This window comes from Vicia villosa, unplaced genomic scaffold, assembly GCF_029867415.1.
Source record: "Vicia villosa cultivar HV-30 ecotype Madison, WI unplaced genomic scaffold, Vvil1.0 ctg.002327F_1_1, whole genome shotgun sequence".
NCBI lineage: Eukaryota > Viridiplantae > Streptophyta > Magnoliopsida > Fabales > Fabaceae > Vicia > Vicia villosa.
The window spans coordinates 121,357-244,702 of NW_026705897.1; the positions used below are offsets into that span (position 1 = coordinate 121,357).

The following is a 123,346-nucleotide window of genomic DNA, read 5'->3' on the forward strand; positions in this document are numbered from 1 at the left end:
TGCAGTATAAATTTTGGCCCGAGTTTGTTGTACTAGTTCAGTTATTTTCCATGAATGAATGTGTTATGTAGAAGTTGATTTTTGCATTAATTAGTTGTACCAATTCAATTATTATACATGAATGAATGTGTTATATAGAACTTGAATCACAATAGAATTATACTTGAAAAAACTTGAATCAGAATAAACTTGAAGCATTAGTGGAAAGGTTGTAGGCTCCATCATAGTTACATTTTATCCAACCATAATTTCGCGGATTCCACAAAACCTTTTTAATGTTGGGGGCTCTATGAGGCCAGATGGTGACATCAAAAGCTTTAATAAGAATGAAGTCATACATGGAAGAAGAGGCAGTCAAATGTGTGTGATCTTTCCTACCATCTTTGTTTGAGCCATATGTTGTTGGTAGCAGAAGTAATACATGGTTTCAGATTGTTATGCTTAAAATAATTTTTGTATTTCAAGATTTGGTTAAAGGGGAACACCAGTGCTGCTGTGAGAACCACGGCACACTGCTCTGATTTACCACGGGTGCCGAAAGAAAGCCATTGATCAACAAAACCGTAAATAATATTACTGTTTGTTATCTTTCTAAGCCAGAGTCAAAGAGCTTTCGCAAAACTGCACGGAAAAAAAGATAATTCGTGCTTTCAACAACATAGTTACATAAACAACATTGCAAAGCCAACTGGATGATTTTATGCGTTAACAGCGAATCAATAGGAATTTTATCATGTTGGAGCCTCCAAGCCAATATAAATTTTGAGGGAGGGATGTCAACTTGCCATATGATTTTATCCCAGTCAGCTTGAGGATAGTTCTTAAACTTGAAAGAATACGCATCCTTGAGGGTGAGTAAACCTGTAACTGTGTTATTCCAAATCCTAATGTCATTGAGATTGACATTGTAGTCAGGAGGATGAGACAACTTTTGAGCTAAGAAGGGGGACCAATCGTACCAACATTGAGGGAAGGACCATTGGCTTTTATGGATGACATCAACGACTATAGTATTTTCATTAACACCTTTTTAATGGAGAAAATCGAGAGATGTTTCCATCAAAAGAGGTTGACCATACCAATAGTCTCTCCAAAATTTTATTAACCTACCTGATCCCATAGACCAATTCATGTTTGAATTTAGTATAGGGATTTCAGTCTTCATGCCTGTTCTTGAGAAGAATTGCCCAAGATTCATTGCTCTTCAATAAATACCAACCAATTTTGAGGTTATAAGCTTCATTTAGATGGATTAAAGACCTCAATCCAAAGCCACCTGATTCAAAAGGTTGATAGGTTTTCTTCCAAGTCAACATGAGCAATTTCCTATTGTGTATATTGTTGTACCCTAATTTTTGACCCTGAGATCCCACCTCATTTTGAAAATAGTGTGATCATCATCATCATCATCATTATCATTATCATTATCATTATCATAATCATGCATGCATCATTTGCTAACCAAAAAATATACAACAAATACTGTGGTTTGCTTATTGCTTGTTTCATAAGATAGGTGACAGATCAAGAAGCTCAAGCAATTGGAGTTTTGAGGCTCTCCAAGGAGATCAAGTATTCTCATATTCTTAAGTGATTCCCCTCATCAATATCCAAGTCCAAGTGTGGCTCAATTCAAAATCAACAACTTTTAACTTCATTTGGTCCATAATTAGGGTTTTGACCTAATTCATCTGGGAAGTTGACTTTTGATCAAAGCATGGTTCCATGGCTCAAATAATGATTCAAGGTTCTCCAATGCCTCATTATAATCCACTCACATCATTCATTTGGTTGGGAGATCCTGATTCAATTTGTACTTAGAAGAATGCAATTCATTTGAAAAAAAGTCAACTGTTCAAGATCACCTTTGACTTTTGAGGAATTTGGTCAACCATCGACTTTTAAAGATCAAAATCATGAATATATGTTTATTGAAGTCATTTGATCAAGAAAAATCAAGAAAATCAAAGAAATCAAGAAAGTCAACAAAAGTCAAAGTTGAAGAATTTCAAAACACTTAGAAAATTTCAAGTGTTTTATGCTTAAAAAGCTTCAAACTTCATGCACAAGTTACATTAAGATCCAAGCTGAATTAGAAAAAACTTCTAGCATGAAAGTTGTAGATCTTGATCCAAACTACAAATTTGCTAATGACAACTCTTTCCCTAAAAATGACTCATTTGGGAGATATGGGTTCATGAAGTTTCTTTCAACACTTAGGAAAATTTTCAAAGTGTTTTTAACCTAGTTTTGTTCCAACTTTATGGGCATTTTACACCAAGATGCAAGAAGAATTTGAGGAAACACAAAACATGGAAGTTGTATAGGACCTTCACGGCTTCCCAAAAAGTATTAGAACACCTCCATAGCATATGTGAGTTGAGAGTTTCGAATTAAAGAAGAAGGCACCATGGCAGATGTTTCAAGGTCATTCCCATGTTCAAAAATCATGTCCAAGCTATGCCAATCCTCAAGATCTCTGGCTGCAAACCTACATTGCTTCCAAATATCACCTTAATCAGAGTTACAAAAGTCTAATATGCATTACACAAGTGTTAGAGCCTTTGTTCAAGATTCATACCATTTGTGTGCAAAAGTCATAACTTCCATTTTGATAAATTATTATTTTTGCACTTTGTCAGTGCATTGAGCTCCCAACTTGCTTTCATCTGAGTACAAGCAAATCTAAAGGTATCAAGCAACCTCTCTGCATCCAACAAGTTCAGAAGCATGCTTGTACTTGCACATTGAAACCACCATTTTCACATAACTTAGTTTTTGGCTCCAAACTAAACCACAAACTTGAAATTCAAAATTCTGGTTACTTCAAGTTCTCAAACCTTTTTCCTATAAATAGATAGTCCATCTGCACTTCAAACACACCAATTCACAACACAAAAACATCTTCAAACTCTCTCAAATTCAGAATTGGTCAAAAACTCCATTTTTAAGCTTTGAAAACCTTATCATCGAAACTCTTCACACTTGCAAATTCTTTGTAAGCTAACCATCTAAAAACCTTCCAAACATCATATAGAGCCTATTGTGTGCATTAGAAATCATCTGTAACACCTAAATCAAAACCTCGTAATCTCACTTGCTTATCTCTGCAAATCGAGGTCTTCAGATAGATTGGGGCACTCTCCATCCAAGTTAGGCATTGTAAAAGCTTCCTGGGAGTTCAGTAGAGCTATCCAGATCATCACAATACCTCCAGCAATCCATTAATCCAGATTTCGATTTCCAGTTTCAGAGGTAAGCCATTCAAACTTGAACCCTCTTATTTCTGCATCCCTTTTAATAAAGCTTGATTCTATCTTGTTTAGAATGGTGTGAGGATCAAAAGCCCTCAAACCATTGTCATTTATACATCATATATATCATTTAATTTAGTTTTAAGAAATTAGGGTTCTTGAGGTTTTCTAAAGATATTCTCATGAGCTACAGTTTAAATAAATTTATGAATGATACATGTTTGAGTTCGTTTTGAAATTCTGAACATCTTTGGTCTTTACTTCATTCAGAATGGTTGCCTAAATCATAAACACAATTTTTTGAAAATCAGTTGGACCAAGGTTTAAGATGAAGTTTACTTTGAACTTAGAACAATGTTTTATATTATATATTTATGCACGCGTTTGGTTAACAGTCATAGCGTGTTAGTTCAGTGGTTAAGTTTTGAGCTAGTAACCATAAGGGCGTGGGCTTAACACTCACCAAGGCCAAAGTTATTTTTTTACCACTTTTTTCTTTACCCTTTTTTAATAACTTTAATATTTGTTTTAAAATAACAAATCTAATCATTTTGGCTTGAAATTTTATACACTCTTTATCTATCTTATCTATATTGAGAATATAATTTAGAAATTCAAAAATATTTATTATTTAATCATTTTAAATTAAATAAAATAAACAAGTGTTTATTTCTTTTAAAAGGCTTTTAAAATCAACCTTTTTTTAATATTTTCACTAAGTAAACTTGCATATACTTTTGTGTGAATCAATTAGGATATACAAATGCAAAGCCAAGGATCTGTTTGAGATTCTCGGTTGTATCGGGGAGATATCAGAGGTGTCGATTACTCCAAGGAAGGATAAGTTAGGGACTCGTTTCGGCTTCGCAAAGTTCACTGAAGTTGAAGATTCACGATTGCTTGCGGTGAAATTGGATAACATTTTGTTCAATGGGAAGAACATTCACGCCAATATTCCACGTTTCAATACCAAATGCAATGAAGCTGCGATTGGGAGGTCTTTGGGTGCGAATAAATCGTTTGGTCAGAACAGTAAGCCAAGATTTGTGGAGTCGAAAACGTATAATGGTGATGTAGGTGGGAGGAAGGATTCAAGATCGTTTGCAGATGTCGTTGCGGATAAAACTCCTTCGGGTAATCAACCTATGAAGTTTAAATCGTTTTATTACAACTCTAAGGAGGAAGATAGAACTAGGTATTCAAAAGCTTGTGTCGGTGTATTGCGGTGTCCTGGTTCGGCTTGTGGGATTCAAGAGAGCATCGAGAGGGCGGGATTTTTCGTGATTAAGGTGACTCCTATGGGGGCAAACAAATGTCTGTTGGAGGAAATCGAAGATGGTGTAATGGCCGAGTTCTTGAAAGAATGTGATTCGAGGTGGAAAGACTCGTTCGTAGAGATTGCTAAATGGAAAGATGAAGATGTTGATTCGAGTAGAGCGGTGTGGTTGAATTTATTTGGAATTTCGATTTTGGCGTGGAACTCTAATTTTTTTAAGTTGTTAGCCAATACTCTGGGTTTGTTTATTAGCATTGATTCTGATACTACAAATGGGCGTTCTATGGAGGTGGCCAGAATTCAAGTTAAATTGGATCTTTTTAGTAGTGTGCAAGAACTGTTTGTTGTTATTATCGATGGAAAGCCTTTTATGTTGGTGATTGAGAAGATTCGCTAGTAAAATGTAGGCATTTATTAGATATGGCTCGATCTCAAATTACTGTGTCGGAATCTTCGGATGCTGTAGATTCAGGTGAATATTGGTCTGACGATAATAGCTTTCGGATATTATCGAGGAAGAAGAGGAGATCATCGGGGGACAACATCGAAGATTTTTCATATCATGATGAAGAAGTGTTATGTGCAGTCAGTAAACTTCATCACGACGTAACATGGGAGGCATCAGGGGGCTTTTTGGTGAAGGAGGATGGGGCTGAACCAAAGGTGGATGTTGGAAAATCTAGTTTTTCTGTTTCTGGACAGTCAGTAGGGAAATCTGGCAGTGCTATTGGTCTTTCATTAGGGACGATGGGCAGTGATAAAGGTCATTCAGTAGTGAAGGTTAACAGAGTTTTGAGTGATGAAGCTGAGGGCAATTCAGTTAAGGAAAATACTGTTTCTGTGAGTGAAAATGCAACAGGTTATTTTGACAGAGCTATTCGATCTGTAGTTGATTTTTCTGGACATGATGTTAATGTCAACCCAGGATCTACTGTTTTGTCTTTGATAGGGAGGAATAACTCGGTTGTGGTGTGTACGTTGGCCTCCAGGAAAAAAATATTCTTCTAAAACTGTCAAGTTTAAAAACTTGATGGATCTAGGTGGTGGGAGATTTTTGAAACATAAATCGAAGTTTGTGAAGAGGAAGGGGAGTAAGAGGAAGGGAAAAGGTGATGTTATTACGAAGGCGAGGGGTAGTATTATTTCAGAGACGGTCGAGGTTTCATATTCGGTTTCAGGTCTAAAAAAGGGAAGTGTGGAGGATGTTTTTTATGAAACTTTTTCGGAAATAATCTAATTGGGCCGAACAACAGTAAACAGTGGGATAACGTTAACAAAGATATGGAGGGTAGGATGTGGATGGCTTTTGAAGCAATGGGAATGGGAAATTTGAAGGATAGGAGTATTTTCATTAATAAAATGCGTGAATTGGAAAAAGTGGAGTTATAAAGAAAATTGTCAAGGAAGGAGACTATATCTACTTTGAAATGATAATTGTTTCATTCAACATTAGAGGGGGGTAACGCTCTCAAAAGAAGAAGAATTAGTTCTATTGTTAAGAAGGGAGACACAGACATTATTTTAATTCAAGAAACTAAATTGACAAATATGGAGGATTTTGTAGCTAATAGTATGTGGAGTAACACAAATATTGGTTTTTCATTTTCTAATTCGGTTGGGATGTCGGGAGGGATATTTACTCTATGGAGGATTGATAGGGTGGAAGTTTTACATAGTTTCAAAGGAGAGGGATTCTTAGGGATCAAAGTGTTATCTAAAGGGAGGATGGGGAGGGAATTGGATAATGGTTCGAATCTTTTTTGTAAATTCATCGAAGATAGTGGTTTGGTGGATGTGCCTTGTAAAGGGAAAAAGTATACTTGGTATAGTGGAGATGGAAGGGTGATGAGTAGAATTGATCGGTTCCTCGTGTCGTATGTTATTGTTAATAGATGGGGGTAGTTGTTAAACTTGTAGTGGTGAGAGATATCTCGGATCATTACTCGGTTTGGTTAGTGGTGGATAACATTAATTGGGGTCATAAACCTTTCAAGTTTAATAATGAATAGTTTTCTTTTAATTCGTTCATCCTTTTTGTAGAAAAGGAATGGAAGGAAATGGTTGTTGAAGGTAGAGGAGATTTTTTCCTAAAATAAAAACTTAGACGACTTAAAGAGAGACTAAAGTGGTGGAATAAATCGGGTTTTGGCAAAATTGATTTGGAGGTGGAGGATAGTTCGAGGGATATCAATTTTTGGGGTTCTAAATTGGAAGAAATGTGTGAGGATATGCTTGGTGACTCTCTTAATGGTAGGAATGATGCTAATAAGAGGCTTTGGCTAAATTTGAGGATAAAGGAAAACATGCTTGTTCAAAAATCAAGACTTAAATGGTTAAATGATGGAGATTCGATTTGTAGTTTTTTTCATAATGTGGTGAGGGAAAGAAGAAGGCACAATCATATAGAGCCGATTAACACTCATGAGGGTTTGGTGGAGAAGGTGGAGGAGGTTAGGGAAGAAGTGAGAAAACATTTTTCTAACAAATTTATCGAGTTAGATGCGGATAGAATGCTTTTAGATGGTATTTCTTTTAAGAGTATTACTTCTGAGGATAATTTAGTTCTTGATTGTCCTTTTCAAGAAGATGAAATTAAGGAAGCTATTTGGTGTTATGGAAGTTCCAAGAGCATGGGTCCGGATGGTTACTCCTTTTTGTTTATAAAAAAGTTGTTCGTTCTTCATTAAGGATGATTTTGTGAATTATCTTAATCATTTTCATTCAGGTGGAAGAATCTCAAAGGCAATATTTTCATCTTTTTTTACTTTGGTTCCTAAGCCTCCGAATCCGACTTCTTTGGATGAATATAAGCCTATTTGCCTAGTGGGTTGTATGTATAAGGTTACTTCCAAGATCTTGGCGGGAAGGTTGAAAAAAGTGCTTCACTCGATTATTTTGCCGTGTCAAAATGCTTTTGATTCAGGTAGACATCTTCTTAATGGGGGTCTTGGTGGCTAATGAGGTTGTGGATTTTGCTAAGAAAGAGGTGAGGGGTTGCCTTTTATTTAAATTAGATTTTGAGAAGGCGTATGATAAGGTTTCTTAGAATTTTCTTATAAACATGTTGTGTAGGATGGATTTCGGTGTGAGGTGGAGGAGATGGATGAAAATGTTGGTTTTTCAAATTAGTATGTCCGTTTTAGTTAATGGTAGTCCGACGAAGGAGTTTGTTGTGGAGAAAGGTTTAAGTCAAGGGGATCCTTTATCGCCTTTCCTTTTTGTGTTGGTTATCGAGGGGCTTGCGGGTCTTGTTCGGAAGTTGTCTGAGAACGGTGAATTTAAAGGTGTGGGGATTAATGGGAGTAGTGTCGTCGATATTCTTTAATTCGCGGATGATACTTTATTGGTGGGTGAAGGTACTTGGAGACAAGTGTGGGATATTAAAGTGGTGTTGAAAGCTTTTGAGCTTGTGTCGGGTCTTGGAATCAATTATCATAAGAGCAAATTGATTGGGATTAATGCGAATAATAATTTCTTAGATGCCGCTTCTTTTGTTCTTTCTTGTAAAGTGGAGGCTAGCAAATTTTTGTTTCTTGGGATCATTATTGGATGTAATCCAAGAAGATACTCTTCTTGGATAACTCTCTTGTCGAAGATGAAGAAGCGCCTAGCGGGTTGGAAAAACCGATTTCTTAGCTTGGGTGGTAGGATCACTCTCTTGAAATCCATTCTTAGCTCGCTCACTATTTTTAATATGTCTTTTTATAAGATGCCGGTTATGGTGGCCAAAGAATTTACTAGGATGCAAAGTAGTTTTCTTTGGGGATGAGGGGTGGAGGATAATAAGAGAAGGATTCCTTGGGTGAGTTGGAAGGAGGGCTTGACATCAAAAAAAAAAATCGGATTTCAATTTGCCTTTTCTTAACAAATGGAGATGGAGAATTCTAAAAGGTCATGATTCGGTTTGGTATAATTTTTTGAAAGCCCGTTATGGTGACTTATCTATGAAGAGTTTTTGTGGAGGTATGTTTCCTTTAGACTCTATTTCTTCCTCTTCGTCTTCTTCTTATTGGTTGAATGATTTAATTTCGGTTGGGAAAAGCGTGGGTGGCGATCCTATGGTGTCTCATTGTCGATTTAAGGTTGGTAATGGATACACAACCCCTTTTGGGGAAGCGAGGTGGAGGGAGGAATTTTGTTTGAAAGAGAAATTTACGGAATCATATTTTGTCTCTTTATTGAAAAAAGTGTCGGTTGCGGGTATGGGAGGATGGGAGAATGGAGTTTGGAAATGGGGGAGTTGCGGTATTATTTCGTCTCATCTTACCGATTCGTTCACGAGATCAGCCTATGGCCTTTTTCAAAATTTTATTGATGGTTGTGGGGTGGTTTTAGATGTGAAGGATGACATTAATTGGAATATTATGGTGGATGGAGATTTTTCGGTTGCTTCTTGTTATGGGCATTATGTCGGAATGCATATTCCGTTTGATCCTTCTAATAGGAATGATGTTACTTTAAATTTAATTTGGAAATTGGAAGTGCCTTTCAAAATTAAAGCTTTTAGGTGGAGAGTTTTTGTAAATAGACTCCTAACAAAGGATTTACTTGTGTATAGAAGAATTGCTTTGTCTATGGATAATACTAAGTGTGTTTTTGCGGTATTGATCCAGAAAATCGAGATCATTCTTTCTTCAAGTGCAAGATGGTGGAGGTGGTGTGTAGGGAGGTTGCAATTTGGATAAAAAAGCCAGATGGAGATTTGGAAGAAGATTGTTTATCGTGTTTCATGGATTGGTTTTATTTTTGTAAAAAAAAGAAGGTGAAAGAAGAAAAATTAGGAGTGTTTGTGGTTAGGTATTTTGTGGTTTCTTTGGTTAAATGGGAATGAAATTTGCTTTAGAAATGAGGTTTGAAATGTGAATAATACGGTTTGGAGTATCAAATCTTTAATTTGGAAGTGGTCTTTTATAGGAGAAATTACTCACCCCATTTGTAGTTTTTACGATTTAACATAGATCATTTGTTATATCTTTCGTAATACTAATTGGTTTATAATTTTTTTGTTGTTGGCAGATCTACTCCGTTTTATGTGTAAACAAGTTTTGAGAAACATAAATTCTCTATCATAATATAACTTTGCTTACACCAAAAAAATTATAGCGATATACTATTTACATTATCATTGATCACTAAATGCAGCAAAATTTTATTTTTGTTGTTTATGGCATAACTCACTTTTGTCATACTTCTTCTTATTTTATTGCAAAAAAGTTGTATTACTAAAGCACCTAAAAATAAAAATGATGAATAGATATGTGTTTTTTATTTATGTATTATTAAAGTTGTATTAATGATATTGGAAAGTATTGTTGTTTTTGAGCTATTTTCTTTTTTCGCTATTATAAATGAATTAAACTAATTAAAATTAAATATTTTTCTCACTATTTTTTTCCATTTCTTTGTAAGTTTTTGTTTATATTATAATTTTCATTTGCATTCATTTGCTTTAATTATCAACTAGGTAGTAAGTTGTAGGGATTTTATTAGAATATATTTAAATTATTTTTTGCATAAATTATTTTAAATTTTGAGCTTAAAGGTAGTGTATTGTCAGTGTAAAATATTTTACACAGTGAGTACATCACAACTCTTAAAATAAAAATAAAAATTATATGTAGTTTAATAAAAAAGTCAAACGTCTATCAAAATTAACGGTTCTGATTTCACCGACAGCGTAAAATCACTTTACATTATCGGCGTATATTAATTAAATCCTTAATTTTTTCAGTTTTACATAATTTATATTTTTAAATTAATTGTATATCGGCTGGAACCAAATGGTCCACAATAGTACAATACTCACCTCCATTATCAAAACAAACACATTTTAGCTTCTCGCCTATTTGCCTCTCTACCAAAGCATGGAATTCTTTGAACTTCTCCAACACTTGGTCTTTTGTCTTCAAGGCATAAACTCGTAGTTTCCTGGAACAATCATCAACAAAGGTAACAAAATAAAGTGCACCACTAAAGAATTTTAGCTTTGATGGACCACAAACATCATAATATACCAATTGAAGTAACTGTGACTTTTTTGATGGAGGATGTCTCTTGAAAGATACTTTAGTCTGTTTACCAATCATATAACGAGAACACTTCTCCAAATCTGCATTCTTTAATCCTATAAGAACATCTTTTTTTTGCCAAAACATTCAGCTCATTTCCATTAATATGACTAAGTATTTGGTGCCACAAAGATGCTTCCATGTCGATAGCATTCACATTGTCCCTAGCAGCCAAAACTTTTGTCCAATACAGTTTAGAAAGTTTCTCCTCTCTAGCCATAACCAAGTTACCTTTGTTGAGTTTCCACTTTCTAGAACCAAAGTGATTGTCATAACCACAATTATCAAGCATATGCATACAAATCAAGTTAAAGCGGACATCTAGAGCATGTTTGAAATCTCTAAGCAAAAATTTTATTCCCATGTTGGTTTGCAAGCAAACACCACCAACACCAATTGCCTTAAATACACCATCATTATCCATCTTCAACATTCCAAAGTCATCCGAAATATAAGATGTGAAGAAATTCTTCCTGGGTGTAGGATACAATGTAGCTCCCCTATCAACTACCCACATGCTCTCATCTGATATGAGATTAAGAGACTCATGATCACGTAGAATAACAAGATCATTACTGGTAGCAGTAGTAACATGACCATCATCGTGATCTTCATGATCTCTTTCTTTAGCCTTACCCTTCTTGCCTTTGTTATCCCTTTTCCATTGATAGCAATACTTATGTATGTGTCCTATTTTGTGACAATAATGGCACTTCAGATTCTTGTATCGCGGCTTGGACTTGCTTCTGATGATCTCTCTACCACCCTTTAGTTCCTTTTTATGACTTATTCCCCTATTTTCAGTGGCAAGCACCTCAGATTGAGATGAAGAACCTTATGCCTTCCTTCTCATTTCCTCATTAAGAATACCATGCTTAGTTGTTTCCAAAAGAAACAACACCTCTAGGAGCAGAACTTGTGATAGAAACCTGAAACGTCTCTCAAGACTCTAGTAAAGATAGCAAAAGAAATACTCCTAAAAGTTCATCATCAAATTTAATATACATTCTTGACATATGATCAAGGATCCCTTGAAATTCACTCAAGTGATCTGAAATAAAAGTCTTCTCCTTATATTTTAAACTTTTGAAGCTATTCAACAAAAATAATTTACTATTCTCTAATTTAGAGACATACAAGGGCTCTATCTTCTCCCACAAAGTTTTTGTATGTGTCTCATTAGTAATACGATTATAAACATTATTTTCTATATATTTCTGTTGAGGGTGTCAATGAAGATTAGACTTTGATTACTATAATGTAGTTGCTGAGATTCGTAAGAGGTAGATCAACTTTTTTTTCTTTTCTCTCGGTTGTCAACTCCATCAAAGAATAGATCATAAATAAAATGTGCTAAAATATAATTGTTGTGATTCGAATAGTGTGATCAAAACTTTTTCAATTGCTTATTAGATCAACCAAAGGAAAATGTAATATTTCTTTTATAAAAAAAATATGTCGCGCCTATAATTTACATAGGAGACTTTGTTATAGATTATTTGTTGAAGTGAAATTATCTCTTACTTTATATTTTTATTTATTTTTTATAAAATAAATATTATTATTTAGATATTTTTATAATGTCTTTTGCTAATACAAACTACACTTCAATTACCATTACTAACCTAAATTCATGTGGTCATGCGTGAGATTGTAGTTTGTATGTCTTTTCTTAAAAAACTAAACTCAACAAATGATAGGACTTATAAATGTGCATTCAATTAGAATTTAAAAAGATTTGTTAAAATGAAAAAGACTCGTGGTTTACAACAATTATTTTCTTTTATTCTTTTATAAGTTTAAGTAAGGAAAAATTAATAAGTAAAATATTTAAAAACAAATAAAAATCTGGATAATTGATGAAATAGTATAATAATAAATTTGGCTAAAAAATAAAATATTATTTATACTGAATTCAAAAATGATAATTTCATAAAGTTATTTGTAATTCTGTTATTTATTTATTTATTTGTAAAATATCTTTTATTTTGTTAAAAGCATGAATAAGAAAACCTAATAAATACAATATCAAAAAGCATATATAAATCAAGATACTAAATTTATTTTGATTGTTTATAAACTTTATCCCTGTATATCCCAATAAATGTTTTTGGTTTTTTATTACGATCTATATCTTATTATTGTCAAAAATCTAAATTCTTGTGCCATATGTGATTTAGAGAGGTGTATTTAGTTGAGATTTAAAAGATATTTTTTTAAAGATTTTATTTCTTCTATTATATTTTTTATTTGTTGTGAAAATATCTTTGATTTCCTTAAAAGCTTGAGCGACCCTAAAAATTACAAAAAAACATAGATAAATCAGAATGCTCAATCTATTTTAGTGGTTCAATAATAAATTTGAATATAAAAATATTAATTTGCATACTGATTTCAAAATTTATAATTTTACTAAGGTTGGATTTTTTTTGTTCTGTATATTTTTTGTTGTTATTATGAGTATATTCTATATTATCTTATTTCCCTAAAAAATAAAATAAAAAATTTAAAGTGCTATGAATTTATCAAATTTAAATATGAGTATATTCTATATTATCTTATTTCCCTAAAAAGTAAAATAAAAAAGTTAAAGTACTATGAATTTATGGAATCTAAATATGAGTATATTCTATATTATCTTATTTCCCTAAAAAATAAAATAAAAAAAGTTAAAATACTATGAATTTATCAAATCTAAATATGAGTATATTCTATATTATCTTATTTCCCTAAAAAATAAAATAAAAAAGTTAAAGTACTATGAATTTATCAAATCTAAATATGAGTATATTCTATATTATCTTATTTCCCTAAAAAATAAAATAAAAAAGTTAAAGTACTATAAATTTATCAAATCTAAATATGAGTACCTTCTATATTATCTTATTTATCTTTATAAAAAATAAAATAAAAAGTTAAAGTACTATGAATTTATGGAATCTAAATATGAGTATATTCTATATTATCTTATTTCCCTAAAAAATAAAATAAAAAAAGTTAAAATACTATGAATTTATCAAATCTAAATATGAGTATATTCTATATTATCTTATTTCCCTAAAAAGTAAAATAAAAAAAATTAAAGTACTATGAATTTATCAAATCTAAATATGAGTATATTTTGTATTATCTTATTTCCCTAAAAAATAAAATAAAAAAGTTAAAGTACCATGAATCTATCAAATCTAAATATATCATATCATCATTAAGTATAATAATAAATAGACGAAGATTTTATTAAAAAATCAAATATATATCACAATGATTTTAGATACTGAGAATTCTAATAAAAAATTGGGATATAAATGAGACTCGATTAATAGATAACACACGAGACTTAGTTTTTTTCTTCTATTTATAGGTTTCAGAATCTTTCACAAATGCATTGCACTGTAACTTGAACTTGAATGAGCATGGCTTTTCTCTCATCGGCTCCATTTGTAATCCTTCCTTTTTTCAATAAAGAAACAGTTTATGAAGACGACGACAACAACGTTCATCGTAACATTCTCGTTCTCTTCGACGACAAATACTACAAGTGGAACACTATCTTCAACTCTCATGAAGGTGCTTGGTGTGTAGGCTCTTCAAACAATTTCTTGATGTTTATTGACAACAAAGGTTATCCTTTTCTTCTAAATCCATCTTCCAATACTTTTATTCATGTTCCACCTTTTACCTCCTTATTAATTCAACATGCAAATGTTCCCTCTTATTCTTATTATGTTCAATTCCTTCGCAAAAGCTTTATATCCAAAGCAGTATTGATGTCTTCTCCTTCTCCTTCACAATACACCCTTGCCATCATGTATGATTGTCCATGTAGGATTGCTTTTTGCAATAACCATAACGCTTCGTGGGTTGAACTCTATGATGCAAAACAATTTTACTCTGATATTGTGTTTCATAATAATATTCTTTATGCTTTGGATGAAGATGGATCTATTGAAGGGTGGGATTTTTTTCATCAGAAGGTCCCGAGAAAGATTTTGGAAGTTAATTATCCAACCTTAATTTTAGATAAGGAACAAGAGATAAAATTTCCAATTGATAAGTTTTCAACTAAACTTTATTTGGTAATATCCAAAAGAGATTTTTTGTTGATAGAAAGGTTCATTGGTAATTTCGTTCATCCTAACGGTGAGGTAGTTTATGAAGGAAGCAATCTATCAGATCAAGTTGAAATTTGTCCTTATAGAACAAAGCATTTTAATGTGTACAAACTTGACTTGGTGATGAGAAACTGGGAAAAAGTGAAGTTTTTAGAAGGTGAAGTTATATTTGTAGGTGCTAATGAGTCAAAGTTAATAGATGCCTCCGAATGTGATAACAAAGGAAATTTAATTTACTTTAGTGATGATAGATGGGAAGAGATAAATTTACACTATTTATATGGTGGACATGATTGGGGCGTTTTCAATCTTCAAGACTCAAGTGTCAAGCTCTTAACTCCTTATGCAAATAAAATGGATCCACCACCTATTTGGATGGTTCCTTATTCCAATTAATTTGTAGTAGTAGTAGTGATTCAATTCCAACTATAATTTTCCAAGTGGAAGTAATTTTAGTATCTACTAGTTATACTCACTATTATTTCTATATGTTTTATTTGCATTGCATTATGTTATATAAAATTAGATTATTTCGTTGTGTTCATTTATTATAAACAATTGAATATCAATTTCTTTATTATCCAAATAATTTAGTAGTTAGAATTTCACACATTAAATTTGAAGAAATGAAAAATACTAAATTGGAATTTGCGCATAGACTTAACATTTGAGTTGTACTATAGAAAAGAATTAACTATCATTTCAATGTATATTTATGATTGAACAGTTTAGGCAAATTTCTGCTCAGCAAATGAACTTATTCTTTCATCAAACCTACGAGATTGAAGACGATATTTTCTCTGAATTGTGAGTTAAAGGTAGCATTGATAAAAATTCAAACATAGTCAGACTTGATTAATGATTGGTCTTATTTATGAGGTTAAACTCCGATTAGTCAAAAGCAACAAAAAGAAAAGGGGAAAATCTTTGATATAATCACTAGGTGAACATCTCAAAACTAGAGAAACTAATAAAATAAAGATAAAATAAAAAGCTATTTAAAAAAATAAAGACATTTTTCATTTAATTCTTGATACCCTAAAATGTGTCAAAGACACTACATATATGATAATGAATTAAAACCTCAAATACAACATGAGCCTAATAACAATACTAATAACTACTAATATAAATTCTATTATACCGGTCTATCATTGCCGCCGGGTTCACTTGAACATTGTCCTCAACATTGTCCAAGTTCTTCTGCTCCAATCCGTTGACGATGAGCACAAGTCTTCTGTGCATATTGATCTTGTAACATATCATGATTTTCAATGTGAAGATTTTTGGTTAACAACACAAATAAGTGAATCTTATAATTATCAAATTTAATTGCAATAAGTACACTGCCAAGATAATTCTCACATTTATCATTTCACTCCAACACACTAAGTCTTTTTCAATCATTTTGTCAAATATGAAACAAGGGAAGTGCGGAGGATGTTTGTTATGAAACTTTTTTGGAAAATAATCTAATTGGGCTATACAACAGTAAATAGTGGGATAACGTTAACAAAGATGTGGAAGGTAGGATATGGATGGCTTTTGAAGCGATGGGAATCGGAAATTTGAAGGATAGGAGTATTTTCATTAATAAAATGCGTGAATTGGAAAAAGTGGAGTTAGAAAAAAAATTGTCAAGGAAGGAGACTATATCTACTTTGAAATGATAATTGTTTCATTCAACGTTAGAGGGGGGGGGGGGGGGGGGGGGGGGGGGGGGGGGGGGTAACGCTCTCAAAAGAAGAAGAATTAGTTCTATTGTTAAGAAGGGAGGCGTGAACATTGTTTTTATTCAAGAAACTAAATTGACAAAAATGGAGGATTTTGTAGCTAATAGTATGTGGAGTAACACAGATATTGGTTTTTCGTTTTCTAATTCGGTAGGGATGTCGGGAGGGATATTAACTCTATGGAGGATTGAAAGGGTGGAAGCTTTACATAGTTTCAAAGGAGAGGAATTCTTAGGGATCAAAGTGTTATGGGAGGATAAGTGTTATTATGTGGTGAATGTGTACCCTTCTTGTTTTCTAAACAAGAAGAATGAGTTGTGGGTTAATTTATTGAATATGAAGGATTCTTGTGCGGATGGAGAATCAATTTTTGGTGGTGATTTTAATGCGACTAAAAATCTTGGTGAGAGGAAAGGGTGGATGGGGAGGGAATTGAATAATGGTTCGGATCTTTTTTCTAAATTCATCGAAGATAGTGGTTTGGTGGATGTGTCGTGTAAAGGGAAAAAATATACTTGGTATAGTGGAGATGGAAAGGTCATGAGTAGAATTGATTGGTTCCTTGGGTCGGATGTTATTGTTAATAGATGAGGGTGGTTGGTAAACTTGTAGGGGAGAGAGATATCTCAGATTATTGCCCGGTTTGGTTAGTGGTGGATAACATAAATTGAGGTCCTAAACCTTTCAAGTTGGCAAAATACCCTTTTTCGTCCCTTAACTTTACCTCGGAGTCCATTTTGGTCCTTTAATTTTTAAAACGTTCAAATAGACCCCTTATCTATTAAAAAGGTGACACGTTAGTCCTTTCCATCTATTTATGCAAACGGACATTAAAGAGTGTATACGTGGCGTTTGACACACATATATATATATATATATATATATATATATATATATATATATATATATGTATATATATATATATATATATATATATATATATATATATATATATATATATATATATATATATATTACACGCGTGGTAGGTTACGTGGCATATGTTATTAATTTTCCAAAATGGGTAAACTTATTCACAAAACTCAATCTAATTTTATACACTAACTCACTTATTTATTTTTTTGGTAATTGTACCGAGAAGACATCTTAATTTTTGACTAATAAATGACAACCAGAGCTTAATGGAACATATAGTGTGTACTGTTATCATCTTAATGCACATGTTTCTTTTTGATTATTTCTGAAAAATGGACTTTATTGTGAGACACTTTGTTATGATTTTTATGTGTAGTAACAATGGAAAATTCAGCTATGGGTATGCTAGCTCACCCGGCAAGAGAACATAGTTGAATTTGAAAGTTGAATTTGAATTATGATATATGATTCTGTAATATTTATATCTTATAATTTTTTTTCCATTATTCTTCACTAAAATTATCTATGCTTTGTAACATCTGTGTACAATCTTATCCATATAAAGAGTATATGTATTTTAATTGGGATGTGTTTACATTCCTACTCTGTTAACTTGTGTTTATGTCTTATAAATTTGTTTCCATTATTCTATCATCATTTAATTATATTACAAAACTTCACCTTTTAATTTTATTTATTTATTACAGGACCACATTTCAATCCAATGAGAAGGAACATGGTGCCCCTTGAATGAGACTAGACTATGAATCTTAAGTTTTTGCTAAAATTATGTTGCTAGTGCCATGGACTCTTCCTAGCAATCTTGCGCTGTGCATTATATTAATGTTAATTTTACCTATTTGAAGGTCAGTTAAATTAGGTGCAAAAATGGTAAGTGTGCATGTACAAGCACACTTTTTATTGGCCCCCTTCTTTTCCTTGAAATCTAATTATTGAAGCAAATGAAATCAGGTAAGCAAAAATTATTGAATGACAACGAAAAAGGGTCCTCTTGTCTTGCTATCTCCCTTTCTCACCTCAGGCAGCTTTCTTGTGGTCCTTTGCAATTATTTGGCGGCCGTCCTCAGCATGGAGATAGTGATTCCGTTAAAAGAATCATTTGTGTTATTTTATAATCTCATACGAGTTACTTTAGGTCTTTGAGACTAAAAAATCTTTGCTTTTTGTTGGATTTGATTGGGTTTAAATGTCTTTAATGTTGTGTATTCGTCTGTTTTTTACATTTTATTTCATGTTATAAATTAGTTTCAAATTTATCAATAAAATTTAATTAATTTTTTTAAAATTTCAAAAAAATTTACCTGCTGAATAACCTGCAAAATTTAATTCTTGCGGGTTTACCTGCAGATTTTGGTTCCTGCGGATTTACGATTACCCACGACGAAGGTTTTAGCTGGAAATAAAAAGCCGCAGAAAAATAGAGTATTTTTAGAAAAATAGAGTATTTCTAGTAGTAAACTTAATTAAAATAAAATAAAATTCAAAATAATTTATACGCTCATCTAATAAGGATTTATGATATTAAACATTAATGATACAAAATGTTTATATTCATTTCTCTCGTATAAAAATATGTAGGCTAAATATTATTAATTTTTTAATTTAAGTGTAATTATAGTTTGTGGAGGACAACAAAATATTATTCAAGAGAAATATTTTAGGTAAATTCATATAAAAGTTTTAAAAATTTATTATAAATTAGCTTTAAAAATAGAATTGAATTAAAATAAATTAAAATATAAAACTTTTAGAAGAAAACTTTTTTTTATAAGGCAAATATATTAATAAAGAAAAACTATTACAAAAAGGGAAACACAGTTAACTCTATCTATAAGAAGTGAACCTAAAGAAAGGTATTTCTAATCTATTTTTTTAAAAATCATTCTTTATCCCATTAGGGAAGAAATTAAAAAAAAGTTGTGGATCTTGTGTTCAAACCAATATTTGCAAAATAGTCGATATAGAATTTTTTTTCTCTATAAATATGAGTAATAATGATATATGAGTTATTAGTCTTATTCCAGCAAGCTTGCCATATGTTTCTAGGTCTCCAGGGAACCAAAGAGGGGTTGACAAAAGCTTTTACAATCATAAGAGAATCAGTTTTAATCCAAAGCAAGCCAACCACGTGAAATAGCTATATCAATGGCTTTCAAAATTGCAACAAATTCAGCAATAGTTGAGGAGCTCCATAACAAGTTTTCAACAAAAAAAACATAAAAATCCCCAGTAAAAATACCTCTGCAACCCGAAGAATTCGTGGAATGGTTGTAGGCTCCGTCATAATTACATTTTATCAAACCATAATTTGGCGGATTCCACAAAACCTCTTTAATGTTGGGGGCTCTAGGAGGCTGGATGGTTACTTCAAAATCTTTAATAAGAATGAAGTCATACATGGAAGAAGAGGCAGTCAATGTGTGTCATTTTCTACCATCTTTGTTTGAGCCATGATTTTGTTGGTTGTAGAATTAATACATGGTTTCAGATTGTTATGCTTTAAACAGTTTCTAGATTTCCTGATTTGGTAAAGGGTGAACACCACTGCTACCGTCAGAACCACGACACACTGCTTTGATTTACCATGAGTGCAGAAAGAAAGCCATTGATCAACAGAACTGTAAATAGTATTACTGTTTGTTATCTTTCCAAGCCAGCGCCAAAGAGCTTTCACAAAACTGCACTGAAAAAAACAGCATTGTGAAGCCAACTGAATGCCTCTCCGCGTTAACAGCAAGTCAATAGGGATTTTATCATGTTGGAGCCTCCAAGCCAACATAGATTTTGAGGGAGGGATGTCGACTTGCAAGATGATTTTAGCCCAGTCAACTTGAGGATAATGCTTAGACTTGAAAGAATAGGCATCCTTGAGGGTGAGCAAATAAGTAATTGTGCTATTTCAAATCCTGATGTTATCGAGAATGAAATGCAGTCAAGAGGATGAGGCAACTTTTGAGTTAAGAAGGGGGACTAGCCATACCAATATTGAGGGAAGGACTATTGGCCTGACATCAGCGACTATAGTATTTTCATTGACACCTTTTTCATGGAGAAAATTGAGAGATGTTCCATCAAAATAGGTTGGCCACACCAAGAGTCTCTCCAACACTTTATTAACCTACCCGATCCGATGGACCAGCTCATGTTTGAATTTATTGTAAGGATTTCAGTCTTCATGCATGTCCAGAGAGACGAGAATATGTGATATTTTATCATACCATAACTTCTCACCATCCTATTCTTGAGAAGAATTGCCCAAGGTTCATTGTTGTTCAACAAATCCCAACCAAGTTTGAGGTTGAAAGCTTCATTTAAATGGATTAAACACCTCAATCCAAGGCCACCAGATTCATAAGGTTGGCAGATTTTCTTCCAAGCCACCATGAGAAATTTCCCATTGTGGATGTCTCCGCTCAAAATAAAGTTCTTACAAGAATTTTCAGTAGTCCTAAAGAAAATATTTAATACATATACAATGTTACTCTATTTTAATTTTAGGGTTAAATATGTTTTTGGTCCCTATAAATAAGTCAAAATCCAGTTTTAGTCCCTATAAAATTTTCATTCAAAGAATGGTCCTCTTAAATTTTTCCGTCTCCATTTTTAGTCCTTGCCGTCTATTTGCTCTAACGGAAGCAGACGTGGCACGCCACGTGTTACGCCACGTCACTAAAAGTCAACACTGTAAAAAAAATATGTTAGATTGCGGGGGTTTTAAACCTCCCTAAATTTGATATTTTTTTTGAAAATTGTTACATTCCAATTTTTTCTTACCTACCAATATCAGTATTAATTAAAGTCTTGATTCATATATTCCCCTTCTTCTTCACACTATAATAAAACAATAGATTAACTAACAAATTTTACTACAAATTATTTTTATTGTTGATTTCAAGTTAAAAAACATCTATTTAACTCTAATTATTTTTATAGGCATGCTGGTTATCAAAAGATTTTCTTAGCAATAGGAGAATCAGAGATTCATCTATAGCATCTGCTTCGTGATAATATATAGGAAATGTATTATCAGTTCACTCACCACTTTTAGGGTCGACATGTACAAAAAAATTGGCAGCAATTATAAGATAGCATAGAATAAGCATTAAGCCTTTAAAATAGTTTGAGGTCCCTTCCTGTAAGGATAAAAGCAATGTAAAAATGGTTGTCAGTTATCACAGACATATATAATGGTGGCAAATAGGAAGGAAATAGACAAAGAAAATGCAACAAAAAGCTCATGCATAGACTAAACAGTTACTTGATCCTAACCAGGCAGAATGAGACATAAATCACAAATGGCCCGTTTTAACAGCAAATTAAAAACCAACAATCATGCTTTTCAGACATAACTACGAGAATGAATATACCAGAGCAAGAGAAATAAGATAGTGTTCTATATAATGGAATGAGAAGTTGAAACAATGAACATGCATTCTCATGAGAGATTTTTCTCCAACAGCCTGGTATCCCAAAAGTAATGTGCGTGTATGCGATGTGTTCCAACTGCCTGGTATCCAAAAAGTAATGTGCGTGTATGCGACGTGTGTGTATTTATATTCCTATTGTAGTACCTGGTCTATTCATATCACACTTTGTTTCAATTATCTATAGTAAACTGAAGAGATGTCCAATGCCAAAGCAAATGATGATGATATAAAACGAGCGTTGAGAAACATGTGAAGGAATCCGTGTGGTAATAATATGCAAAGATTTGAAAAACGGGTGTCTAATGCATGTGCACTTAAGGGGCATAGGGTATTAGCCGGTCAGCTTAATCCATAGGGTTAAATAAGAAAACACATACCTGCATCATAAATGCAACTACCAGCATAGTGATAAAAAGTGTGGCAGTCTCAAAGAGTTGAAAATTCAAGTCCATTTCTTTTCCCATGCACCATCCAACAACCACACAGAAAGGGATCTACAAATTTCAAGAGAATAAGAATCAATTATTTTCAACAACCATCATCTCATTCACAGAAGTTCATAAACTAGAAACATCTTCCAATTACATAGGAAACCCAGGCTATTTGATAAGAGTTCAAGGCCATACCACAAACATCGATATCTGGGTTGATGATCCAACAGCAACTCCAATTGTGATATCCTGTGAAAAAATTGAATACATTAACAGATTAAACAGTATTCATAGAATAAATGAAGGTTTTGAAAGCCACTTACTAGCTTGTCCTTTACGGCAAACATGATAGCACTTGCATGCTCTGCGGCATTTCCTACAATTGGAAGCAAGATGACGCTAATAAAAGCCACTGACATATTCAAGGATTCAGATGCTCCCTGCAAGAGAACAGAAACCGAATATGGTTATGAATCAATTTAGGAGTTAATTTGATGTTTATGGAAAAGACTAGGGATAGTAGATTTCTTCATTGTCAACAAGGAAAAGAATGACAGTGATGTTTCAGAGGTGTATAATCACAAAGCAATCATTAAGTTTCTGTTCCTGTGTAGTTTTTGGATTTTGGGCAAGGATTAATGCGTGTTTAAAATCTTTCTCCTCTGTCGCTATATTTCCTTTTCATGACTTTATAATCTTGCCTCATGATTTCCTATAATATTTTGTTTTACAGCATGGACCAATTAGGAGGTAACAGGAATATATGTTTTTTAACTTGAAATCAACAATAAAAATAATTTGTAGTAAAATTTGGTAGTTAATCTATATTTTATTGTAGTGTGAAGAAGAAGGGGAATATATGAATCAAGACTTTAATTAATACTGATATTTGTAGGTAAGAAAAAATTGGAATGTAACAGTTTTCAAAAAAAATATCAAATTTAGGGAGGTTTAAAACCCCGCAATCTAACATATTTTTTTACAGTGTTATTTTTAGTGACGTGGCGTAACACGTGGCGTGCCACGTCTACTTCCGTTAGAGCAAATAGACGGCAAGGACTAAAAATGGGGACGGAAAAATTTAAGAGGACCATTCTTTGAATGAAAATTTTATAGGGACTAAAACTGAATTTTGACTTATTTATAGGGACCAAAAATATATTTAACCCTTAATTTTATACTATCATCATTCAATAAAAATTTATAACATTGAACATCATTGACACTAAATATATGTTCTCGTTTTATAATAGGAACGAACAACTAACGATTTTTTTAAGTTATTTCACTTAAAAAAAGACATTTTTTGTGCTTTAATAAATTACAAAAAAAAAATGTACCTCTTATGGTTGGAGTTAATTGAAAATTAAAAAACTAATTTATTTAAAAACTGTTTTCTTTATTTGTAGAAAAAGAGGTGATGCACCGACAGTGTAAAAATCATATTTTACACTGTCAACCAATCACCACCATGTATCTAATTAAATCATTTTTTTATTTAAAAAATAATTTAATAACATGGCAAATTAATGACTTTTTATTGGATGAAAGTGTAAAACTACTTTACACTGTTACTGCACTACCTTTTAAGTCTTATTTAAAAACTTTAAAAACTGTTCCCAAAACACTCATTAGCAATATGTCAATTTAATATTTTTCCTTACTTAAGTATCCATCCAGCTATCAACAAAATAATCTAAAAAACAGTGTCAAAAAGGTTTTAAAAAACGGTTTGTAACAAAATATTGACAAATGCCAATACCAATACCAATACTATTAAAATTTATACCAATACTATTAAAGAAGAAATTATAAATAATTTACATTATCACGACCATAATCAGTCTCGCAACACATATATCAATCGAAATCGTAAAAGTCTTTATGACTGCAATCATTTAGGAAAAAAAAACAGCGAGTTAACAGACAGATCGGAAACTCATCCATTGCACAAATCACTGTCAACCTATAGTCATGTTTAAGTTTAGATAATTAACAGTAACTCAATGTTATTTAGTAAAAGGATACACTTTAAAATATCAACAAAAGAAAAGAAAGGAAAAAAGAAGTAACTAAACATATTGGAAGGATCACTTTCCATTATTTCTATAAATTGTCTTCTTCTTCTTCTTTGAGTTTTTCTACAAGTGTAGATATTTTTGTTGAGTTGTCACCAAGCTCATTACTACCATCATCAATGATCCAATTTGATTCCCTATCGTGTATCTCATCGAAAACTTCAAGATTTATTTCTAATTTCTTGCTACTTCGCTCTAGAAAGGAATCAACTTGTGCCTGCATGCTCTCTATATGAAGCAACCTGCTAATATCCACATATGTTTCTCTTAAATCAACACCTTTTCGTCTTGATGATGATTCTGACAGTTCTTTCGGAATTGAAACTTTAGACCTGAAATTGTTTTTGGATGGAGGAATTGAAGATAAGAACACTTCTTTGAAATTCTCAATCACCCCTTTGTTATAACACTTGACTTGTGGATCATACTTGTATCTAATATTTTCATAAGTAGTCTACACATAAAACAAAAGAAACACATATTAATAGATGTAACAAAAACAAAACTAGTGTTTTACATGGAACTATGAGTTCAATAGTGTTCGAATCGAACCCGATTTGTGATGATTAGATATGTATGAAGAACAACGAGTCTTCCAACTAACAATACAGAAATGAAGGAGTATACTATTAGTGCAATGGAAGCAGGAGTTTTGATCATTGCTTTCCAAATTGATATCTCTTCCAAGCCTTGGATCCTCTTGATGTAGAGCCAGCAAAATCCATGAATATATAGGAAAAGAAGCATTGTAGACAAAACAAACACGTAGTAAAACCGATAATTTCGCTGTCGCCGTGAACATATAAGAAAAAAAGGGGGGAAAAATTATAACCTAACAGTTTCATGAACACATTATATTGATATTAGATGAACAAGATAATGGACATTAGTACATTACCAGTCCAATACACTGACCAACCCATGAGCAGTGATGATCGAATCGCTCCACGCAATTATCGCATATTGAGCAATGAGAACAACGAGGAGGTCTATATAGCATGCAGGTATCACAATGTTTTGCTTTAACAATTGTACCATTGATAATTACTTCCTTGATTTGTGGTAAATGACATGCTAGAATATTGTGTTCGATATCGACACTGACACTTTCGCCGTTAACTTGTGGCACCGGAGGATACCAATTGCGAGGCACTATGCCAGGATCTCTTCCTGAGGTCACTAGAAGGGCAATCAGAACCTGACAATAAGCGTTACAAGTTTAAATTTTCCACATATATTTGATCAATATAAAAATATATATCATCGTATATAAAAATCATCACTTACAAAAATTGTGTGAATAATAACTAGAATCAGTATTGAATATCCAAAGTGATGAGGAAAATCATCCATCAAATTTCTAGCTATAAAAGCACAAAAAACTGCAACTGGAGCAACAATAAGAAATATTGTTCTAATTATATATTTGACGTCAGGTCCAAATATTAACCTCCCTTTAAGATAAAATACCTGAAAAAATTGCAGAGTATTAAAACAATACTAATTAAATACATAAGCTTAATTTGTAAATAAGTTGACTTACGTTATTGCCTTTCCAAACATGATAAACTCTGACCACCGAGGGATCAATAGTGTTTCCGGGAGTTTCTATGGCGGAGTTCAAGGACGAGGAAGGATGCATTTCTTCAGCTTTGAATGTATGAAGATGAACAACTCTGAATAAAATGAATGAAAATTTTCACTTTTTTTTTTAAATGGAAAATAACTGATTTATAAAGGAATAAAAACTTTACATAACCATGTCCTTTTTCAAATTAAATCTATTTATAGTATACTCTACTTTAAAAAAATTAAGAGAATTAAATAGCATTATTTTAGTATGTCTGATTTATATATAATCAATTGATAATTAAAACAAATAAATACAAAATGTTGTTAGCTTCGCAAGTATAATTAAATTGAAATGTTTAAATTGATAAATAAAACAAGAATTTTTCTTTACCCACCTCCCTATGGGGGTCACCCCAGCGAAATCCCCCAATTACCCCTGCTTCGGAGATGCATCTCCGAAGTTAATTTTTTTTTGAATTTTCATACTTTTCGGAAATGAATCTCCGAAAACACCAAAAAAGTGGTGTTTTCGGAGATGCATTTCCGAAGTCAAAAAAATTCAAAACCGTGAATATTTCGGAAGTTCATTTCCGAAAATATTCCTGCATATACAATTTTCCCTCCTTCACTATTTCATCATTTTTTCTCCAAAACTTCTCCAAACCCTCTCCAAAACTCAATCAATCTCCATCCATTTTTCGTCTCAAAATCAAGTTTCAAATCGTTGATCACGTTAAAGGGAGCATAGAAAGCTACAATTTGAGGTAAACATCTCTCATTTCATCCCCTATTTCACTATATTGATTGATGAATTTTCTACTGAAACCTGCGATGGTTCGGAAGTTCATTTCCGAAATATATTACCTAACAAATTTCAGAAATGAACTTCCGAAATATGCCCTGGCAGTTAAAAAAACAGTTTTGGCCAATTTTGCTAATTTTTGCATATGTTAGGTATGGTGCATCCGGACAACATGGTGCAAGACGATGACGCAGTAGTTCCGGAAGTCATCAACGTTAAAAACGATTCGGTTATCGACGATCGAGCTATGATCAATGCGGTTGATGTTCGGCAACAATTTACCAATGATCGGAGCTTCGGTAGTCGCGAGCATTTGATTGATTGGGTTCAGAACGAAGCTAGTAAAGTTGGATTTGGAATTGTAATTTTAAGGTCCGACAATGGAAATAGTAGACGGAAAGCTTTCATTGTTTTGAATTGCGAACGGGGTGGGAGTTATGCACAATCAAACCGGGTGCTAAAACACGAAGACACGGGATCGAGAAAGTGCGGGTGTCCGTTTAAGTTGCGGGCGACTCGGAGGGTTGATGATTTGTGGCGTCTAACCGTGATTTGTGGAATTCATAATCATGCCTTGGATTCCAAGTTACACGGACATCCAATGGCGTGTCGTTTGTCCCGCGAAGAGAAGAATGTGATTTCGGATTTAACGATAGTCAAAGTGGCGCCTCGCAACATACTTGCCGATTTGAAGCGTAAAAAACCGGATATCGTTTCAAATATCAAGCAAGTTTACAATGAACGACACAATCTCAAAGTTTTGAAAATGGGCCCTCGGTCGGAAATGCAACAACTTTTGAAACTATTAGGCGATAACAAATATGTGTCAAGCTTCCGAACGTCCGAGGACAAAGTTACGGTGCGTGATATTTTTTGGACTCATCCCGAAAGTATCAAATTGTTCAACACATTTCCAACCGTTCTTGTCATGGATTCGACGTGTAACACCCCATTTCTACCCGGAAAATATATATAAATCAGAGTTTTTAAAATTTCTCAATAAACAAATGAGGCGTCACATGATCAAAACAAAACAAATGAACTCGTTGCATAAAGCGGATACATAACACCTTTGAAACAGAATAACTTATTTTATTAAAACACAGCGGAATCACTTAAACAAGTATTCAATAGAATATCTTCAGTTAACTTATCATTTTGTTCAACCAAGATAACACGATTAAACAACAACATCATGAATGACATAAATCGTTCCCCCCAGAGTGCTACGTATCAGAGCGACAACCGACTCGAGTAACGGCAACTAAATCTTCATACTTGAATACCTGCACGTTACCAATATAAAGGCAACGGCGAAACAAGAGAAAAGGGTGAGATATCAAATCATATAAGTGGGCGCATGATAAATTGTATATTAGGATTCAGGCATATAAAATCATTACATCGCAAGTATCAACAGTTACCATACACATCATACTTCCACAGTTCATTAATCTCTCATACTTTTCATCGCACAACAAGTCATAATTATGTAAATAGTATCATCCAATAAATTTTATATATTCAAGTAAGCACAAAATTCAATAGTATAATACTCAAAAGATTCAATACTATTATCCCAAATATATACACAATCCATCATTATCACATATTCACACGTTTAACCAATTATATATCAAAACATCACCAATTTCAATTATCACATCTCATGTACACATGACAATCACATAAATGCATATATTCAAACATCACTTAACCTCAATGTGACTCAATGCAAGACATGTGACTCTATGCATGTGGTACCCAATATGGACCCAAAGTTCCACCGCTTCCGATTCATATAGAATCTAGCCACGCTTCAGATCCGGACAAGATCAAAGCCACCAAATGTAAACATATAGTTTACCGCTTCCGATTCACTTTAGAATCTAAGCCTCGCTTATGTTTCAAAGCAAACCACCTTTGTTTCAAGGCATCCATGATATGAATGTATGTACAATGTTAATCAAACATATGCAATTAAGATCATCTCTACCATCTTAATATTTAGCATATCACAATAATTCAACTCGATGAATTATCCACCAATTGTACACAACATTCACAACACATACATATCATTCACATATAAAAGGTCAATTAATCAATTACGATTCACAAAATCCAATTAACACTAGTAACCATACTATCTCATGTTAATTCTCATTTTGCCAATTATATATGGACATACACATTTAAAATCAAGCAATTAATCATTAAAATTAATGCTATCCAACTACCCACAGAGAATCAATATCAAAACAACATCATTGACATAATAATGTATATTTCTCAACATACATATTCAAGCCAAAACACAATTACGGACGAATCCTCAAAATGCCGTAATTTACCGACAAACCGAATAATTGATCCAACTTCAAGTATATTCCAATCAATTAAACTTATTGCAATTAATTTAACTATTAACTTAACCAATTAATATCAAACTATATTAATTTAATTCACTTCAATTTCTACTCCATTTCCAATTTCTAGCATTCTATTGCTCAAAACCATTTTTATTGAAAAGAATATCACACTAGCTTTCTAACGCCTCGAACGGAGACTCAAACAGAGTTACGGTTCAAAAGATATGAATTGTTAAAGTTCCAATAAAAAAACAAACACCGACGTTATACACTGACAACTCTAAACATATCAGAATTACTCAAAACAAATAAAAATATGACTCTTAATAATTCAAAACAACTCTGACAACTTATTGTCGACTCTAACAACTCTATTGACAACTCTAACAACTCTATTGACAATTCTATTAAACTATTATAATTTATTTATAAAGAATATTTAAACCAAACACAATTTCAGTCGATTCGTAAAATATCACAATTTTCAACAAATAACGTTACCACGTTAATCTACTAATTTAACTTAGCTACCAAGTCAATTTTCATCAAATTCTAAACAACTAAATATACCGCTTAATTCGGCTATTTCGGTCAAACGGGACTGCTTTTACTATTACTACTGTTTCATCTCCAAAATCTTATTATTCTTTCATTTTCTACTCATACTTCATTTTTATTATATAAGTCATAAAGTAACAGGTATAATTATCATCATCATTCATTATATATATTAGCATGCCTTACCAATTTCCTTAATATACATAGTTTATATATATATAGAGAAATCTTATGCATTAAATTTTCATGTCACCTACAGACCAAAATGCAAACAAAAGATAGACAGGAAGAAGATAAGGGGCGCCCAATCCTAAGCATTGGAGACTAGACTACACAGGTAATTGATTAACATCATATTTTCAGTACATGTTACTTTAATAAATTCTAGTGCTAACACATCGTCATAAGTGACACAACAAATCTATGGTTTCTTAACTTATGTTCAATACATTTTCTCTCATCACAATCTAACCATTAATAACATATGACATTATGAACTAGTACACTTTTTCTTCATTTTGTTTATAGTTGTCAAATGTGAACCAAGCCAAAATACCAGACTCACGTTTCATTGAATCCACAAGTTTGTGTATTATACGCAGAGAAAAACAACGCTCATACCCAATTTGTTTTAGAATAATCACTTAAATAATAATTCCTTATTAACTACAAGCAAGAATGGGACAACAATTAACATAAGCAAATGCAATAACCTAAATCCCTAATCCCCAACATGCAATTGCTCATAAGCCCCATTATAGGAAGAGAACCCCACCCTTACCCTTATCAATGGAAGCAACTCAATGGGTCTCTAATTGCATCTTTACTTGACACCATGGATGAAAAATCTTCAAGCTTCTTCTTCTTCTCCATAGTCTTGCCTCTTTCTCCTCTATTCTTGTTTCTTCATTATGACAACTCTCTCTTTCCAAAATCTCTAAAACCCTAATATAAAACCAATTGGGCTTAGTGTTTAAATCCTCTCTTTATTTAATATCCTCCAAAATCAATTTAAGCCCAATAAGAGATATAACTCAAATAATCAATTATATCACTTATAATAATAATTCCTTCAATATAATAATTTCGACTTATAAATAATATTATTCTTAATATTATTTTCTGACTATCCGACTTCGATTTATATAATTCCAAATACGCCCTTAAATAACACCGACAATCCAAATTCGACTAAATCAAATATTTAAATCCTTCAATAATTTAATTAACCAATTTAATTAAATTCAGGGTGTTACAACTCTCCCCCACTTAGAATATTTTCGTCCTCAAAAATTGGCTCAACACCATCCAAACACAAACCTCGTATCCAAATATCAATCTCTAAATCGCGCTTGGTAACACTTCGATCACTACCTCTTCGTCACAACAATGATTCTCATGAACATAAACACATTACAGATCTTACCAGTTTTGCAATAATCAACGACTCAATGCAGTATTTTGGCGCATCACACTTATTCCAACAGTCCATCAATCCAAATATCAAGATAACTCATCTTTACCGACTTCTGTCATATAGTTTCTTACTCCCTCAAGCCTTACAACAACAGTGTCACCTAAGGCTTCCGCTGCTCAACTCTGATAATTCTCTTTAAGTCACCATTCTCGATAAAATTCCGTCCACTTATATGGTTCACAAATTCTCGATCCAATACAAACTTTCTTCAACACTCATCCCCATGTCGTTGTTTACTTGATAATTCCAATCTTTCACTTTGTGACACTCGCTTGCATAAAATGTACCACACCGATTGTTAATCTCATCTAATTCTAACTCAACCATCCCTCTTACCAAGCTACACAAACTAATGGGCGACTATCTTCACAATAAAATATAGATATTCTTTCTACACTATTAAGACAACAAGACAAATCTATAACGTCCAACACGAGTTTTGTCTACCATTAACAATAGATTGAGGGTGATCAGTTCCCCAATTTGTCAAATAGTATTCGACAACCATGGTGGAGTATAAATCGTCGTTACTTCGTAATAGCGTCATCTCCGAATTTTCACTCAAATCCATTAACACGTCATAATCCAATGATTCACCTTGGATTTTTACAATACCCACAACTTCCTACTCGTTATATCTTGTCGATGAGACACCAACGTCCAATCATAATACAAAAGTCTGATTCATAATCACTTAGCATCACACAATTTGTTTTCTCTCAACCGAAGTCCTCCTCACGATAAACTGGCAATAGAAATTTCGTACAGTCCTTCTTTTATACACACCGCCACTTTTGGCATCCCGAATACGACTTCTATCACCCCTAAGTCTGACTTTTTCTTCGCTACTACTTCACCCTTCTTAAAATTCATCAGTACTCAAATCATTTTTAATACCGAACATCTCGTTCTCTCATCTTAATCATCAATAACAAGTTCTGCTTAACTTCGCTTCAGACATTTGCGGTAATAACCATTCTTATTCAACATGCTTACACATTTCCATAAGGTAGAATACAACTTCACCTCTTCATAGGTTCAAACAGTACGTCCAAGTGATACTCGAAACCCAAGATACAAATCTCTGATGTTATCCGAATTGTAAACATCGACGTCAAGCATCGACAATTTTTATGTTATCTCCTAAACTCCTCAAATAACTTCGACGACAAACTGCACCCCATCCCAACATCATCATGTCAAAATCAAATCTATTACGACTGCAACAATCATTCTTATAATACACTTTATCTCTTTATCTTTTTGGCGCTTCAAACGGAGTTCATATCAGATATTCAAAAATCAAGCTACACGCATTCTCGAGTACCAACTCGGGTTCGCGATTCCCAACACTTCGTACATCGACTATGTCCGTTAATCACTTATACGAGTCTAACATAAAGTCTACCGTAACTTTATCACTTTAACACTTGTTAAACACCGACATCAGACGCAAAGGTTAAACACACTGACAAGTTCTCAGTCCTCAACCGTGTTGAACATCGCCACTCTCTAACTTCTGTCTCCCAAAATTATCCTTAACTTCACACCGTCTTCGACTCTGGGTAACATCCAAAACTCTCAACAACACTTGCATCTTCTCTTGTCAACAGCATACATGACCATCCCTTACAACAGAAACATCTTTGAAAAGTAAAACTTCTCCCCCCCTTGGAATCAAACCAATCCCTGCAACAAAGCAACCAAGTACCGACAGTGTTTCACACACATGTCACGTACTAAGGAATAAAACAGTGACAGCATTCAACTATCACACAACTCAATTGACTCGATAACTTAGCCGGACGGACCGACCTGCTCTGATACCACTATTGTAACACCCCATTTCTACCCGGAAAATATATATAAATCAGAGTTTTTAAAATTTCTCAATAAACAAATGAGGCGTCACATGATCAAAACAAAACAAATGAACTCGTTGCATAAAGCGGATACATAACACCTTTGAAACAGAATAACTTATTTTATTAAAACACAGCGGAATCACTTAAACAAGTATTCAATAGAATATCTTCAGTTAACTTATCATTTTGTTCAACCAAGATAACACGATTAAACAACAACATCATGAATGACATAAATCGTTCCCCCCAGAGTGCTACGTATCAGAGCGACAACCGACTCGAGTAACGGCAACTAAATCTTCATACTTGAATACCTGCACGTTACCAATATAAAGGCAACGGCGAAACAAGAGAAAAGGGTGAGATATCAAATCATATAAGTGGGCGCATGATAAATTGTATATTAGGATTCAGGCATATAAAATCATTACATCGCAAGTATCAACAGTTACCATACACATCATACTTCCACAGTTCATTAATCTCTCATACTTTTCATCGCACAACAAGTCATAATTATGTAAATAGTATCATCCAATAAATTTTATATATTCAAGTAAGCACAAAATTCAATAGTATAATACTCAAAAGATTCAATACTATTATCCCAAATATATACACAATCCATCATTATCACATATTCACACGTTTAACCAATTATATATCAAAACATCACCAATTTCAATTATCACATCTCATGTACACATGACAATCACATAAATGCATATATTCAAACATCACTTAACCTCAATGTGACTCAATGCAAGACATGTGACTCTATGCATGTGGTACCCAATATGGACCCAAAGTTCCACCGCTTCCGATTCATATAGAATCTAGCCACGCTTCAGATCCGGACAAGATCAAAGCCACCAAATGTAAACATATAGTTTACCGCTTCCGATTCACTTTAGAATCTAAGCCTCGCTTATGTTTCAAAGCAAACCACCTTTGTTTCAAGGCATCCATGATATGAATGTATGTACAATGTTAATCAAACATATGCAATTAAGATCATCTCTACCATCTTAATATTTAGCATATCACAATAATTCAACTCGATGAATTATCCACCAATTGTACACAACATTCACAACACATACATATCATTCACATATAAAAGGTCAATTAATCAATTACGATTCACAAAATCCAATTAACACTAGTAACCATACTATCTCATGTTAATTCTCATTTTGCCAATTATATATGGACATACACATTTAAAATCAAGCAATTAATCATTAAAATTAATGCTATCCAACTACCCACAGAGAATCAATATCAAAACAACATCATTGACATAATAATGTATATTTCTCAACATACATATTCAAGCCAAAACACAATTACGGACGAATCCTCAAAATGCCGTAATTTACCGACAAACCGAATAATTGATCCAACTTCAAGTATATTCCAATCAATTAAACTTATTGCAATTAATTTAACTATTAACTTAACCAATTAATATCAAACTATATTAATTTAATTCACTTCAATTTCTACTCCATTTCCAATTTCTAGCATTCTATTGCTCAAAACCATTTTTATTGAAAAGAATATCACACTAGCTTTCTAACGCCTCGAACGGAGACTCAAACGGAGTTACGGTTCAAAAGATATGAATTGTTAAAGTTCCAATAAAAAAACAAACACCGACGTTATACACTGACAACTCTAAACATATCAGAATTACTCAAAACAAATAAAAATATGACTCTTAATAATTCAAAACAACTCTGACAACTTATTGTCGACTCTAACAACTCTATTGACAACTCTAACAACTCTATTGACAATTCTATTAAACTATTATAATTTATTTATAAAGAATATTTAAACCAAACACAATTTCAGTCGATTCGTAAAATATCACAATTTTCAACAAATAACGTTACCACGTTAATCTACTAATTTAACTTAGCTACCAAGTCAATTTTCATCAAATTCTAAACAACTAAATATACCGCTTAATTCGGCTATTTCGGTCAAACGGGACTGCTTTTACTATTACTACTGTTTCATCTCCAAAATCTTATTATTCTTTCATTTTCTACTCATACTTCATTTTTATTATATAAGTCATAAAGTAACAGGTATAATTATCATCATCATTCATTATATATATTAGCATGCCTTACCAATTTCCTTAATATACATAGTTTATATATATATAGAGAAATCTTATGCATTAAATTTTCATGTCACCTACAGACCAAAATGCAAACAAAAGATAGACAGGAAGAAGATAAGGGGCGCCCAATCCTAAGCATTGGAGACTAGACTACACAGGTAATTGATTAACATCATATTTTCAGTACATGTTACTTTAATAAATTCTAGTGCTAACACATCGTCATAAGTGACACAACAAATCTATGGTTTCTTAACTTATGTTCAATACATTTTCTCTCATCACAATCTAACCATTAATAACATATGACATTATGAACTAGTACACTTTTTCTTCATTTTGTTTATAGTTGTCAAATGTGAACCAAGCCAAAATACCAGACTCACGTTTCATTGAATCCACAAGTTTGTGTATTATACGCAGAGAAAAACAACGGTCATACCCAATTTGTTTTAGAATAATCACTTAAATAATAATTCCTTATTAACTACAAGCAAGAATGGGACAACAATTAACATAAGCAAATGCAATAACCTAAATCCCTAATCCCCAACATGCAATTGCTCATAAGCCCCATTATAGGAAGAGAACCCCACCCTTACCCTTATCAATGGAAGCAACTCAATGGGTCTCTAATTGCATCTTTACTTGACACCATGGATGAAAAATCTTCAAGCTTCTTCTTCTTCTCCATAGTCTTGCCTCTTTCTCCTCTATTCTTGTTTCTTCATTATGACAACTCTCTCTTTCCAAAATCTCTAAAACCCTAATATAAAACCAATTGGGCTTAGTGTTTAAATCCTCTCTTTATTTAATATCCTCCAAAATCAATTTAAGCCCAATAAGAGATATAACTCAAATAATCAATTATATCACTTATAATAATAATTCCTTCAATATAATAATTTCGACTTATAAATAATATTATTCTTAATATTATTTTCTGACTATCCGACTTCGATTTATATAATTCCAAATACGCCCTTAAATAACACCGACAATCCAAATTCGACTAAATCAAATATTTAAATCCTTCAATAATTTAATTAACCAATTTAATTAAATTCAGGGTGTTACACGACGTACAAGACAAACAAGTATAGGCTTCCTCTTCTAGAGATCGTCGGTGTCACCTCGACGGACAAGACTTATTCGGTCGGGTTTGCTTTTTTGGAGTGTGAAAAAGAAGAAAACTTTACATGGGCTTTGGGAATATGCAAGTCTTTGTTGGTTGATCAAAATGTTATGCCTAAAGTCATTGTGACCGACCGGGACAATGCTTTGATGAATGCGGTTGATACCGTCTTTCCGACATCGACCGCATTACTTTGTCGGTATCACATAACTTGCAACGTGAGAAGTAAGTTGAAACCCGCGGTTGGGACAAAAGATAGGCCGGATGAAAACGGTAAAGTTATCAAAGTCGGTGTTGTGGTTGAGAGGATAATGGCGACATGGAGGGAAATTTTAGATGCATACTCCGAAGAGGTGTATACCGAGAAATTGGTACACTTTAGGTCTTTGTGTGGTTCCATTAAGACTTTTTGTCATTATGTCGAATCCACCATTCTTGACAAAGTAAGAGAAAAAGTCGTGTGCGCTTGGACAAATCGAGTTAGACATCTTGGTTGCACCACCGAAAAAGTCCAAAGTTACACAAGAAGACACATCAACAAAACGATCTCCTTCCTACTTTGAACATGTTGATGCATCATTTCCGGATTCACCGACACCGAAGTCCAAGTGTAGTGGTAACAAATGAGCCCGTATTTCGAAGCCACCTCGCACACCGCCGATAAAAAAATCACTGATTATCTACATTGATGAGATACCACTTTTTATGCACAAATATATCAATAACATCATTGATGTTGGAGGCGACGGCAATTGTGGATATCGGGCCGTTGCGGATTTGCTCGGTAAAGGGGAAAATAATCACACTTTAGTCCGACGGGAACTCATTGCGGAGTTGACTTCGTATCGGGACATATACGGCCGACTATATGAAAATCAAGAAAAGTTTGCGAAAATTCATGATGCACTTGTTCCATCACTTACCGGTATCGCCCCGGTTTCGAAGTGGATGTCATTCCCCTAGATGGGTCATCTAATAGCAAGTGCATATGATATGGTGTGTGTCGATTTGACGAGGTTTGGACTAAGTGAGACTTTCTTTCCACTTCATAGTCGACCGCCGTTGGACGCGTCGAGCCGCATCACATGCATCGGGTATCTACGATCGCGGCACTTCGTCCAAGTGTTTTTGAAACCGGGGTGTCCTATACCGGCTACTTCTTGTCAATGGACGGCACATCGTTCAAATGAGGCAGAGACTTGGCCGGATCCGTTCGTTTCGAGAATGGCGGAGTTTGAAGAAATGATGAGCCAAGAGCGCGAGCAAAATAGAGAGCGGTCGAAGAACGTACCTATTTTGGACTTAGGATCCACCGATTGGTTCGGTGAATTTTAGTTTGTTCCGGATCGTTTTTTGTTTGTAATGACCATTTTTTGTATGTATTGTTGTTTATCATGTAAAATCGGACCGATTCAATACATATATAATATAAGTATGTTTTATGTCATCATTGTCTAATTTATGTCTATTTTGATTCCTTTTGCAATTTATACACAAAACACTAAGCAATCAATAAAATGCAAAATTTATGTCTGTTTCTGCATAATTCGGAAATGAACTTCCGAAATATACTAGTCTGCCTCCAATTTTCGGAAGTCCATTTCCGAAACATCCACTGAATGCAAGATAAGGTTTGTTGGGCCATTATTACTCCAATAAGTCTATAAATGCAACACACTCTTCTTCATCCTCTTCACACCTAGAAACACAAATGACACAAACCTACCCCCACCTAGCATTCGTCTACTTCACCACCGGCTACCCGATGCTGTTTCAATTTCGCTTCTCGCGCGACACGCCGTTTGCGGAGTTGATAACGCCGCTCCACACGCTATTGCAATATCCCGAAAATCGAAAGGTTGTCAAGCTCGAGTACCACTCGCCATCGCTTAACGACGAGGGAGGCATTGAATTCACACCTTTTGAGATCAAGAACAACGAAGATTTAGCGGTTTTGTGGACAACGTTCGACCGATTTTCTTCGAAGGGTCCGATCGAGTTGGACGCGAAACTTCAAAGATCGGGGGTCGACGTTATCAAAATGTTGACTCATCCTCACCTACCCGTGTTTAACAATATGTAACTTTAATCTTATGTAATGTGATCGATGTAATCTTCATCCAATTAAATAAAGCGAATCGTTCTTGTTTGTTATTTTTCTTCTGTCCAGACCTTATTTCGGAAGTTCATTTCCGAATTCCTCCAAGGGGGGTGAATTCGGAGATGAACTTCCGAATTCACCAATTTTTTGAAAATTAACCTTATTTCGGAGATGCATCTCCGAAGTCAATATTTTTCATTAAAATATTCAACTTTTCGGAGATTCATTTCCGAAAACACTTTTTTTCCAATAAAAGTACGTTTTCGGAAATGAACTTCCGAAACAATGGGTATTTTCGTAAATTCGCCAGAGGTGACCAAGAAGGATAGGAGGTGGCTAAAGAAATTTTCATAAAACAAATCAACTTTCACTTTTTAATGGAATATCATTAATCGTAGAGATACAGTGTAAATTATAGTGTAAAGATAACACGACTCTTTTAGAATTGTTTTTTAAGACCATTTTCAATTGTTTTACTTGCTTTAAATAATTTTTTACATTCAATAAAAAATGTTTTTTATAATTTATTTTACAATGTTATTTTATTAAAAAATTATTACATTTTATTGACATTAAAAATATGATTTTTTTTAGTGAAATAAAAAAAAAGACTAATTTGTTAAAGTTCCATGTATAATTCCACATTTTTTTTCAAATTTACATTTTCATGTTTAAAAAAAGTTAAATGTAATTGTTTGTTTTAAGAGCTTAAAGGTAGTGCATTGTAGTGTAAAATATTTTACACGGGTCAGTGCATCATAACTCTTAAAAAAAATACTTTATATATGATTTAAAGAAAAAGTCAAACATCTACAAAAGAATTATAATTTCACTGATACTATAAAACTGTTTTACATAGTAAATTTATTTCCATTAATCCTTGTTTTAATTACTATAACTAAGAAAGACAATTAAAAATGAAAGACAATTTAATGATATTCCATATATATTCAATGAATTAAAACCCTCTATTTTGTAAATTTGTCTTTAAATTTCAATTTAACCCTACTTTGCGAAGCTAAAACATTTCTATTTATTTGTTTTAATTATCAATTGATTATATATAAATCAGGCATACTAAAATAATGCTATTTAATTCTCTTACTTTTTTGAAAGTAGAGTATAAATATAAAAGTGGTAGAAAAAACAGACAAAAATTATATTCCTTTATATATACTTGTTCATCCTTCTTCTTAGGGATGGCAATGGGCCGGGTTTGGGCAGGGTACTATAGTATCCGTCCCCATACCCGCAGTTTAAAAAAATCCCCGTACCCGAGCCCAAACCCGCGTGGGTATCAATATTCATGCCCTTACCCGTACCCTGTGGGTACCTCAATGCCCATACCCGTACCCGTTTACCCGCATTTATAGTAAAATTAAATCGTTTAATTACAAAATATCATATAATTTAAGTCTTTTTAACAATATTAAAAAAATTATGTATGTTATTGTTGTGTTAAGAAACAAATAAACACTTTTATTAAAATGTGTAATGATTTAATAACGATATATTTTTAAAAAAATTTAGAATTATGCATTTTTATATAATAATATAAATGACATTAGAGAAATATGTAGTGTGGGTATGGGGCGGGTTGGGTAGTAAAGTACCCGTGCCCGCACTCATACCCGCATATTTTAATGGGTAATTACCCGTGCCCATACCTATTTTTATGGGTATTTACCTACCCGATATGGGGTTTTTTGTTGGTACCCACTGGGGATGAGCCAAATTGACATCCCTACTTCTTCTGCTATATACAATGTTCTATTACTTTTCGTATGGAAGTTAAATTACTTTACTTATAAAATATTTATATACAATCCAAATGACCAAATTGTTAAAAAAAATAAAAATATATATGCTAAATAGTTTAATTTTTGTTATCATACCATAATAATTATGAATTATTTATATTAGTATATGATCTTTTTTATAATTTAAAATATTTAACTTTTATCTTTAATTAACCGACATACTACTTACATTATCATTGATCACTAAATGTAAAAAAAATTATTTTTTTGTTGTTTATGGCATAACTCACTTTCGTCATACTTCTTCTCTACACATTTATAAGACATAAAAAAAAAAGTTTTAAATATGAATTAAAAGGTAGTGCACTGACAGTGTAAAATAGTTTTACACTGTCATCCAATAGAGAATTATCAATTTGTCATGTCATTAAATTTTTTTTAAATAAAAAATATTTTAATTAGATACATGATGGTGATTGGTTAAGAGTGTAAAAATATTTTACACTGTCATGATCCTTTTCTCTTCAAATATTCTCTTAATTGAATTTAATTTTTTAAATTCGTGTTTATTGTATAATGAAAAATTATTTTATTTTAATGGAAAAAAGTTGTATTACTAAAGCGCGTAAAAATAATGAATATATATGTATTTTTTATTTATGTGCTTAAAACATTTTTTTTTCTATTTAATTTTTTCCTTTTCTTTTTTTAATTAAGGATATTGAAAAGTATTGTTGTTTTTGTGCTATTTATTTTTTTGCTATTTAAAAATGAATTAAACTAATTAAAATTAAATATTTTTCTCACTATTTTTTTTTCCATTTCTTTGTAAGTTTTTATTTAATTACATTCCAATTTAATAGCTTTAATCATCAATTAGGTAAAAAAACAGTGTGTTATATGGATTTTATTAGAATATATTTAAATTATTTTAAAGGTTAAATATGTTTTTTGTCCTAATAAATACTTCAAATTTTATTTTTAGTCTCTATTAAAAAAATAACATTTTTTCCTACAAATTTTTTATCCATACAATTCCAGTTCTGATTATTTTCTAAAATTTTAAAAATTACTTAATTAACCTTTAACTTTTAAATCTTTGGATAATCTGCTTATTTATCAAATTTTACAATTTTTTTAAAATGACAAAAATTCAATATAAATCCCTAAATTTTACATAACTTGAGATTTTTGTAGTCCCCTCCATATGGTTGTTCATTTAATGACCTGGCAATGAATTTTATCTTCTACTCAGGTTTTCTAATTTATGTTATTTCTAAAACATTTTTAAAGAATAAAAATAATTTGTAATTTTATAAAATCAATTTTAAAATCAAGAGAAAAGCTAACATGTGCCTAAGGGCACAAATTAATGAAATATTTATAGAAATATTTTTTTGGAATGCGTACATTTAATGTATCAAAACTATAAATATGACTTTATTGCATTTAATTATATTTAACTTTTTTTAATTATAGTATATTTAACATGTGCCCTTAGGGCACATGTTAGCATGACCCTAAAATCAATTATGGAGGGGGATTGGACATCAGTTCTACCCCTGAGACATTAGGTGAAACTTCTAGTGGAATCAACTTGCCTTATGAAGCTATAAATGAAAAAGATGAGAGATAAAATTGTGTTTATAAAAATTAATTTTATAAAATTACAAATTATTTTAATTGTTTAAAAATATTTTAGAAATAACATAAATTAGAAAATCTGAAGTGAGAGATAAAATTCATTGCCATATTATTAAATGAACAGTCATATGGAGGAAGACTATAAAAATCCCAAATTATGTAAAGTTTAGGGACTTGAAAGTTGACTTTTAAATCAGGGGTTGAAACTTTAAAAAATTGAAAATAGGAGGATCAAAAGTGCATTTAAATCTTTTTTTAATAAATTTTTTATAACGTTCTAATTTCTAAACATGTCTGCAAAATAATCACATAAAATATATATTAATTTAACAGTATGGACTAAACTTATATGCATAATAATTTTATAAGACCAAAATATATCAATTTTTTATAAAAAAAAAAAAAATTTAATAATTTATAAAGACGAAAAATATATTTAACCCTTATTTTAATTTATTTAGTTTTACACAATTTGTATTTTTAAGTAAATTGTATCTCGGCTGAATTTTTTTCAAGAATGATATTTGGAGCCAAATGTTCCACGATGTATGCGACACCGTCACAGCGTAACCACTAATACATATTGGAAGGATCACTTTTTACACTTTTTATTCATCATCAAGAGTAAATGTATATACGGTGAGTGCGTTTTGTGATGTGCTTCGGTTTCAAAAGGGAATCGATTCTATGGTGGGGATCTTTGGTGGGTGATGACCAAGTGTTCATTAAAGAGTTTGGAACCACATGTATTGAGTCGGTGTTGTTCTATTAGCATAATATGTTTTGAAAATAAAAGATATCTATGTGTTATTATGATGTATTGGTGAGTATGATATATTGACGAATGATGTGTGTTATTATATAATGATGTTGGTCGCAATTGCTATTCTTTTCCTTATATCTTTTATAATGAATTGTGATTACTCACCATTTTTGTTTGAATGTTGTCTCCACGTGGGTAACATACAGGTGATCATGAGTAGTTTCGTAGAGATTTTGAAGATAGCTTCGGAGTATTCTATTTAGTTTCGTTATTAGAAGATGTCTTGCTCTTATACGTAACATCGGGTTTGGAACACTATTTTGAGAATAAATGCTCCATTTTGAATAATTTGTTTCATGAATTTTTCAGATGATGAAAATGGTTTGAATCCGAGTTGTGATAAAACCGAATTATTATGAGTTTTGTTTATGATAAATTTATTTTGTGAAGATTAATTCGCTGCGATGTTTTAATTGAAAGGTTGAATCATATCCAGATGTGTATGTTAAATTGATGTAACACGTGTTACGGAGCATGATCGTTATTGTGATGGTTTTTATAAAGTGCGACACCCTTGTGTGATGATTTTACTTGATTTATTTTCATAAATTATAAGCGAAATGTTTGTGGGTTTAGAAGAGTGTTACACATAAACTCATAATTCCTGAAACAATCATCAACAAAGGTAACAAAATAAAGTGCACCACTAAAGGATTTTACCTTTAATGAGCCACAAACATCATAATATACCAATTGAAGTAAATGGGACTTTCTTGAGGGAGGATGTCTCTTGAAAGATACTCTAGTCTATTTACCAACCATATAACCAGAACACTTCTCCAAATTTGCATTCTTTAATCCTATAAGAATATCCTTTTTGTCCAAAACATACAACCCTTTTTCACTAATATGACTAAGTATTTGGTGCCACAAAGATGCTTCCATGTTGATAGCATTCACATTGTCCCTAGCAGCCAAAGCTTTTGTCTGATAAAATTTAGAAAGTTGCTCCCCTCTAGTCATAATCAAGTTACCTTTCTTGAGTTTCTACTTTCTAGAATCAAAGTGATTTTCATAACTACAATCATAAAATATATGCACACATATCAAGTTAAAGCTCACATCTAGAGCATGTTTGACACTTCTAAGAAACAATTGTATTCCTATGTTGGTTTGAAAGCAAACACCACAAACACCAATTACCTTAAATACACTATCATTACTCATCTTCAACATTCCAAAGTCACCAGAAGTATAAGATGTTGAGAAATTCTTCCTTGGTGTAACATGCAATGTAGCTCCACTATCAACAACTCACATACTCTCATCTGATACGAGATTAAGAAACTCATGATCACGTAGAATAACAAGATCATTACTAGTAGCAGTAGTAAAACGATCATCATCATGATCTGCATGATCTCTTTGATTAGACTTACCCTTCTAACCTTTGTTATCCCTTCTCCACTGATAGCAATACTTACGTACGTGTCCTATTTTATGACAATAATGACACTCCAGATTCTTGCATTGCGGATTGGACTTGCTTCTGATGATCTCTCTACCACCCTTCGGTTCCTTTTTATGACTTATTCCCTTATTTTTTGTGGCAAGCACCTCAGATTGAAATGAAGAACCTTGTGTCTTCCTTCTCGTTTCCTCATTAAGAATACCACCCTTAGCCATTTCCAAAAAAAAATAACACCTTTAGGAGCAGAACTTGTGATAGAAACCCGAACCATCTCTCAAGACTCTAATAAAGATAACAATAGAAATAATCCCAAAAGTTCATCATCAAATTTATATCTTTCCTGAGATATAATCAATGAGCCCTTGAAATTCACTCAAGTGATCTGAAATAGAAGTTCCCTCCTTATATTTCAAACTTATGAAGCTATTCAACAAGAATAATTTATTATTCCCTAATTTAGAGGCATACAAGGACTCTATCTTCTCCCACAAAGTTTTGCATGTGTCTCATCGGAAATATTTTCTATATATTTTTGAAATAAACCACATAATTCTATGTTCAAACTCTCATTCTTCATCAGACACAGAATCCAACCTTTGCATAACTAAATATCAGTAAATGTAATTTCTTCACAAATAGTAAGTCTTTCATCTTTCTCTTCCATAAATGGTAATTATGACCATTTAACAACACTATCTTCATATCTGTATTTGACTCTATTATTCAAACAAGTAAAATAACCTTTAACCAAGAGCTCTGATACCACTCTGATAGAAAATTAACACACAATAATAGATCAATGTGCGGTGGATATAAAATTCCTCAAACTTGTAAGAACCTATCAGGATCAACAATAAATATATGGCAGCATATCAAACAAATAAAGGCATAAGAGAACACCGATATGTTAACCTGGAAAACCCCTCAATATAAGAGTAAAAATCACGAGTCGTCTAGAACAAAGAAATAGCTCCACTATAATAAAATAAGGGTACAAGAGAGTCTTGAAATGATTCACAAACTAATACTAACAACTGTAAACCACAAAGTAAAAAAATTACCCAAATCTGCAATTTAGGTGGGAAGCAGATGTCTTTTAGCTCAGACCTCGTTTTAAAGACCCGTTTAAAAGGTAAATACAAATGTTACAAACCTGCCCTCCAAATTTGAGCTCGATCCGATGGTTACAAATCTGGATTGCCAATTTAGTGAGATTGATTGCAGAAAATGAAAATGTATTTCTCTTCTCTTTTCTCTATTTTTAATCTTTATTTTCTCTCTATATCTCTCAATCCTAAATTGATTTTCTCCACTTAAATAAATGAGACAATTGACTAATCGTATTTGAGTCTTTCTCCACATAGGAAGAGAGTCTAAACTAAACAGAATAAAAAGAAAATTAGAAAGTGGATCTCCTTGTTAAAGACCTTTAGGTGTGTGTACGCACAAATATGATCGTTATTATGGTAAAGAGAGAATAATTTTAAAATTGTATTCTACATAATTCACATATTTTTCATATTGATGATATATTTTGTCAAATTAATAGTAGTTGAATTATATATATATATATATATATATATATATATATATATATATATATATATATATATAATATTTTTAAAATTAAAAAACCAAATTAAAAATATGTATTATTCAATCTAGGTCTAATGAGATTGCTATAGTTGATGACATATATGTCAAAAATCAAAGGTGTCAAAATAGAACCGCTTATTAATTTTTTCATCTCATTAAGGGCTGGTTTGTTTTGTTTTCTTAAATAAATTTTAAAGTGTTATATAATTTTGTGTAAAAAAAATTTAAATAATTTTTTTATAAAATCATTAAAAAAATTAATTTGAATAGTTATTCTTAAAAATATTATTTTAAATATTTTATTTTTTTTTAAATGTCAAATTTTCAAAAAATTACTTTAGAAATACGATTTATTTTAAAATTACAATTGCAATTATGTTTTGATCTTCAATAATGTATAATATTTTGAAAAATAATTTTATAAAATCTATTTTTAAAAATATAAAAAAAATCATTTTTTAAAACTAAAACAAACTCTGCTAAAAAATGAATCGAACCAAAACATGAGTGACAAAACTCTATAACTCACACATTCCGAATTCCTAATTTCCAAATATCTTCATAGTACTCAAATAATTTTTAAAACATTTATATTTTTTTTAGAAATTTCTATGCTAAGAGAAGAATAAAGTATATTTATTTTCCTTGATCTATTATCTCTTCACGCATCTATATTTAAATGTACTAGTACTATCTTAATCCCAAAGATAAAGAATTGCCACCTTAACTTCTTCAATAAGCAATAAAATGCTCTCTCCTCAACCCAACCAAGTTAGTTTACATTAACTTATAGACTAGTATTTGATTAAACATTCTAACCAAATTCCAAAACCATGCCGTGTTAGTATTAACAAAACAAAACAAAAAAAGAACAAGAATTAGGTAGTTAATGTATATATATTCATAAGCCAATAAAATCATAAAGAAACTTGTAACACTATACTCCTTCTTAGGTAATCTGCCTCATCAACTTCTCATCCTCCAAAGTCCAAACCCTTTCTTAAAACTCTCACACTCCTCTCTACTTTAATTCCTTTTCCCATAATCACTTAACAATATCAACTTTTCCTCTCAAAAACATTTCTGTTCACCAAACCAAACCACATATGCAAACTCATGCATATAACTAACATACTTCAACCATGACCAAACCATTACTATCATGCATTTTCACATTCCTTATCTCTCAAACACCATGACCAATCTCAACCTCTCCTCCTCCTCTTCTTCCTCTTCCTCCTCGCCTTTCGCCGCGGACTTCAACATGGTCTATTCCCTTATTCTCTTCATCTTCCAAAACATCCAAACTCTTGAAATTCTCATAGCAATCACCATCTTCATAATCATTCATTCCCTCAAACAAAAGAACCATCATGGTTTACCTATTTGGCCTTTTCTTGGTATGTTACCTTCTCTACTCAATGGCCTAAGAACCAACTTGTATGAATGGTTCTCTGACATACTCAACAAACAAAACGGGACTTTTCATTTCAAAGGTCCTACTTTCAGCAGCCTCAACTGCATAATCACTTCCGATCCTCGAAACCTCGAACACCTTCTCAAAACCAAGTTCATCAACTTTCCTAAAGGAACTTACTTCAGAAGCACGGCAAGAGACTTACTTGGAGACGGTATATTCAACGCCGACGACGAAAAATGGCAGAAGCAAAGAAAAACAGCTAGCATTGAGTTTCATTCAACGAAGTTCAGGAGTTTAACAACTGATTCTTTATTTCACCTTGTTCATTCTAGGCTTTTACCTGTTCTAGAGGATTCAGTTGATAAAAGAGTTGTTGTAGATCTTCAAGACATTCTTTTAAGGTTAACTTTTGATAATGTCTGTATGATAGCTTTTGGTGTTGATCCAGGTTGTTTGAGTCAAAACCTTCCTGTTATACCGTTTGCAAAAGCCTTTGAAGATGCAACAGAAGCAACGATGTTTCGCTTCGTTACGCCGACGTGCGTTTGGAAGTTCATGAGGCTTTTCAACTTGGGCACAGAGAGAAAACTCAAGAGATCAATCAAAGGGGTTGATGAGTTTGCTATGAATGTCATTAGGACTAGAAAAAAGGAACTGTCTTTGGAATCCGAGGACAAGAAATCGCAGAAATCTGATCTGTTAACTGTTTTTATGAAGATGAAAGATGAGAATGGAATGGCTTATTCAGATAAGTTCTTGAGGGATATATGTGTGAATTTTATATTAGCTGGGAGAGACACTTCTTCTGTTGCTTTGAGTTGGTTTTTCTGGTTGCTTGATAAGAATCATGAAGTGGAGGAGAAGATTTTAGAAGAGATATGCAAAGTGGTGAGTCAAAGAAATGATATGAAGAAGGATGTGTTTGGAAATTCTTTGATATTTAGGCCAGAAGAGATTAAAAAAATGGATTATTTGCATGCTTGTTTATCAGAAACTCTCAGATTATACCCTTCTGTTCCAGTGGATCACAAAGAGGTAACTAATGTTTATTTTTTCTTGTCTATTTTTCTTGTTTCTATTTATCATGTTCTCTGGCACCAATACCTCTGAAAAAAGACATTGTCCGCGTCTGTGTCATGTGTCAGTGTCGCGTCTGTGTCATGTGTCATGTGTCAGTGTCGGACATTGTAATTACGCTCAACTTATTTATTTTCCAAACTATTATTGTTGAGGACGTGCCAGTTTCAATCTCAGTGTCGTATCCGATGTTTGTCAGTGTCCCACTACAATGAAAGTTTTTACTGTTATGTTGAAACCATGCAAGAAGTATGAGTCAAAAGTTTCAAATTTTATTGGAAAACACCAACCTAGAAAATCTGCAAATTAACTAGTGCTACCTAGAAGAATAATCTCACACAATTCAAAGTCATGTATTAAATTCACCTAGTGGCTCGAGATTAAAAGCATGCAGCTATTAATAGCATAATTATGATATTGTTTTTTTTGTAGGTAGTTGAGGATGATAGGTTCCCAGATGGAACAGAACTAAAAAAAGGAACAAAAGTGATATATGCAATATATGCAATGGGGAGAATGGAAAGCATATGGGGAAAAGATTGCAGGGAGTTTAAGCCAGAAAGATGGTTAAAAGATGGAAAGTTTATGAGTGAATCTGCATACAAATTCACTGCATTTAATGGTGGACCTCGTTTGTGTTTAGGCAAAGATTTTGCTTATTATCAGATGAAATATGTTGCTGCTAGTATCATATATAGGTATCATGTGAAGGTTGTTGAGAATCACATTGTGGAGCCAAAGATTGCATTGACTATGTATATGAAACATGGGATCAAGGTTAATCTTTGTAAGAGGGGTGATGAGGAAATTGGAAAATACTTGGATTTGGTCATTGGTGAAAATTGATTATGATAAATTGCTAAAAGGACTAATGATGGTGTATTGGTTTTTTTTCATTTTTTGTTTGGAACATCTATAAAGGTTTATATCATTAGAGATTTATGTAGTATTAGTTTGTTAACACAGAGTGATACTTAGAAATAGGATTGAGTGAGTATAGTACTTGGAATGAAAGACTAAATAAGGATGTTTTAAGTTGATTGTTGATTGAATATTTGGTAATGGAATTTATGAGGAGAGATCATGTACATTTCTTAAACTAGACATTTCAATAACTATGATTTTAGGTATAGAAATGTCTAATGAATTTTATTTTTTTTAAAATCTGTGTTGTTATATTATCTATAGTGCTTGCTTACAAATGGTTGTAACTATAAACTTTAAGAGTTCTATATAAAAAAAAAATAACTTTTTGGTAAAAAAAAATTGAATAAAAACTTTACTTTCTAATTATCCAAAATTAAATTGTACAAGCGATTCAAAGGATCCAAGTATTCATCCAACCCATCTAGAGAAGTATTACAGTGAACCTTCCAATTCTAATCTAATCTACTCTATGTTTTTTTTAAGATTAAGCCTTTTATATGAATTTATCTTGAATTTGATTGCAAGAGTGAAGTCATTATCCCCGTTGATCGATGGCCGAGGGGATGAGGAATAAGGGCCACTAATGCACAATGAGATAACCACCACCAGAAGAAGCGGTCGCCAAAAAAAGAGAAACACATAATAAAACATTAAAATCATCCTAGAAACTCAAGGAAAACATTAAAATCATCATAGCAACTCAAGGAAACTTACCGATAAGAAAAACTTAAAGATGTTCAAAAATGGGAAAAACACTTCGAGAGAGATAACAACTATGAAGAAAAATAAGAATGGGGCAAGAAAGTGAAGAATGAAAAGAGATAACTTAGTCCTATTTATACTCTTTGTGTGGAACCAACAAACAGAAAGAAAATAGATATGCCAGTTGTAACACCCAGAAATTTATTTAATTATTTAAATAAATTATTCAAGGATTTAATATGGAAATTCGATCGAAGTTGGATTTATTAGTGATATTATAAGACGAGTAATTGGATTATTTAGTCGGTTAATCGGAGAATTAATAAAGTTGATTTTTGTTGAAGAAATAATATTAGTAATAATATTATTATTTAATTTGGTTCAGTTGTGGTGTGACATATATAGCAATATGGTGGTGTACGATTAGTGGGCCCATTAAGAAATAATAGTAACTATATTATTATTATTATTGATTTATTGGATTAAAAGGAGAATATATGGAATTAGGTTTATGTGGAAATAAGGTTTGGCTTTTGGGAGAATAGATCGTGAAACGAAGTTGCCGACAAAGAGGAATGAGGCTTTGGCAGCAGAGGAATTAATCGTGATCGTTAGGCAAAGGCTTGCACTCGATCGGATATTAGAGGCGATCTCCATATACAAGGTAAGGGTGGGGTTCGAATTATATAACCGGGAATATGATAGTCAGTATGTGGGATTGGGGTTGTATGATTATGTACATGAATTTATTGTTATTTTCGGGTGATCCGATTCTTTGTTAAATTGTTGATTTCATGATTTATTGTTGTCTGCTGAATTGTTATTCTCGGTTGAGAATTGTTGTTGCTGTGATGAGTTGGAAATAGATTGGTATTGTTGATCGATTGATCGTATGGTTATAGCTGAATATTAAATCATTATGGTTAGGGAATTTAATCGTATACTAGATGAAGTTATTGGTTGATCAGAGGAATGGGTACGGTGCAGTTGAAGATGAAGAAGAGATTACGAGGAGACGACCGTCCCATGGCTTAAGGGGATAGGGAGATGACCGCCCCCATGGTCTAAGGAGGGGAGACGGGCGCCTCTGGGTAGAAGAAGGGTGACAGGCGTCATGCCCTTGTGGAAGAATGAGACGTGCGTCTCTGTTTTTGGTGTGGACCACGCAATTCTTGTTTTGCAGTTTTCTTAGTACATAATTTCAGTAGTATATAATTAGTAGAATGTTTATTAGTAGTGGATTTAGTAAATTATTTGATAACGTGATGTATATTTAACAGTAGTAGTAAAAGAAAAGGAGTAGCAGAGGCATTGGTAACTGACGTATTTGCACAATTGTAGAGCAGTAGAAATTAGTAATTAAATGCAGTTAGCAGAAACAAAGATTAATTAGCAGGATCATGTTGAAAACAATACCGATTATCCGAATTAGTAAATTTAAGCGGTATAATTAATTAATTGGAATTAGTTGGAAATTGACGGGGTAGTTCATATAGATTAGTAGGTACCTTGGTTGATTTTGTTTTGTCATAATTACGTCGAATAGGTTGAATTGCTGGTACAGCTGGGTAAGTTGAATTCATCCGGTCTATGAACATTGCTGATTATAGGTCCTATGACCAATGTTGTATTGTTTGTGTTGTTGTTGATTAAGTTGTAGGTTGGACGACCAATGTTGGATTACGTTGATGCAATTTGTTGCATGTTCAAGTTGTTGTTTCGTTGTTGTTCTGGTTGTCGTTGTGGTTGATGTTGCATGGCATACATTGCATTGTTTAAGTTGGCCTTGATGGCACCTGTCTAAGTTGGCCTTGATGGCAGCACGTTGAAGGCTTATGCCTTGTTGAAATGCTTTGATAACCTGGCATCTGTTTAAGTTGGGAGTTCTGCTCCAAATGGTACCACACGCATTTGCATAGTTGTGTCGCATTTTGAGTCGTTGTGAAGTTAATGTTGTTATGAGTTGCTGTTGATATAAGCTGTGTTGGTTTGAGTTGTGAAATAATTATTGTAATTATTGTGATAATTGTTGCTGCTGATGGTTGTTATAATTGTTGTTTCAAATTATTGCTAAAGTTGTTATTATAACTTTTGTTGCTAGTTGTTATTATAACTGTTGTTTGAAAGTGGTGATAATTGTGTGATCTGATCTAAAATATTAATTATCATATTTTTGTTTATATTTTTCGATATCTCACCCCTTCTGCTGATGTTTCCCTTATCATGGGAAATAGACAGGTACTCAAGATAGCGGTGGAAGTTTGAAGTGATTTTATGAAGTCTTAGTTGTTGACTTGTTGTTAGTCGAGTTGGTGTCTTGCTCTGATACGTAGCACTCGGGATGGGATTATGCTTGTATTTGTTGTTTTGTTGTTGTATTATTATTATAGCTGTTGAAGTCCAAGTTGAATAATAAGAAGTAATTACTGTTGTTTAAGTTGTTTTTAGTTGAATAAAATTGTGTATGAATTATAGTTTTAAAGTTTTAGATGCCGAATGCTATGTATCAAATATAAATGAAATACAGGTTGTTTGTGGTTTTAAGTTGAAAATGTAATGCCTCATGTTCGATGTTTAAAATTTTCTGCACTCTGATTTTATTATAATTACCGAGTAGAAAATGGGGTGTTACACCAGGAAAAATTCAATGGATCATCGAGACCACACACCAGGGCCGTCCCCAACAATTTGGAGGCCCTGTTCTAATTTATAAAATTATATTCTAAAAAAATAAAAATAAAAATAATCTTCATTGTTGTTTTTTTTTTTTTTACGTATAAAAAGATGGTGATAAACAAGTAATGAATTATACCTTCAAATCAAAGGTACAAACCATAAAGCGAGAACTATTATTAAAAAAAAAAAGAACATAGTCATATTATTCACAATTCGATTTGATATGTGGTAGATATTCTATTTTACAATACACAATTATCAAAGATTAATATATGTCATCTAATTATAGTCAATTAACTATTTAGGTTCAAGGGAGATTCAAATATAATAATCATTATATTTTGAATGAAAAAATTACTTAGTTAAAAATAAATGAAATAATTCAATATTAAAATAAATAATTTTAGTTACTTTTTATTTTTAATAAAATTAATTTGTTATTTTAATCTAACAACATTACAGCCTAGTATCATATATTATTAACGTGAAGTTTATAGTAAATACTATTATTAAAATATGTTATTAAAAAAATCATAAAAACTTATGGTTTTTTTAGAAAAGAAATGAAATTTAATTGTTTGATCACACATTTGCTTTAAAAATAAGGAAGAGAGAAGGTGGAGAAAGAGTTTTGGAACTATAGAAAGAGAGGGAGGAGTTTAGAATACCACATTTAAATTTAATTAACATAGGAGATATTATTTGTCAAATTTACATAAGTATAAACTCCCACATCGAAGATTTGATAATCCTTGAAGTAAGAGTAGCCTATAAATAAAATAACCTCTCAGCATTATAAAGACTGACTTGTTGTGTTAAAGTAACAGGATAAGTAACGGTTAGCAAATTAAGTTTAAGTTTTTTTCAACTTCCAAAAAGATAAAGTATGCAATGTTGGTAAAATTGAGGCTCTTTAATGTTAAGAGGCCTTGTGCAACAGCAATTGTTGCACGTGCTTTTTGCCGGCCCTGCCACACACCCACTAGTAAACTAGTCCCAAGTCATTAGGGATTACATTATCGAATTCATAACGACATTTACAATCTTCATAAAGTAATTGTGGCATGTTTATGACAAAAAATCACCTTATGAATCGTAAGCTCCACGTGACAACGAGATGGAAGGGTGGCAAAGTCAACAAAACCCCCCAACCTATTTTGATCCTAAAAAAGCAAGAATACAAAAAGTTAAGAATTAAGTCAAATTTGGAAGTTAATTCTCATAGAAAATCCAATAACATGAAGTTCGATGTGCAGTGAAAAAACAACTTGGACTACACGTCATACTTTAGCTACTCTTGACCATGCTCGAGAGCTACTTAATCAAAATTGGGTTGGCGTGCACTTTATAAAGACTCGCTGAAAAAGACTATTCACCTAGTGAAAGTCCAAGATGTTCCACGAAACAAACAAATTGAGCATTTAAACTCTAACTATCCTATTATAAAGAATCAAAATATTTGCATATGCTTTTCGCCGTCGCCACCCAATTTAACATTTATGAAATTCGACTTCGACTCAGGTTCACCACCTCATTTGTAAACTACACCTCATTCCAAGCAAGAGAAAGTGGCAATCTCTCATCTCTTTCTCTCTTCTCTTTTTCTCTCTTTCCTACTTCTCCTCAACCAAACAAAGGGGTAATCAAAGTTAAATAGTAGTTTATAATTATTAATTTTATATTATAAACAATATGAATTTGGATAAAATATTATTTATATTAATGTTACTTATATGCTTTAACCAATAATTTAATTTTATAAAATAAAACCCAAATCTAAACATGATATATCAACTTTTCTCAAAAAAAATTCTCAAAATAATTAAAAAACGAAACCAAAAAACGAAACGAGGGACCACCGAACACCATCCTGTTGTGTCGTGTCACCTGTGTTTCAGTTTCACTGTTTTGGTAAAAACAAGCCCTAATCACAAAACGGAACCAAAAACCCAATCTCAGTGACGAAGCACCATGAGAGCCTTATTCAGAACCTCAAAATCACTCGCCACCAATTTCTTGTTCAACGGAACAAAACCTGAATTCGCACCATGTAGAAATCGAGCCTACAGTTTGATCCCAATGGTCATTGAAACCTCTTCCAGAGGTGAAAGAGCCTACGATATCTTCTCTCGTCTTCTCAAGGAACGCATCATTTGCATCAATGGACCCATATCTGATGACACCTCTCATGTTGTTGTTGCTCAGCTTTTGTTTCTTGAATCTGAAAACCCTTCCAAGCCTATCAACATGTACCTCAATTCCCCTGGTGGTGCTGTTACTGCAGGTAGTAATTGATAACACCAATTGTCATTTTTGATTGCATACATCTCCTAAAAATCTCATTTTTTGATTACCCATTTTGTTGTATCACAATAACCCCCTAATTGTCAATGCCTTCATGTGAAAAAGATGTGTTTTTGTGTTAAATAGGTAAGGTTTTCTTGTCCTGAGATTTACTTTGGAGTCTGTTCGGATAAGCAACTTCATTAAACAATTAAGCATATTATTAGTCACACACTGGATGAGATATAAGCTGAAAATGTGTTTATAAGTGAGAAACATCTCTCAGTCTATAAGTCAGTTTTGTAGGATTGAGTTAGGCTAAACTCAGATTATAAGAAAGTGCTTATCATGTTAGTGGTTATGTATTTCTAAAATCAAAACAAAAGTATAGGGAAACTGTTTTTAGATAAGCTATAATTTGTTTTCAGAATATTAGGGAGAGCTCATCTAAATTAGCTTAAAACAAATGTGTCGTAAAATGTTTTTAAGTCCGCTCAAACACTCACAGATGTTAGTAGATATGCCGAAATAATCTATTCGTAGGTCAATCCAACTGCAACCCTGATGTTACAAGTTATGAACTTTTCTTTAAGACTGTTCAAGCCATCAGAAATGTATATAGATATGCTTGTAGATAAACACGAAATAAAGTATTCTGAAATCAATCCAAACGCAACCTTAATCTAAAGAGTGTTCTGTTTCTTTTAGAGGAATAGTGTATATATTCAAGTTCATTATGAACGAATGACTGAATGACTAATTGACTTATTGTCTAATAATTACCAAATGCCTGTAACTGCTAGCTAACAAACTGTTGAGTTGGATAGTGATACAACTGAAGTCTGGTTGTTATGCGTGTAGGGCTTGCAATTTATGATACTATGCAGTACATTCGGTCTCCGATCAACACAATGTGTTTGGGGCAGGCTGCGTCAATGGCTTCTCTCCTGTTGAGTGCGGGTGCCAAGGGTCAGAGGCGTTCTCTTCCGAATGCTACAATCATGATTCACCAGCCTTCTGGTGGATACAGTGGCCAGGCAAAGGATATGCAAATTCATTCTGATCATATTAAAAAAATCTCGGAAGAGCTGAATAAGTTGTACGCCAAGCACACGGGCCAACCGATTGATGATATTGAGAAGAAGATGGATAGAGATCATTTTATGTCTGCTAGAGAGGCAATGGAGTATGGGATTATTGATGAGGTTATTGATCAGAGACCTATGACTTTGGTTTCTGATGCTGTTGGCGATGAAGGCAAAGATAAAAGTTCAAATTAGAATTGGAGGGTAAGGTTTCTTTTAGTTGCAGTTGGTATAATTTTATCAATTGGACATAATCTTTGTAAGTTTCAGTTATTAGATTTTACAATTCAGCTTCTGTCATTCTTCTCAATTCGGTTTTATTGGCATATTTTTATCACACAGATTTTGAGCTTTAAGTACCCTTATCTAGAAGTTGCTAATTATTCATAATAATGTAAGATGAATTTTTCAGTACGTCTATCTAGAAGTATTTATCTGATTGCTAAATTATGTGTGAAAGTAATGCTTATATATCTTTGCGTTTGGTACTTGAAGCTCTCTTAGTTCCTAGTGCTTATACTTCTATCCTATTATTAGCAATCATCTGAAGAGACTGAGAGGAATGGTTTGATATTCTGCTGATGTGATGCATCGTAGTTTCTTGGTTTTGAAATTGCTCGAGTAACATCCAATTTCATAGTTGGAAGTTCAAGATTGGGTTGTTGACTTGTTTCCCTCCTGGTTTGCGGACCCTTACAAATTTAGAATGGCATGGTAGTTTGCCCAGATTTTGGAATACTTTCTTATCAGTGGCAGAAAGTTTGATCTTGTTGAGAACTTGATGCATTGACATGATTGCACATTTCTGAACTATGGTGTACATGAGTATTTGTAGGAGAAACTCAAAGAGGTGGGAGATTTTATTAAAAGAAGTTTTTTCTCTTGCTATGTTGGTCAAAGCTCTGTAATTTTTATTTTCTTTTTGAATTTATCATTTCCAGATCTTAAAATTCAGAGCTTAAAATTTATGTTCATAGGAATAATTTTAAAATACACATCTAGAGTTTTGCAATCTGGATGCTTAGAATATAGAAACAACATAACATTCATTCATTCGAAAAGGAAAGTATCATGGATCAAATATCAAGGATCAGTTAAGCTAGTAGCATTCTTGGAAGTTGACGTGGTTTTTTCATCATGTTCAACCAAGCATGCCATGATTTCTTCAATTGTCGCTAGAGGAATCAAACTAGCCTTAATAACAAGAATACCTATATATCCAACATAATGCCTAATCTGATTGGTCTCTTGAAAAGATATTGACTGAATATAGTGCTGGTGGAGGATATGGGCATCGAAACGGTCTAGAAGGGGTTAAATAGATCATTCTTCAGTTTTGCAAACAGATGTGCAAATTACATCCTCCGAGACCAGTTTGATACCATGAGAGCATATAACAAATGGAAGCAAAAGATAGCAGTGGTTTTTATAAACATACGATTAAATGGACAATACAGTTAACTTAGATTATCAGAAATTAAAACAACTGGTAAATATGAGTTTGCTTTAAACAAACAATTTAACAATTATCATAATTCAATTTTTACACAAGGCTCAAATTGAATTTGATTAATTAGATGATCAATCTAACAGCAAGAGTTCATACAACAGTAATCGTGAGGGAGAATATTCAAATGACTATACCTATCACAAACCTAAACTTTAATCGCGAAATTACTATAGGCAGATAAATTCTAACATCATGTTATTCTACGAAAGCGATACAAACCTAAGCATGGAAAATTATGTAAAAAATTTAAGAGAGATGAGAAAAAGGGATAATACACCATATATATATATATATATATATATATATATATATATATATATATATATATATATATATATATATATATATATATATATATATATATATATATATATATATATATATATATATATATATATATATATATATATATATATATATATATATATATATATATATATATATATATATATATATATATATATATTGGTTCAACTTTATCATCGTTGCAGGAGCTTAATCCACTATTCGTTGGTTTCTCATTGAAAATTGTTATCTTCCAATAAAAATAAAATGACAATTGTTTACAGAAATTATACAACCACTTGATACGACATACTCTTGAAAATAGCTAGTTTTCTTAACTTAATCCTCTCTTGTTGCATACGACGTCTGCTTTGCCGATCTTACAAGATTCACCTGATCTGGACTTAACTCTTCCAAAATTAATAATTCCGTCAAGCCTCCGTTTTGCAACAAGCTTTCCTCGGTGCTACTGGTACCTTGAATATTGATATGTCTGAAGAACGTAGAAACTTCGACTTTGTCTGTAGGATTTCACACATCACTACCGAAGTAACCAGACGAAAATACTTCTTTTTTCTTGCTGGATTGCCAATCTCCAACACCGCCACACAATCTCAATCTTGACCTGCAACTCAAGGAATTCATAAAACATCAACAAAGACTGATCCCCACCTACAATAGATCTCACATTCTCTAAGAATTGAGAAGAAACTAATGTTAATCTTGCTAGAGGTTGAAGATGAATTCAAATAAAAAAGATAGATGTGAAAATGTCTCCTTTGAAAGCGGGTTTCCAAATTTTTAGAAAGACTCTCAAAGATGTGATCATGATCACAATAATCACTCAAAGTCGATTCTTTTTGGCAAGGGAGAGAGGAAATGCAAATATATAGGTGCTTGAAATTATGCACAAAAATGAGTAAAGATGTCATTTTGATTCGAGTCAAGAGCAACGAGTATGATTTGAGTCAAACAAGTGAAATGGTTTGAATCAAGAACTTAAAATTCAAATTTTACACTATGATTCAAATCAAGTGTAATATGTGATTGGAACCATGGTAGATTGTGATTTGAATCAACTACAGCCTGTTATTTGAATCAAATGGGACAAAATAAAAGATAACTCATATTTTGTACTGTTATTTGAATCAAGTATCATTTGTGATTAGAATCATGGCAGACAGAGGCAAAATTTGAATTTTCAGCAAAATTTGAATTTTCACATTCATGTTTGATTCAAATCATGCATAATCTTGATTCGAATCACACTTCTTAAATTTGTTTTTTTGAGTAAAATGAAGTGTAACTTTGAATCTAAAGTAAGTATGATAAGAACAATTCATTCATGAGTTTTTTGACCCAAACAATTGACTAAATTGACTTGAACCATATTGCATTGACTTTTACCAAAAGGTTTGATTTATGCATGCAAAAACACAATTTTATGCAAAACTTCATTTAAAAAACATTGCACTCAACTCTAAGATATATGCAAAAATCCAACTAGATGAGACTCAATTATGAAAGCGATAAATAATAAATGATAATAAACGAGACAAGTAATAAAACCAAAGCCCTAGAGAGCAAAGTAACTTCAGTCTCCCACTTTTTGATGCTTAGAAAACGACGTTATAATTGAGTCAACTTGAACATTAAGTAAAGCATGATCAAGGTTTTGCTTCGTGCTCCCCAATATTGCACCCTATCAAATTTTGATTAAACAAATAAATTAAAACTAAACTCACATTACAATTTCTCTCCTTTGGCAAGATCAAAAAGAGATAGATGCTAATAAGTTTAAACGCAGAATAATCAACGACATAACTGATGTCGAGACAGATGTAACAAATCTAATGTCGAGACAGATGTTCCAACATCTGTTATGACATCCTGAACAAACTTTTGAAACTGTGTGATTATGCATAAAATAAATATGCACAACATAAATAACACACACATAATTGTTTAACCAGTTTGGTGCAACATCACTTACTCTGAGGGCTACCAAGCCATGAAGGAAGTCCACTATGGCATTAGTTCAAAGCCTAGACAAGTCTCATGCTTACAATTTTCCATCATAATCACTATCCTATGTTACCTCTACCTAAGACCTTCCTAAATATGAGAAATCCCATCTCACGTCCAACCACCAGAGCGATGTCTAACAGTCCCAATTACTTTATCAACGACCTTTCACCTAACTGAAAAATCACACTTAAAAAATCAAGTCACAACCTCGTGACAAAGGAAGACTACATCTCCAATAAAATAACCTTAGTCTTGTTTCACAACTTCTACTAAGGAAAACACCTTAATCAAGACACCCCTTGATTAATAACAAAAAACTTAGTTAAGACACTCCTTAACCAAGAACAAGTACTCGATATTGCTTAAAAGCTTCGATCAAGAACAATACTCAACTCTATGCTTAAAAGCTTAAGAGTGTGAACAATACTTAACTCATTACCTAAAGGTTTATGAGTGAGAATAAGAATGTCTACCACAAATATCAAAAGATACAAGGGGACGTACACCACAAGTTACACAAGAGACTCTCAAAACCCTTATACCCTAAATCTTAATTTACAAACTATGAATAATAAAAGATACAAAAATATTAGGACTAGGGTTGTCTATATATAGTCTTCAAGATTCTTTTGGACTTCAAATTCTTTATCCATAAATGCTTGATCCACACGCTTATAGCTGTACCAATCATGTAATATACCCTCCTCAATTCTTATAACAAATCTTCAAAAACATAAATATTAATTCTACTGGAGATTTGATTTCTTTGTTCCAGATAAAATCATCTTGACCCGCGAAATATACTGAGACATATTTGGAATAAATCTCACAGGATCCAATTAAATCTGTCAAGATTTAAAATAGCTTTGCACTGAAGTTCTGGGTCATGATGTTACGACATCTGTTTGAACATTTGTCGTTTCAAAGAAGCCCAAACTCTATTGCACCAAAACAGTTATGCTTGAAGTCCAATTCTGCTGTATTAGTTAGGATGATATGACATTATGTCTGACATCTTTACCAGAGGCATATTTTAGCAAAATTAGTGTCAACCAACCTCAAAGCTCATGAAGCTAACAATAACAAATAATCGAGAGAAAATAAAGCTCAACATAACTAAAGAAGAATATACACCAAAGAGATAAATTTGTGAAGAGTGAATGCGGAAGTTACTTTAAAAATATTTAAAAATGTAGAAAAATCTATAATAGTTTAATATAAATATGTCAAATATTAGTAATCCTTAAAACCTAAATGCAATTCATATGTATTTCAAAAGCGTGTTACTCATATTAATTTGTTCAAATTTATGCAATTGTACCGATTAAATATTTGCTTGTATTTTAAATATAATTGATTTTTCTTTTATATAAAAAATTACTCTAATCAACACTAAACTTTGGATAAAATTAATTAAGAGACTTTAGCATTTATCAATTTATTTCGTTTAAAGGAAAATCCACTAATTTGTTGTCAAAACGTCAATTATTTGGATAGTTTGATATGTCGAAACAATATCATAATTACATGATGATGTCACTTACTAGTTAATGATCATAACTGGTAAGTATTTTAGATTCATAGTTATGTTGTGTTATGAGACAAGAGAAAATCATGGGATAGAACAAGAAACCAAAGTACATGACACGTTTGTTGCTTGTGTTCCATGGGTGGTTGAATTAAAACAAGACAAAAATCACACATCACTTGGCTTCCACCGCCCGTAAACAAAGTGTGAAGGTAAACGTGCTCATTAAGAACATGTTCTTAGCTTTTTATTGTAATATTTACGAAAATATATAAATAAATATTGATTAGAAATATATATATTTTTTGACTGGGAAGATCTAAGGCATTTACTGAAAATAAATACTTTAATTCTTGGAGCAAGATAAGCTAAAATAAAAGTTGGTAAAAAAAAAGATAAAATATAATTATTAATTATTATATAAATAAATAAATAGAACCTAAAATATATATAACAAAAATTTTGCAAACCAAAAAGAAAATAAAATCAGAAAATTCCCTTCAGGTCCCATCCCTAACACACGCTGGTTCTGGGAAAACCCAAAACCAACGAGCCAAACGCAAACGCAGACGCAAAAGCTATAAGCTATTTTCACAAATAATCAAAATCTTTTCCTATTCTTGTCGAATTCGAATTCGAATTCCCCTAATCCCTTTCACCTCCGCCGCTGAACCCTCTTCAACCTCCCCGCGGTGCCTCCGCGGGATTTACTAGGGTTTTCTGATCGTGCCCTTCCCCTTTCCACTGTTTTCTCACGACGTCGTTCTCCGAGTCATGCCTCCGGCGCGTCCGGCGCGTCGACGCGCAACGAACAAGGCTAATGCGAACGGACACTTGCGTTTAGGCGATCTTGTACTCGCTAAGGTCAAGGGTTTCCCTCCTTGGCCTGCCAAGGTGTGTGATACTCTTTTCATCGAACTCTTCGTTATTTACAGTTTTTTCATCATGATTTCCTTGTGAATCTTTGTTTCGTATAGCTAACTTTGTTAATTGTTCGGATTAGGAATTTTGAATTTTTTGTTTTTTTGTCTGATTGTGCATTGCTGTCAGTTTAAGGATTGGTGGGTTGATTGAGCTTTCAGTTCAAGATGCTGATGAATGGATACTGATTTTTTTGCTTTGTTTTCAGATAAGTAGGCCTGAGGAATGGGAGAAAACACCTGATCCAAAGAAATATTTTGTTCAATTCTTTGGCACCAAAGAGATGTAAGCCTCTCTTACCTGATTTCTCTTGTAACTAACATGTTGTCAAGTTACCGGTGAATGACGGGGACGCGACTTTTATAATTTGTGATGAAAAATAGGGACTGTTGTGTGGGATTAGTAAGGGGGAACACACTTTAGTGTAAACTGATTATGTAGTTTGGATGTGGAAAAAATGTACTGATGACTTATGTAGGAGTTTCGGAATATTGCCCTCTCACCTGTTATTTCACTGATTATTGAGTGTCCTTCTGTTCTGAGTATTTGGCTGGATGTTGATGTTGTGGGTTGTGGGATAGTTGTATTTGACACATCTACTGATAAAAAGTTATAGAGTATAATGTAGATGTTATAGTGTTTTTAGAATGGCATCCTTAATGTTGAAACTGAATGACCAGCTTCCAGTTATGTTTATCATATGATTATATAATTTTGGGTTCTATAACAGCATGTTCTTCTAGGTTAATACAAATAGTTGTTTCCACTAATTACTTGTATATAACCGAATCTGCAATTCATTGATGACCTCACCAACTTATCTAAAAGGTCAAATCGTTAGGAGAAGGCCCAAAAAAATGGTTTATATTTCTAATAAACCCATCTAAACAAGGGTCCTACGAGATTTACCTTTATACCTTGAATATCCTTTATTGAAAACTTATGCTGAAACTTAACTGTTAAGACTGGGATTGGCAAGGACAAGGATGTTATTCTTATTTCCCGGTCTTAGAGGGTTTTACACTGTGCCAGGGACTTACTTCCCTAAAAGATTCAACAACAATGTGGAGGCCCGTGAGTGGTTTTGTGGATCTGTTTGTTTATGCTCAAAAAGGTGATTCTATGGTCCATCTTCTTTTGGTGGTTTTATTTCTTTCTGAAGCCACTCTTTTTTTAGTTCCAAGGAAACCACCAATAGAGCTTTTTCTTCAAGAAAATCACAACCAATGGGACCAATACCTCTAAATAAATTAAGTTTAATGATTATAGGGCTCAAGAGAAGTTGAGCAACTTTTTATGCTGCTGTAGATATTGTTGTGTCATAACCCCATGTTAAATGTGAGAATCTTCTGTCCTGATCTATGTGGGCGGTGGTGTGGAGATAATTTGGCTGTTGGAACAAACAAGGCTTAGACAGTTTATGCTTAATTTTTGTTTAGTGGTTGGGTTGTGTATATTAGTCTTATCACTTGTGGTGTTTTTTACTCTTTTTCTTGTAGTTGTACTAAGTTTTTATTGAACGTAGTTGTTGGATTCTATTTTGATTCCTCAACTATCTTCCCTGGTTATTGAATGCATAAGAAAAAGTAAGGAACAAATAGATCATTTACCTGATGAATTTGTTGGTCGGCCAGAGTTTAAAATTGAATCACCTTAAATAATAAGTATATAAAGTTCAGGGATTATTAATTTGGGATGATATTGTGTCAATATGAAATCCGCCATAACAATTTACGATAGTAGTTTTTGGATGCAAATAGTAGTTTTTTAATTAGCAATTGCCTAACAGAAAGTTTTAATGATACGAAAGTGCTAACTGAATGTTTTGAGATTGGATCCTTCTTGAAAAGGTGATTCATATGATCTTTTGATTTATATCTCTTAATGGGTTCTTATTCTTGTCTTTGACTGTTCGGTGAGGCTAATTTATGCTTTGCTCTCGTACATCTTTTGGTACTTATGATATTTTTTCCAGAAAAAGTTGTCAACATTTTGTAGCTCTACATATTGCTCTAACATAAATTTAGGATCCTGGAAATATCTCTTAAATTAAAATTTTATCATGAGTTGATAACCATGATTAAGGTCATGTTGAGTAAATTCTGGTTAATTTGAAGGGTAAAAGTCGGTTGACCTTCTAGATACCAAGGTAATCTGTTTTGGTGATTACTCTTATGATTTTTGCTCTGCATCCTTCATGGTTATTATTTTTCATTAGATTATTATCCTGTATTTTTGTTTCCATATCATTGCACCTATGTTATTTTCTTTTTTGTTTGCAGAGCTTTTGTTGTACCCGCAGATATTCAGGTCTTTACAAGTGAGTGTAAAACTAAGTTGTCTTCTCGGCTTCACGGAAAGACGAAGTACTTTACCCAAGCAGTGAAGGAAATATCTGCAGCTTTTGATGAGATTCAGAAACAGAAGGCCAGTGGTGATGACACAGATGATTCTCGGATTGATTCAGAAGCTCCTCCTGTTGATGAGCCAGTGACTGATCCAAAGGATACCACTGATGCTATGACGTCTCATGCAGAAAAAGATAACATCTATGCGGGTAATGTTGGCTCCAATTTGGAGAACTGTTTGCTGAAAACCAGAGAGAGTGTTAGCCTAGATGAAAAGCTCTCAGAGTCTGGCCGTCCAAATGAAAGTTCTTCTGTTTCATCACCTTTGGTCAAAAGTAAATTATCCACTGGTTCAGAGATAAGGAAGACTTCTAGCAAATCTACTCTTAAAGGTGCAAGTAATGTTAATGATTTTGGTCAACATGATAACGAAAATAGTATTTTAGCAAATGGTAGTAAGCCAAGAAAGCTTATTACTGGTTCAAAGAGGAGACGTGAAGTTGAAGATGACATAAATAAAAATGGTGGATCATCTACTGGAACACTTTTGAAGGTGGAAAAATCTACTGGCAGTGCTGATCTTTCCAGGTCAGGAGAGACATTTAAATCTGGAAAGAAAGGGAAAGATGCATCTGCTGTTAAATTAAATTCTCCAGACACTTTTAAACCAGACTCAAATGGTAGTAATGGAGAAAAAGGTAAGAACTTGATTTCAAAAAATGCAAGTCTCGAAATAAAAAATGAATTACAGGAGGCTGATGGCAGAAATTCAATTATAGGAAAGAATAACCAAGTTCATGCAAAGCATAATATGGGAGCTAATGAATCCTTACATGCTACGAAGAAGTTGAAACGCATGGAGGCCAGAGATGATTTAACTTCAGGGCACATCCCAAAAGATGTGAAAAGTGCTTTGCCTTGCTCTACTTTTGCCATAGACAAATCATCTAAAATGTCAGAGTTGAAAAGGTCCACATTAAATTCCAAAACAGAAAAAAGCTCTGTCCATGAGTTGCTACCTATGATCAAACAACAAAGCCATGTTCAGAAAACTATGCTTGATTCTGATAGGGTTGCTTCTGATGATAAAAAAGATTGGGGCAATCTTAAACTGAAAGGTGATACAAAGAATGTTACGACAAAACAAGCACAGAAGAAACGTAAAGCTGTTTGCCTTAATGAAGATGATGATGTACCTAAAACTCCTGTTCATGGAGGAGCTGCAAAAAATATTAAGTCGCCTTTTGCTTCGGAGGTCAAGAAGGGCAATAATGCACATTCTGAAAAATCTGATGCTTCTAAGCTGGCTTACAAAAATTCTAGTGAGCTTGAGGAAGCTCATTTGAAAGAGCCGTCTTCTCAATTACATATTGACGCATCATCAATTAAGCCCCCTGAAAAAGAGAAAGCCGATGAAGCCACTCTTGTGCATGTTCCTCTTAGTCATGATAAGTTAGATTCAAAGCAGTTTCCCTCTAAGGTGGCAAGAGTTAGCTCTGCCTCCCCAGTAAAATCACCTCAGCCAGTTCCTGCAACAACAAAGTTAAATGCTGAACGGAACAAATCTTCCAAATCTTTGCTTAAAGCCTCCAGCATTGCTACTCTAAAGAAGGCTGAGAACGGGTCTTCCAAACCTTCACATAACCTCAGCTCTTCTCAAAACCAAGTTTCTGCTCATAAGAAGAAGCTAGCATCTTCAGCTGAAAATTCCAAAACTGCTCCAAAGACATTGCCTCAGGAAGTTGACGTTCCTGTTTCAACAGTAGATTTTAAGGAGCCTGATGCACTGCTTGTTGATGGGTACTTGTGCTTTTTTAGTCCTCTCGTTTTGTTAAGTGTTGTTTGCTGATCCTTTTCTTTTCCCATTTTGTTTATATTATTCCAGATTGGAAGAGGATATGGAAGAAAGAAGTAATATGTATACTGGTTCTGGGACTCCAGAAACATCTAAGACTATGAAGCATCTTATTGCAGCTGCCCAGGCAAAATGGAAAAAAGCTCATTCTCAGTATCTTTCTTCTGATATTCATAATGTCCAGGGGGGAACTCCTAGCCCATCCACAGTTCAGCCATTTCTCCCCGTCTCAAGAAACGCCGCACAGACTGATGTGCAGGGAGTTTATGAGCTCACAACTTCGGCTTCTCCACCAACTAATGACTATCACTCTGCATCTCAAAATCAGCTCGATGCGGATGATATTGACGACAGAAGAGTCGGTTCAGTGCAAAGGGGTCCTGAAGGTTCTCTCAGTGGTGGTACAGAGGCTGCTGTTGCTCGTGACGCTTTTGAAGGAATGATAGAAACTTTGTCAAGGACCAAAGAAAGTATTGGGCGTGCAACTCGTCTTGCCATAGATTGTGCTAAGTATGGCATTGCCAACGAGGTCAGCTCCATCATATTCTTGCTATTTTCTAGTTATAAATTATGGAATACATGATGAACCCATACACTCCACTCTTCCTTGCAAGCTATATGAACTATTAGAGGGGATGACGTTGCAGTTGAAAGGAACTTAAATTATTTAATTACTACCATAGTGCACAAAAAATGTTATGTGCAACTGAATGTTGGCGTTCTAGGCATATTAAAACCAAAAAGTAAACTTAGTATTTTAGGATGAGAATGTTACAATAATGCGTGGCTACCTTTGACCTTAATACATGACAAGACTCAATGTTGTTGGTTGATTCATAGCCAATCCCATCTAGTAGGAAAAAGCGTGATAAATGTTTCTGTTTTATAGTGCAGATGCCCAAAAATATGTCTCAAATCTGATATTAAGTTGCAAATACAATTATGTGACATGCAAGAAGTTGAAAGTGTACAAGTGTGAAAGTAGTTGGAATCTCCCAAACCAGCATTGCCGGTTTTATTGGGGGATGGAGGAGGTGCACAAGCCTCATATTTACTATAATGAAGATTCTGGAACATGATTTTGTATGTCAAAAGTCCTGGAGTAGGAGCATCAAAGATCCATTGAAAATAAAAAAATGCATCTTCTTTCTGTTTGCTTTATATTAAGTTAGAGATCATTAATAGAAATGTGATTATAGATTCTAAGATGCCATACTCGTTGCTACTATTTTTGTGATTTTATGGGCACTGTACTGGACTTACTTCTAAATCCTTATATTCAGGTTGTTGAGCTTCTCATCCGGAAATTGGAAAATGAAGCTAGTTTTCATCGCAAAGTGGATTTATTTTTTCTTGTTGATTCTATCACTCAGTGCTCACATAGTCAAAAAGGTGGGTGAGGAAATGAGATAATCCTTTGTTATTAGCATTTATTATCAGTGTTTTTATTTCCACTTCTCTTCCCAGCTCAAAATTGCAACTTTAGGATTTTTTTTTCATTGTAGCATCTGTCTCACTTATTGACGTTTTTTTAGGAATTGCTGGAGCTTCTTACATCCCTATAGTTCAAGCAGCGCTGCCACGTCTTCTTGGCGCTGCTGCTCCCTCTGGAGCTAGTGCCCGTGAAAATCGTCGTCAATGTCACAAGGTCAGCTTGTTTGTTTTTATTTATTAACTAGTAAAGGACCCGTGCGTTCGCACGGGTCTTGCAGTGTAGTTATAAAATCATGATATAATAAAAAAAGATTATAATAGGTATTATGTATATATATTGAGATTTATTTTTAGTAGTAAAAATAAATGATATAATTAAATTGTCATCTATCCGTAATAAAAAATGATATATTTGTGGTTAAAAAATGTATATAAAAAATATACTAAGTAGTTTCGATACGTCGAAAATGTATATTTTGATAGAAAAAATAAATGAAATAATTAAGTTGTCATCTACCCGTGTGTTTATACGTGTCGCGCAATATTGTTATAAATAAAATAAATATAATATATTGATGGTTAAAAAATATATATAAAAGATATACAAGTTAAGTAGTCCCGGTCCGTTGGAAATGTATATTTTTGTAGAAATATTGAAGGAAATAATTAAGTACTCATCTGCACGTGCGTTCGCACAGGTTGCACAACGCTGTTATAAAAATAGTAAATAAATATTATTATTATTCATTTTATTAATTAATAAATAATCTAAATAATTAATTGTAACATTGAAGCAACATAATATAATTTTATTTATTTACTATTATTAATGATTATATGTATTACTCTAATGACATATGAAAACATAAAAACTGTTAACAGAATGTAGAACACAATAACATATTAAACGATTTCTCCAAATGCTCGATACCCTACTGTTAATAACGCTCCATGAATCAATGATTCGAACAGCCAATCTTCAGGTTTCTTTTGTGTCGTTAATGTCCTTGACACAGTCAAATTTTCGATTCATTTTCTGGTTCAGTGAAAAACATCATGGATTAATAAAAGCAAAAACAAAATCATATCAAACATTAGATTTTGAAAAACATATGTATATCACAGATGAAATATTTTAAAGGGAAGAGGAAAAGTTGGATGATGGTTATCGTATGAGCTTGATGGAAATCGAAAATGTGGAAGATGAAGGAGCATACCGTAAATTTTGAAACTTAGTCGAAAGGAAAAGAAAGAGTGGTAGATGCAGTGAATTCAGAATGGTGTTACTGTCATGTTTTATAGAGCAATGGAAGGAGTGCAGAGGAATTGGAAGGGTTGTGATTGTTTCAAAGTAAAATTCAAAATTTTTAGGGTTTAGTGATAACTTGAAGGTTTTCAAGGCAAGTTCATAAAAGTTGGGTGTGTAAATGGTTTTTCTAATACGTGGTTTAGTGGAGATAATTAAATAGTATGCAGTAAAGTAAGAAATAAATTATAAGTAACGATTAGTTGATGTAATGACATTTAGGTGTTTGATAAACCTTCTCTAAACTGTTTTAATTTGGTTATTTAGGTAATTTTGATGGTAAATTAGTTTTATTATATTAAAAGTAGACAACAAAAAGAATTGTACTAGGGGAAAGAAGCAGGGTAGAAATAGGGGGAGGATCAATTTGGTTATTTAGGTAATTTTGATGGTAATTAGTTTTATTATATTAAAAGTAGACAACAAAAAGAATTGTAATGTATTAGGGGAAAGAAGCAGGGTAGAAATGGGCTTAGGCCCTCCCTTTCACCAAAAAAAAAAGAAGCAGGGTAGAAATAGGGGGAGGATCGAAATCCTAAAAAGAAAAGAACCAGAAAGAAAAAAATGTTATACAACAAAGCCAGCCAGTTAGTTTCTTTGCATATTAATAGATGAAAGTGTCTGGAAACATGCACAAGAGCCTTAGACAGAGGCCACTGATTCATGTAGTCAAACTTGTGCTGGATTAGAACTGTGATACTGTGAGGCCCTACAAGATGTTGGTGTTTTACTCGATTAAATATGGACCATTCACCACTGAAATTGCCACTTCAATTTTCTTCAAATTATTTTAACATATTCATGGATATACATACTCCTTCAAAGTCAAGGGGCTAACATTAGATTCATACTGCATCCAAACAAAACAACTTATTCCAAAGGAATTTAGTTCCTCACCACTGTATGGCAAACATTGAATTCATCCAGCATCGCAACAACCTCATTGTTCTTTTCCTCAAGTTGTGCCCCACGTGATCATGTTTTTTGAATGCCAAGAAATACTTGTCTTTGGCAATAATCTGTCTCTGAAATGAGTTTTTCGTTTGAATAGGTATATTTCCTTATTTCTATTTTGGGTGGTTTGCAGGTTTTGAGGTTGTGGCTTGAGAGGAAAATTTTGCCGGAGTCTGTTATACGCCGTCACATGAATGAAATTGGGGTTTCAAATGATGATATCACAGTTAGCTTTTCCTTCAGGCGTCCATCTCGTGCCGAGCGATCTGTAGATGACCCAATTAGAGAAATGGAAGGCATGCTTGTTGATGAGTATGGAAGGTCTGGTATTTGTTCCATCAAATTTTTAGATCAAGTGTTTTCTATTAATAAATTCATGTTCTTTTTAATTTATATCAGGTTTTTTCCTATCATGAGTTGCTGGTAATTTTTGTTCAGTTAGTTTATCCTTGCTAAAAACAAGAAGATATAGTAATTTCTGAATCCTTAAATGATGCATGAAAAACAACCACAAAGTGGAATATTTAGCAAAATGAGTTCGGCATGAGGAATTTGAAAATATTCAAATTGCTAAAAGAAATATGTCAAACTGTGTTAAAAGTTATATTAACTAAATAGACTTGTACAAATAGTACCAATTTATGTTCATATTATCACAGACAAATATAGTTTGAATACCGAATATTCATGATTTAATTAAAATACACAAGGTTATAAAACCAGGCCCCACAAAAAATGTTTCTCGTACAAAACATCCGATAATTGGTTTATTATATGTATTCTTGCATTATCAAGCTTCTGGACATCACATGACATGCTTTGAGATTGAATTGGTTTTGAAAATTGAAGCATGTACATTTGACTGGGAACAATAGAAAAATGGGATTCTGATAGAGACTTGGATATTCAGGCATGCCCAAGTCCATATCGAGTAGTAATGAATACTTGCTTGATGGACTATAAAGTGACCTGATTCTCCCCCTTGAACACTTATCAAATGATATTAGAGCCTGGTTGTTGGTGGCTCTGAAAGGGATACTAGTATGCTGACTGGATAGCTCAAGTGTCGTAGAATGCCTCCTCCAGTATGTCGGCCTCTGGTATTGGTGCTGTGATAGGGACTTGGTATTATGGAGTTCCTTAGTGGCTTAGTCCCACATTGAGAGGAGTATGGGATTCCTCGATGCAGTATTTAAATAGTTTGGTTCTTTCCCCTTGATAGCTAGCTTTTAATATAGGGTTCTCCTAGTACTTGTAGATACTTATCAAATTCCTATATTGGTAGCATGGCTCTAATAAGTAACAAGCCCATAACTTGTAGCGCATGATGGTGATGTGCCATATGTATTTACTCCTATTCTATCCTCCTGACAGTTAAGCAGCATCCTTGTGATGTATCATAAGTATATGGCATGGCTCTCATGAGTCCATAACTTGTAGCGCACGAGACACATGCCTTTCCAATTTATTGTTGACTATATTATATTCTCCTTTAAAAAAGTATTGAAACATGAGCAGAAGAAAATAATCAATTATCATATTTAATGCCTGATGCGACGATAGACTATATTTTTATACTGGGCTTGTTTTAAAAATGAGAAGATCATGTAAGCTTTGCTATGGCGGATTTCCTATCATATGATTGGAATATAGGAATAGCTTTTTTTTGCTCAATTCAGGTGGGTTTGCATTGGTGGGTTTTTACTTTGCTGTACATTTGATTAATTATAGAAAGCTTTGTATTTCTTGTTTTCTATTCTATTACCATTTTATTTGTTTCAGAAAAAGTTATTTGGATATCTGATTCTTGTTATATTCATGTGTGTTGTCTATCAGTAATGCCACATTTCAGCTGCCTGGCTTTTCTTGTCATGCATTTGAGGAAGATGAAGATGAAGAAGATTTACAAATCAATTCATGTGCGGATATGTATGGTACATCTCCAGCAGATCCCACACCCAAGTTTGGAGGATCAGATACTCATACTGTGACCCCAAATGACAAACGCCATTGTATCTTGGAGGATGTGGATGGTGAGCTAGAAATGGAAGATGTTTCAGGTCACCCAAAGGACGAGAGACCTGTATATTTGAACAGTTCTGATGAAACTGAAATGCTTCTTCAGAGCTCAAATAGGAATTTAGACCCAACTTCAAATATTTCAGAAGACATATTGGCTACTCCGGAGGGTTCCCCTCCATTACCTCTTGATTCACCCCCTCCAACTCCACCTTTGCCTTCTTCACCTCCCCCTCCTCCTCCTCTATCATCTCCATCTCCTCCCCCACCCCCACCACCTCCAACGTTGCAACCCGTACCTCCTCCTTTACCATCCTCAGCCTCACTAGTATCATTGGTTCCTCAATCATCTGGACTGCCCCGGCCTTCACATGTCTCCCAGTCATTAATGCTACATCAGTCATCATATCAGTCATCACCAAAGTATCCGCAGAACATACCTCACGACTTTAGTAGCTCAACTAGTGTAAGAAAGTTTTGCTTTTGATATCTCCTGTTTGTTTCGATTTCTTTGATTTCTCACATGGATAAATACAATCCTTTTTGCAGGGTAACCAAATAGTTCAAATGGCTGGTAATTCTATTTCTGGAGGTCAGAGTCAGACTAATGCAGCTGTCAAGAATGAACTATTTTCACAGCCATCTGCGTTTACCTTGGCTGCAGGATGCAGCTCCCAGGAGCCATCTGGTTTTAACCATTCAAGACAATTAGAATACGGACATAATGATGTGTATTTAAATGCTCAAGTTCATCAACCTAACCAGCAATATCAGCAGGGTAACATCCCATATGCTCAGAGACATGCACATCCTGCCCCACCCCAAAATCCTTCAAATCAGTTCTCATATCCAAATCACCCAGTTCAGCCACACCTTCCACATGCATTTCATCCTCCTTTTCCTTTACCATCTCTTCCAGATGGCCCGAGGCAATTTGTTACTGATGAGCAATGGAGAATGTCATCGACAAACAATCAACATCAAAATGGTGTATGGAGAGGGATAAATCCTTCATGCCCTGGTCCTCCCTTTGGGCAAGAAGGTATGTTAAATTTTCCTTGCAATTTAAATGTTTATTATACTAAATAAATTAATGTTTGTCTTTTAAACTATTTATCACATATAATTCATCCGTGAAGATAATTTTCAGCTTGCAGAGGTCCTTTTCCTTCTATTTTTTTAGTTTTACTATTTATTTATTTCGGTTGCTGATGACAATTAAAGCTTTATAATAATACTGATGTTATTAGTATTTTCTATGAAGCACAGATTCCGATACGGACACTGGAACACGACATGGACACCGACACTGTGACACCGATAATGTAAAAGCATATGACACCGACACCTCTACATATATGATAATATTTGAGTTTCATTTATCTATCCATTATTAAAATAATTAAAAATATTCTAATAAAACTTACTGTCTTTAATTCTTTATTGATAACATTGTTTCAATACATGTTTAGCCCCTTTGGACATGTGAAATTTGTCCAAGAAATATATAAGGTGTGTTGTAGCAATAAAGAAAAACAATTTTTTTTTGAAACATTGGTCTGAATTGTCCAAAACATACGTGTCAAACATCGATTCAAAGAGTGTCGAAGCAAAGAATAAAAACAATTTTTTTGGTGACACTTGTTTGACTTTTCTAACACTTGTCTGACTTTTTTGAGGTGTTGTACGGGTGTCCTACAAACACTCACATGTGTCGGACACTGCGACACGCCTTCGCCTAAAGGTGTCCGTGCTTCATAGGGATTTTCTGTTGTTTGTAAGAGTAATCTGATAGTTGCTCATAATTTTCTTTTAATAATGGTGATGAAGGTTTCCGACCATCACTTGAAAGGCCGCCGATAAGTAATGTAGGTTTTCAGCGAGCAATTTCAAGCACCCTACCTAGTGCACCTGTATCAGGTAACTTTTTCTAAATTTATTGTTTTTTTTTATTCTTTGCTTTTCTTACTGCATTTATTAGTCTTTATTTGTTGAGAAAATATTTTTATGAATTATGGATCAAGTCAATCTCATTGTTCCCTTCACCAGGACACGGTGCTCCTCAGATGTTGCTTTGCAGGCCAGACATTTCTGCTGTTAATTCTTGGAGACCCACTTGAAGTTAGTTGGTTGGACAATTACTAAAACTAAGTATGTTTTCTCTCTCCTCAGTTTGGGTAGCACTCGTATGTCACGGAAATGACTTGCAAATGTTTTATTTTGTAATTTACGGACTGCTTGCTTTTATTAGGACTTTTAAAATAATTTTGAAATGACTTGCAAGTGGTTTCTTCCAGCCCCCTCCCGATCACAGTTGTGGGGGATCAAATCGTGGTCCTCCCTACCTAGTCCAGCGCCAATCACCACTAGACCAACTAAGGATTGGTATTATTAGTCTTTGTGTTTGTGATGTTAGGAATCCTTTTCATATTTTAACTGGACCAAATTTCTTTTAGAATAGATAGTTTAATGTTGTTCTACTTACCTGTAGCATGTTTCTGTCATTTTTTATTTCAGAAAATTGTTTTTAATGTTCTTTCTCCTATAAATATTGATTTATGACTGCTTGTTACCTTTCAGTGTTATTGCTGGTGGATCAACACTCACGGCTATATATTGTACCACAAAGTTAGATTTGCCTGTGTTGTACATACAACTTACCTGTGAAGAGAATTTTGAAAAGTTGCGGAGGCTTTTGGCAGGATTTTGTATATTGTATTTTTTCCTGACAATGTATCCCAGGAACATTTGCTTCGAAGTTTAGGCTCATGTTTCTGACTTGGTTAGTTTATCTGCTTCCCTTCCCTTGTAATTATTACATGACGTCTATATATAAATCTGTTTCAAGGATTCAATTTTAACTAATAATAGTTTAATATTAATTTTATCGTGTTGGCTTTTTTGTTCAAATTTTGTTTTCTTATTGTCTAATTCTGAAACTCGTTCAGGTATGCTAATAGTTTTGCCCAAATTTATTAAGAAATGAAAAAAATAAATGATTCATGAAGTGATGTAATCTTGTGTTGTGTTGCTTGAAGTTCATATTACTCAACTAAATAGTTGTTCCTTGTAGTTGCGTAATCTTATGCACCATCTCTTCTTTCTCTGATCCTGAATCAAACCTCTGGGAATCTATTAGCATATAAACTTTGGCTACACGGTCCCTGTGGTTTTGTGAATTTATTAAGAAATGGTCATTTATCAAACTTTTAATATTGCTTCATTCTTTTTATGTATTTTATAGTTGTGTTTAGAGGTGGGAACTGTTAATTTTTTTTTTCCACTTCTCTATGAGATGGCACTGGGTTTAGGTGTATAAATATATTTTATGCTTTTGAAGTTTGAGCGGCTTATAAATATGTAAGATCTGTTTACATTTTACTGATTGTTAATTGGTAGCTTTGTTATATTAATAAAGCGCTGCAACCTGTTCGTACATAATTATGAAATATCTATTCTTTCTATGGTAGCATCTAAGCATTATATATGGTTAACATGAGTTGTTGTTTATACGTTGAGTCTTTTGACCGATGTTTTTATGTACATTAAATTGATGTATTGCTGAGTGTCTTTTGGGTAGTAATAAAGTTAATGGTGGACGGAGGGGTTTCCCCATACAATGCCAAAAAATGAACTTATATCCTACCAAGGGGATTGTTGGTAATTGAAATCAAAATTTTACCTCAAATAAAGTGACTAGTGCTGGCATCTTCATATGGACTGTTTTGGACACCGCTTTTCTTAATCAGCCTGCTATCTCACAGTTTGTTTTTTGGATCAACTATTAAGTTGGAATTCTTGTCAACTCTATATTATTGAAGGTTTTTGTACCATGCCTCCTCTTTATGTTTTTCAAATGCATCATTTCTTTGGTAGTTACTAAATTATTTTTGTAGTCTTTGTTAAAAATTAAGCGTAATTCATATTAAAAGTTATCAACAAGTAATACCTTGAGCCTTCAATACTCTTATCTTTTTCCTATATTCAGATAGGATGATTTGTAAGCTTGTTTTTCTTTTTAATTTTGTGATGTACATTGTTTATTGTGCAGCTGTTTTTCTTCAAATTTACCCTATTATGTTTTAATCTTCCCTTTGCTCTACCAGTTAGATTTAGAAAGCCACTGTCCCAATTCTAGGCACAATTTACCCTATTTTATTTGTTTCTTTTGGTTAAAGTTTCTATGTTGTTCTAGAGGAATTCTGAATAACTTGATGATTTCAGGTTTTGGCAAAATAAGAAAAGATGTCAAATCCTTCTTCATGCTTTGAATGATATAACTCAATAAGGCAAACTTCATCCCATAGAATGACGGTAGATAATTGAGGTAAATAGTCATGTAATTTTAGAACATACAATGCTTTAGTTATTGACTTCAATGAGCATGCAAGCACATTATACATAATGTATGAAAAAAAAAAATTCCATAGGTGATATTTATTGTACATTATGTTTTCTAGATTGCCATTAGAATTCTTAGTTCTCCCACTTTCTTTCAAAATAAATCAGTAATAGGAAAACTACCTAAATCTTCAATTTTTGCAGCACGATTATACTTAAGAATTATTATATTTATAGTGACTTGGCTATTAGAGGTAAGGCATAATCTTGTCGTGTGTTTTTATCCTGTTCATTTTAATGATAGTGTCTTTTCTGACTCTCGATGTTGAAAGAGAGGTTCAATATTTTGGATTTTACTATACTAGGGAAAGTTTGATGATTGAAGAACAAATATATTTATATGAAATGATTTGTTCTTGTATGGAGGTCAACAAATAGAGTAGGACATGTACTATTGATGGTTATAACATTTTCAAATTTTTCGAAAATACTAATTTGTTTTTAAAATTGTAAAAGAACACGGTGAGGGAAATACGGAAATACCAATTCTTGTTTGTTTTTTTAATGCTTTTTAGTCCCAGTGGAAATGAACACAGTAAATGTACCCTAATCTTTGGAAACTCTTGTGACCATCCGTAGTATGTCTATGCTATTTCGTGTTTCTTGAGATGTTGGGGTCATTGTATGTAAAACTATTAATATTAAATTAACCTTTTTCATCCTTGTAACTTTATCAATTAGTTTTTCTTAAGCAGTAGCCAAACATGAATGCCAAGAGTGGTTTAAGATCATGGATGCTAAGAGTGGTTTAAGTAATAGAGTTTGTTAATTGTGAAGTTAATGTAATGACGGGGTTTACGCAATAGAGTTTGGTCATTGTGTATTTAACAAGATATGAGGAGTTTATTTATATATCGAATAAGGATTAATTTTTCTTTGGGAGAAGAATAAAAAATGCACTTTAGGCAAATTTTAAACGCCTTAAAAAAATTATTTAGCATTTGATTTAGTGAAATATACGTTTGGCCAAAATAAAAATTAGCATGATTTAGGTGGTCTTGTAGTTTAGAGGCAAATTATTTAAGTCATAATTATGAGATTTTATTTTAGAGTGGATATCTACGGAATAAGTTGGAGCCAATAAAAGAGACTCTTTCTATTGCTGTTTTCTAGAATGCCTTTTTTCTCCATCAAAATTGTGTATGGATTTTTTTTTTCCAAGTAGTCTAGAGGTTGAGAATTCACCTTTTAAATATTAATAAGTAGGATATAAATTAGTTTTTAGTTAGGCAAAATAAATTATTTTTATAAGTGCTATGATTTTCCTTTATTATTATTATTATTATTATTAATTATTAATTATTAATATATTACTATTATTTATGTATGAGATTATTATTAGGTTTTTTAAAAAGAATTATAAGTATCAATGATGCCCTACCATAGGTTGAATTGTGAATTTACAACTCATCCATTTGATAAATCTAGCAAAACTAAATTAATAATTGAGATAATTAATTTTTATAATCAAACATATTAAAATCAATTTTCAATGTTTTGGATAAGCAAATAAATAACGAAACTAGGCATATTAGCAAAGGTTAAAATGAAAACTTTAATATATAAAATTGGAATTAGAATCATGAAAATAGTGGGAAAAAATTAAAATATTATTTATTTATGTATTGAAATAATTTATTATAATTTTAAATAATTACAATCTAATTTAATTTGATTATATTAATTTTTTAATAAATTTATGTTACAAATTTAACTAAATTTAAATTTTAAAATTGAATGGAAGATAAATTTATTATTAATAAAAAAGCTTATTAAAAGATCATAAAATCAAAATTAATAGGAATTATTTTTATTTAATAATGACACAATTTACTATTATACAAATTAGAAGATTACTTATAGGTCAAACTAAACTATTTTTTTATAGACATGTGAATAAGAGTTTGAATTGTTTTATTTTACCCGTTTTGGTATTGGGACATTTCACATAAATAAATTTTATAAAACAGAATATTAAAATTTGTATTATTAGTCATTCTAGTTTCTAACCTTTCGTTGAGAAGATTAAAAAAAAAGTGTTATAACATTGTAAGGTACTCATTCTTTTTCTTTTTCTTTTTTCTTTGATTGTAAACACCAATTCATACTAAGAAAAATTTTATTCTATTTGTGTGTGAACATGTTCGTGTGAAAATGTCGCATGGAGAAACTGCTTGCTCATAGCCCTTCTCATCTTCATCTTTGAAGATGATAAAACTGTCGTCACTGTTCACAATATCAGCACTTCGTTGAAAAGTGCAAAAGTTGAAGTTGAATATGTCCACTCTATTTGATTGCCAGTGCTGCTGGTAGTGGAGCTCCGGAAGCTGCTGCAGGTGGTGCAGCTACCGCTGTTTCAGTAGTCGAGGAGAAAAAGAACCAAAAGAAGAGAGTGATGGTGACATGGGATTTAGCTTGTTTGATTTTGGTCTGATTTAACACAATTCAGTTAATTTTTGCTGTGGTACTTTTAGCTATCTGAATATTGTTTTACAAATTTTTAGTTTTGTTAACACTCGTCTTTATATGCGCATTTTGAAATACGTTTTGAAAAAAAATTGTACTCGAGTCTATACCCGTTCCCCGTTCGGGCACCCGTGTTTCAATCCGTGCCTAAGCATGACAATAGGGTGAATCAGAAATGGTTTTACATCTTTCAAATTCAAACTTAAATCTTCAAAAAATTTCTACTTTATTATGCTCCGATGTTTAACATGGATGAAGAATTAAAACTTAAATTCCTCCTAAAAGAGTTTGGATATGTCCGTTCCGCCACATCTATGTAGTGAAATTAATTTTTTAATTAAAATATGAGTTATGTTAACTAGTGCCCTCAAGGTACCTTTTAAGGATACAAAATAAAATAAAGAAAATATTTTTACAAAAGTCAATATTTCAATTTTCAATGTATTTTCAATACATTTAAATATACGTATTTTTAAAAAAATTTACCATTTTAATTACTTAAATAGTGTCTGAAGGGCATTGATTATCATTTCTCTTAAAATATTATTTTTTGCAAGATTAAATTATATTACAAATAATAAAATATAACAATTTCAAAATTTCATACATACATTTTAAATAATAAATAAAGAGAAATTCTTTGGCCACCTCCCTATCTTCTAGTCCACCTCTGGTGAAAACCCCATTATACCCCTGACTTCGGAAATGAACTTCCGAAATGCATGAAAAAGGTGTTTTCGAAAGTTCATCTCCGAAAGCGCCTTTTTTTTTGAAAAAAATGTCTTATTTCGGAAGTTCATTTCCGAAACTACTATTTCGGAAATGAACTTCCGAAATAAAACGCGTTCTGCAGATTAAGCAGAACTCTCCCCCTCCCCCAAATCATTTACCCTAATCATCATCAAACACTTCCATAGGCGAAATTTCTGCAGAAGCAAGTGTGAAGTAGCCAAACTCTTCTTCCAAACTCAACCAAACTCATCATTAAACACTAATTGGTAAGTTTATCATTGTTTTTTCAAGTTTTAGATCTATTTGATTAAACTATATTAGGGTGTTTAGAATCTGAAAAAATGACATTAAGATAGCTTAGTACTGATATTAGGATGTTTAGAAGGCAAAAAAATGGATTTGGTTTAGGTTTTTGGGTCTGCCATTGGAGGTTGCAGAGAAGCTCTGCGTGGGGGTGTTTCGGAAGTTCATTTCCGAAAACACCTCCATCCCAGTTTTCGGAAATGAACTTCCGAACTGTACCAGAAGTTCATTTTTTTTTTGTTTTTTCATTTGTCTCGTATATTAATCGATTTCGATTGTTTACAGGATCATGTCAGACCAGCCAGCACGCATCAGACAGGGGAGAGAGTCCCAGACTGCGTCGGCTAGACGCGAGCGGGCGGCGGCGCATCTGGCGTCGACCCAGGGACGGGGGCAGGGACGGGGACGACGTGTCCGCGTTCCACAGGACTTGGTGGAGAGTTCATCTGCTTCAGGCTCTAGGAGTAGGCTGGCTCGGGTATCTTCTTCCCGCCAGCGAGAGGAGGAGGATGAGGATGAGGAGGAGGAGGAGGTCATACCGGATGTTGACCCTCCAGTCGGGGAAGAGGAGGAGCAGGAGGAGCAGGAGGTGGATAGCTTTCCGGGAGGGCCTTTTGACACTTCCCTGCTGATTCACTACCAGGATCACGTCGCTCGGCGGATCTGGGAGGGAGAGGTATTTTTTTTAACTTAGCCGTTTATTTGTCACCATTTTTTATAATTTTACCGTTTATTTCTCGCTTATTTGTTTTTTTTTTTGTAACAGGAGAGAGAGCCATTGAAAATGGTGAACTACTCCAGGAAGATTTTCGGTCTGTTTAAACCAGCAGCTCAGTGGTTTAACGACCATGTGCGAGGTTCAGGGCTTTGCGGGCTCTGCATGACCGGGTACACCACCATCAGCACCGGCATGCAGGGGGCATTTGTGGAGCGCTGGCACAAGGAGACGTCTTCTTTCCACTTGCCGGTGGGGGAGTTGACGATCACCTTGCATGACGTCCAGTGTCTTCTCCACCTGCCTATTAGGGGGCCGCTGTTGGACCACTCCAGGATCCAGAGGGTCGAGGCCATTGAGTGGATGATGCACTATTTGGGCCTGCCGCACGAGGTTGCTCACCTGGAGTGCGTCTCGACTTCTGGGCCTCATGTCCTGTTCAACACACTGAGCCTCTATTTTGAGTTCCACCTGGACGCGGCGGCCGAGGCCGAGCAGGAGGGTAACGACCTATTCAGGGAGTACCACCGCGGCTGCGCTCTCCGGTGCTGGTACATGCATGTGGTAGGCGCTGCATGCTTTGTGGACAAGAGTGCCAGGTACGTCGACGTGGCCTACCTCCGCTATTTCATGGACCTGGATACCGTTCACCAGTGGAACTGGGGGGCAGCTACTCTGGCATATCTCTACCAGAAGCTGAATGAGGCCTCCAACTGGAGGACGAGGCAGCTGGTCGGATCCTGCACTCTGCTTACGGTACGTTTGATTTTAACACATTCTCGTATTTATTTATTTATTTATGTTTCGTATTTATTTTTAATACTATCGTATTTGTGTTTCAGAGCTGGATCATCTCCTACTTCTCCCGCATCCACGGCTTCCACATCGATCCTGCGTACGTTGACGCCATGCCCAGGGCCGCCAGATACGCCCTCCAGAGGGGGAACGATGCGGTGGGACCATACCGCCTGTACCTGGACCGCACGATGCACGACGACGTCACCTGGAGGCCGTTCGCCGACTATGCTCAGGTCGTCCCCTTCGACGGGGTTGCTCTATATTCAGGCTGGTTGGCATGCGGGACCGGCATCATGGTCCGGTATCTCCCGGAGCGGTGCATGCGGCAGTTTGGGTTCGTGCAGATCATACCCAGGTCACCCTTCGAGGCTGCTCCTGACACAGTGACCAGAGTGCAGCTCACTGCCATATGGGAGGAGTGGCAGCATCATGTGGTACCGGAGGAGTACCGTCGCATGCGGGTCACCCAGGACTGGCACAGTGTGGAGGGGTACGTCACATGGTTCTACCGGGTGTCCCATCCTCTCTTGAGACCCGACGTTCCCAGCGCTCCTAGGCCAGCACACGAGGAGATCCTGGAGAACCGGCAGGCGGAGGATGACCACGCCATTGATCTCCTTCCGATCTGCCAGCGGATAGAGATGCTTGGGCGGGACGCGTTGGATCGAGGTGTCATTCATCAGGGTGGACCAGAGGCAGTCGCCGTGATGGAGATCATCGTCACTGATGCGGGCCGTGCGGCGGGGTACAGGCGGCAGAGGAGGGCCCAGGGTGAGCGGGTTAGGCACACCCAGTAGTGGTGGGGTTTATTCATTTTTTGATTTTGGATTGTATATTTAGCACACTATTTTTATTTATTTCGGTTTGTATATAATATTTTCATATTAGTATTTTTTTTGTTTATTTATCATATTAGTGTTTTCAGTCTATCTATTGTTTATTTTATTTGCCGGTAACGTTTAATTAAAATGCGGTTGCGTTTAAGAAAAAACATTAAAAAAAAAACACAGTTTCTGCATAATTCGGAAATGAACTTCCGAATTCACCCCCCATGAGGTGTTTTCGGATGTTCATCTCCGAACGCACCCCCCATGAGGTGTTTTCGGAGATGAACTTCCGAATCAAGGAAATTTTTTTTAAAAAAAAGCGCTTCGGAAGTTCATTTCCGAAGCAGGGGTAGTTTGGGAATTTCGCTGGGGGTGACCCCCCATAGGGAGGTGGGTAAAGAAATTTTCTAAATAAAAAACAAAATATCAATACATTGACAACACAATTAATATTTTAAATTATCAAATAATAAAGTACATAATAAAATAAACGGAATAGATTTGGAGTGCGTACTAGTGTTTTCATTATCCGATTTGTTTTATATTTTATAATCGGAAAAATTTAAACTCGAATCTAAACCTATTCAAAGCGGAATTTTTTTTGTTAAACTCGGGACGAGTTCGAGTGAGTCCCACATATATGGGTTGTATTGTCATGTCAATCCGTGTTTTATAAATACCTAAATACACTTGTATTTGATACCCGCATATCATTTTAAGTTTTTAGTAACATTAAAAAAAATCTAAAATTGTCATTCATCCATCATCTTAACGAGAGATGATGTTTGGACTATAGGAAAATCAATCAAGTTATAATTAAAGATAGACTTCTGATACCTTTAATTAAAAATTTAATGGACAAACTTGGTGGTAATTCCATTTTCTCTAAGATAGATCTACGTCTAGCTATCACCAAGTAAGAATGGTGCAGGGTGAAACTCACAAAATAACTTATAAAACACCCTTAAAAAATGTGTGATTGTGGTTTTAGTGACCTCTTGGTTTATTGTCATACCTTGATGAGCATAATTCTCACTTATCCATAATTTTTCAAATACTGAGAAAAAACCTTTGAGTTCACTCTTTTTAATTTCACTTATCCATAATTTTTCAAATACTGAGAAAAAACCTTTCAGTTCACTCTTCTTAATTTCACTAAACCTTTTGTTCGTTATAAAAATAGGAACACTTAGGTATCAATTATCTGCTGAATGAAAGAATATAATTGATGTCGGACTTAAAAAACTGAACATTTGAATTTAAGACGACGAAGTGTCTCAGAGTCAATTGAGAAATACTCTAATATTTTGAATAGTTAAACTCTTAAAGGTTTCTAAACAAACGAGATGCGCTGCGTAAATAGATAACTTGTTAGTTTATAGCACACAATAATTCACTGACATAGGAATTACTATTAATTTCTATTTTTGTACAAACGAATTTCTCATTATTATATGAATCGAACTTGAATGAGTAAGTCTCATACACAAATCATTGTCTTAGGTCCTTCTTTATAATTTTTATTAAAATTGATTTTTAACTATTTACAAATCAACCATAAAAATTGACCGTCTTAGATAAACATAAAATTACTAGAACTCGATACTTGAATCAGTCTCTGAGAAACAATAAATTTTTTATTACTTTGATATTTTCATACACTTGCGGCGTGTCAACAATCATAATAAATCTATGAAAACGAATAATAAATCTATGAAAACGAATCACTTGCTATTGTTTATGATGTTAAAAATGGAGTTGTTACTTGTCCCATGTTGCTTTAGTTATCAAGACTGATCAAATGAGCATAAAAGATATTCTTGAGCAGTAATTCATACTACACCATTAGAAGTGGACTATGGCCAACCACCTCCAATGCATTTTTCATATTTGCCTAGTGAATCAGAATCCACTATTGTTAACAAATATTTAGTTACAAGTTATCAATTTGAAATGAGTTATATAATTGATATAGGGCCAGTTTGTTTCATCTTTAAAAAAATTGATTTTTTTTTTTGTATTTTTGAAAATAGATTCTCTAAAACCGTTTTTCAAAATATTACAAGTTTTTTTATATTTGTTTTTTCTAAAATAAAACACTTAATTTGACATCCTATAACATAAACATATATAATTGAAGATCAAAACTTAGTCAAAATCATAATTTTTTCAAAAAGTTGTATTTCAAAAATGATTTTTATAAAAATCTATTTGAAATAGCTTCAAAATTAAGTGATTTTTTGAAATTTTGATATCCAAATTTTTTCCCATAAATAGATGAAATAATTAAAATCACATTTTAAGAACTATTCAAACAGATTTTTCATTTGAAACTTTTATAAAAAAATTCTTTGTAAAATTTTTTTTTGCAAAATTTGGTAACACTATAAAAATCATTTTTAAAAAAAACCAAAACAAACGGATCCATAGTATAAAATGTATTTAGTTATAAATGTAAATTTGAAATGAGTTATATAATTGTAAAATGAATAATGATTATATAAATTCAATTGAATTAAATAACCTTACCAAAATAAATAAATTAGATAAATAAATAAAAGGAATTCGTGAGAAGGAGAATTTTTTTTAACATTTGAAAATAAATATTTTTAAAATAGAACAGATATTGTCCTTTGATAAGGAAAGTTAGTTGTTTACACTAATATTGAGTATTATGCAATTTGATACGGTATAAAATGTATTTAGATACTTATGTAAATTTGAAATGAATTACGTATGATAAACAATGATGATATAAACTCAATTAATGTTGATTAAAAATAAAATATGTATTGTGTTGATTTTGATCCATGAGATAGAAAATTAGTTGTCTATATTATATTGAATATTTTCTAATTTGATACAGTATAAAATATATTTAGATACACATGTAAATTTAAAATGAGTCACTCAGTTGTAAAATGAAAAATAATGATATAAGCTCAATTAATGTTGATTAAAGATAAAATAGCTATCGTGTTGATAGTGGTCCGTGAAATGAAAAGTTAGTTGTCTGAATGATTATTGAGTATTATCCAATTTGATACCGCATAATATATATTTAGATATACATGTAAATTTGAAATGAGTTACTTAAATGTAAAATAAACAATGATCATATATATCCATTTGTATTAAATAATCATTCAAAAAAGAAACAAGAATTTGTGGGATGGGGAATAAAAAAATATATATTTAAAAATAAGAATTTTGTCTTTCAAGTAAAGACAATTATTGATTAAAAATAAAATATATATTGTGTTGATCGTGACTCGTGGAATAAAAAATTAATTGATTATACGGATATTAAGTATTATCAAATTTGATAAAATAATATATTAATTTTATAACTATAAACTGTTTTTTAATAACAATCAAATAATTGTGCTTTTTTTGTTGAGATTAAATTTTGTATTTTGCAAAATCGTGGGCTTCAATTGGTGACACTATTGTTAGAGAAGTTCAGCTAATGTAGAGTAACCCTGAGATCTTAAAGGATGTGAACAAACTGAGTTGTGTTTGAACCCCAAGGTCCCAAATCCTTCAATTGTTCATCAGTTTCGGTCTATTTCTCTCTGCAACACAATTTACAAAGTTCTGAGTAAGGTTATTGTTAGCAGATTGAAGGAGTTGATAGTCAACATAATTGATCCTTATCAAACAAGTTTCATACTAGGGAGAAATATTCAAGAAAGTATCGTTGTAAAGTTGGACAAGTAATTTGGACAAGTACTTAGGAGTGCCTTTAACTAGTAAAACCCCTAGGCACAAGGACTTTAACTACATCATGGAGAATGTTCAGTTGAAACTTAAAAGTTGAAAAGCTTAGCACCTGTCGTTTGCAGGAAGAGTAACTCTAGCAAAAACTGTTTTGGAATCAATGCCCCCCTATACCCATTCCCAAAGCAAGCCTAAAAGAAATTCAAGCAACTTAAAGAAACTTTATTTGGGGTGATATTGAAACTGCAAAGCATCTTTATGTGGTTAACTGGAATGCCATTACTAGCTCTAAGAATGTAGGATGGTTAGGATTAAGGAACCTTGTTGTGTATAATAAACCTTGTCTACTGAAGTTTGGGAGGAAACTTCTCGGTGGCGATAACAGCCTTTGGAGCCAACTACTTAAGGGTAAGTATGGTCGTGGTAATGAAATATCTTCAACTGTTACTATCAAGGTTAGTGACTCTAGCTTGTAGAAGAATATTGGGAAAGACTGGAACTTGATGAAAACTCAAATCAGATGGGATATTGGGAATGGGGAGATGACTAATGCTTGGACTGATGATTGGCAACCTTCAGTTATTATCATGGATGATGCAAGAATATTAGATTTAAACATTGATTTAACATCAAAGTTACAGAGTTGGTGAATGAAGAGGGTGATTGGAATTGTGACTGGCTCAAGAGTTTTCTACCTCAGGACATTGTTGTGGAAATCCTTGTTATTCATCTGCCTTGTAAGAATAATGGCATGGATCTCTGTCAGTGGAAGTAAGCCACTCATGGAGATTTTTTTTGTCAAGGATGCTTACTACACTTTGAGCACCACTAGCAGGAATTTCGACCATGATGCTGATCGGAAGAGGAATGGAAATTTGCAGACACCTGAAAGGATTAGGGCCTTTATGTGGCAAGTCAAACATAACAGCCTCATTACCAATATGCGTCTCAGTAATATGAACATTAGTGATCCTCACTCCTGTGATTGTCCAAATGAAACTAAATAGTTCTTCATGCTTTGAGAGATTGTTCTCATGTGAAAATTGTTTGGCTCTCGCTTGTTCGAGAGCATCTGTGGTCTGATTTTTTTATGCAGGTTTGGAGGATTGGATGCACATGAACCTTCAGAATAACTTAAGCCACAAGAACACAGAGGATTGGAGTGCTCTTTGGGCTACAACTTGTCACGCCATCTAGTTTCGGCGCAGTAAAAGAATTCACGATGTCAATTTCATCATGCCAAACAATTTGGTAGAAGACATTCAGAGATACTTTCAGGAGTACAAGATGACCTATGCTCTGCAAAAGAATTGTTGCATTCATAATTAAGTTTTAACTCACATTAGATGGTAACCAGCGCAAAAGGATTTTGTTACACTTAATGTGGATGGTGTTGTGAAAACTACTGGCAAAGCAGGGTGTGGGGGATTTAATCAGGGAATGCCGTGGCAGGTGGCTTGGAGGCTTCTCAAAGAATATTGGTGTCTGCAGTTCCTTTTCTACAGAGTTGTGGGGGTTTTAGAAGGCCTTAAATGTGCTTGCGGGAAAGGCTTTAGCAGGATTGAAGTCCAAACTGATAACAAGTGCATTGTTAATGCTATAAACAAGAAGCTTGTTAAGGAAGGTAATGGCGTGTACAAGTAAATTCGGAACTGTTTATCGAAGGAAAGGGAGATCATCTTCACTCACATGCATCGTGAAGCCAACCAGAGTGTTGATGCTCGAACTAACAAAAGTTTACTTCATGGCATAAGTCTCCATGTTTATAATGATTGCCCTGATGAGCTTAATGATGTAACCACGTAGGATGTTGTCAGGGTTTCCATTCCTTGTTTCGTAGTTGTTTAGTTTTTTTTCTCTTTGGGCATTTGGGCCTCCCTTTTCAAACAAAAAAAAAATTGTATTTTAAAAATCCAATATTATTATATTATTATATGTTTCTCTTCATTCCATTCTAAAGAATTTAAAAAAATAATAATTTATGTTTAGAAAAAATAAAAAAGGAAAGAGAAAAGAGAGAAAATTGAAATAAAAATGAGAAAGTGTGGAAAAAAAAAATGCGAAACAAATTTGAAATTTGAAAAATAATTTTGCCACTTCTCAAGTTGTGATTGATTTAAAAAAATGATTCATTAGATAATTACTAAATAGTCCTTAATGTTAATAGTGTATTAACATCAAAAGATAATAACGGTCAAAAAAAAATCAAAAGATAATTCATAACTTAAGACGTTTGCTAGTATGTTTTATTAATTGATATGTAGTTAATTCTCCATCTCTTATAGATCAAATAGGACTGTTTCTACCAGAAATCTAAACATAGGCCTGGCCTCTTTGGATTTGCTTGTATTGTGTCTTAATCATTTCTAAAGCAAAAAATCTCATAATTCATATCAGTTCTATTTAAATACAAGTTTCATTTAATATCAAATTATGAGAAACATAGATACCAGTAATAAGTTAGTGAAACCCATTAAAATAGATTTAATGAATTTCATATAAATGAATTTGTCAAATTTTCTATTTTTTATAAATAAATAGTAAATAGAGAAGAGATATATGGAACAAATCCAGTCAGGTGCGCAGGGCCTCCATGTATTTTCAATAAAAATAAAGTGATTTTTCATTTCAATATGATCTACTACTTTCTAAATGCTTTTGACATTAATGAATGATCTATACTAGATTTATGGTTTTTAAATTATACTAGTAATTGTAAAACATAGTGAACTTCTGGCAGAAAAGAAAAGTCATATAGCTTACTCAAAATTTGTAATGATTTAACAGGAACAAATGAATTGTATGCTGCAGCCACCAGAATGAATAACAAACTTCCCGATGGTACCTTTCATTTTAAAAGTGTTATGGATTGTTACTATGCTCCTAATCAAGCTCTTCATCATTATCCTCTAGATCTTCTCCATCTTCATCTTGATCATCATCTTCACCGCCTTCTGAATCTTCGTCATTATTGTCGATCTCATTATCAGTTTTTCCTTTGTCACCAGGTTTTCCTGACGCTGAAAGAAATAGAACAATGGAAATGCTAGTTAATCTCTACGATCAGAAAGATAAAAAGAGTGAAGCTTTTATGGTTGTTCTCTATCAGCGAAAGTGTAGGATGATGTACCAAATTCACTGAAGAGGACTTCACCCGAACACAATCCCTTCTCAATCCTAACGAGTTGAAGAGTCATCCTTGGACCAATCTCTTGAAGTCTTACAGCACTTTTTGTAGCAGCCCGGTTAACTCTACCAATATTACTAGACAAAGTCACTGTTGCTGCTTCTTCATCTGCTTCACTTTCTGATCCATAGCCAGCCCTTACAAATCACAAGTGAAAAATAAAAATGAGGCATTAACTGGTTAATTATTTTGTATAACACAATTATACTGTCTCTTCTTCCAGCTAATCATTCAAATTGAAGAAAAAAAAATGAAAGCTTATGTAAAAGAACAAGTATCTTACTTTGTGACAAAATCACTCACGTCTTGAAGATTCCTTAGATCAGGAACCTGATGGCTTTGAACAAGTTTTCTAATTCTCCGTGAAACACCTATAGGTTGTAATCTAATCGAATAATGCCGAAAATCAATGAGCTTAGTGTCTTTGTTGTAATTAAGCAACACAATTCTTTGACAAGATGCGAGTTTAACCTGAAAGATGTTGTGGCATTAGGAGACGGACTTGGATGTCAAGTCTTTAATTTGTTAGTGTCTATGAAACTCACAGTTTTAACGTCGATTGTTGGAAAAATATTCTGGAACATGTTAGTTGTAAGCCGTAGAGGTAAATCTCCACTGACAAATCCAGAAAGCACAATCTGATACAAAAACATGACAACATCAATATTAAATATAGCCTTCAATTTGATATGAATAAAAGGCAAAACATAGTCTGACATTCTGTTTTTTACTTTCTAATTACTATAATTCTAATAAAGTAAACAGATAAACACATTACCAATGCAGAGTTTTTAAAAAGATCTTTAGGGCATCGAGGACGCAATTGAGATCGAGCAATATCAGCAGCCAATGCGTATTCTTGTATCTTAAATGTAAGAGTAGGTCCTTGTGGGGTAGTTGCAACCCTCAAGTAAGGCGCAGATGCAGTTTTTGACAATATGAGGAAATGTGTAACACCCATTGGTCCAGCAACATTTAAAAAGTCTCTCAGACTATTCCTTTTCTTTTCCTGCAAAATAGGAAACACAAGAGTATATAGTCAAAACTAGCATTCAAGCCACCTAGGCAGCTGAGACTGAAACCAGTTAAGTTGTGTATATCATAGTGTGACAATTACAAATCCCTACAATAACCAATTATACTGGGTAAGTTTCAACATGCTACTATATTCATATCTTAAACTCTAAGGTATAACAGTCATTTTCTGCCCGACGAGCCCGTTCGATTAATTTGTCTAGAAAGTCTCAATTTAAGAAATTGGGAAACTTTAAGGGTCAATTTGATAAGCTTTTCAAGAAGAACCTATGAAAAGAGACATTAAAAGAATCTTTTAAGATTATTGATATTTCTTTAACAATAGCTTCCAACTTTTTCAGAAGCTATCTCATTTAAATTTTCCTTGAGTGTAAGAACCACAAACTTATAAGGACCTTTGCATGAGAGTAAGAACCACAAACTTATAAGGACCTTTGCATGAGAGTAAGAACCACAAACTTATTTTAATTGAGAAACTCCCATAAGTTACAAACTAATCCAAACTAGGACTATGATAGCTGAATAAGGTATCACATTGCCAATAGCCACTCCCATCATTCTCCAGATACAACATTGTTTTACCAAAGTTAGCCAATCATTCCAAATGTTTCCAAACACATCAAATCATCTTATTCTTCCACCTATGGTTTAAACTTGATACAGCACATAAATAACTAAAGTATTTACCAGAACAATAACACTTCACTGTCTTTGAAGCATTGTGAATGAAACACACATATCCACCATAATAAACATTGTAAGACAGTTTGTTTGAGCTTATGACACAGTTTTCAATTTGTTACAGAAAAGCTTATAACAAGGGTCGTAAAAAAAAAACAAGAAATGAATATTAACCTTGAGACTGAGTGCAGTATAAGGAAGCATCAACTTCCTAAGGTCCATCTGAAGCTGTTTAAGAGGAACAGGCAACTTCCCTCGTGCAAAAACAAAACTTTTCGGTATCTTCTTCCCCGTAATGGGATCAACACTTGGCTGTGACTCTGGTTGCTTACTATTCCTCTTGTTCTTGATGATAACAGGCCTTCTGAACCCATTTTGCTTCTTCCTCTGTTTCATTCATTACAAAAGTAGGGTAAATTTCCAAAATTGAAAAAAAACACAAGTTCAATTTTTAAGCTAGGGTTTGATACTAAATACACAGTTTCAACAACTGAAATTTGAAAGTATATATAAAAAATCTAAACGAACAAAGTGATGATAATGATTGGATATAGAATGAGAGAGTACCATGGCTTGAGGCGGATTGTACTGGAGAATAACAGCGGCGCCGGAGACGGAGAGCGAAGACGGAGAGTTGGAGGTGTGGGAGAGTTACGGCTGCTGGTGCTAGGTTTCCTTAGCATATAGCAGAGAATTGAAAATATTTGAAGTAAGTCGGGTCGGGTTATGTTTATCTAACCTGGTGCCCGACCCAGAATATGTTGGGGGAATTTTTTTTTTAAATAACTATCTATTAAAAAAAATTACGCAAATAACCACGTTTCGGAAAAAATTATGCAAATAACCAAGTTTCTGAAACCGTTAACACCAAAGCGCCATCTCACATGGCTTATTCCTTTTTTTTAGCCTTAGGCGCCATCTGACATGGCACACTCTGTCCAATAAACCATGTCACATGGCGCCTCCCTTCAACTTTTAAGAAGAGAAGTCATCTCATATAGCTCCTCCTTGTATATTTGTCTTCTATAAATGCACCAAGGCGCCATCTGAGATGGCTTATTACAGAAAAGTTGAACATAAGAGTCATCCCAAATGGTGCCTTCCTTCATCTGGTACAATGGTGGCGTCATCTCACATGGCGTCTTGGTGTCAAGGTTTTCTGAAACCTGATTATTTGCGTAATTTTTTCTGAAACCTGATTATTTGCGTAATTTTTTCTGAAACGTGGTTATTTGCGTAATTTTTTTTATACATGATTATTTAAAAAAAATCACAAAAGGGGTTCTGTTTAATATTTATTTTTTACCTAATAGTTTTAGATAAATATTAAATATTTGAAGACCTAAATTGTGAGAGCTAAGGAAGGCTTGATTGAAGTAATTGAAGTCCCTGTGCTTTCTATGTCATATATGCTTTCTATGTCGTATGTGTGTTTGTACGATGAATTAAATTTACAATTTCAAAAATATTATTTCTAAAAATGTTATTGTTGGAAATATAATTTCAATCAATTTGTTTGAAAAGTTATTTAAGTGCTTATGGATATTTTGAAATTTTATTTTAATTATAATTTTAAAATTTTAAAAATAAATACAAATATATTAAAATAATATATAAATAGATAGTTATAATTGATTACTTTTTATTTTCATGGAAAAGCAAGATTCTCACATTTTGATATGGAATAAATCTTTAAAGTTCCATGAGTAAATTATATTCAAAAGAATGAAAAGTAGGAATGAATAATTTGTTAAAATTTCAAATAAACATGGGAATGTGGGATTCCCAACCTCACATTTAGGGGTGAGAATATGTCAGACTGATCTAGAAGTTTATAGTCTAGCCTATTTAAGATTAGGTCAGACTTAGACTTTTTTTAAAGTTAATTTAATTAAATAGGTTAGACTTAAGCTATTAAAAAAGCCTATAAAGTCTTATATGTCGACCTATATTTTCATCTACTTAATCTAAATGCAAGGTTGTCATCCTAACCCTAATACTTACGTGGCATGATTATAGCAACTTTGAACACAATCCTAACTATAATGCTTATGTGGCATAATTTTAGAATTTTCAATTTTTATGAGCCACTCTATTTTTCTAACAATGTTATTAAAACCACCTTTCTAACCACTATATTTTTAACAATATTATTAAATCATCTTTCTAGCAATAACATCAAATAGTAATAGTATAATAATATTAATAAATAGTTATTACTTTATTACTAATCCTTCAATAATTATATTTTATTAATAATCCTTAATTTTTTTAAATAAATTTATAAAAATATATAATCATAAAAATGGAAATAAAAATAAAATAAAAATTTAAAATTGTGATATTTTAATATTATTATTATTATTATTGTTAGACAATTTTTTTACATTAAGACATTGAAAAATTCAAAAGTCAAACAAATAGTTTTCCATGAAAAATTCAAAAGTCAAACAAATAGTTTTCAATGAAAAATTCAAATGTCAAACAAGTAATTTTTCATTTTCTTAATAAATTTATAAAACTGTAAAAATTTTAAATTTTACTATTTCTTTGTGCATTATTATTTATTAAATTTGTAATTTTTTATCCTAAATTGAAATTGTTGATAATGTTTTATCTTAAATTGAAATTCTTGATATTTATAAAATATATACTCATAGAAATAAAAATAAAATATAAATTTAAAATTTTGATCTTTTAATATTATTATTGTTATTATTACACAATTTTTTACATTAAGACATTGAAAAAATTTATATAATTCAATATTTTAAATATTATAACTCATATTATCGTTAAATATTATAAATTTAGATTAAGTATTACAACCTTGCATTTAAATTAAGTAGATAAATAATTGTCATTTGATAATAATTCTAAATGCAAATTCTAATTATACAAAATATATATTAAAATAAATAATAATAATAATATAATTATAATAAAACTAAACCATCACTATTAATAATAATAATAATAATAATACAATATCTAACTAATAAAAATATTAAAATAATAATAATAATAATAATAATATATTCTAATAACCAACTACCACAATTATAATCAATAATAATAATAATAATATAATATCTAACTAATAAAAATATTAAAATAATAATAATAATAATATATTCAACTAACACTATTATATTTTACTATCCTAATTTTTCATTTTTTCATACAAAAAAAAAAAATAATTATCAAATAATAATAATACAATTTTTTTTAATTAACACTATTATATTCAACTAACATTATTATATCTTATAATCCTAATTCTTTTTTAATTATTATTTTTAATTATTCTCTTTTAAGTATTTTGTTTAATATTAAAAGTATAATTTTTTTTATATAAACTTTGAATTACTTAGTTTTTCTAAATATTCTATAACTCAAGTATTATAAATATTCTCTTTAGATTGCTTCAACATTTATACTAATATTTTATAACTCAAATATATTCTGTTTTGGTTACCAAAAAAAACAAAATATATTTTGTTTTGATAATATATATATATATATATATATATATATATATATATATATAATTTTTATAATTAATAAATTTTAATATTTAGTGTGACAATTATAATTATTTCATTTAAAATAATAATAATAGCTACGTAAATGGTCCAATAACTCCATTCGTTTTGGAAATATAATTATTGACATTTAGTTTTCTTATAATAACCCCTTTTTTATCTATTAATTAGTTGTAATAAAACGTACAACTCCATATACCAATCGTTAGTTGGTCCAGTGGTGATTGGCGTTGGACTTGGTAGGGAGAACCAAGGTTCGATCCCCCACAGCTGCGATCGGGAGGGGGCTTGACCCACTTGATGCCAGAGCTGATCCCCCGAACCGGACTATACCGGTGGTGATAAACCAAAAAAAAAAACGTACAACTCCATTACTATCCATTTTCTTATCATAAAGTCATTTTTAATCTATTAATTATTTTAAGAAAAATCAACCACGTCATTACTCTCCATCAGTATTATTTCATAACCAATCTCACTCACCCACATATTCTCTATCATTCCCTTTATAAATAATCGATCCTTATTATCTTATTTCATCTCAATCACAATTCATGTCATTAAATCTCACATATAATTCCCTTATTATGCTATTTCATCTCAAACACAATATTTACATTTTATTTACATACTCCTTAATTTTATATGCCTTGATTTCTATATTTACTACTAATATTTGTTAATTCTTAATTTTAGAAATGATGGGTGGCAATGATGAGAGAAGAAGGGGTATAAACTCCTTATTTTTGTATGCTTTGATTTCAATATTTATTAATATTATTGTGAAAGATTGAGGAGGGTTAGAAGATACAAATTTATTTTGTTTATTCAATTTTATGGGTTTCAGGGTTGAATATAATCTTTGGAGGCTCAATCCTCTGCAATGTATCACGAATTGTATTAGGTAGTTTCAATTACGGAGTCGTCGTTTTGTTGTGTGGTTTTAAACATTGTCAAGTGTTGTAATAATGTTTTGCATTCTTTCAAGTACGTCTTGTGCTTGAAGGAATTCTTGGTTGTTGGTAATATATTTTTTAGTTTCTTAAAAAAAAAAAAAATTAGCATTTGTTTGTAGGTACTTTCTTATATATAATATATTATATTTGTCTCTTAAAAAAGATTTTAAAACTTTTATTTTAAAATTTTATTTTTTACAATTAAATGTGTAATATTAAATAAAAAAATTCTCTCTTCTATATTTCATATTTAAATTATAAATTATATGTCTCTAGAAGACATATATTCCCCGTTTACAATGTCGAAAAAAGTCTTAAATGTGTACATCAATACGTTCTCGGTGGTATCAATGGGATATTGTTTGGCAAAATGACCAGAAACAGATGTTGAACATCTCTTTTTTATCAATGTTGAAAACCTGGCAGCGGAACTAGAAGACTATTACTCAATACAAATGATATTAATTAATTACAATTTGGCTAAATACCTTTTTTGGTCCCTGTGACATGATTTTTATACACGTGGAATTTTTGATCTAGTGTGACATATGATTATCACTATATTAATTAAAATTCAACAAAAACTTTGTCTTAAACCTGGTACATGCTGATCAATTAGTATTTAGTTTACCACTGAGTCATTTCTCCATTTGTTATTAAGTTTACTAATTAAATAAATATTAATTCTCTCTTTTTCTGGGTTGCTTCATCATGAACCTTAAAGCCCCAAATTTGAAGAACCAAAATTGAAGTGGTCATATATTGCTCAATTGCTCATTGACGAACAAATCAAAGTCTCACCATTAAATATAACTCATTTATTCGGAAAAAAAAATTGTGATGAAACTCAAACACACAATCTCTTTCTTCATTTCTCTTCGTTTCATCTTTTACCATGGAAGCACATCTCAAAATCTTCAACCCTTCCCTTTTTCAGAATCTTTCCATTCACTAATTCCAGATCCATAATTTCTCTTTGAAAAATACCCAGAATCTCTTCATCTCTTATTCTTGCTTGATATTTTTTTCGACGCTACCGATTGTGGAGTTGCAAAGAAAAACTACCGGTTGGGGATGATTCTTAGGCGTTGATTTGAGATCTTTCGTTGATGGGGCAACCGGTGAGTCTTCAATTTGGAAGGAAAAGTATTCATGAACAAGGAAGGAAAAGTAATTGTTGGGAAAGAGGACATTGTAAATAAATTAGTAAAGGAAGGAAAAGAAGAGTTACTGAAAATGAACCTTTTGCTTTTTATTTAATTGTTAAATTGTGTTAGTATTTTGGTTCTTTGTTGTTATAAGGTTAAATTTGCATTGGGTTTAATTAGAATTAAAATATTTTGGGTTGTTTCTGATAAGAAGTGAGAGGATTTGATGAATTTTCAGGTTCTTGAGGATGAAGGTGTTATCAGATAAATGAAAGCAGTGAGCGTATTGATGAAGATGGTTCCAAAGAATATATTCTAACCTATGAGCGTTTTGATGAATATAAATAAATGAAAGCAGTTTAAAACAAACATGTGAAGTGATTGAGTGGTAGCACACAATGTTCAGCAACCTTTGCTACTAGGGTTCGAATCTTGGGTGTGTCTAAATTTTAATTTTGAACTTTTAATTCTAGAAATTGTTTAAGATAAAAATAAATAAAAAATAAAATAAGATAATACGTGGAATTTGGTAATGGACACATAGGATGCCACGTATGGAAAAGTAAACTGCATATATGAAAATTGGACGGAAAGGACTAACGTGGACCTTTTTGAACAATTAAAGGATCACTTTGGAACTTTTTAAAGATAAGGGACCAGAATGGACCCCGAAGTAAACTTAAGGGACCAAAAAGGGTATTTAGCCTTACAATTTTATTTACTAAAGCTATGATAAATAAAATAATAAATAATTAATTTTTGTTACACATCATTTTAATAATAAATAAAAGGGTTAATACCTATTTTGCCCCCTGCCATATGGGGTGTAGGTGAAAAACCCCCCTGCAAAAAAAAAAGTGTCAAGAAATGCCTCGTAAAATTTCAAAAGTTTGATTTTGAACCCTTTTCACGCCACCTCATTAAAAAGTCTGATATGGCAATTTTTTTTAATTTTTTTAATGACGTGGTTGGCTTAGGTGGCATTTTTATTATTTTTTATTTGTTTTAATAACACGTGGCATTTTTATTATTATATTATTTGGTTTTAGAAATGGTAAATATGAAAGCTTAAAAAATGGTCCCAAGGGGTGTTGAACCCAAGACACAAAGTATACAAGACCAACACCACTACCACCAGGCTGAACGTTTCTGTTTGTCATAGAGCTGTCAAATAAACCCTATAATTAAAAGCCCTATTTATTTAACCCCATTAAGGCCCTATTATATTGAGCCCTTAATTATTGAGATTTATTTTGGGCCCTAATATTTTAAGCCCTTTACCTAATACATTTTTTTATGGCCCCATTGAAGGGGCCTTATTTTATTCCAAAAATTCACAAAACTTCATTTCCCAATAGCACGAAAACTCTTTCATCTTCACCGAAGCTTCATCTTCACCGCCACCGTCATCGCCACCGTCAACCTATTGCGCCGCCATCGAATTTTTTCCATTACAAAATAAAGGTATTCTTCTCTATCCATTTCTCTTTAATCTCTAGTTTTTCTAAAATCAACTTTCATTTTTCATCTCATTTGATGTTAAATCTTTATGTTATAGGAATGAATCAATAGGATTGTAAATGGGTTCTTTTTCATCTTATTTGAATTCACATGGGTCATCTTTTATATATATAATATTGCTTAAGATGGGCATTCACAAGCTGTTTGTGAAAATGCTTCAATACCTTTATACATGTTTGATTTATAAAGTTTTTATTATTTGAATCTGCTTCTTAGCAAGTTATTGTTATTTGATTAAGTAATGATATTTTTTAAGAGTGTTGAACTAGTTGAATGGTTTTGTGATATTTGGGCAGTGGTATTGGATATAGTTGAATGGTTTTCTCTCTCAATGTATGTGTGTATGTATAGTGTTATTTCTTTCTCTCTTTCTCTCTTGCTCTGGATATCTATATCTATCTATCTATGTTGCAAGAATGTTGTGAATGAATCCATTGTATATGCTATGATGTACATCATTTTTGTCTGAGGGTGCTGTGTTTCCTATTTTCTATCTATTCAACTGATAGTTATTGTTGCAAAAAGGGTTTTGGCTTTGCTTAAGAAATACATACTTAGTACAATGGTTTGCTGGTGTAGAAACTTAATTGATGATTGCCTATTGTACTGACTCTATTCCCTCTGGAGAAATTACCTAGTGTCTTATGGATGTGCCCAATGATGATGATTGCTTATAAAGATATGGTACTCTGAATTATATTCTAAGCCTTTCCATCCATTCTGCCCTTTTCACACTGCAATCACTATTTAGTTATCCTTTAAATAAGTATTACATAGGTTTCAGTTTCAATAACTCAATAATTCAATAATTCAATAATTCAATAATTCAATAACTATTTTCTCTCTCTCTCTTTTGATTCAATGATGAACAATTCTTCACCTTCTCTATATTTCTATCAGTGTCAGTGTTCTATATCTTTTACATTAGCAGTGTCAATATGTCTATGTCGGAGTTGGAGCTTCATCGGAATCTATTATTAGACCGGTAGCCAAACATAACTAGTTTGTGGTCAAACCATGTTAAGCTTTACATGTTTGGATACATATTAAAGAGTGTCAAACTTGAGCTTTCTCATGTCCAATGTGATTCTGGTAAACATTTAGATGTTTGGTTATTCTGAATCAGCATTGTGTAAGGTTAAAAAGTTTCTCCAAGTTTTATATCAAACTTGCTTCTGGAATACCATCATCCAAATATAAAGTGCTTTACTTCATAATCAACTTTACAAAATCCAGTTTATTTAAAATCATGTTTGACAAATGCTCACTGATACACAGCTTAATCTCTACCTTCTTATTTTCTCCATTTCTTGAGTTAAGATTCAAAGCTCTTGAACTTACTCTATTCTCTTGTGTCAATGTTGAACTAAGATTGAAATCAAGTTTGGATGTTTGGTTATTCATTTTAGCTTTTGGTTCACAGTTCATTTCGTTGCTATTATTTTTTCAAACATCAAGACAAATTTATAAAAGACTATATGCATTCATAAAAAGAAATCTGTAATGGTTTCATAGTCCTAGCTGAACAATTTAGAGATTGTGATAGTGTTTGCATATTCTGATAGAGCACATTCTGTAAACTCTTTTGGTCGATAAAATGTGAAAATGCATACCCAAAAGGTATTGACGATTTCCTGTTTTATTTTATCCTTATTTTCTTTGTTTGTTTTGTATCTAATGCTTCGGATGTGTTTGATTTTTTGGAATGTGATTCGTAATATGGAACCTGACATAATATATTTTTTTTTGTTATAGTATGGAGTCAACGGATATGAGTGAGTATGCACAAGGTCAAGATTAAACTCGTAAGGAAACATTGTCAACACTTTGGATTATTTTCACTAAAATCGGCAAAGGAAAAGATGGAGTTGAAAGAGCTGCATGCAATTTTTGTAGTACTGATTTTGCTATTGGAAAAAACCCCAAGTCCGGTCAAAGTTATGGAACTTCACATCTAAGTCGTCATGTGTTTATTTGTAAAAGTTTTCAGATCAGCCTTCTTAATCTAGAGGAATCGTCAAGCCTAACCCCAATCAACCAAAACACACATCGTGAATTACTTGGAGAAGCCATTATTGCACATGATCTTCCTTTTAGCTTTGTCGAGTATGAAAAAATTCGAGTTTGGGTGAAATATTTGAATCCATGTGTTGAAATGGTCTCTAGGATTACCACGGTGTCTGATATTGAAAAGATATATGATAAGGAAAGGATCAAGCTTAAGGAAATCATGGGTAGGATTCCAAATAAAGTTTGTCTAACATCGGATGTTTGGACAGCATCTACTAGTGAGGGTTATATTTGTTTGACTGCTCACTTTGTTGATGAAAATTGGAAGTTAGTTAGTTGTCTTCTTAACTTTCTTCGAATGAAGCCCCCCCACACGGGTATCGCATTGGAAGCTACTTTATTTGATTGCTTAAAACAATGGGGAATAGATAAGAAAATATTTACTGTAGAGGTTTAAATTATTGTATGAGTTTGTTTTTCATTGGAATTTTCGCTGAAACGAGTGACGACAAGCTTTTGGTTTAGAATTTAGATACAATTTTGTCTCAAAGCATTTTCATTGTTCTTCTTGTTTTTCATTCCGTATTCCATTTACAATTATAATTTGCAATTCAATTTTGACTGAGTTATGTGGATTAACAAAAGCATTGTTTTTCTCTGTGAATCCTATCAATAAAGTTGTCAATTGCTTTTGCTAGAAGACTTGTATGTTAATCATGAATGTGGAGACTATAAGCTGTTGTTTTTCTGAAGTGTTATTTTGATGTATCAATGGCCACAACATGTCACAGAATCAAATATATCTTGGGAAATAATCTTGTAGAAAACATTGTATAGTGAAATGGTCTTAACTCTTAAGTCTCATGGATTCCAGGTTATCTTTCTCATAGAACATTTGTATGGAAAGTTTCAGAATCACAAAGATGCCTCAAACTTGCTAGAATTTTGATCTACTTTGATGTCAACTACTTTTGAGTTCTCCACATTTTTTATCACTCACTATAAGCCTTTATATTTTAATAACTTGTCACAATATGTTTTTACTTAGTTTCTTCTTCACTAATCGTTCATATATATCTTGCAGGATTTTAAATCATGGAACTCGATTGAGAGTAGGTTTGTTCCTGAAAAGAGTGAGTTAGATATATACTTTGACGATGAATTGATGGAGCTGGATGAAGAACAATCCGAAAATTTTGATGTACTTCTTTATTGGAAGTTAAATGAGAAAAAGTTTCCGATACTCTCTATAATGGCACGTGATGTGCTTAGCATTCCTATCACGACCGTAGCATCTGAGTCTTCTTTTAGTATTGGTGGACGTGTTCTTACCAAATACAGAAGTTCTACTCTTCCAGAACACATCCAAATGTTGATTTGTACTCGGAGCTGGTTGTATGGATTTCCTGAAAATATAAATGGTAATAATACTATGTATTTTATTTATTTTTATTTGTTCATATTTGTGATATACTCATGTCATTGTTTTGTTTTTAAGATGAGGAAGATATCAACACTATGGATGAATGCAATAATGAGATGACAATGACTCAACATACATTTGGATTGCAAGATTGAAGTGGACACCTCTAGTTTGTCATACGGTTGCCTTAGCTTACTTATAATTGTTACTGCTATTGTTTATTGTTTATTAGCATTAATAGTTATTGTTTTCATAATTAATTAATATAAATATTATTAGTTAATAATTAAAGTATTATTTATTAGTTAATATTTTTAGTTAATGTTATTAATTAATATTACTTAAATTATAAAATAATAATTAATATTTATTATAAACTATTAATTAAGAAATTCATTATAAAATAATAAAATGATATTTGTTTACTAATTAACGCTAATATTAATATATTTATATAAAATAAAATATATAAATATTAGTTAAATTAGTAAAATAATATTTGTTTAATAATTACGCTAATTCTTATGCCCACGTATTTTCTCTATTAATTAAACTATATTTTACAATTAGTTAAATTATAAAATAATATTTATATTTAATTTAAAATATAAGTAATATTAATTATTAATGCTTAACATTAACAATAACTAAAGAAATATTTAATTTACAATATTTATATTATTTAATTAATATTTGTTTAATTAATATTAAATTATAATTATTAATGCTAATATAAATATTAATACTAATAACGTAAATTATAATCTACAATGATATTAATTGTTAATAGTTAAATTATAAAGACTTATTTTTACAATAACAATAACTATTTGTAAAACATTTTTATAATATTAACGTTAGTAATAATATTTGTTTACAGTTAATTATTAATCCTAATTATTATGAAAACAATAACAATTAGTTAAATTATAAAATAATAATTAATATTTATATTAGTTTAGTTTAATTTAGTTTATATTTTATAATTTAATTAACATTAACAGTAAAATAAATATTAATTATTATTTTATAATTTAAGTAATATTAATTAATAACATTAACTAAAAATATTAACTAATAAATAATACTTTAATTATTAACTAATAATATTTATATTAATTAATTATGAAAACAATGCTAATAAACAATAAACAATAGCAGTAACAATTATAACTAAGCTAAGGCAACCACATTACCAACAGAAACGTGCGGCCTGGTGGTAGTGGTGTTGGACTTGTATGCTTTGTGTCCTGGGTTCAACACCCCTTAGGACCATTTTTGAAGCTTTCATATTTATCATTTCTAAAACCAAATAATAATAAAAATGCCACGTGTTATTAAAATAAATAAAAAATAATAAAAATGCCACCTAAGCCAACCACGTCGTTAAAAAAAATTTTAAAAAATTGCCACATCAGACTTTTATATGAGGTGGCGTGAAAAGGGTTCAAAATCAAACTTTTGAAATTTTACGAGGCACTTCTTGAAACTTTTTTTTTGGCAGGGGGATTTTTCAACTACACCCCATATGGCAGGGGGGCAAAATAGGTATTAACCATAAATAAAATAATTAATTTTTGTTACACATCATTTTAATAATATTGGGTTTTTATATGAGTAATAGGCATGGTTTCTATTTTATTTTATAGGGTTAATACTACTTTATCCCCCTGCCATATAGGCGAGATTCGGTTTACCCCCCTCTAAAAAAAAATTTATTGGACAAACCTCGCAAAATAAAGATTCCATCAAATTTGACCCTGATCAATTTTTTTGGCCAAGATTCTTAGAATCTTGCCTACATGGCATTTTTGGTAGTGCTGACTGTACAACACATAAGCAATGTGGCACACTCAGCACTGCCACGTGGAATTTAATTTATTTTTTAAAAAAAAATTTATTGATTTTTTTTTTAAAAAAAATTTATTGATTTTTTAATTTTTTTTGTTGGTTTTTTTTAAAATTTTTTTTAAAAAAAATTTAATTTTTTTTTAATTATTATTTAAAATTTATTTTTATTATATATAAATTCGCAGGTATTTTCAAATCCGCAGGTATTGTCAAATTCGCAGGGAAATCCGCATGTATTTTCAAAGGTAAATTCGTAGGTAATTTTAAATTCGTAGGTAAATCCGCAAGTAAATCCGTATGTAAATCCGCAGGTATTGTCAAATCCGTAGGTTAATCCGCAGGTATTTTTAAATCCGTAGGTAAATCCGCCGGTATTGTCAAATTCGTAGGTAAATCCGCAGGTATTGTCAAATTCGCAGGTATTTTTAAAGGTAAATCCCCAGGTATTGTCAAATTTGTAGGTAAATCCGCAGGTAAATCCCCAGGTATTGTCAAATTTGTAGGTAAATCCGCAGGTAAATCTGCAGGTATTGTCAAATTCGCAGGTATTTTTAAAGGTAAATCCCCAGGTATTGTCAAATTTGTAGGTAAATCCGCAGGTATTGTCAAATCCGTAGGTGAATCCGCAGGTATTTTTAAATCCGTAGGTAAATCTGCGGGTATTGTCAAATTCGTACGTAAATCCGCAGGTACTGTCAATTTTTTTTTAAAAAAATAATAAAAAAAAATTTAAAAAAAATCAACAAAAAAAATATTAATTTTTTTTAAAAAAAAAATCAACAAATTTTTTTTTAAAAAATCAATAAAAAATTTTAAAAAATAATTAAAATAAAATTAAAATAAAATATTAAATTCCACGTGGCAGTGCTGACTGTGCCACATTGCTTATGTGCTGTACAGTCAGCACTACCAAAAATGCGATGTAGGCAAGATTCTAAGAATCTTGGTCAAAAAAATTGATCAGGGTCAAATTTGATGAAATCTTTATTTTGCAAGGTTTGTCCAATAAGTTTTTTTTTTTGAGGGGGTAAACCGAATCTCGCCTATATGGCAGGGGGGTAAAGTAGTATTAATCCTATTTTATATATCAATTGAATCCTATAAATTATATAATTTTTATTTGTATTATTATTTTTTTAATTTTAATTTTAATTTGTATTAATATGATAATAATTATTAACTATCTCTAAATATCCTTTAAAATTAAATAATTATTTACAAAAAATAAAATTTAGTTGTAAGTTATAATTGATTTAGTTTTAAGTTACTAAACTTTTTAAGAGTTACGTAATGATAAAGTATTTGATTTATTATAATATTCAAGTAATATGTATTATAAATAATTAATTTTTTTTGTTAAATGAAAGAGAATTATGAGGACTAATTTAAATTTTTTATCATAAAATTATATTTAAGAATCTAAATATCACTATTTAATAATAAATTTTAGAATCATCAATGTCTATAAAATTGGAAAAAGAACTCTGTAATGTTTCATTTTAATTTTCATAATTTTTTTTAATTTAATTATTGATGTGAATATAATTAATTTATTGAGATGATTATATAAAATTTTTCAATTGATTAATGATATACATTTCCCCATAATACATATAAGCTTTTTATATCCCATTAAATAACCAATCCATTAATCAAGTCACAACATATTTCTTCCACTATAATAAATAAATAAATCATGAAAATATGAATCAATATGGTAAGATATAATATAATTTCAAATAATTAATTTTTTTAGAGAATATATAATTAAAACTTTTTTTGGACTTGACATTGAATAAAAAATTCTTAGGTTTTTTAAATTATAGATTAAACACTAAATTAAAATTTACATTGATTGACTCTTATATTTATTATGAATTTAATGATTAATTACAAATAATAAATACACATAATTTTATATAACATTTTTTTTATAATATTGTATTATTTACATAAATATGACATATCTTTCTAATTTAAAAATATAATTGAAATTTTTTATGTATAATTTATTAACATATCTCATACTATAAAATTTTATTTTTTATTTAATATAATTTTAAAGTATGTGTAATAATATTATTATAATTAACTATACTTAATAAATATATTATTTGGTTTTAATAAAATTCAGGTAAAAATTATAATAAAACCCGTGCAACGCACGGGCCAAAAATCTAGTATATATTAAATATATGCTAAATATGTTGACATATATATACATATATTAGAAAAAAATGCTAAATAGGCTGACATATAAAGGCTAAATAGGTCGGCTTATACGTGCATATATAGGCTGAGCTATAAGACTTTTTAAATAATAGGGATGAATTAAAAACCTTAATGAGAAAAAGACTTTTAAATAGGCTTTCATGTCAGACTAGACTTTTAAAAATGTCAGGTAAGGCCATAAAAGAGAGTCAATAATAGGCCATAGGTCATACTCAAACCTTTTAAATTTATTGTAGGCCAGGCTCAGACCTTCTAAAGCATAACCTGCGCAATTTTCACCCCTACTCACATTCCTAGAAATTCAATTTGAATCTATCAAACAAACATCCCTTATGGTTTGTCCTGGTTTAAATTTTGTTGTTTATTAATTTATTTTGTTGATTTATTTGTCGTAACTGAGTCTTCTTACATGATTATGTAATTTAGAGTTAAGTGTTAAATCATTTTACGCATGCATAAATTAAATTATTTTTTTAAAGTCGACGCAATATGGTTCTAGTCAATCAGTTGAATTTTTGAATCAAGAAATACCTTAAAGCACAATTTGAATCACGTCATTTAAAATAACACTTCATTTTTCTTAATAAGAGAATTGGTTGACTTGCATAAAAAAATTATATGTTAAAATTAGAAATTGATTTTGTATTTTTGATTGGAATCATGAAAAGTGTGATTCAAATCAAATGTTAAATATGAAAAATAGGATTTTGCCTCTGTATTTCTCATTTAAATCATAAAAAAGTCTGACTTAGATTATAAAGATCTTGATTTGAATCACAAAATGACATGAATAAAAAATTACATGCATAACTTGGATTTTGGTTATGTATTTGTGATTCGAATCATGAATTTATCTAACTCGAATCAATGACTCGAATCTTAAAATAATCTGATTCGAATCATAAATACAATTTTTTAGAATTTTAATTCTTTGATTCAAATCATTTACTCATTTAACTCTAACCATATCATTTGCTCTTGACTTGAATCAAATGGGTGTTTATCTCATTATTTTGCATTATCTCCATCACTTATATAAATCATTTTTCATAAATCTAGAATATAACATGCATATGATATTGATAATCATTTTGAGTTTTCGTTTTGAGATTACACCTCGAATTTCACTTATCTTCAACCTTTAGCTTTTATAATTGTCATTTTGGTTTAGCTCTCAACTTTAAGTATGAGATATGTGTGACTAGGTTCGTTTATGTTTAACTTTTTTATGAGGGTTTGAAGATTTCAGGTTGTCAGTATTTGTGTGGTTATGATTGGGATTGACAATCTAGTTGTGAAAATGAAGGAGTTTCTTTTCTCCATGGTTGCTTTGATAAAATTGTGTGGAAGTTACTACAAACTAAGTTGGAGAAGTTGCTACGTTACAAAGGCTTGGAGTAGAATTCTTAAATCTAGAAGGTGGAAATCATTATTCATATCGAAGATGGTTTAATTTTCAGCATAATCTTGAATCTTGTGATTGTATTAAGGACTTGAGAAAAAAGAGAGAATAAATATAACCACTATAAATTTAGAGAAACTCTTATTACACCCCTTAGGGTTCTTAGGCACCATGTGTGCTTCCAAAATCACCCATATGCTTCCGGAGGTGTATCCCCGGACGCACCTTTTTTTTACGTAGCGTGAAAACATTTCGTATATGCATATACGAAATATATTCGTATGTATATCTACGAAATAAACCAGATACAGAAAATCAACATTGCAACGATAAAAAACATTCATAGATTAAAATTGGCATTACATTGATAATTTCAACGGAAAAATAAATATTACATTTCAATAGCCTAGTGGATGCTTGCACATCTCTAAGATTTTCTCAACTGTTCTTTGTACCGGTGCTACGAACTCGAGCGGGATTTTCTCTTCGAAATCAAAATATGTTCGCCACATCACTAACACTTCCTCTCGGTTCTTGAGCTCAAAGTTATTTTAAACGAAATTCCCTCTGTTGTCAACTGAAGTTGAATGATACTCGAGCTTCACAACCTTTCGTTTGTCTCCGTAAGGTAGGCATTAGTGGATTTCGTCAATGATATCATCGAGCGAGGTGTAATCGTTGAGCTTGAATGTTCTCCAGAGTGTTTTGCCATTAGAGTAGGAGAAACTTGCGACATACCAACAAATTTTGATATCATATTGATACATTTTTGTTGTTGTGTGAAATACAACATAAGAAACCCCAAATTTATAGAAAACTTAGGTGAATATGGACCAGCCATTTTCTGTCATAGAACTTTCCGTAGGTATATTCAGGGAAAGAAAATAGATATTTTGTTTTCGTAGGTATATTTATGGAAAAAACCCAGAGTTTGCAAATTTAGAACCTTCCATAGAAACATATGCTGAAGTGAAGAGGTGTTTCCGTTGTGGTAAGATCGGACATGTAATGTCTGAATGCAAGCATAAGGAGATGGTTTGTTTCAACTATGGTGAAGAGGGACACATTGGTGGTCAGTGTCAGAAACCAAATCTGGCACAAGCTGTTGGAAAGGTGTTCGCTTTGGCTGGGACTCAGACAGACAATGAGGACGGACTTATCAGAGATTGGGTCTTGTGTTGTCTTTTATGAATGGAGATATGGTCGTCGATACTCCAGCTAAGGGATCGATGACTACTTCTCTTGTGTGCTTAAAGTTTCCTTTGTCGATCTTCGACAGAGACTTTGATGTTGATTTAGTTTGTTTGCTATTAAGATGGTTGGATGTGATCTTAGGTATGAACTGGTTAGAGCATAACCATGTTCATATTAATTGTTATGAAAAGTCTGTGAGGTTTTCTACTCCTGAAGAGGAGGGAGGTTATTTGTTATCTGCTAGGAAATTGGGACTGTTAATGAAAGAAAAAGTTCAGGTGTTCTCGTTAATGGCGTCGTTGTCTATTGAGAATCAAGCTATAATTTATGAGTTGCAGGTGGTGCGAGAATTTTTGGAAGTTTTCCCTGATGAAATTCCTGATGTACCGCCAGAAAGAGAAGTTGAATCTATTATTGATCTTGTACCTGGTACCAGATCTGAATTTTCGGAATTAAAGAAGCAGCTGGAGGATTTACTTGAAAAGAAGTTTGTAAGACCAAGTGTATCACCGTGGGGAGCTCCAGTGTTGCTAGTAAAGAAGAAAGATGGAAGCATGAGACTTCGTATTGATTATAGACAGTTGAATAAAGTAACAATTAAGAACAGGTATTCACTTCCAAGAATAGATGACTTAATGGATCAATTGGTGGGTGCTCGTGTGTTTAGTAAGATTGATTTGAGGCTGAGTTCAGCGTATCATCCCCAGACAGATGGTCAGACGGATAGGACTATTCAGCCGTTGGAGGATTTGTTAAGAGCATGTGTTCTTGAGCAGGGAGGTTTGTGGGATACTTATCTTTCATTAATAGAGTTCACTTATAATAATAGTTACCATTCTAGTATTATAATGACACCTTTTGAAGCGTTGTATGGTCGAAGATGTATGACTCCTTTGTGTTGGCATGAATCTGGAGAAAGTGTAGTACTTGGATTGGAAATTGTTCGATAGACTACTGAGAAGGTGAAGTTGATTCGAGAAAAGATGAAAACTTCTCAAAGTAGACAGAAGAGTTATCATGACAAGCAAAGGAAAGATTTGGAATTTCAAGCGAGTGATCATGTGTTTTTGAGAGTCACGGCGGTGACCGGTGTTGGGCGAGCATTGAAGTCTAAGAAACTTACTCCTTGTTTTATTAGTCCGTATCAAATTTCGGACAAATTTGGAAATGTTACTTATAGAGTGGCTTTACCGTCTAATCTTTCAAATTTGCATGACATGTTTCATGTGTCGCAACTCCGGAAGTATATTTCTGATCCATCTCATGTGATTCATATGGATGATGTGCAAGTACGGGATAATCTTATGGTAGAGATGATGCCTGTACGAATCGAGGATCATGAAACAAAGACGCTAAGAGGCAAGGAGATTGTTTTGGTGAAAGTAGTCTGGTCGGGAGCTGCCGGAGAAAGCATGATGTGGGAGTTGGAAAGCAAGATGCGGGAATCTTATCCCGAGTTATTTGAATAAGGTAAATTTTCGAGGACGAAAATATTATAAGTGGGGAGGAGTTGTAACGCCCATAATTAATTAATTATTTAATTTATTTATTTTCGATTAATTGTCGTGAACTGTTAAGATTTTTTAAATGTCAATTTAGGTTGTTGTGTGGTTAGGTGATTAAATTAGTCGTAGAAATAATAGTAGAAATAATATTAGATTAAATAAGACTAGTTTTTAAACGGGCTTCATTGTTTTGTTAGCAATAGAAATTGCGGGAGTGTAAAATTAAGCCCAACAAGACAAAGTGGAATAAGGGAATAATAGGTTGTTTTATTAGTTAATTAGAAGTATCAGAAGAAGAAAAATTAGGTTAGAAGAACAAAACAAAAGCCAAGGGTTTGAAGAGAATACGTAGCAGCTGCAACATAGAGACAAAGTTGAACTGCAATCGAAGAATTTTGGGGTGACCTTCAATCCAAGGTAAGGGTGGGGTTCAAACTCTATAACCGGGATTATGATAAATGATATGTGGGATTTAGGGTTGCTCAGATTACTACTATGTGTTGGTGTTGTTGTGTCTGTGTTGATGTTGTTTATGGTCTGAGTTGATGTTGTTTGTTGTCTGTGTTTAGTGTTGTTTGTATGATGTTTTTGAAATCGATAAGAAATTAGTTATGTCAATGAAATGTTGTTGCAAAAAAAAATGTTCTGTGTCGATTTTGCATGAATTGATGTTTCTGAAGTACTGGATATTGTGTTAATGGGTTTGATGAAATTGTGAATCAATGGAATTGTGGAATTAATAGCTCAGAGAAGAAGAGAGTAAATGCCTGAAGGAAGAAGAAAATGTGTGATAAGGGCCACATAAGTAAGGGGTGGGCTCCCCATAGGCCCAGGGTGGGCGCCCCATATGGCTAGCAAGGGGTGGGCGCCTCATAGGAAATAAGGGGACCACTCATTTTCTATTACTTTGTCTTAGCCTGATATGAAAAATAGGTAACAGAATAATTTTTGGAAATACATTACCATGAGTTGCGGAAATAGTATATTAGTAGCAGGAAAATAAATCGGTAATAGGGTCAACTAAAATAGCAAAAGAAATATATATATATATATATATATATATATATATATATATATATATATATATATATATATATATATATATATATATATATATATATATATATATATAACTTAGCTAGTATGATAGTTTAGAATTTTAGCAGAAAAATTGGTTAGTAGCATAATTACCTTGTGACAGTAGGAATATTGGCAGAGACTAGATTTGTAGCGGAAGCCGTGTTTAATAACAGAGAACTAGTAGTAATAATAATAAGAGTTGATGAAAATAGTACCGAATAAGAGTATTAGTAATTTTAACTAATAAATTAATTAACCGGTTTGGATCAAAAATTGTCCGAATAATTACGGAACGCGTGTAGGTTGTTTTGGTTGAAGTGGTATGTTGAATATTTGTTGAAAACATGTAAACTTGCAGGTGATGTGAAGTTGGTTGAGTTGCCTCCTTTTATAAGCAAAAATGAAATTATAGGGTTTATGGCCAATGTTGATAAGTTGTTGTGTTGCTGTTGAATTATTATTGTTGTTGTTGTGACATTCATAATTGTGTCGCAAACATCGCATATTTAGTTGGAGCTGATGCTCGGTAAGTTGGTCTGGATTGGCAAAGTTAAGTTGAAGGCTTATGCCTTGTTGACGCATCTATTAACTGGCGGTTTTTAAGTTGGGAGTTCTGCCAATGGTACCACATGCATGTGCATCGTATTGAGTCTCATTTTAAGTCGCATATTTAAGTTTTTGTGTTGATGAGTTGTGAAGATTGAAGTATTTGTTCGTATGAAGTGGTGGTTTTATATAGTCTAATTCTAATATATTGTTTATCATACACTCATTTATATAGTTCGTTATCTTACCCCTTCTGTTTGAATGTTACCCCTATGTTGGTAACGTGCAGGTAATCAAGAAGGATAGTTATTACCTTCATTAGTTCGAGTCAGTGTTGTCGCTCTGATACGTAGCACTCGGGGGGACGAACACATGTTTTTCCTTACTGTTGATTTGTTTCTGTTGCTGAATTTTTGAGTTGTTTTCCTTTAAGACTTGTTAATTTTGAAGTTGTTTTATGTTTATTTGAAGTTTGAAGTTGTGAATCCGCTGGGTGGTTAATTAAAGTTGATTTATTTTAAAGAGACTAAACAGTTTAAATATGTGTTCATTCATTTAAAAGTGTTACATGTATGTATTGGATGTGTTTATGTCGTTGTTATTAAGTTGCAAATGTGATATCCCATGTTTTGGTTGAAATTTTTATACTATGATTTTTATTATAATTGTGGTGTTACATGTAACACTAACCATCTCAAATAATGGAAGTCTATACTCATTAGTCTTGTAGGTAGAATCGAGAATGAGCACTATTGAGAATGTGTTGAACAACTTTATCGAATCTAGATGAGTCCAAAAAATATCTCAAACCATAACTCCATCGTTGCAAGTTCTGTACCGCGACATGTAATTGTTATCATCCAACAATTTCAATAGTTGTTGCATCTCACTTCTATCTCCCCTAATCTCCTTATTATTGCGGTACTGGATGTTATACACTTGCCTTATATTTGATACGTTGTTGGGTTCCTTCTATTTCAATGTGGCAAGTATAGTTTTCGGTTGGACAAGATTCAAGGACATGTCACTAATACATGTCTTCTCTTGCAGTTTGAGCTGACATACACTAGGATAACCTTGTAACTTTGAGTCCAAAAAATATCTCAAACCACAAATAACACTAAATTTCAACTTCTTACTAGCCAATATATAACCACGAATTTAAAATGGAAACTCACATTTTCTACTACCCGTGTCGTCTCTTTTAAACTTTCGTAGAGGAGTATGGTATTTCCCGCTTCTTTCGCACAACATTGTTACGAAAGCGTTTTTTTCTTTTCGGACCATTATCTGATCTTCCTATTACCACACTAAAACTAAGGCTAGTTGCATTCCTACGAATCCATGTGAGAATGCTATCACGATCATCAAACTCTTGATTGTTATTAAAGTCATCGCTGACATCTACTGCCTTTATAATAACTCCTTCAACATTCAGAGAAACATCGTTTGTAGAAACTAATTCTTTTGAGATATTATCAGGACGCACCATATCTATTTGCAAACAATAACAAAAATAACCAAAAATCACAAGGCTGTTGGAAAAAATAGCCTATACATGTTATGGAGATGTACCTACGAAACATGTTCATCATCAACATGTTCCGAAGCTGTACCTACGGAAGCAACGTTACATTTTTTTTACAAAAAGTTGGTTCAAAGTATATCAGATAGTTCCGGAGTTACATCTACGGAATATTTTGGCGCTAAGACGTTCCGTAGATGTAGCTACGGAAAAACCCCTGAACTAAATTAAATTAATGTTTTTCCCAACGTTTACTAGTTTAAAATTCTTTCGTAGATGTAGCTCCAGGAAAAAAAATAGGGCAAAAAATAGGCGCTTCCTGATATGTATCTTCAGAATAAGGGGCATCAATGGAATTTCGCTATGTATCTAAGGCTATGTTTGAGAGTTTTGAGGGGAAGAGAGTGGAGGGCTTTGAAAAGATATAAGTATTGGGTGAAAAGAATTTAATGATTTTGGTTGGGAGGGTTTTAGAGGGTTTGCTTTTATTCATAATACCAAAAACCCCCTAATTCGGGGAAACTCAAAATTTGTGTTGAATGAGAGTTTTGGAGGACTTACATAAAATTTCAAAATATCTTTTATGTTGTAATATTCGAAAAATTAAAAATATAGTAATAAGATACACTTTTATCACTCTATACAAAATAATTATGTCAAATATTTTTCTATATTTAAAAAAAAATTATTTTCGAAAGTCTTCCCTTCTCCTCCTCTCTAAACTCTCGAAGATAGCCTAAGAGTATAAAAGAGTTTCACATCTTCTCTAAATTTAATATACTCTCGCTTTCTCTATCTTTTACTTTTCATATAAAATGTATTCAAAGCATTTTTTTATTTATAAAATTTGGTCTATGTTGAATAAGAATTATGACTTATGAGCGATCTTATTTATGTTAATAAATTTCTTAATGAATAAATAAATTCAATTTAGACACGTAAAATGAATTTAAGTAAATTGAGTCAACTATAAGTGTATAGGACATAATTTCAATGACATATATTGTACAAAATTTTGTTATGCTAACAATATTATAAAATACTTATTGAAGATAGACAATAACACATAAAGTTATGCTTATGATATGAAAACATCGTGAAAATCTAAGAAAATTTCTTTTTGATCGAGAGTTCTCTAACTTTTTTATACAAAGAAAATGAGATAATATTTCCGACAAAAGAGGCTAAAAAAAAGACGAGAAATGACCTACCAATTGAAATTACAAAAGAAATTTTCATTAGTTAATACAAATATTACAAGACACAATTTATTTGATGACACTGTTTCTATAGTATTTAATTTGGTGGTTCTCAAATTAATTTAAAGATGGTAATTTTGGATGAATAAATAACACATTTGTTTAGATGAAACTATATTTTTTATTTTAATTTTCTTAGGTGAAATAAATTATTTCTTTGATAGAGTTAGTTATATTTAATATTTAATAAATATTTTAAATATTTAAATTTATATTATTATTATTATTATTATTTTAATTTATTGGGATTGATTATGGTATTGGATTTGGGAGTAATAACTCTGTTTACTTAGTAGGAAAAAATTGAATTATTTCACCTCTTCAGGGCATCTCTTGTCCTGCATTATATAAACTAATTTTATTTAAAAGTGAATAATAGAAGGTAACAAAATTTATAAATTTAAAAACTAAAATCTCACTTGAATTTTGAAATCATAAATCTTAATTTTAACTAAACTAATAATTGACACAATTAATTTTTTCTCAAGAGTAATTAAATATGTTAAAATCTGTTTTCAGTGTATTAGATAAGCAAATATTACAAAAGTTAAGATGAAAACTTTAAAAAATATATATATATATATATATATATATATATATATATATATATATATATATATATATACATATATATATATATATATATATATATATATATATATATATATATATATATATATATATATATATATATATATATATATATATATGGGATATATCAAATGACAATTTTGGTTATTAAAAGAACTAAGAATTTTTAATAATAATCGTACGATTTAAAATCAATGTTTCAGATTTCACTCAAATTTTAAGAGACAATAATTAATAGATAGATTCTGACTTAAATACATATCACATAAATACATATCTGAACATTGATTTTAAATCGTACGGTTGTTATTAAAAATTCTCAGTTCTCATAATAACCAAAATTCTCATTTGATACGTCTCTCACACACACACACACACACACACACACACACACACACACACACACACACATATATATATATATATATATATATATATATATATATATATATATATATATATATATATATATATATATATGTGCGCGATTTACAGATGAATTTTATTGAAATCAATTAACAAAAATTTAATACTTTGTATTTTATAAAAATAACAATATATTTTTAGCATAATTAAAAATTAAGAAAAAAAATTAATAAAATTTATAGAGTTTATAAAATAGTAAGAATATCATCATTCATTGTAAACAAAAAAGTCATGTACTATTATAACTTAGAAAAAAAATGAATTTATAGTTTAAAATAGATTTGTCCTGTCAACCAATAACGACTATGTATTCTGTCAAGTCAGACGTGAAATTTTAAATAACTTACATGACATGGCAAAATGATATATTTTTATTTGATGACAATGTAAAATATTTTTATAATATCTCTCATAACTTTTAGGAATCAGCTCAATTAAATATTAAAAACTAAGTTGCATGAATAAAATCAACTATCTCTAACAAAAAAATAAAATAAAATAAAATAATATTAACTTAAAATAAAAAATTGAAATAAATATTAATCCAAAAAATATATGTTACATATGACTAAAAGAATTCAAAGTTAGGAGAAACATTTCAACGGGCCACATCTTTATAATTATATTAGGGTTAATACCTATTTTCACCCCTGCCATATGGGGTGTATTTGAAAAACCCCCCTGCGAAAAAAAAATTGCAATTATTACCTTAACAAATTTTAAAAGTTTCAACTTGAACCTTTAGCCAGCCACATCATCAAAAAATCTGACGTGGCGACTTTTTTTTAATTTATTATTATTATTTTAATTGCGTGGCTGGCTTATGTGGCATTATTATTATTTTTTTATTTAATTTAATTCCATGTGGCATTTATATTAATATTATATTGTTTAGTTCTTAAAATGTTAAATCTCAGAATTTGGTCCCATTGGGTGTTGAACCCATGTCCCATAGAATCCAACTAAACCACTTTACCATTGCGCCATGGTTGGTTTTATGACTTCTGGTCCCCTTAAAAAGTATATAATAGCTACTGTTTACGTTTCATTATTACTCTTAGTTTAATTACTATTTTCATTATTATATAATATTAATATTATTAGTTAATAATTATTAGTTATTAGTTAATATTTATTAGTTAATGTTAATGTTATTAAATAATTAATTTTAACTAATATTAGTTTATAAAATATAAACTAAATTAATTGATTTTAACTAATATTAGTTTATATTAATTTAATTTAATTTATATTTATATTTTATAATTAATACTATTTTAATTTATATTATACTGTTAACATTATTAATTAATATTTGTTTATACTAATTTAATTTAGTTTATATTCTCTAATTAATTTAGTTAATAATTATTAGTTATTAGTTAATATTTATTAGTTAATGTTAACGTTAATAAATAATTAATTTTAACTAATATTAGTTTATAAAATATCAACTAAATTAATTAATTTTAACTAATATTAGTTTATATTAATTTAATTTAATTTAATTTAATTTATATTTTATAATTAATACTATTTTAGTTTATATTATACTGTTAACATTATTAATAAATATTTGTTTATACTAATTTAATTTAGTTTATATTTTTTAATTAATATTAGTTTAATTAAATTAAATTTTTATACTAATATTTATATTTAATTTAATTTACAATTTCTAATTAATTTAATTTAAACAATTTATGTTAATATTTATATTTAATTTAATTTACAATTAACATTATTAATTAATATTAAAAAAATAATAACAGTAAAATATAAACTAAAATAGTAATAATTATAAAAAAATATAACGTTATTGTTTAAATTAATATAAATTGTTTAAATTAAACTAATTGACTTAAATATAACATTAATAGTAAAATAATATTAAATAAATTAAATTAAATTAAACATAAACGTTAAATTAAATTAAACTAATATTAATTAGAAAATATAAATTAAATTAATATAATTAGTATATAATTAGTTGTATATTATTATTAATTAAATGCAAATAATTTCTTAGATACTACAAGAATAATTAAATGCAAAGACATAACAACTAGGATCTTTCAGCCTAGTGGCTAGGTGCTGCTTATTGATGGGGAAGGGAGTGGATTCAGCTCCCACTTCCAACATATTTTTAACATGTTTACTTTTATTTAACTTATATTAACCAAAAATAAAAATAATATAAAATACATGTGGCATTAAAATTAACAAATAAATAAAATTAAAAGCCACATGGGCATCCACGTCATTAGAAAAAAATAAAAAATAAAAAAAATGCATGCCACAAAATAGTAAGAATATCATCATTCATTGTAAACAAAAAAAAGTCATGTACACGACTATGTTTTTTTTAAGTCAGACGTGAAATTTTAAATAACTTACATGACATGGCAAAATGATATATTTTTATTTGATGACAATGTAAAATATTTTTATAATATCTCTTATAACTTTTACGAATCAGCTCAATTAAATATTAAAAACTAAGGTGCATGAATAAAATCAACTATCTCTAAGAAAAAATAAAATAATATTAACTTAAAATAAAAAAATTGAAATAAATATTAATCCAAAAAATATATGTTACATATGACTAAAAGAATTCAAAGTTAGGAGAAAATTTCAACTTCGGGGCAACATCTTTATAATTATATTAATAGTCTCCGACTTATTTGTCAGTTTTAGAACTTTGTTGCAGGATACTTAGATATTATTGCTTCAACCTCTTTTTAAAATATTTCTCTAACTGATCCATATCATTAAGTATTAATAAGAGGAAGTTTATTGGTGGAATGTTTAATACATATCTAATAAACAAATATAATCTATTATACAAACAATTACCAAGAGATTGACTATCCTCTGTTGTAAAAAACTCTTTACACATAAAAAAAACAATTCCGTATCTAACAAAATAATATACAACTTTTCAATAACCAAACACCAATGGTTGATCTCTCATTGGTCCAACTTTTTAACTTTTCAATAACCAACTTTTTCTACCCCAACACACATCTTCTCTCTCTTACTTAAAATTTCAAATTTTTTTCACATTTCATTTTCCCGCACTTTCTTACTTTCATTTTAATTATTTTTTATTTAATCACAAAAATTATTAATAATATATTTTTTAATTTTAATAAAATTAAATATTTATTTATCTCACGGGTCACTATCAATACAATATTAATTTATTTTAATCGATCATTACACACTTTCTCTATCTTAATTAAAATTTCAAATTTCTCTCCAATTTTCTTTTCACACTTTCTTACTTTCATTTTAATTTTTTTCTCTATTTATTTATCATCTCTAAAAAATAATTTATTTTTTAATTTTAATAAAATTGAAAATATTGTAATCTCACGGGTCACTATCAACGCAATACTTATTTTATTTTAATCAATCATTGTTTTTATTAGAGAGATAATATCCTTATTTTATTTTTTTTCTTTCTTCATTTCATGATTCTTTTTTTATGATTATTTAATACAATTAAATTCATATGATTATTGTTCATTTTACATTTGTATTTAAATATATTTTATATCGTATCAAATAAATTTTTTATTTCACGGGTCATTATCAACAAAATATCTAAATTATATTTTAATCAACAATTACTATAAATTGAGAGATAATTTTTATTTTTAAATGTTAACATTTCATTTTTTTTTATCTTCATCTTACAGATTCTTATATAATTATTTAATATAATTAAAGTTATATGATATTTTTCATTTATAATAAAATCATTTATTTTAAATTTATACGTATCTAATTAAATTTCATACAATATTAAATAAATTTACCCGTGGGGAAGCACGGGTATCTTACTAGTAAATAAGTAAAAGCGAAGTTACAAAAACACCCACAAATTTGACTCCAAAAAATTTCTTAACAGAATTTACAACTTTAATTAATAATATATATAATTTAATTTTAAAAAAATATTGAAAATAAAATTTAAAATTGTATTTATTTATATATATTAACATAGTTTATTAATTTTAAATAATTACAACCAAATAAAAAGTTCTTGTGAAACATTATTAACAAAAAAATCCAATACAAAATGTTAAATATGAGAAAAGATTTATAGTACATCAACTAGACACATGTTTTTATTGAAGGATAGAAAAACACTTAGAAAGGGGGGGGGTTTGAATAAGTGTAGTCTTAAAAACTTGAACGATAAAAATAAATTGCACAGTTATTTTTATCCTGGTTCGTTGTTAACTAAACTACTCCAGTCCACCCCCGCGGAGTGATTTACCTCACCTGAGGATTTAATCCACTAATCGTAACAGATTACAATGGTTTTCCACTTAGCCCACGACTAAGTCTTCTAGAGTATCCTGATCACAACCTGATCACTCTAGGAACAAATGCTTAGACACAAGCTAAGACTTTCTTAGAGTATCCTGACCACCACGTGATCACTCTAAATACAACTTCTTAGACACAAGCTAAGACTTCCTAGAGTATCCTGATCAACACTTGATCACTCTAGTTACTTACAAATTAATGTAATCAATTCTAAGAGTATTACAAATGCTTCTGAAAAGCTATAATCACAACAATGATATTTCTCTTAACGTTTAAGCTTAATCTCACTAATATATTACAACAGCAATGTAGTGAGCTTTGATGAAGATGAAGTTTCTGAGCTTTGAGTTTGAACAGCGTTTCAGCAAGTTAATTGTTAGCAAATCGTCAACCTTGCTTCTCATCAGAACTTCATATATATAGGCGTTTGAGAAGATGACCGTTGGGCGCATTTAATGCTTTGCGTATTCCGTACAGCATTGCATTTAATGTTTCACGCTTTTGTCAACTACCTCGAGCCTTGTTCACGCTGTGTCTACTGACGTTGCCTTTAATAGCTTCCAACATTCCTTTTGTCAGTCAGCGTAGCCTGTCACTTGTACTTTCTTCTGATCTGATGTTTGAGAATACAACGTTTGAAAATCATCAGAGTCAAACAGCTTGGTGCAAAGCATCTTCTTGTCTTCTGACCTTGAAGTGCTTCTGAGCGTGATACCATTAGAACTTCAGTGCTTCTGCTTCTGATCTCAAGTTCTTCTGATGCTTCCATAGACCCATGTTCTGATTCTGCCTTGACCATCTTCTGATGTCTTGCCAGACCATGTTCTGATGTTGCATGCTGAACCTTCTGAGACAAAGCTTCTGAGCGCTGATTTGTGCATACTCTTTATATATTTCCTGAAATGGAAATTGCAATGTATTAGAGTACCACATTATCTCACACAAAATTCATATCCTTGTTATCATCAAAACTAAGAATATTGATCAGAACAAATCTTGTTCTAACAATCTCCCCCTTTTTGATGATGACAAAAACATATATAAATGATATGAATTTGCGATCAGAAAGAGCAGAGGGCTAGAGACAAATTACACAGCTATAGCACAAGCATGTGAATATGTCTCCCCCTGAGATTAACAATCTCCCCCTGAGATGAATAATCTCCCCCTGAAATAAATACTCGAAGAACTTTAATAATAAAAGACTTCCCTGATTATTTCGGTAGAGACGATCACATAAGCTTCTGTCTTCTGATAATTCATAGTTTCTGACTTCTGCTTCCATTGGACAGCTTCAAAACTTGAATTTCTTTAGATCCCTAGAACACTCACAGCTTCTGATTCCTGCTTCCATTTAGGACAGCTTCAGAACTTGAATTTCTTTGATCTTCAGAACATTCACAGCTTCTGATTCCTGCTTCCATTTAGGACAGCTTCAGAACTTGAATTTCTTTGATCTTCAGAACATTCACTTCATCTAAAAATCTTCTTGCATCATCATGCACGATTATCCAAAAAAAAACTTCTTCATCTAATTCTTGTGACAAGTGTTTGTACACAAAGTTGTGTGAGAATAGTGTGATATTCCGTTGTCTCTATGTTGATTACATGCTGATCATTAGCAACGAGATGACTGAAATCTTAGAAACAAAGAGGTTTCTAGCTTCCACGTTCGAGATGGAAAATCTTAAAATAGTGGACACTCTTTTTGATCAAAGTAAAGCGAAAGAGTGGGGGTTAAAAACATATTGAGAAAACTTCCACATTCAAGATGAAAGATCTTAGACTAGTTGACACTTTTTTTGGGGATCAAAGTAATGTGAAAATAGTGGGGGTTATGGACTTAGTCAAATACACTTTGTTGAAAAAGTTCTTGATAAGTTCAAACTGCCACGTTTCAAGAAAGTGAATATTAAACTTGATCTTAGTGTCAAAAATGATGATGGAAGAGTTGTGGCAATATTAGAATACGCAAATGCAATTGGTTTTCTAAATGTAGCATTTGGACTTAGTAGATGAGTAAATTTACTAGAAATCCAAATGGTGAACATTGGAAGACCATCACAAGGATTTTTTATCATGTTTTTTAAAAAAACCAAAATCTTGACCTCCATCATGGTAGCTTTCCTATCATATTAGAAGGATATACCAATATGAGTTGGATATCGAGTGTTGGAGATCATAGATTTACAACTGAGTGGATATTTACACTAGTTAGAGGTGAGATTTCTTGGAAGAGCAAGAAACAAACATGCATCACTCTCTTGACCATGGAGCCATGGTGTGTGGATATCACTTCCACTAGTCAAAGAAGTTAAATGGATGAGGGACCTTCTGTCGGAAGTTCCATTGGCTAGATACAGTGTTTCAAAGGTGTTAACACAATGTGTTAGTCAAGCCAATTTAGCAAGAGAATTCAAATAAGTGTAAAATGGAAAGTTTGGGCACCGAGGCCTTAGACATTCGTGAGAAAATTGATTAAAGATGTAATCATTTACTCGCATATATACGATTGATCTATAATTTGGGAAATTCATTTACCAAGCCACTGGCCAGAGACTTAGTAAAAACAACCTCGAGAGGTACGGGGTTGAAACTCCTTGAGTAAGAGTTCTGACAGCGGTGGCAACCCAATCTTACGTTAACAGAACATTAACCTCGAGATTTTCAATGGGTAACAAGTCGTTGATTTGGATAATTGTTGAACATTTCGTGATAATGTTTACCTTAAAATGAGGGTTGAGTTTTATTTTAAAACTCTTAATGAAGTTCAATACCGAGGGTACGTGTCTTGTGGAAAAGGACACAATATGAACTTCGCCTATGTGAATTTCGAGATTGTGCCGTCTCAAAGTGAGAGTTGGAGTTTCTCTCATGAAAAATTCATGAAACGGGATAGCATATGGCCATAAATAAGTGCTAAGCGAGATATGTAGATGAAGAACCTTTAAAGAGTGTGTGTAAGGTAACGCTGGTCTAATCACATGGATTAATGGTTTAAAAGCATTGCTACCTAACATTCCGATTAAACTTTGCGTTATTCTCACTAAGGTTAAGTTTTAAATCGAAAGATACCTAACTGTATTAACACTCTTTACATATTTATTTCTGGAATGAGTTTTTGTCATTATTAGAACAAGTGGGGGATTGTTGGAAATTATAAAATAATAATTACCATAGTGTGTTCTAATGTGACAAAAAATGGGAATAGATTTTTGGTTGTTGCATAAGTTTATTTTTTGAATTCAAATTTACAACATTTCATGAAGGGGTGTCTTGTGTCATTATAGATGAACCATTGCAATATATGGTGAAAATGTGTTGTTTCATCAATAGTTGCAAACTTATGAAACAACACATGCATGACCTATAAATATACATTTATGAATAAAAAATAAAACACACAAAAATCATAAACCCTCTTTCAGACACTCTTCCTTGCATTCGAGTTTTTCGTCGGTCTTACGCAAACTCGACAAAAGGCTGAATTATCCTAGGTATTCCTGTGTTCCAACTCTCTAAGACATATTAAGAGTGCTTGAAATACTTATAAGGAAAGTGATTTCGTTTACGATTCTAGCCTCGATCCATTTGACTCGAATTAATTTTTCTATAACACACACACACACACACACACACACACACACACACACACACACACACACACACACACACACACACACACACACACACACACACACACACACACACACACACACACACACACACACACACACACACACACACACACACACACACACACACACACACACACACACACACACACACACACACACACACACACACACACACACACACACACACACACACACACACACACACACACACACACACACACACACACACACACACACACACACACACACACACACACACACACACACACACACACACACACACACACACACACACACACACACACACACACACACACACACACACACACACACACACACACACACACACACACACACACACACACACACACACACACACACACACACACACACACACA

The 123,346-nt window shown here is 32.0% G+C and overlaps 10 protein-coding genes across 12 annotated transcripts; 7 read left to right on the plus strand and 3 right to left on the minus strand.

Annotated features, from left to right (window-relative positions):
• The first annotated feature begins 7,660 nt into the window (after positions 1–7,660).
• Positions 7,661–8,299, plus strand: LOC131638559 (uncharacterized). The gene is made up of 2 exons (XM_058909122.1): positions 7,661–7,802; positions 7,887–8,299. Exons 1-2 carry the CDS (start codon positions 7,661–7,663, stop codon positions 8,297–8,299), a joined length of 555 nt encoding a protein of 184 aa, XP_058765105.1.
• A 5,712-nt stretch (positions 8,300–14,011) lies between these two features.
• Positions 14,012–15,106, plus strand: LOC131638560 (putative F-box protein At5g55150). Its single transcript, XM_058909123.1, has one exon. It carries the CDS (start codon positions 14,012–14,014, stop codon positions 15,104–15,106), a length of 1,095 nt encoding a protein of 364 aa, XP_058765106.1.
• Positions 15,107–21,371: 6,265 nt separating this feature from the next.
• On the minus strand, positions 21,372–22,572 carry LOC131638535 (vacuolar cation/proton exchanger 2-like). The gene is made up of 4 exons (XM_058909094.1): positions 22,522–22,572; positions 22,394–22,447; positions 22,145–22,261; positions 21,372–21,473 (listed from the first exon to the last, which is right to left on the minus strand). The coding sequence occupies exons 1-4, from the start codon at positions 22,543–22,545 to the stop codon at positions 21,372–21,374; spliced, it is 297 nt and encodes a 98-aa protein (XP_058765077.1). The 5' UTR covers positions 22,546–22,572.
• Positions 22,573–24,304: 1,732 nt separating this feature from the next.
• On the minus strand, positions 24,305–25,644 carry LOC131638561 (probable protein S-acyltransferase 6). The gene is made up of 4 exons (XM_058909124.1): positions 25,564–25,644; positions 25,175–25,474; positions 24,829–25,062; positions 24,305–24,730 (listed from the first exon to the last, which is right to left on the minus strand). The coding sequence occupies exons 1-4, from the start codon at positions 25,627–25,629 to the stop codon at positions 24,305–24,307; spliced, it is 1,026 nt and encodes a 341-aa protein (XP_058765107.1). The 5' UTR covers positions 25,630–25,644.
• A 20,828-nt stretch (positions 25,645–46,472) lies between these two features.
• On the plus strand, positions 46,473–49,140 carry LOC131638541 (cytochrome P450 86B1-like). Its single transcript, XM_058909101.1, has 2 exons — positions 46,473–47,984; positions 48,459–49,140. The coding sequence occupies exons 1-2, from the start codon at positions 46,692–46,694 to the stop codon at positions 48,870–48,872; spliced, it is 1,707 nt and encodes a 568-aa protein (XP_058765084.1). The 5' UTR covers positions 46,473–46,691; the 3' UTR covers positions 48,873–49,140.
• Positions 49,141–54,159: 5,019 nt separating this feature from the next.
• LOC131638569 (ATP-dependent Clp protease proteolytic subunit 2, mitochondrial-like) lies at positions 54,160–57,159 on the plus strand. Its single transcript, XM_058909132.1, has 2 exons — positions 54,160–54,615; positions 55,476–57,159. Exons 1-2 carry the CDS (start codon positions 54,303–54,305, stop codon positions 55,892–55,894), a joined length of 732 nt encoding a protein of 243 aa, XP_058765115.1. The 5' UTR covers positions 54,160–54,302; the 3' UTR covers positions 55,895–57,159.
• A 4,368-nt stretch (positions 57,160–61,527) lies between these two features.
• On the plus strand, positions 61,528–76,341 carry LOC131638555 (ENHANCER OF AG-4 protein 2-like). 3 transcript variants are annotated; one of them, XM_058909117.1, is made up of 14 exons: positions 61,528–61,944; positions 62,180–62,256; positions 64,254–65,017; positions 65,099–66,119; positions 66,205–66,703; positions 67,458–67,566; positions 67,710–67,822; positions 70,002–70,189; positions 71,705–72,353; positions 72,437–72,929; positions 73,718–73,807; positions 73,937–74,038; positions 74,468–74,669; positions 76,112–76,341. In XM_058909117.1, exons 1-12 carry the CDS (start codon positions 61,825–61,827, stop codon positions 74,005–74,007), a joined length of 4,194 nt encoding a protein of 1,397 aa, XP_058765100.1. In that variant the 5' UTR covers positions 61,528–61,824; the 3' UTR covers positions 74,008–74,038; positions 74,468–74,669; positions 76,112–76,341. The 3 variants fall into 3 exon arrangements, with proteins under 3 accessions (XP_058765100.1, XP_058765098.1, XP_058765099.1); XM_058909115.1 differs by having other exon boundaries at positions 64,254–66,119; XM_058909116.1 differs by lacking the exon at positions 76,112–76,341 and having other exon boundaries at positions 64,254–66,119; positions 74,468–74,774.
• A 4,222-nt stretch (positions 76,342–80,563) lies between these two features.
• Positions 80,564–82,229, plus strand: LOC131638550 (protein MAINTENANCE OF MERISTEMS-like). The gene is made up of 2 exons (XM_058909112.1): positions 80,564–81,260; positions 81,347–82,229. The coding sequence occupies exons 1-2, from the start codon at positions 80,574–80,576 to the stop codon at positions 82,097–82,099; spliced, it is 1,440 nt and encodes a 479-aa protein (XP_058765095.1). The 5' UTR covers positions 80,564–80,573; the 3' UTR covers positions 82,100–82,229.
• Positions 82,230–88,580: 6,351 nt separating this feature from the next.
• Positions 88,581–91,452, minus strand: LOC131638548 (peter Pan-like protein). The gene is made up of 7 exons (XM_058909110.1): positions 91,320–91,452; positions 90,927–91,139; positions 89,815–90,045; positions 89,582–89,674; positions 89,320–89,507; positions 88,980–89,173; positions 88,581–88,869 (listed from the first exon to the last, which is right to left on the minus strand). Exons 1-7 carry the CDS (start codon positions 91,320–91,322, stop codon positions 88,733–88,735), a joined length of 1,059 nt encoding a protein of 352 aa, XP_058765093.1. The 5' UTR covers positions 91,323–91,452; the 3' UTR covers positions 88,581–88,732.
• Positions 91,453–100,077: 8,625 nt separating this feature from the next.
• On the plus strand, positions 100,078–101,517 carry LOC131638562 (zinc finger BED domain-containing protein RICESLEEPER 2-like). The gene is made up of 3 exons (XM_058909125.1): positions 100,078–100,383; positions 101,017–101,353; positions 101,431–101,517. Exons 1-3 carry the CDS (start codon positions 100,078–100,080, stop codon positions 101,508–101,510), a joined length of 723 nt encoding a protein of 240 aa, XP_058765108.1. The 3' UTR covers positions 101,511–101,517.
• The last annotated feature ends 21,829 nt before the right edge of the window (positions 101,518–123,346 follow it).

What these genes read in the sequence shown, in the direction of transcription:
- LOC131638559 (XM_058909122.1), top strand. Translation starts at nt 7,661, where the DNA reads ATGTCCGTTTTAGTTAATGGTAGTCCGACGAAGGAGTTTGTTGTGGAG. An exon ending in TCGGAAGTTGTCTGAGAACG is followed by an intron (nt 7,803 to 7,886) that starts GTGAATTTAAAG and finishes TGGTGGGTGAAG; the next exon opens with GTACTTGGAGACAAGTGTGG.
- LOC131638560 (XM_058909123.1), top strand. Translation starts at nt 14,012, where the DNA reads ATGGCTTTTCTCTCATCGGCTCCATTTGTAATCCTTCCTTTTTTCAAT.
- LOC131638535 (XM_058909094.1), bottom strand. Translation starts at nt 22,545, where the DNA reads ATGTTTGCCGTAAAGGACAAGCTA. An exon ending in TTGCCGTAAAGGACAAGCTA is followed by an intron (nt 22,448 to 22,521) that starts GTAAGTGGCTTT and finishes ATTTTTTCACAG; the next exon opens with GATATCACAATTGGAGTTGC. An exon ending in TAGTTGCATTTATGATGCAG is followed by an intron (nt 21,474 to 22,144) that starts GTATGTGTTTTC and finishes TTATCCTTACAG; the next exon opens with GAAGGGACCTCAAACTATTT.
- LOC131638561 (XM_058909124.1), bottom strand. Translation starts at nt 25,629, where the DNA reads ATGGATGATTTTCCTCATCACTTTGGATATTCAATACTGATTCTAGTT. An exon ending in TTGGTCAGTGTATTGGACTG is followed by an intron (nt 25,063 to 25,174) that starts GTAATGTACTAA and finishes TCACGGCGACAG; the next exon opens with CGAAATTATCGGTTTTACTA. An exon ending in ATCTAATCATCACAAATCGG is followed by an intron (nt 24,731 to 24,828) that starts GTTCGATTCGAA and finishes TTTTATGTGTAG; the next exon opens with ACTACTTATGAAAATATTAG.
- LOC131638541 (XM_058909101.1), top strand. Translation starts at nt 46,692, where the DNA reads ATGCATTTTCACATTCCTTATCTCTCAAACACCATGACCAATCTCAAC. An exon ending in TTCCAGTGGATCACAAAGAG is followed by an intron (nt 47,985 to 48,458) that starts GTAACTAATGTT and finishes TTTTTTTTGTAG; the next exon opens with GTAGTTGAGGATGATAGGTT.
- LOC131638569 (XM_058909132.1), top strand. Translation starts at nt 54,303, where the DNA reads ATGAGAGCCTTATTCAGAACCTCAAAATCACTCGCCACCAATTTCTTG. An exon ending in TGGTGGTGCTGTTACTGCAG is followed by an intron (nt 54,616 to 55,475) that starts GTAGTAATTGAT and finishes TTATGCGTGTAG; the next exon opens with GGCTTGCAATTTATGATACT.
- LOC131638555 (XM_058909115.1), top strand. Translation starts at nt 61,825, where the DNA reads ATGCCTCCGGCGCGTCCGGCGCGTCGACGCGCAACGAACAAGGCTAAT. An exon ending in TTCTTTGGCACCAAAGAGAT is followed by an intron (nt 62,257 to 64,253) that starts GTAAGCCTCTCT and finishes TTTTGTTTGCAG; the next exon opens with AGCTTTTGTTGTACCCGCAG. An exon ending in ATCGTCGTCAATGTCACAAG is followed by an intron (nt 67,823 to 70,001) that starts GTCAGCTTGTTT and finishes GGTGGTTTGCAG; the next exon opens with GTTTTGAGGTTGTGGCTTGA.
- LOC131638550 (XM_058909112.1), top strand. Translation starts at nt 80,574, where the DNA reads ATGGTGAACTACTCCAGGAAGATTTTCGGTCTGTTTAAACCAGCAGCT. An exon ending in GATCCTGCACTCTGCTTACG is followed by an intron (nt 81,261 to 81,346) that starts GTACGTTTGATT and finishes TTTGTGTTTCAG; the next exon opens with AGCTGGATCATCTCCTACTT.
- LOC131638548 (XM_058909110.1), bottom strand. An exon ending in GTGAGTGATTTTGTCACAAA is followed by an intron (nt 89,174 to 89,319) that starts GTAAGATACTTG and finishes GTGATTTGTAAG; the next exon opens with GGCTGGCTATGGATCAGAAA. An exon ending in AGTCCTCTTCAGTGAATTTG is followed by an intron (nt 88,870 to 88,979) that starts GTACATCATCCT and finishes TATTTCTTTCAG; the next exon opens with CGTCAGGAAAACCTGGTGAC.
- LOC131638562 (XM_058909125.1), top strand. Translation starts at nt 100,078, where the DNA reads ATGGTCTCTAGGATTACCACGGTGTCTGATATTGAAAAGATATATGAT. An exon ending in AGAAAATATTTACTGTAGAG is followed by an intron (nt 100,384 to 101,016) that starts GTTTAAATTATT and finishes TATATCTTGCAG; the next exon opens with GATTTTAAATCATGGAACTC. An exon ending in ATTTCCTGAAAATATAAATG is followed by an intron (nt 101,354 to 101,430) that starts GTAATAATACTA and finishes TTTGTTTTTAAG; the next exon opens with ATGAGGAAGATATCAACACT.